Raw genomic sequence first — 144,179 nt, 5'->3', positions numbered from 1 at the left:
GAAGAATAGGGATTGCAAAAGACACCTTTACGAGAATGTAGAGTATACTGACCAATACTAAACTAGGCATGACAACCCGCCTCAGAGTACTGAAATGTTACGTTTATCCAGTTACGTTATATGGCTCAGAATATTGGACAATATCTAGTAACATGAGGAAACAAATTGAAGCAGCAGGGATGTGGTTTTTGAGGAGGATGCAAAGAATATCATGGATGAAACGAATATCTAATGAGGATGTCATGAACAGAGCAAACACAAAAAAGAGAAATAATGTATGAGATCATGAAAGGGCAATGTAACTTCATTGGACATGTGATTAGGAAAGAGTAGTTAGAATGCACGGTAATTATGGGAAAGATGGAAGGGAAGAAAGCAAGAGGAAGACAAAGACAAATGATGATGGAGACAGCAGCCAGAGAACTGGAAATGAATACCAATGAACTGATCCACTTGACCCGAAACAGGAGTGTGTGGGCCATGGCAGTCAAAGCTCAGACTGGGCACGGCACCTGATCATGATGATGATGATGATGTTTTCTTTGCAATTATCTGCGAGGGCTGACTGATAAGTTCATGGCCTAAGGTAGAAGGGGTCAATTTTAGAAAACCTAGCACATTTATTTTTCAACGTAGTCCCCTCCTACATGTACACACTTAGTCCAGCGGTCGTGGAGCATACAGATCCCTTCTTTGTAGAAGTGGTCCACAGTAGGGATGATTTATAAGTTCGTGGCCTAAGGTAGAAGGAGATGAGTTATTAACTTCAAACTTTCTGCATAATCGCTCAAAGATTTGAACTGCACGTGTATGTAACAAGAGCGTCTTGGACCTCCAGGTGGTCCACAGCAGGGGTGATTGATAAGTTTGTGGCCTTAGGTAGAAGGAGATGATTTATACAGCTCTCGTTACATGCACATGCAGTTCAACTCTTTGAGTGAAAATGCAAAAAGTTTGAAGTTAATAACTCATTTCCTCCTACCTTAGGCCACGAACTTATCAATCACCCCTGCTGTCCACCACTTCTGGAGGTCCAAGACGCCGACTTCTACAAAGAAGGGATCCATATGTTCCACGACTGCTGGACTAAGTGTGTAAATGTAGGAAAAATAAATGTGCTAGGTTTTCTAAAATTGTCTCCTATATTAGGCCACAAACTTATCAATGACCCCTCGTATCTAGTATACTTTTATAAAGTGACCTACATACTTTGAAGAAAGTCTTGTACCAAATTCCATCTTGTGAATCCGGTGCCTCTCATATGACCTCTCACCTGACTACAGTCATTGGCAATAGATGGAAGTTGCTTTCTATACAGTTGCCACACTATGGAAGAGGGAGATAAGTCCAAAAACTAGGAAGCCACAACTTGTTTATAGCCTGTTAACGCAGAGGCCTGCGACATACAGTGTGTAATATTTAACTGCTGTAATATTTAATGGCTGTGTCATTACAGCATGTACCTCACACATCTAATTCCATGCACTGACCTTTCCTATTCTCAGATTTGTAAATGCTAATGTTTAAATTATTCTATTAACTGCATATTTTAACATCTCATTACTCAGTAACCACAACATGATATTTTAGTGTAAATGTCACCCTTATGATCCTTAGTGAAATGGAAATAGCATAATAATTCATTAAAATAGAAAGTATTCCTTTTAAGAAGTTGTTTGTTTATATATTTCCATTAATTTTAATTAACATCAGTCAGGTGTGAGTCAGGGGGAAAATTTGTTTTCAAAGATTTGTTATATCAAACACTTGCCTGGTTACACAGAGTAAACCATCATTTACACTCCTCCAGCTCTCTCCTGGCAAGTACAACATGGCTTAGATTATGGAATAAAGCTCCCTCTGCACTGTGGTGTCTGTCAAACACTTCAACACTGGCAAAGATTGAGTTAGTGTAGTGTCTGTCGGCTCTTGGCAAAGGGAGTAAGTTCTCAGTTGAGGGCGATGTCCAGTGCAACAGTGCATCAAAGTCATACAACCCAATAGACCAGTTTTTTACAACGATTCTGCCCTTAAAAAGAAGAATAAATCATGCAAATTATCAAATATTTATGTATATAAAGTTATACTATTAATTTATTTACATAAATTAAATTATGCGATTAACCTGTTACCTACAGAGATCTATGTGCACAGTTGACCAATTACAGGCTCTCAAGGTAACTTTACCACAAAAATCTCCATTATCAGTTGCACTTAACTTCTCCAAAATATCTGATCTGGGCCCTCCCTGATAATACCGTCAGACCATTTCCCAGGATTGTCTCATGTTTCTTTAATTTTACACTTTGTACTATAATTATTACTCAACATATGTATTTCTCTTCATAACTATGAATATATAAACACCAAACTGCCCACATAAAACTTAGCACAAAACCAACAAATGCTACCAACTACGGTGGCAGTTACAGTTATATATTTTATTTAGTACATTACTAGGTATATAAACTCAGCCACAACAATCTCTCCCTGGCTTGCTCTGTAAGGCTCTGCATTTTGTGTCTCATTCTGCCCTGAAAGTCGACTTTCTACAGATACAATAGATTTCCTTCCCACCAAGTTTTTTGAAGTCACAAAGTCATTGCACTGGCCTTCCCTTTCTAAATCACTCAAGCCTTTCAGCCCTGCGTGTCCACTCTCAGTTGATTTTGCAGCACTCTGGGTATACGGTATTGAGTTGATGTTAATGTGGCCGCATCTGGTCGAAAGCTCTGGGATCCTGGGAGCTTTCAAACTGACTCCATTCAGTAGTTCTGTAAAGAGCCAAAGTCTTGAAGACACTTAGCACTTCCATAATTCCTTATAACGTCGAAGGAAGCCATTCCAACCCAATGAATCCATCTCTGCTCATCGAGAAATCCCATTTTCGACTAATTTTCCTTTCAGCCTGTTCTCCCCACTTTCCCTTCAGTTTGCCCCAAAATCTACCACTCGGTTACATACACGGGCCAACTAGCCTGCCAGCGCACGTGTCTCTGGAATGTACAGAAAACCGGTACACCTGGGGAAAGCCAGCTGATCTACATAGATGTTGCCCGATCTGTTGAGCTCCTCCAGCGGTTTGTGTGTTAATCTGAATCTGAAGTTACCACACCATTGCTCCCTGTGTTGAAACCTTTGCTTGCCACCTTGTCTGTGGCATCTCTTCATGACCCAACTATTGCCATGCAACAAATTTCACAACTTAATTCGGTGAAACTAAACCTGATTCTTCTACTCTTATAATTGCTCAATATTTTGCATATCCTCTAAATAGTAAATAGTCCAGCTTTATTGAGAAAACAAGGTCACTTTCCTAATCATGCCTTTGAATTGGGCTGCATTTAATGCTTGTCTTCCACGGACACAGGACTTAGAACACCTTTCTCAGATCTCTCAACCTAGTCTAATTGTCTGCCCCGATGATTCCCTTGGGAATCATCCCAAGATTCCCTTGCTCTCAGCATCCGGGTGGGTTAAAAGAAGGTGGAACAGAGTGAATAGCAAACTGGCCAAGCAGCAGGAATGGGAGAGCACTGCAAGACTTGGAGGTGTACTGAGCCTTCAGGAGGTTAGTAGCAAACTTCAAGGCAGCAAGCAGGCTCATGGAATGGGCAAAGAGGAGGCAGCCAGTGATGAGGAAGGAGAAGTGGTACATTTGGGTTGGAAGAATTAGAAAGATCAAGATAAACTCTAATCAACAGAGATCTGGCATATTTCAGTCTGCAGCCCTACCCTGGTTATAGCACCAGGCCACCTTGAATATATATTCAGAGGCAGGTGGAAAACTTTACATCACATGGCTTGCAGCTCTCCTGCCTTTTGCACTCACCTGAACTGTGCTTGTAACATCCAAGTGACCTGGCCATAGAGAAGAAGACCATTTCTATTACCATTTCCATGGACTTGCTCATTGTTTGCACTTGGAATTGTGCTTTGTGTGTAAGTATCTCACATTTATAAGCACCACACCATGCTGGCACCCATTCTACATGCTGCTTTGAATGTTAAGTCCAGTTTTGCATGAATTCTCTCTTCTACCATTAACTGATCCCATAACACTGGTTCTGAAGCGGTTTGGTAATAGTCCTTCTTTGGCATAATCGTCAGACTGCTTACGTTTTCACTGGCCATTTCTTCTGATCCTTAGTTGCATACAGTCCTCAACAGTGCCATATTAAAATATCTCTTTGAAATTTTTACTTAGTCCTGTCCCATTTCAATAGTTTTTGATCCCTGCGTTCTCCTAGGAGTTCAGTGATGAGAAACTTTGATTCATTGATCCTTCACGATTGCTTATTTTAAAGTTTAAATAAAGGTATGGCGCATTTGAAACTAAGTGAGTTGCTGAGAAGCAAAGCAGGGATTCAGTAGATCGGTAAAAGATGGCGCCTTTGAAAAATCCATCACCTTTATAATCCAGATAACAGAAATTCCTTAGATAAGAATAAACCAATCAATGGCTGCACAACCATAGTTATATGGTAATGTACTAATACTTAGCCAATGAAGAATGAAAAGGTATATGTTATACTGCCTTTTGCCAGTAAGTGGAGACAAATCACCGCACTGTGAAAAATACATGCGTTCAAATATTATTAGTTGCACATTGATATCATATAAAAGTGTAAAAAATCAATCGATTCCAACAGTCCCCACCTAAGACCTTGCCCTGTTTTGCGTAACATGCATCAAAGTTGCTGGTGAACGCAGCAGGCCAGGCAGCATCTCTGGGAAGAGGTACAGTTGACCTTTCGGGCCGAGACCCTTCGTCAGGACTAACTGAAGGAAGAGTTAGTAAGAGATTTGAAAGTGGGAGAGGGAGGGGGAGATCCAAAATGATAGGAGAAGACAGGAGGGGGAGGGATGGAGCAAGAGCTGGACAGGTGATTGGCAAAGGGGATATGAGAGGATCATGGGACAGGAGGCCCAGGTAGAAAGAAAGGGGGGGGAACCCAGAGGATGGGCAAGGGGTATAGTCAGAGGGACAGAGGGAGAAAAAGGAGAGAAAGAGAAAGAATGTGTGTATATAAATAAATAATGGATGGGGTACAAGGGGGAGGTGGGTCATTAGCGAAAGTTAGAGAAGTCAATGTTCATACCATCAGGTTGGAGGCTACCCAGACGGACTATAAGGTGTTGTTCCTCCAACTTGAGTGTGGCTTCATCTTTACAGTAGAGGAGGCCGTGGATAGACATGTCAGAATGGGAATGGGATGTGGAATTAAAATGTGCGGCCACTGGGAGATCCTGCTTTCTCTGGCAGACAGAGCATAGGAGTTCAGCATAATGATCTCCCAGTCTGCGTCGGGTCTCGCCAATATATAGAAGGCCACATCAGGAGCACCAGACGCAGTATATCACCCCAGCCGACTCATAGGTGAAGTGTCGCCTCACCTGGAAGGACTGTCTGGGGCCCTGAATGGTGGTGAGGGAGGAAGTGTAAGGGCATGTATAGCACTTGTTCCGTTTACAAGGATAAGTGCCAGGAGGGAGATCAGTGGGGAGGGATGGGGGGGGACAAGTGGACAAGGGAGTCGTGTAGGGAGCGATCCCTGTGGAAGGCGGGGGGGAAGGGAAAGATGTGCTTAGTGGTGGGATCCCGTTGGAGGTGGCGGAAGTTACGAAGAATAATATGTTGGACCTGGAGGCTGGTGGGGTGGTAGGTGAGGACCAGGGGAACCCTATTCCTAGTGGGATGGCGGGAGGATGGAGTGACAGCAGATGTGCGTGAAATGGGGGAGATGCGTTTGAGAGCAGAGTTGATGGTGGAGGAAGGGAAGCCCCTTTCTTTAAAAAAGGAGGACATCTCCCTTGTACTGGAATGAAAAGCCTCATCCTGAGAACAGATGCGGCGGAGACGGAGGAATTGCGAGAAGGGGATGGCATTTTTGCAAGAGACAGGGTAAGAAGAGGAATAGTCCAGATAGCTGTGAGAGTCAGTAGGCTTATAATAGACATCAGTAGATAAGCTGATTCCAGAGGTAGAGACAGAAAGATCTAGAAAGGGGAGGGAGGTGTCGGAAATGGATCAGGTAAACTTGAGGGCAGGATGAAAGTTGGAGGCAAAGTTGTTGAAGTCAACGAGCTCAGCATGCGTGCAGGAAGCAGCGCCAATGCAGTCGTCGATGTAGCAAAGGAAAAGTGAGAGACAGATACCAGAATAGATTTGGAACATAGATTGTTCCACAAACCCAACAAAAAGGCAGGCATAGCTAGGACCCATACGGGTGCCCATAGCTACACCATTAGTTTGGAGGAAGTGGGAGGAGCCAAAGGAGAAATTATTAAGAGTAAGGACTAATTCCGCTAGACGGAACAGAGTGGTGGTAGAGGGGAACTGATTAGGTCTGGAATCCAGAAAGAAGCGGAGAGCCTTGAGACCTTCCTGATGGGGAATGGAAGTGTATAGGGACTGGACATCCATGGTGAAAATAAAGCGGTGGGGGGCCAGGGAACTTAAAATCATCAAAAAGTTTAAGAGCGCGAGAGGTGTCACAAACATAGGTAGGAAGGGATTGAACAAAGGGGGATAAAACAGTGTTGAGGTATGCAGAAATGAGTTCAGTGGGGCAGCAGCAAGCTGAGACAATAGGTCTGCCAGGACAGGGTGGTTTATGGATCTTGGGTAGGGGGTAGAAACGGGAAGTGTGAGGTTTGGGAACTATAAGGTTGGTAGCAGTGGATGGGAGATCCCCTGAGCGGATAAAGTCGGTGATGGTGTGGGAGACAATGGCCTGGTGCTCCTTAGTGGGGTCATGATCGAGGGATAAATAAGAGGAGGTTGCTTGAATTTCCAGCATCTGCAGAATTCCTTGTGCTCCTGTTTTGCATGTTAGTTTATGGTGGCGGAGTAGCACAGCTGGTTGAGCTTCTGTGTTGCAGAGTTCAGGTTTGATTTGGGGGTGGTCTGTGTAGATTTGGACCTCGAGGGCTTCCTCCAGGTGCTCCTATTTCCTTCCACATCTGAAAGACCTGCAGGTTGGTAGGTTGGCTGGTCCTCATGTGTAGATGAGGGATAAAATCCAGGGGAGATGATGGGATTCATGCAGGATTAGTGCAGATGGGTGGTTGATGGTCAGTGTGGACTCAGGCTTGTTTCTGTGCTGTGCCAGTCTATGCCGCTAATCTTGCTGGCATCTCATATATCTCCAGCCCTGTTGACTACCCAATTACATCCTTCCTGTTCTCCTCTACTCCATTTGCTCTACTCTGCACACTCCCTCTGTGATATAATTCACACTCAGAAAGATGTCCACAGACAGGAGAAATGTCTGAGTCTGCTTGCAGCCACCATCCACCGCATTCAGGACATACAACGTGCCCTCCTCATTGCTCTCCCTCGGCAACCCTGATCTCTATTATCTCAGCTCTAGATCACTGTGCCACTACCCTCTCAAGCAGCTCCATCCCAGCTCAGCACTATTGTGACATCTTCCCACTCATTGTCCTTGCTTCTTGTATCTTCGGATTCTTGACTTCCTCATTGGGAGACCACGGTCAGTACAGATTGGTGACAACATATCCTTCTCGCTGACGACCAATGCAGGCACACCCAAAGGATGTGTGCTTAGCCCACTGCTTTATTCTCTCTGCGCTCATGGCTGCGTGGCTAGGCACAGCTCAAACACGATCTACAAACTTGCCAATGACATTGCTATTGGAGGCAGAATCTCAGATGGTGATGAGGAGTGAGATAGATTAGCTGGTCGAGTGGGGTCAGAATAATAACCTGGCACACAATGTCAGCAAGACCAAGGTATTGTCTGTACACTTCAGAAAGGGGTAAACGGGAGAACAGGCACCAATCCTCCCTGCATTATTAGCAGTGGAAAGAGTGAGCAGTTTCATGTTCCTGGCAGCAACTTCTCAGTGGATCCACCCTGGGCCCACCATATTGATGCAACAATGAAGAAGGCACGTCACCGGCTATATTTCATTAGGAGCTTGAGGAGTTGTGGTATCTCACTAAAGACTTTAATTTTTATTATTGTTATTTTTTTTTGCTGGCACTGTTTGCCTCCTTTTGCACATTTGTTGTTTGTTAGTCTTTGTTTATGTATAATATTTTGTAAATCCCATTGTGTTTCTTCTTCCCCTTTAAATGAATGTCAGGGTATTATATGGTAACACATATGTACTACGATTTAAAAAACTTACTTTGAACTTTGAACTCTAGCAAGTTTCTGCAGATGGATGGCGGAGAGCATTTTGACTGCTTGCATCACCGGCTGACGTGGAGGCGCCAGTGCACAGGATCACAAGAAGCTTTAGAGCAAGAGTTCCCAATCGTCTTCATGCCATGGACCAATACCATTGAGCAGGGGATCCACGGACCCCAGGTTGGGACCCCTTGCTTTAGAGGGTCATACACTCAGCTGGTTGGGACCCCCTGCTTTAGAGGGTCGTACACTCAGCCGGTTGGGACCCCTTGCTTTAGAGGGTCATACACTCAGCCGGTTGGGAACCAGGTTGGGACCCCTTGCTTTAGAGTGTCATACACTCAGCTGGTTGGGAGCCCTTGCTTTAGAGGGTCGTACACTCAGCCGGTTGGGACCCCCTGCCTTAGAGGGTCGTACACTCAGCTGGTTGGGACCCCTTGCTTTAGAGGGTCGTACACTCAGCCGGTTGGGACCCCTTGCTTTAGGGGGTCGTACACTCAGCCGATTGGGAACCAGATTGGGACCCCCTGCTTTAGAGGGTTGTACACTCAGCCGGTTGGGAGCCCTTGCTTTAGAGGGCCATACACTCAGCTGGTTGGGACCCCCTTGCTTTAGAGGGTCGTGCACTCAGCCAGTTGGGAGCCCTTGCTTTAGAGGGCCATACACTCAGCTGGTTGGGACCCCTGCTTTAGAGGGTCGTACACTCAGCTGGTTGGGACCCCCTGCCTTAGAGGGTTGTACAATCAGCCGGTTGGGAGCCCTTGCTTTAGAGGGCCATACACTCAGCTGGTTGGGACCCCCTGCTTTAGAGGGCCGTACACTCAGCCGGTTGGGACCCCTTGCTTTAGAGGGTCGTACACTCAGCCGGTTGGGACCCCTTGCTTTAGAGGGTCATACACTCAGCCGGTTGGGAACCAGGTTGGGACCCCTTGCTTTAGAGGGTCATACACTCAGCTGGTTGGGAGCCCTTGCTTTAGAGGGTCGTACACTCAGCCAGTTGGGACCCCCTGCTTTAGAGGGTCGTACACTCAGCCGGTTGGGACCCCTTGCTTTAGAGGGTCGTACACTCAGCCGGTTGGGACCCCTTGCTTTAGGGGGTCGTACACTCAGCCGATTGGGAACCAGATTGGGACCCCCTGCTTTAGAGGGTTGTACACTCAGCCGGTTGGGAGCCCTTGCTTTAGAGGGCCATACACTCAGCTGGTTGGGACCCCCTGCTTTAGAGGGCCGTACACTCAGCCGGTTGGGACCCCTTGCTTTTGAGGGTCGTACACTCAGCCGGTTGGGACCCCTTGCTTTAGAGGGTCGTACACTCAGCCGGTTGGGACCCCTTGCTTTAGAGGGTCGTACACTCAGCCGGTTGGGACCCCTTGCTTTAGAGGGTCGTACACTCAGCCGGTTGGGAACCAGGTTGGGACCCCTGCTTTAGAGGGTCGTACACTCAGCCGGTTGGGACCCCTTGCTTTAGAGGGTCGTACACTCAGCCGGTTGGGAACCAGGTTGGGATCCCCTGCTTTAGAGGGTTGTACACTCAGCCGGTTGGGACCCCCTGCTTTAGAGGGTCGTACACCCGGCTCCATCGCGAGTACAAGTCTCTCCTACTGAGGACACCTTCAAAAGGTGCTATCTCAAGAATGGGGCATCCATCCGTAATGACCCTAACTACCTGGGACATGTCCTCTTTTATTATTACCAACAATATTACCAACCTGGAGGCTGAAAACCCAAATTCTACAGTTTAGGAACAACTTCATCCCCCCTGCCATTAGATTTCTGGACAGTCCATGAGTCATGAACACTACCTTGCTATCCTACTTATGCAGTACTTACTTACTTAGGTAACTTACAGTCAGTTGTCATGCCTGCGCTGTATTGCTCCCACAAAGCCATACATTTTATGACAAATATCAGTGACAATAGACCTCATTCTAATTCTGATTTCACTGGTAGCGAGCCAGATACTGGTTAGAACAAATTCATTCAGGAGGGAGATCAAGAGAACCTCCTCACACACAAGTGGCCACGGAAATTTGGAACTTGGGAATTGGAGACTTTGAGGCTCGGTTTATATTATTTTCATAAAAGGGGAGTGAGGGATGTGATGTTGTGTGCTCTGCTGAGAACTGTGAGGGATGTGATGGTCATAAACCTGATACTGTGTGCTCTGCTGAGAACCCAGGCATCAGCCGCTAGACTTTACTAGCTAGGTTAACGTTGTATGACATTTTGTAATGAAAATTATCCTCACTGTGAACATGAAACACGCAATTCTCTTCACTTCCCCCACCTACTGTCTAGACATATGCGGAAGAGTTTGCCAAAGGGACATGCTCACCCAGTGGTGGAGAAAATTACCCTGAAAAACTGAGTAAATTGCCATGGTGTCGCTGAAGTAACCTGAATTATCACAAACAACGAAGGGTTCAAAGTGTCTCACTATTTCAAAATAATTGAATGTCTGAACAAGGATCAACTGTATTCACATTTTGATTCAAATACTGTATCAGTTCAAATAATTGCAGTTTCTCTTATGTCTGCTGTCACTGGCTGAGATAAAAGAGCAGCTTTGCTCTGCGGCAAAATGTCTAAGGGAAATGCAAGATGGGAATTCGCTGTTCACCAGCTCTTGAATTGGCATCAAAGTGTATCTTGGACTCATAAGGGGGTGTTTATTATTAGCTTTTTTTTTGTTTTGAATACTATTTCAAAAGGAAATTTTGAACGAGACCAGGCAATGGTGGCTGATTCACGTTGAATATTTTCAGCGAAAGGAGATCTGACCTGCTCAGTTCCTCCAGCGTTTTGTGTGTGCTCCTGAGCAAAAGCAAGGAGCTGGGGGTTAGGCAAAGGCTTGGTGAGGAACAACCATGGTATCATGTTCTTCTGCTTCTGGGCAGGGAAGGGTTGGCTAGGGTGAGGAAGCCCTACAATTATTACAGTAGTGTACCACCCTAGGGGTCACATGAGTGGCAACAGTCGGCTTGGGTTTAAGAAATGTAATAGAACACTATTTAATACATTGGCTATGAATGTAAAAATGAAAAGGTTTATTCTTGTAAATATTTTTTTATTATGAATAAAGTTTTGTTTTAGAAAGCAAGGAGACAAGAGGTAAAGAAAATAAGTGAGGGATACTTTCAGGTAAAAAGAATCTGGAGTTGGACAGAGCTGCCATCTACCTCCGTTTGTGTGATGCACTGAGCCCATTGTCAAATCCATCAGGAAGAGTGTGTGGACATAAGAAGACTGATGATGCCAGGTTGTGGGGCACTCAGATCAAAGCCTGTCTGTACATGGACAATGTCATCATCTCCCGTCAGTCCACTGGTTGCTCGGCATCAACATCAGCACAAAAGCAGCGTGCATTGTAACGGTGAGTGACTGCTTTAGACATTTCTCCTGCAATCGTAGGACCCTGTTGGACATTGATAATGTAAGATGCCACAGGCTTTTTCCCCCATTTGGTGGTGAGGCAGGCGACAGGCAGCAGTGTAGTCTTGGTTGTAGCAAGGACTAGGCCTTAAACCACGGGCTTGCCTGCTGCTGCAGTCCAGGTGAGACAACGCTGGAGGCGGTGTAGCATGGAGTTGAGAATTGGACTCTCCTGTCAGTGCTGCCCTCTAGTGTTTCATCAGTGGGATGACAGCTTGGATTGCTGGGAGCTGTACCATCAACTTGCATGTCACTTAGAGACTTTGACTGTACATGTGTTTTCTCGTAACGATGTATGTTTTTTTCTCTCTCGCTATTTTGACTGCATTTTATGCACGTTGGCCCCGAGAAGTGCTACCTTGTTTAATTGTATCCATCTGTGGTTTGAATGATTGTTAAACCTGATCTGATTTGATTTCATTTGATCAGTGACCGGTTTAAAATAATCTGTCTCCAGGGGCCAAAAATCATCGCAGCAAGATTAACATCTCTAGGAAGAGGTACAGTAGACGTTTCGGGCCGAGACCCTCTGTCAGGACCCTTCATCAAAGTTGCGTTCACCAGCAACTTTGATGTGTGTTGCTCGAATTTCCAGCATCTGCAGAATTCCTCGTGCTTACACAGCAAGATTAACACCATGTTCCTTGCACAACCAATTCTCTGCCCTCTTTACCACCAAGTCTGGCTACCTAAAGGTATTGCCAACCTGATTTTGAGGAGCTGGGGCAAGAACTGAGATACTCCTTCTTGATGGAGGACAAGAGTCTGGCCATTAGGTGTAAGGAGAGCTTGATGTGACTGTTGTAGAAGCGTGGCCCACAGCCTACTCCTGTGCTGTGCTGTGGTCATCACACAGAGAAACTTGTGCTCCAACTGTAGATCCAGAATGAATCACGCCTATTAGGCTGTGATGCACAATCCCCAGATAAAGGGTGGAGAAATGCACCCAGCACAGCCATAATCTTGATGGTCATTTTTTTGCACGGCTGTATAAAGTGGTGCAGGCTCACAAACATCAGGCGTTATTATGTGTCAATGTTCTACCTGTCCCTGGTGGTTGTGAAAATTGGGCTTGTTGCCGTAAAATATTCCACATAGTTGGTGCTTTCTGCCCTTGCATAAAACTACCTCTGACCACAATTCCATCCACAGGGAATGTCCTGCAGGTCCCGTGAAAGCAGGAACACACACAAAATGCCAGAGGAACTCAGCAGGCCAGGCAGCCTCTGTGGAAAAGAGTACACTCGATGTTTTGGGCCGAGACCTGTCAGCAGGACTGGAGAAAAAACAGATGAGAAGTGGATTCAAAAGGTGGGGGTAGGGGAAAGGGAAACACAAAGTGATAGGTGTAACTGGGAGGGGGCGGATGAATTAAAGAGCTGGGAAGTTGATTGGTGAAAGAGATACGGGGTAGAAGGGGGAATCTGATAGGAACGGACAGAAGGCCATGGAAGAAAGAAAAGGAGAAGGAGCATCAGAGGGAGACAATGGGCAGGCAAGGAGTTGAGGTGAAAGAGGGAAATGGGAATGGGGAATGGTGAAGGGAGGGCATTACCGGAAGTTTGAGAAATCGATGTTTATGCCATCAGGTTGGAGGTTACCCAAACAGAATAAAACGTGTTGTTCCTCCAACCTGAGTGAGGCCTCAAAACGACAGTGAAGGAGGCCATGGATGGACATATCAGAATGGGGATGGGAAGCGGAATTAAAATGTGTGGCCACTGGGATATCCTGCTTCTTCTGGCAGACGGAGTGTAGGTCTCCCAATCTACATCGGGTCTCACCGATATACAGGAGGCCACACTGGGAGCATCGGATACAGTAGATGACCCTAGCAGACTCACAGGTGCATTGTCACTTCACCTGGAAGGACTGTTTGGAGCCCTGAATGGTGATGAGGGGGCAGTTGTAGGGGCGGGTGTAGTACTTGCAAGGGTAAGTGCCAGGAGGGAGATCAGTGGGGAGGGATGAGTGGACAAGGGAGTCTCATGGGGATCGATCCCTGTGGAAAGCAGAAAGTTGGGGGGGGGGGAGGGAAAGATGAGTTTGGTGTTGGGACCCTGTTGGGAAGTTGCGGAGAATTAGGGGCTGGTGGGGTGGTGGGTGAGGACAAGAGGAACCCTATTCCTGGTGGGGTGGCAGGAGGATGGAGTAAGAGCAGACGTAAGTGAAATGGAAGAGATCTGGTTGAGGGTAGCATTGATAGTGGAGGAAGGGAAGCCTCTTTCTTTGAAAAAGGAGGACATCTCCATCGTTCTGGAGTGAAAAGTCTCTTCCTGAGAGCAGATGAGGAGGAAGCGGAGGAATTGAGAGAAGGGGATGGTGTTTTTACAAGTAAAAGAGGTGTGAAAGGACATGGTAGACTCTGTGGGATGTTCCCTGAGCACACTGTCAAAACCAGTACTCGTTGTTGGTGCTCACAAACAAGCACTGACACTTAGTTTGGCTGGCTGTGAAACAGACCCTCTGCTTCAGCTCCTTCCTGTGCTCATGCCCAATGCACACTACCCTTTAGCTGAATGTAGTGCAGAACAGATGATCATTCACCTTCTTCTGGACTGTGCATTTGTCGAGAACTTTTGGAGAAGGATGGAAGGTTCCTTACCGAGATTTGCCCTGAGCAGCCGTGTAATAGAACATGCTCTCCTCTATGGGCTATTTACCCAGGCAAGCATAAGCTTTTGCTGGAAATTCCTCTACTTTGTAGACTGCACAACAACTTATTGGTTTCCCAGTGCAAGGAGTGGTCTGTCAAAGTCAAAGACAAGGTTGAGTCTACTGTCATATGCACAAGTATGTGTAGGCACAGCTGTAATGAAACATTTCCTCGCGGCAGCATCATAGCCACGTATCAACAGCGACACAACATTCGCCAGAAAACATAAACATAAATTATGCCAAATTACACAATTTGAACAAACAAGTCCATTGTAGTATAAAGCGGTCATCGTGTTGCTGTACTGAGATATGGATTAGAGTCGCCGAGTTTGGTTCAAGAACCAAATAGTTGGAATGAACTAGCTGTCCTTGAACTTGGTTTCAAGCTCCTGTATCTCATGCCTGATGGTATCTGTGAGAAGGTGGTATGGACTGATGGTAGAGGACTGTGAGAAGGTGGTATGGACCGATGGTGGAGGACTGTGAGAAGATGATATGGATCGATGGTGGAGAACTGTGAGAAGGTGGTATGGACCGATGGTGGAGGACTGTGAGAAGGTGGTATGGACCGATGGTGGAGGACTGTGAGAAGGTGGTATGGACCGATGGTGGAGGACTGTGAGAAGGTGGTATGGACCGATGGTGGAGGACTGTGAGAAGGTGGTATGGACCGATGGTGGAGGACTGTGAGAAGGTGGTATGGACCGATGGTAGAGGACTGTGAGAAGGTGGTATGTACCGATGGTAGAGGACTGTGAGAAGGTGGTATGGACCGATGGTAGAGGACTGTGAGAAGGTGGTATGGACCGATGGTGGAGGACTGTGAGAAGTTGGTATGGACCGATGGTAGAGGACTGTGAGAAGGTGGTATGGACCGATGGTGGAGGACTGTGAGAAGTTGGTATGGACTGATGGTAGAGGACTGTGAGAAGTTGGTATGGACCGATGGTAGAGGACTCTTTGGTTATAGATGCTGCATTCTTGAGGCAGCCCCTCCTCTAGATACTACAGACAGAGGCGAGGGATGTACTGGGCAGAGTCTGGCTTCTGACCTTCCTGCACGTTGTACCAGACCAGGATGCAGGCAGTCAGGGCACTTTCAACAGTCCATCTGTAGAAGCTTGTTAGACTGTCATATATAACCATATAACAATTACAGCACGGAAACAGGCCATCTCGGCCCTTCTAGTCCATGCCGAACTCTTACTCTCACCTAGTCCCACTGACCTGCACTCAGCCCATAACCCTCCATTCCTTTCCTGTCCATATAGCTGTCCAATTTAACTTTAAACGACAACATCGAACCTGCCTCAACCACTTCTGCTGGAAGGTCGTTCCACACAGCTACCACTCTCTGAGTAAAGAAGTTCCCCCTCATGTTACCCCTAAACTTTTGTCCTTCAACTCTCAACTCATGTCCTCTTGTTTGAATCTTCCCCACTCTCAATGGAAAAAGCCTATCCACGTCAACTCTATCTATCCCCCTCATAATTTTAAATACCTCTATCAATTCCCCCCTCAACCTTCTATGCTCCAAAGAATAAAGACCCAACTTGTTCAACCTTTCTCTGTAATTTAGGTGGTGAAGTGTCCTGTGTCAAATTTCTGTTCAAATGTGCAGAAGCTGTAGAGAGTAGTGGACTCTGCTCAGTACATGACAGGCACATCCCTCCCCACACCAGGAGTATCCGTATGAAGCACTTCCTCAAGAAGACAACAACCATCATCAAAGACCCACCAGCTGGCCATGCTACCTTCCTGCAGTTACCGTCCGGCAGAAAGTACAGAAACTTGGAAGTGCCACACCACCAGGTTCAAGTATAGCAACTTCCTTCCCTGTGCATGTTGGGAAAACCACCTGATACCTATCCCAGCAGAAATTCTGAAGACCAGAGTCAGCCTCCCACTGACAATAATCAGTTGGCCACCAGGAGCAACCTTTAATTGCGTAACGCCGCTAGCAGGAATCTTGTTGACCACAGACTAAAAATGTGAACGTCCAACATTAATTGGTAAATGCGAACTGCAAATCTTAAGAGAAATCTGGGGACAGTTCACCCCTCTAACGTACTTCAAGATTCCTGCACTGTTAAACTCAAGTGTTTTGTTCTCTACAGTTGCACTGCTCAGTGATACTGGAATCTCTGACAATCTCACAGCCTGGAAACTTCAGTGGCTATGTACTACCTTTGGAAGAATGCCACCAAGTTAATATTTCATGCTACTGACTAGGGATAGGACAGTGATGGAAACTGAGTCAGTGCATCTCTCAACCTTTTGAGCCATAATCATTTTCATCACTCCTGTGCTGGTAACCTGCTAAGTTGCTGCTCCAAATGGATGAGGAATGGGGAGAGAGGACTGCCGCTCTTGTCCTCCATGGTACAAGTGCACACAGTCAATCTCCGACGCATTTGTAACATAAACATAGAACAGTACAGTCAGGAACAGGCCATTCGGCCCACAATGTTATGCTGAACCAGCTAAAACGTAAATCAAAACCTCCAAAAAACTACCTACATAATGTCCGTATCCCTCCATCTTCCTCATATTCATGTGCCTATTTAAATATTCCTTAAAAACCTCTAATGTATTTGCCTCTACCACCATACCAGGCAGTGCACTCCAGGAATCCACCACTCTGAGTAAAAAACTTACCCCTCACATCCTCCTTGAACCTACCCCCTCTCACCTTCAATACATGCCTTCTGGTATTAGACATTTCTACCCTGGGAAACAGATACTCCCTGTCTACTCTATCTATGCCTCTCATAATCTTATAAACCTCTATCAGATCTCCCCTCAGCCTCCGGCACTCCAGAGAAAACCCCAAGTTTATCCGGCACCTCATAATGGCATATGCCCTCTAAACCAGGCAGCATCCTGGTAAATCCTCTCCAAAGCCTCTACATCAGCTCATGTTTCTTTTAAGTTTCTTTATACCTTATACTTTATTGTCATCAAACAATTGATACTAGAACGAGCAATCATCACAGTGATATTTGATTCTGCGCTTCGCGCTCCCTGGAGTACAAATCAATAGTAAATATTAAAAATTTAAATTATAAATCATAAATAGAAAATAGAAAAATGGGAAGTAAGGTAGTGCAAAAAAACCGAGAGGCAGGTCTGGATATTTGGAGGGTACGGCCCAGATCCGGGTCAGGATCCGTTCAGCAGTCTTATCACAGTTGGAAAGAAGCTGTTCCCAAATCTGGCCGTATGAGTCTTCAAGCTCCTGAGACTTCTCCCGGAGGGAAGAGGGACAAAAAGTGTGTTGGCTGGGTGGGTCGTGTCCTTGATTATCCTGGCAGCACTGCTCCGACAGCGTGCGGTGTAAAGTGAGTCCAAGGACGGAAGATTGATTTGTGTGATGTGCTGGGCTGTGTTCACAATCTTCTGCAGCTTCTTCCGTTCTTGGACAGGACAACTTCCATACCAGGTTGTGATGCACCCGAGAAGAATGCTTTCTACGGTGCACCTATAAAAATTAGTGAGAGTTTTAGGGGTCAGGCCAAATTTCTTTAGTTTTCTCAGGAAGTAAAGGCACTGGTGGGCCTTCTTTGCTCCTAACCACTCTTCCTTTCCACAACAACAAAATATTTTGTGTTGAATTTGATACCCTTCCAAACTTTATTTCATGTTCCTTCTATAGCTCCTGATGTTTGTTCCCTGAACATTTGCTGTTCATTGTCATTTCCACAGTGGCCTGGATTCTTGTTTCTTTTTCAAAGCCTTTCTGTGTCTTATCTTCATTTGCCCACGGCTATGTTTTCATTGGGTGGGGAGTGAGGGGATGTACTGGACCCTTCTTTTTGTATGAACGGTTTCTGCATCACATAAAATTTCTTCTGAATGTTTTTAACTCATTATTTCAGAATCAGAATCAGACTTAATATCACCGACATATGTTTTGAAATTTGTTGTCTTTGCAGCAGCAGTACAATGCAGTATATAATAATCGAGAAAAAACTTGAATTACAGTAAATATATATAATAGTTAAATTAGTGGTGCAAAAGGAAGAGTAAATGAAAAAGTAGTGAGGTAGTGTTCCTGGGTTCAATGTCCATTCAGAAATTGGATGGCAGAGGGGACGACCCTGTTCATGAATCATTGAGTGCGTACCTTCAGACTTCTGTACCTCCTTCCCGATGGTAGCAATGAGAAGGGGGCATGACCTGGGTGATGGGGTTCCTTAATGATGGATGCCACCTTGTGAGGCACCGTTCCTTGAAGATGTCCTGGATACTACGGAGGCTTGTGGCCATGATGGAGCTGACTAATTTCACAAGTCTCTGCAGCTTACTTTGATCCTGTGCAGTGCCCCCCGCCACCACCACCCCCATACCACACGGTGATGCAGCCAGTTAGAATGCTCTCGACGGTCCATCTGTAGAAATTTGTGAGTCTCTTTGGTGACAAACCAAATCTCCTCAAACTCCCAAGGAAATATAGCTGCTGTCGTGCCTTCTTTATACTGTTATTCATGAGTTGCATTGTTGTGGACAGCCTTCATCTTTTAGTTTCATGCATGTCAGCTTTAGGAAAACTTAGAATCATTTTACTGCTTTATGAATTTCTTCCCTTCAAGCATTATGCTAAACTCGATCACATCATAGTCATGAATACAGAAATGTTCATAGACTATTATGCTGTCAACTAAACCTGGCTTATCACTCATTTCTGAATATAACATGGTCTGCTTCGTTGTCAGTTCTAGGAGGCTGTGTTGTGGAAGATTCCCTTGAACACTAGCCAAAAATTCACAACTTTTTATCCTATTTATATGAAAGTTAAATTTCCCTGTTAATAAAACTTAACATTTGCCACTGGTTTGACTGATTTCTTCATCTGTCACATGATAACTTTAAAAAAGTTTAAAAGAGATTAGTTTTTTTGTCACATTTATATTGAAACATCCAGGTGTACAGTTGAAGTATGCTGTTTGCATCAAATCAAGATAGTGAGGACTGTGCTGGGCAGCCCACAGTGTTGCCATGCTTCCCGTGCCAATAAGGATGCCCACAACACACGAACCCTGACTCGTACACCTTTGAAATGAGCACCCAGAGTAACCCCGCGTGGTCATGGGGAGAGCATAAAAACTCCTTAAAGCCAACGTCAGCAACTGAACGATGATCTTACAGCCGATGGTCTAAAGCAATATGCTAACTGGCAAACCTTCCACCTTCAGAACCGGTCTACTCTCCGTCATTTCCCTGTTTTATATGCTAGTATATTTGGTCCCCAGTGTCAATGTTCTTTCAACCGTATCTTAATAATGGCCACCATACTCTGCAAGCCAAGATGAATTTGTTCCTGCTGTTCATGTAAATGTTTTGTACTCTCTGCATCTGTTTCAAGCACTGATAATATACTTTGAATTATCTTTCTGTACAAATGTTTCACTCATTTTCTTTACTCTACTTGTTTACTTCCTGTCAGATAACCAGCAGGTGGTAAGAGTGGGCTCCCTCACCTCCACCCCTCTGACTCTCAATGCAGGAGCCACTCAGGGCTGTGTACTGGGTCCCCTCTTTTACTCCCTGTATACCCATGACAGTGTCACCACCCACAGCTCTAATCTGCTAATTAAATTTGATTAAATTGGCTTTATCTCAAACAATAACGAGGTGGCCTACAGGGAAGAAGTCATCTCTCTGACACAGTGCTGTCAAGAAAACAACCTCTCCCTCATGCCGCAAAAACAAAGGAGCTGGTTGTGGACTACAGGAGGAATGGAGATGGGCTAACGCCTATTGACATCAATGGATCTGGGGTTGAGAGGGTAAACAGCTTCAAGTTCCTTGGCATCCACATCACCAAGGACCTCATGTGGTCTGTACACACCAGCTGTGTGGCGAAAAAGGCACAACAGCGCCTCTTTCACCTCAGACAGCTAAGGAAGTTTGGTATGGGCCTTCAAATCCTAAGAACTTTCTACAGGGGCACAATTGACAGCATCCTGACTGGCTGCATCATTGCCTGGTATGGGAACCGTACTTCCCTTAATTGCAGGACTCTGCAGAGAGTGGTGCGGACAGCCCAGCACATCTGTAGATGTGAACTCCCCATGATTCAGGATATTTACAAGGACAGGTGTGTAAAAAGGGCCCAAAGGATCATTGGGGACCCGAGTCACCCCAACCCCAATCAACTCCAGCTGCTACCATCCAGGAAATGGTATTGCAGCATAAAAGCCAGGACCAACAGGCTCCGGGACAGCTTCTTCCACCAGGCCATCAGACTGATTAACTCACGTTGTTTTGAGTGTACTCTATATTACATTAACTGTTCTATTTATTATAAATTATTACAAATTACTATGAATTGCACATTGCACATTCAGATGGAGATGTAATGTAAAGATTTTTACTCCTCATGTATGTGAAGGATGTAAGAAATAAAGTCAATTCAATTTAATTATAACTTGCCCCTTGTCTTTCTCTTTGCTTATTAGTCATTTAAATATCTTTTTCAAAAATTAATCAATGACTCTATTCTCTTCCTGTGTTTGCTTACAAACTACTATTTATACTCTCTGTTTCACTGGACTAAACACAACCACTAACCTCAAAACAATGCACCAAATTTTGTAGTTTGCGGTCCTTGTGAACATATAATGGCTGCTATATTCACCTAAACTACAATGCAGATGAAACCCACACATACTTACATAGTCATAGAGTAATATAGCACAGAAACAGGCCATTCTGTTGAATTTGTCCATGCCGATCTGAGCTGGTCCTATTTGCCCGCATTTGGTCCCTATCCCTCTAAACCCCTCCTAGCTACGAACTGATGCAAATGTCCTGTAAATGTTTTCATTGTACCTGCCTCTTCTGCTATCTCTCATTGTTTGTTCCATTTACTCACCACCTTCTGCATTAAGAAGTTTCCCCTCAACCCCCGTTTAAATCTTTTCCCTTTCATATTAAATGATGCCCTCTATTCTTTGATTCTCTTTCCCTGGGAAAAAGACTGTGTGCTTTCGCACTGTCTGCGCCTCTCATGATTTTATATGCCTCTGTAAGGTCACCCCCCCCTCAGCTCCAAGGAAAGCACCCAAGCCTGACAACGTCTCCTTATAACTCACATCCTGCCAACATTCTTGTAAAGCCTCTTTGCTCTCTTTCCAGCTTAATGATGTCTTTCCTATAACAGGGCGACCAAAACAGTATGCAATACGTCAGCAACGTCCTATACCTTTGCAACAAAACACCGCAGCTCCTATACTCAGTGCCCTGACTGATGAAAGCTAGCATGCCGAACGCTGTCTTCACCCCCCCCCCCCATCTAGCAGTGATGCAACTTTCAGCGGATTTCTGGGTGAATTAACGTCAGCCGTTAATAAGGTGTATAAAATTTCCGGTGCGAGAATTCAGTGTTCCTTCATTGTCCAGAACTTGCAAATGATGTCGACGTTTGTGTAGCGCTCAACAGTTGCTTCCGGCGAGGCTTTCGAAGGATGCAGTTCTGGTCTCAGAGCCCTGCGTCCCTCTGCTTGTGATTGGCGTGGAGCACCCCAGGGTCCTGACTTTCCATCCTTGATTGAGATGGTTTGAACCTTACAGGCAGTCAATAGTTGTGGCATTTCCTCCTTTTTCATTCCTCTCAGGCATGCTGTCAGTACCCTGTCAATCATTCGGATCCTCGCAGCCTTTAATGGGATTTGCAGCGAGTTCAGTGTTTAGTGGGTCGAAACGCTTCAGAGCATGCACACTGTAAATGGGACAATTAATGGGTTTTGTATTTTTTCTTCACAAGTGAGTCATGGTTTATGGAAGTGAATAAGCGCCTTTTGATGCTAATTTAATCATATAAAAGTACAATTGAGCAAACCACAGTCCCTTGCCCCGTTCCTTCAATCCTGAGTGCCGAACAGCCGGTTGCCTTGGTAACCAGTGGCTTGTGGACTCACTTGGTGCTGTACTCTGCAGTATTTAGTTCATCTCATTTGCTCAGCGGCTAATTATACCTGGAACAGAGTTTCGCCAGGGGTGCCCAGTGATGCAGTGGTTAGCATTACTGCATTGCAGCTCCAGGGATAGGGGGGTTAATCCTGGCAATGCTTGTCAGGGGTTTACACGCAGCGTGGCTCCGACCCAGATCTCTCACATTCCAAAGAACCGAAGGGTTAAGTGGCCACTGCAAATTTACCTCTTTGGGTAGGTAACTGGTAAAAGAATTGGTGGGCACATGGGACGGAATAATTTGTGAGCCTACAGAGGGATAAAGTTCAAAGTTCATTTATGATCAAAGTAGGTATAAATTACACAACCTTGAGATTTGACTGCTTACAGGCAGCCATGAAACAAGAAACCCGAAAGAACCCAATTTAAAAAAAGACCAACACCCAATGCGCACAGAGAGAGAGAGAAAACACACACAAATCGTGCGAACAATAAAAGCAATCCACAGTACTCAGAACGAAATTGAGTCCAGAGACCCGAAGCGCGGAGAAGCCAGAGCAGGCCCAGAACCTCAGTCTCGGTTCACCACACAGAGGGACAAATCGCCGCTAAGCTCGCAGATACAGAGCCTGGATACGGAGGACAGGACAAATGGCTGTGCTTGGCCAGCTTTGCTTTCAGCGTCAGAGTGAGTAAGTAAAATGACCCAAGGGTTCCTGCAGAAGGAGGGATGTGCTTAAAGAGGTATCTGTCCACTCACAAACATGAGCTTACCTATTTATGCAGGAAATGGGTGGCACCCAACTATCAACAGGATTTCTCCTGTTGTGACTACGACTAAGTCATTGGACATCGCATACTTCAAATCTTTGGGTTGAGAATGCTTCCTTTGAACTGCATATGTACAATGAGCGACACCTCTGAATGTTCAAATACCTTGGCAGGGGTAAACTGCTTGCAAGCGTCCAATGACCTACACAATATTACAGACAGCAAATGGCTTGAACTTTACTTGATGCAGGGCAAATAACTCAACTCATTTGTCGTAACGTTTGTAGAAATGTGTTTTCACTTTGACATGAAAGAGTCTTTTCTGTTGATCAGTGTCAAAAGCCAAATTAAATTCAAGATTCAAGATTCAAAAAACTTTATTGTCATTCTAACCATACATCAGCTCTGCAGGGCAGAATAAGACAGCTGTGATTCACTGATGAATCCACTGTGATTCAATGTTGTAAAACAATAAAATATGAAAACTTCCAAGGGGGTGAATACTTTTTATAGATGGTACGCAAACATCTTATGGTCACCATTTCGTAAACCATATCTCTTAGTCTGTGTTTCACACATGTTGCCATTTAAAACAAAGTTAAAAGCAACTTACTGCTTGTAATTGACAATTTACTTCAAGAAGCATAGACTGATTCTTGCTTGAATTAATATTCACATAACTCCAGAATACTTCCTAACATTTTCAGGGTTTGTGTTGGCAATTCTGGAGCTACCTTCTGGCTTCACTGCCAAACTTTGTCTCCCAATCTGCTGCAATATCAAAACAGTCAGGGATGGTGTGGACCACACTGGGACACTGGGATGCTGATGGAAAATGTTGCAATTCTGTGACATAGGGCTTGTACAAACAATCTATTGACCAGTGCTTGACGAGGAAGGCTTCACAACATCGACCACACTTAAGTGCTGGTGTACTTTAAGCAGCCCCCACAATGTGCAGATAGCTCTAACATTGCCACACCAAGGCAGCCTAATGATTGGTTTTTAATGTCACAAAATCTCCAAAGAAAGCTCTCTTTTCCATTTTATTGAGAACAGCACAAACCGTGTTCCTTTATTCGAGAAGGAAATGAGGGATTATCCTGGAACCTATACACTGGTGAGTTTTACATCAGTTGTAAGGAAGTTGCTGGAGAGGATGTTTAGGGAGAGGATTTGAGTAACTGGAAAACCATGAACTAATTTGTCAGCTCGGCTTTGTGCAGAACAAGTGTGTTTTACTAACTTGACTTGAGTTTTTTGAAGTGGTGACGAAGGTAGAGCTGCGATGTTGTCTACACGGCCAATGCCCCTCATGGAAAGCTCATCCAGAAGATTAAGATGTGTGGAATCCATGGTGAATCGGCCACTTGGATTCAGAATTGGCTTGTCCATAGAGGACAAAGGGTAGCGGTCGATGGGACTTGCTCTAGCTGGGTTCTGTGACTAGTTGTGTTCCACAGGGATCTGTACTGGGACCTCCACTGTTTGCTATATATGCAACTGATCTGGTTGAGAACATTGGCTAGTGAGATACGAAGATGGGTAATGTTGTGAATAATGTAGAAGACTGCCAAAGGATACAGCTGACTATAGGTTGGTTGCAGATATGGGCAGAGAAATGGCAGTTGGAGTTTAACCTGGCCAAGTGTGAAGGATTGCATTTTGGGAGATCAATTGTAGAGAGAAGGTACAGTTAATGGCAGGATTCTTAATAGGGTTGAGGTGCAGAGGGATCTTGGGGTCCAAGTCCATGGTTGCATACCGTAAAAAGTATTCACCCCCTTTGAAGTTTTCATGATTTATTGTTTTACAACATTGAATCACAGTGGATTTAATTTGGCTTTTGACACTGATCAACAGAAAAGACTCTTTCATGTCAAAGTGAAAGTGTCTACACAGGTTGATAGGGTTGGGAAGAAGGCATATGGCATGCTTACTTTCAATAGTTGAGGAATTAAGTTCAAGAGTTGGGCTAGTTATGTTACAGCTTTATTAAGCTCTAGTTGGGCCATGCCTGGAATATTGCCTTCGGCTTTGGTTGCTCCATTATAAGAAGGATGTCGAGGCTTTACAGAGGGTGCAGGTTTACCAGGATGTTGAATGGATTAGAGGGCTGAAGGGGCTGTTTCTGTGCTGTACTGTTCCATGCCCCAGCACGCTGGGGGTGTCGCAGAGATTGGCATACCGGGGTACTGCTCAGAACAAAACAGCAGGGGTCTTACTCTGAGCAGGGGAATGCTGAGGACAGCACGTGACTGAGCAACTTTGTGGGGGCATTACAGGGGGAGTGTTAACGAGAGATTTGTTTTGTGGGTATTACTGAGATCAGCAGACCAGGCATTATTGTTGAGAGCAGAACAGGGGCAATTACTGGGTGTTAGAACAATACTGTAGGTATTGCTACAGGGGTATTTTCTTGACTAGTCAGGGCAGGAGATTGAGGCTGAGAGGGAAAATGGATCAGTCATGATGAAATAGTGGAGTAGACTCAATGGGCCAAATGGCTTAATTTTACTCTTATATCTTATAGTCTTAGCATGAGTAGTACAACAGGAGTATTACTGGGGCAATATAGGATGACTTAACACAGCAGACACTATTACATTGACTAGTACATGGGAATAATGCTGTGAACAGCACACCAGGGGGAGGGGGGGCAGTATTATACGGGTGCATTAATGTATAAGGTACTGAGGTTATTACTGCCTGATGTGTCCAGAGAAACCACATTAAATTGTATACAGAATGCGTGTTTTGTTGAATAAGGGACTGATTTCATTTTTCATTTTAAATTTATTAGTTTAACTTAATTCTTCTAGCCTTGCTGTTTTAAATTAAGGTAGTCAGCTAGAAATGGTTGACTGAAGTCAGCTCTAGCCGTGAATACATATCTGTGGCCTTAAAGAACATTGCATGGAGTATATATTTAGGCGAGGCTATTGTAGTGGCGTCAGAATCAAATAAACTAATAAAACCTGATTAGATAAATATTTTAGCGCAGGCAAAGCAGCTGATATGTGTGGAGACAGAAACCATTAGGATCCATGGTGACCATTTCTGCACTAAGTGGCTGAGGATGAAGGAGTTTTAGCTCAGAAATTGAGCTGCTTTCCAAGGTCTGGTCACCTGCGATGCATCAGGAGGTTACCCAAAACACCTTGTTTCACACCATTAGATTATCTACAGACTGTCAGTCAAGCGCTATCGGAGCTTATGACAAGGTCTGAAGCTGGGGTTTCCGATGGAAAAGTGCAGGACCCTCAGCCTTTGCACTGTTAAACAGGTGATGAAAGCAGAGCCTGTAGAATGGATGAATGTACCGGCCAATGTACTGTTGGTCCGGGAGGGTGGGTGGTGGGTGCGCTAACCTAGGTGGGAGTGATAATGAATAAGTGGTGATAGGGGACAGTATAGTTAGGGAGATATACTGTTCTCTGTAGGCTTTGTTGCCCACTCCATGCCGTTGTTAAGGACATCTCTGCAGTGTTGGAGAGAAACCAAGAGCAGTAGGGAAAAGATTCAAATGTCATGATCAATATCGGAACCAATGGCATAGAAAGGATGAAAAGAGATCCTGTTGAAGGAATATGTACAATTAGGGTCCAAATTAAAATACATAACCAAATTAATAATCACTGGATTACTACCAGGCAGGTGCAAATTAGCTATGATAATAAATGTTTTATAGGTTGGTGTGGGAGGAATCAATCTCAGTTATACTAAAGCAAGTGCACTGAAGAGGGAGATTCTCCATTGGGATTTGACTTGTAATTGGCATCCCACCAAACTGAGTAGACAGGCTTGAAGCCAAGTGAGGTGGAGATGAGAGGTACTTTAAATCTCATTTTTTCTAATGAGAATGGACAGATGGTGAGAGTGGGTAGTGCTGATATTCAAGGAGATCTGGGTATGCTTGTAAAAAAGTTACCAAAGACCAACCAAAGATGGTGACACAGTAAGGTGTTTGTGTTCAAAGGTGGATGGATGCCTTTATACATTGTGAACTGAATGTTAGTTTGCAGTTGGAAAGACAAATGTTGAAGTTGGCCTTTAATGAAAAAAGAGGTTCAGAGAAACCCTTGCTTTAATGTTTCTAGCCCTAGTGAGACCACACCCGGTGTAGAGGTCAGGTCTCCCTATCTGAGGATATGCATACTATACAATGAAGGTTCACCAGGTTGTTTCCTGTGTTGGTGAGTTAGTTGTCCAAAGACAGATGAAGCAATTTGCACCAGTATCCTCTACAGTTTGGAAAATAGCAGCCTGGTAGCGTAGAGGCTAGCGTTACACCTTGCAGCACCAACGATTTGGTTTCAATTCCCACTGCTGCCTGTAAGGAGTTGGTACATTCCCTCCACGACCGCATGGATTTCCTCCCATATTCCAAAGACGTACAGGTTAGCAAGTTACAGCCATGCCATGCTGACATTGGAAGCATGGCGATACTTGCAGGCTGCCTCTAGCACATCCTCACACTGTTGATCATTGGCACAAATGTTTCACTGGACCTTTCAATGTACATGTGACAAATAAAACTCATCTTTTTAAATGAGAGGTGATGTCACTGATCAGACAAATAGAGTTGATGTTACCCTGGTAAGGGTGTCCACAAATTGGGGTTCTAGTCTAAAAATGTAGCCATTCAGTACAGGCAGGGAGAATTTACTTCTGCCTTTGTATTGGACTCAGCTTGCCAGAGCCAAGGCACAGCACTAGTCACCTCATTTCATATATGGGTACCACAACAAGTATTACAGACAGCCCTTCACAAAGTACTTTAGTGGGAGGTGTTTGCATAGAATACACTCAAGGGACAAGGTCCTTGTTTATTTACTGATCTAGGTATCAATGAGGGCAGTCACCTGGGTGGTACTGAAGAACCCAGGCTCTAATTGAGGGAGAAGAGCATGGAATGTTAGAGGGCAGCACAGAGGCATTGCTACTGACGCAGCCAGCTCCAGTCAATCCTTCGTTCTGGTGGTATCCCTGGAGTCTTCATGTTCTTCCTGTGACTGATTTCCTCTGGGTGTCATGGTTTACCCCACTGTGCAGTTGATTAGGAAGGATTTGGGGGCATAAAGACTTTTATGATTAGTAGGTATAAAGAGTTTACTGAAATACATTGGTGTTGGTGGGAATATGGGGAGAATAAAGTAGGTGTTTGATGATTAGTGTGGACTCAGTGGGCCAAGTTGTATTCCTCAATGACACAGGCCTGGGATTCCTGTGGCAAGGCGGAGTAGCACAGAGCTAGGGGCCATCAGCTCAGAATACCAATGACATCCTAAGGACCAAGATAGCATTGAGGATACTAGCCCAAGCATAAAGAGTTTATGATATTACCCCAGTATATTTCAGTAAACATAGGTTGAAAATGCCTGCAGATGTGGAAATACTCAAAAATATTCAGAGTTTGGGATGTGGCAGGTCCTTCGAGGTGGGGCTGTCTGCAAAAAAGAATTAAGAAAGCAAGCAGACAGGGAACATATAAACACTGACATCTTAAGGCTGATGAATGGTATAAATAGACAAGGCTGGCACCTAAAACAGGAGGGCAAGACCAACACCCCAGAGTGCAAAATGAAATGTTACAGAAGCTGGATCAAAAAAATAAAATGCTGGAAATACACAAAATGGTGATACCACAGCTGTGGAAAGAGAAACTGAGTTAATGATTCAGGTCAATGATCTGTGTGCTTTTTTTTTTGACCTGGAGAAGCTATTTAACTACATAATCACCCTCTTATCCAAGAAGTGCTACAGTTGCTAGGATACAGTGCCAACATTTACTTATTTTGTCCAACGTCACTTGATATGAATTTGCCAGTGCACATCAGTCCTTAAAACCAAAGCTACCTTTCAAACCGAACCTTAATGGAGGTTCATTTTCATACAGCTGTGGCAGGAGTCAATCTGACTATCGGCCACAACCCTGTTCCAGCAGTTTATTACTGAATCACTTTACATTGCTCAATTGCAAAAATCGCTAACAATACCATTATCTTACCGTACTAGTCCCAGCTAAGTAGCTTTCAACACCTCCCTCTTCATTAAGGAGGCAATATACTTAATCAGCCTACAAATTTGGTGGAGTAGCCTAGAACTTCAGATTTGGTTTCTGTCACTGACATACTATTATGCTTTTTTTTTAAAAAAAAAAGCAATGTAAAGTTTATTCTGATTTCTTTAGCAGGAGCCATGCAAATCTGGAAAACAAAGGATTCTAATGACCTCTCAGCCACAGTATTGACTGCTCTTCATTTATTTCTTTCAGACATTCTCCAAATACCATACTGTTTATTGAGAAAAAATAAAAAAGCCAGCTTATATATACTGAAGTACCACTATTATTTTCTAAGATATTATCTCTTTTTATCATCTAATCTCTAATCTACTGGAAAGCCACAACTGCCGCCCTCTGGTTAATCAGAACCATCCACTGTTTTGCTCTGTCACAAAGGGACCAAGAATGCTTCTAAGATGTACAGCAGTGTCATGAGGACAGGAGCTGATCTTTCCCACAGCCCTGTGCAATAAACTCCAGAACCTTCCTTCTGCAAAAAGCATTATTTAACAAATCTTTTGAGTAACTTATCAGCTTTTCAGTGTGACTTGTGACATTTTGATTGACCCATCACCAATGGCCATAGACACTAATGTGCCCCTTCACTCTTACTGTCCACTGCAGCATTTAGGGCAGATGTTTTGCATTGTCAAAAGTAGTTGTCAAAATATTTGGTAGCGGAGACATTATTTTAGTTTATTTGAACAACCCCAAAACAACACACAATTAAAGGTATCTTCTACTGGCCCAAACACACTTTCCTTCCATTCATACAAAAGATTTCAGTGAACATTGAAGCAAGGTACCAGTTCAAATGAATGGACATTGTAGTTTTATTTACAATAATTTTGGGACAATATTCTATCACCAGAAACATCAGTTACCATCTGATTTCAGAAATTAACCTACTATTTCCGTATCAGCTGCTGTCAGGTGAAAAGGCATGACACTAAAAAGGTAGGCGATCAAAGCTCTGGCTGGTTGTTAGTTAAAAAAAGTTTTATCCAGAGCTATGAACAGAAGCAGCAAGCACACACACAGCATATTCCCATGTCACAATTTCAGGGAAATCTGCAGATAGTCATCCCCTCTTTGAAAGGAGCTTTGGGATAGGAGCAATTCACTTAAGGAAAGCCGTTTAGTCTAGGAAAGTAACCAGCAGAAACAATAAGAATATTTTTGTACAAATCTTTATTATCATTTAAAGACACATGGGAACAAAAGGCTGTAAACAATGGTAATATTTCACAGCCTATGGAGGAGAGTCCTTCCAGCCCAATTCCTTGTGGAGCAAGTCTCCCAAATAGACTGCCATATTGGCTCCAGAATCATGCACAATATTTTGTTTATATGCAAATAGCCAGTAATGGTATTACCATCCAGACTTGTGCATTTTGGAAATTTAAAAGTTTCAGCATTTGCAGCTCTTGGAAGATTAGCCTACTCCTTATTAAAATAAGTATTTCTTTATAATTGAACCATCAAAAATACAAATTGATGCAGAGACCAAAACTAGTTTGGAGAAAGTAAAGTCAACAAGCACCTGGCTTGAAGCAACCAATATTCATTTTTGCAACAGGTGTCAATGACAAAAGCAAATAAAACACAGATTGCAGGGCAAGGCAGTGGAAAACAAATGGTTCCTGGTGGAAAGAATACATTGGGCTTTATAAAACAAAAGCCCACTTTTAAAATACGGACACTTCCCTAAAGTGATAAAAGGTCTTGCTGTGCCATTCCTTGTCCTCTCCATTGCACAATCAACTCTGACACACCTTTATGTTGGTGCAAACCGCAGGGCCTGTTCTCGAATCCTCTTATCATATTCTGCGTTGTCCTGGCTGTAAAACGAACATACACAATATTACCCATGGGATTTTTTCTTAAAGGAAGTTATGATTTATATAATGCCATCCAATCATCTCAATTGACAAAGGTTCTGGTCAGATTTCACCTGTTTATCCACAAGGGCTGGGTTTTCCTGTGGATAAACAGACAAGAACTCCAGCTTAGCCTGAAGAGTTCACATGCAGTCTAATATCAAACTCTAACACATACATTCACTTCAAATCCAAAATCTACAACACAACAGTGCATTGCAACCCAAATCTAGCTGATGAATCATAGCCAGAACTGCATTTTGATAGAAGCCTTCTAGGTTTATGCCAGAGAGAAAAGGCTAATCAAGCATTCATCGTAACCTGCTTGGAGAAGTGAAGTGATCACCTGCTCTGCGCAATGACTGTGCTGTATGATTATAAATTGAAGAAAGGTCCTGTGTGACAGCACTGAAGATGCAGTCAAGTCAGCAGTACCTTAGGCAACGAAAACCATCCCAGACTTCCAAATCGTGTGGTCCCTAAAGCTTACATGAAGTGCCGCCCAACCAATACCATTCCCAGCCACTAACACCATACCATTTAGAAACAAACATTGGTATATTGATCTGCTCACATCCATAGGAAGCAACCTGATTTCACAGGTTAGATCAGACGTCATCCTAGTCAAATCTCCGCACAACCAAGTTTATAAAATATTAGCGATGTTGGAAATGCAAGAGCTGATGCTTACCAGTAAATCATGTATGCTTCTGCCTGAGCTGGGTCATGAACATTTGGATCATTTAAAAGTTCTTGAATGCCTAATAATATCTGAAGAAATAAAGGAAAATGTGAACACTGTTGTGCAACCTTCATAGCTCAATGGCAGTTCTCCTGGATTGAGCAGGAGAGAAAGTCTAGTCAGATGAGTTAATTTACACCAAGATCACAGGGAGATCTTTAAAGCATTAAACTGACAAACACCTGGCGGACTGGAGAATAATCTCATGGAAAGAAAGACTATGCACTGAGCACCTCAGCATTTCCCTAAACCTTGCGAGTGTAAAGATTGCAGCCACTTCCACCTCACTGCACAATTTGTAATTTGGATGATTAACCAATTTGTATTGAGTTATCTGTCAGAAGATTATCAACCAGGACCTTTCCTTTCTTGATGTCAGCAAAGCCATTTTGACTAAGTTAAACTGGTCAGAAATTTTCCATGAACCACCAGGTAAGGAAAGAACCCCATTAAGATCACTACGCAACAAGTGGTAATGGTCACTTTGTGGTACCCTCCTTGGTGGCCAAATTGAACTTGGATCAGACAAAGAATGAAGCAAATAAATCACTGACGTCACCACCAGAAAACAGTGAGCTCTGCACTTGGAGAAATGACTAAATGCCCTGTTCTACTCCATTTCACGTCAATCTAACCTGTTTGATGGTGATCGCAGGCCTCCAGTCCTTTCCTTCTTCTAGAATTGAAAGACAAACGGTTCCTGATGGATATACATTTGGGTGGAATATTGGTGGTTCAAACTTGCCTTACAATAAAAAGAAAAGGGTTAAAGGTTGCATATGGAAAAGGAGGATGTTAAACAGACCAATCACTCAATACCCACAAATAGTATGGCTCTATTACCATTAATTCTTCTGTCCATACACATGCAACGTATACAATGAATGAACAGATTGTATCACCACAGCAGTGAACTCTCAAAGTTACATATTAATACTCAGTCAATGATCCTGAAATTCATAAGAGGCACAATTTACAAAAGCAAGTAGGTCATGATTATCTGTATAAAATACTGGCTTAACCTTTAAGAATTCTGGGTTCATTGCCTTTGAGATAGTGCAGATAAGATTTGGCAGGGATGGGTGATTTAAGTTCAAAGTTAAGAGTGGAGAGCAAACCCAGTTTCCCCTTGTAAAGGAGGTTGAGAAGAGATTTGACAGATGTACAAGGTTATGACTTGTTTATCTAAGGTAGGTAGAAGCATGCTAATCCCTTTATTGGATGCTCCAAAAGCCCAGACACACATTAAAGCTTTGGGTAGTAAAAGGGGGATGATACAAAAGGAACCTTTTCCAAAAATATAAAAGGAAATTCGACCTTCAATTCATTTTCTGCAAAGTAAATCAATCTAGGCTTTTACAGGGCAATGGAATAAGCAATTAAGCATGTTCTGCACCGAACTTGAAGAGAGTCTAACAAGACTAAGAAAGTGGCATATACATATTGGCCTGCAAGACAATGAATGTAAAATACTCGAAGTATTTGGTACAAAGCAACTGATTAATGGCTTTTCAGTGTTCGTAGAGTCATCGGCCCCAAGCATCAACTTTGTTTCTCCCTCTATAGAAAGTTGCCCGACTTGAGTATTTTGCCTTTATTTCATGATTTCTAGCATCTACAGGTATTTAAAAAAAATTTTTCAATTTAAAGCAACGGACCTGCCAGCTCTTGACAATTAGATAGATAGACAGGCAGACACAAAAAGACTTACATTTCGGCGGTGATGAGGGATAATCATCCTTGAAAAGCAGCCGCAGTTTAAACAGGCCTCCCTCCCAAGTCGTCTGTCGAGGCAAAAAGCAAGGCAATTACACAATTTATTGCACTTAATATGTGAAGCGAGGCCTCGGTCAGTTTACTTACTCCTTTTTTGCCTGGAATCGCACACTCCCAGTTCAGCAGGTTCATTGTGCCATCTGGATTCTTCACAGGCACAGCCACAAAACCCTGCAGAAAAGACGACAGTTGACAAGACTCAGTGGTATCCCAAAAGGAGGCTGCACTGAAAACCGCTTCCAATGTGCAATCTTCAAGTTGGATGCCAACAAATAAACTGCCCCAAAAGACAGCAATACCCAGTCTCAGAGCAAACACAACGTACCACATCTAAATAACAGTCAGCCCAAATAATAACACCTTATATTCTGTCTAGGTAGCCTCCGACCTGATGGCATGAACATTGACTTCTCTAACTTTCGTTAATGTCCCATCTTCCCTTCATACCCCATCCGTTAATTATTCATTATTAATTTTTTTCTCTCTTTTTTTCTCCCTCTGTCCCTCTCACTATACTCCTTGCCCATCCTCTGGGCTTTCCCCCCTCCCCCTTTCTTTCTCCCTAGGCCTCCCGTCCCATGATCCTCTCATATTCCTTTTGCCAATCAACTTTCCAGATCCCTCCCCCTTCTGTCCTCTCCTATCATTTTCGGATTTTGCCCTCCCCCTTTCAAATCTCTTACTATCTCTTCTCTCAGTTAGTCCCGACGAAGGGTCTCGGCCCGAAACGTCGACTGTACCTCTTCCTATAGATGCTGCCTGGCCTGCTGCGTTCACCAGCAATTTTTATGTGTTGCCCAAATAATAATGCAGGTTTCCAATTTCCCCACAAATCCACAGAACATGGAGGCAGAGCCAAAAATACAGGCAATCTTTGATCACCTGGCAACTTGATCTCCATCCCCATCGTGATCACCCAGGCATGAGCCCAGGGTAGTCACTGACTGACCTAATTAAGAGCTCTTAAAAAGCTGTTACAAGCACGACAAACTGCAAGATTCTTTCAATTACTATCCTTACACTTGCTGGGTTTTACCCTTGGTGGACACCATTGACAAATTCCCAGAAAATATAGTGGCTAATACAGGGTGAGCAGGAATTGTGTCTGCATGACTTGGGAGAGTGGGAAATGTTTGTCCCTATACGAATAGTTGGCTTTTTGATGAAAATAAACTTAGATTTTATGTATTTTTCCAGAAAGGACTAGAATCTTGCTCTGAATATTCCATAGAAACCATACCATAGAAACTACAGCACAGAAACAGGCCTTTTGGCCCCTCTTGGCTGTGCCGAACCATTTTCTTCCTAGTCCCATTGAGCTGCACACGGACCATATCCCTCCATACACCTCCCATCCATGTATCTGTCCAATTTATTCTTAAATATTAAAAAAGAACCCGCATTTACCACCTCGTCTGGCAGCTCATTCCATACTCCCACCACTCTGTGTGAAGAAGCCCCCCCTAATGTTCCCTTTAAACTTTTCCCCCTTCACCCTTAACCCATGTTCTCTGGTTTTTTTCTCCCCTTGCCTCAGTGGAAAAAGCCTGCTTGCACTCACTCTATCTATACCCATCATAATTTTATATACCTCTATCAAATCTCCCCTCATTCTTCTACGCTCCAGGGAATGAAGTCCCAACCTATTCAACCTTTCTCTGTAACTGAGTTTATCAAGTCCTGGCAACATCCTTGTAAACCTTCTCCGCACTCTTTCAACCTTATTTATATCCTTCCTGTAATTTGGTGACCAAAACCGAACACAATACTCCAGATTCGGCCTCACCAATGCCTTATACAACCTCATCATAAAATTTCCAGCTCTTATACTCAATACTTTGATTAATAAAGGCCAATGTACCAAAAGCTCTCTTTACGACCCTATCTACCTGTTACGCCACTTTTAGGGAATTTTGTATCTGTATTCCCAGATCCCTCTGCTCTACTGCACTCCTCAGTGCCTTACCATTAACCCTTTATGTTCTACCTTGGTTTGTCCTTCCAACATGCAATACCTCACACCTGTCTGCATTAAACTCCATCTGCCATTTTTCAGCGCATTTTTCCAGTTGGTCCAAGTCCCTCTGCAGGCTCTGAAAATCTTCCTCACTGTCTACTACACTTCCAATCTTTGTATCATCAGCAAATTTGCTGATCCAATTTACCACATTATCATCCAGATCATTGATATAGATGACAAATAACAATAGACCCAGCACTGATCCCTGTGGCACACCACTAGTCACAGGCCTCCACTCAGAGAAGCAATTCTCTACCACCACTCTTTGGCTTCTTCCATTGAGCCAATGTCTGATCCAATTTACCACCTCTCCATGTATACCTAGCGACTGAATTTTCCTAACTAACCTCCCATGCAGGACCTTGTCAAAGGCCTTACTGAAATCCATGTAGACAATATCCACTGCCTTCCCTTCATCCACTTTCCATTTCAATAAAAATTAACTGGAAGATCCTGTAATATTTTCCTTCAGGCTTTCCCTATTTATTAATTCATAAAACATCCACAGTCACAGGAGACAGCCTGGCTTTCGTCCTACATTACTCACAGGATCAAATGCAACAGCAGCCATGAGAACCACCCACACAATTCTTTTAATGACACTATTTATCTCAATTACATGGATCTTTATTTTTACAAACCCCATTTCCAGAAAAGTCCGGATATTTTCCAAAATGCAATAAAAACAAAAATTTGTGATATGTTAATTCATGTGAACCTTTATTTAACTGACAAAAGTACAAAGAAAAGATTTTCAATAGTTTTACTGACCAACTTAATTGTATTTTGTAAATATACACAAATTTAGAATTTGGTGGCTGCAACACACTCAACAAAAGTTGGGACAGAGTTAAAATAAGATTGAAAAGTGCACAGAATATTCAAGTAACACTGGTGTGGAAGACTCCACATTAAGCAGGCTAATTGGTAGCAGGCGAGGTATCATGACTGGGTATAAAAGTAGCGTCCATCAAAGGCTCAGTCTTTGCAAGCAAGGATGGGTCGTGGCTCACCCCTTTGTGCCAAAATTCGTGACAGAGTTGTTAGTCAGTTCAAAAGGAGCATTTCTCAACGCAAGATTGCAGAGAATTTAGGTCTTTCAACATCTACAGTACATAATATTGTGGAAAGATTCAGAGAATTCGGAGACATCTCAGTGCGTAAAGGGCAAGGTCAGAAACCACTGTTGAATGCGCGTGATCTTCGAGCCCTCAGGCGGCACTGCCTAGGAAGCCGTCATGCTACTGTGACAATTATAGCCACCTGGGCTCAGGAGTACTTCCGAAAACCATTGTCACTCAACACAGTCCGTTGCTGCATCCAGAAATGCAACTTGAAACTGTATTACACAAGGAGGAAGCCATACATCAACTCTATGCAGAAATGCCGGCGAGCTCATCTCAGATGGACCGAAAGACTGTGGAACCGTGAGCTGTGGTCAGATGAGTCCACATTTCAGCTAGTTTTCGGAAAAAACAGGCGTCGAGTTCTCCATGCCAAAGATGAAAACGACCATCCAAATTGTTATCAGCGAAAGGTGCAAAAGCCAGCATCTCTGATGGTCTGGGGGTGCATCAGTGCCCACGGCATGGGTGAGTTGCATGTATGTGAAGGTACCATTGACTCTGAGGTGTATATTAGGATTTTAGAGAGACATATGTTGTCATCAAGGCGACGTCTCTTCCCAGGACGTCCATGCTTATTTCAGCAGGACAATGCCAGACCACATTCTGCACGGGCTACAACAGCGTGGCTTTGTAGACACAGAGTGCGTGTGCTTGACTGGCCTGCTGCCAGTCCAGATCTATCTCCTATTGAAAATGTACGGGGCATCATGAAGAGGAGAATCAGACAACGGAGACCATAGACTGTTGAGCAGCTGAAGTCTTATATCAAGCAAGAATGGACAAAATTTCCAATTGCAAATCTAATACAATTAGCATCCTCAGTTCCAAAACGATTAAAAAGTGTTATTAAAAGGAAAGGTGATGTAACACAATGGTAAACATGCCTCTGTCCCAACTTTTGTTGAGGGTGTCGCAGCCATCAAATTCTAAATTTTTGTATGTTTACAAAATACAATTAAGTTGGTCGGTAAAACTATTGAAAATCTTTTCTTTGTACTTTTGTCAGTTAAATAAAGGTTCACTTGAGTTAACATATCACAGAATTTTGTTTTTATTGCATTTTGGAAAATACCCCAACTTTTCTGGAAATGGGGATTGTATTTTGATAAGATATACATACATAATGTGGAACAGGCCCAGCGAGCTGCTTCACCCAGGATCCCACCTATTTAACCCCAGTCTAATCACAGGACAGTTTACAGTTGACCGCCATGTCGTTGGGCTGTGGGAGGTACCTGGAGGAAACCACGCACTCACAGGGAGAATGCACAAGCTGCATTACAGGCAGCACCAGAATTGAACTCTGAACTCCAGAAAGCCCCCAGCTGTAATAGCGTTGTGCCAACTGCTACCCTACCGTGGCACCCGATCTGTTCCAGTTTGAAAAGCAAGGAGTCATCAGCAGTAGTCAGCAAGGCTTTGCGCGTGGAAATACAGTTGATTGTTTCTCTTCCTTCCCCCCGCCCAAAGAAGCAACCCAAGAGTATTGACAAGACATTGATTACATGGATTTTAGTAAGACTCTTGCCAAGGTCCTTCACATGAGACTGTCAAGGCAAGACCACATGGGATCCAGGAGCAGCAAGCCAACTGGAAACTAAATTTGCTCAGTGGAAGGTGTCAGAAGGTCGTTTCTCATTTCAGAGGCCTGTCACCAATGGTATACTACAAGGATTGCTGCTGGGTCCACTATTGCCACTTGGATGAGAATGCAGGAAACAAGCTCGCAAATGACAAGATTGAAGGTTTAGTGGACTGTGAAGGTTGTCTAAAGATACAACAGAATCTAGATACTGGAAAAGTGAATCCAGGAATAGAGGAGGGATGGAATTTAATCAAGACAAGTGTAGGAATGCATTTTGGGAAGTTAAAGCAAGGGCAGGGTATTAACATGAACCGTAGGGTTTGGTGTAGCATTGTAGTACAGAGACACCTAGAGGTACAAGTGTAAAATTCCTTGTAAAAGACACCACTGGTAGCAGATAAGGGTAGTAGATAAGGTTACTCAGTGCAGTAGTGTTTTACACACCTGCACTGAGTAATAGAAGACTTGGGGTAGCAAGTTACAACTATACAAGACATTGTTGAGAGTACACCTAGAATGCAGTGCACAGTTTTGTCACCATACCACAGGATGACTGTGATAAACTAGAGCATGCAGATAAGTTGCACAAGGATTTCACTGTATGGGAGGGCTTGAGTTACAAGAAAATGGATAAAGCGGAGAACATTTTCTCTGGAGTGAAGGAGGGGAAACCTCATAGAATTATGAGGGGCATAACTGAGTCAAAGAACACTACAGAAACAGATCCTTTGGCCCATCCAGTCTCTGCTAAACTATTAATCTGCCTAGTCCATTGACCTGCACCCAGATGTTGAGTCAGCTTCCCTGCCCTGATGACATAGAAAACATAGAAAATAGGTGCAGGAGAAGGCCATTCGGCCCTTCGAGCCTGCACCACCATTTATCATGATCATGGCTGATCATCCAACTCAGAACCCTGCACCAGCCTTCCCTCCATACCCCCTGACCTCCATAGCCACAAGGGCCATATCTAACTCCCTCTTAAATATAGCCAATGAACTGGCCTCAACTGTTTCCTGTGGCAGAGAATTCCACAGACTCACCACGCTCTGTGTGAAGAAGTTTTTCCTAATCTCAGTCCTAAAAGGCTTCGCCTTTATCCTCAAACCATGACCCCTCGTTCTGGACTTCCCCAACATCGGGAACAATCTTCCTGCATCTAGCCTGTCCAATCCCTTTAGGATTTTATACGTTTCAATCAGATCCCCCCTCAATCTTCTAAATTCCAACAAGTACAAGCCTAGTTCATCCAGTCTTTCTTCATATGAAAGTCCTGCCGTCCCAGGAATCAATCTGGTGAACCTTCTCTGTACTCCCTCTATGGCAAGGATGTCTTTCCTCAGATTAGGGGACCAAAACTGCACACAATACTCCAGGTGTGGTCTCACCAAGGCCTTGTACAACTGCAGTAGTACCTCCCCGCTCCTGTACTCGAATCCTCTTGCTATAAATGCCAGCATACCATTCGGCTTTTTCACCACCTGCTGTACCTGCATGCCCACTTTCAATGACTGGTGTATAATGACACCCAGGTCTCGTTGCACCTCCCCTTTTCTTAATCGGCCACCATTCAGATAATAATCTGTTTTCCTATTTTTGCCACCAAAGTGGATAACTTCACATTTATCCACATTAAATTGCATCTGCCATGAATTTGCCCACTCACCCAACCTATCCAAGTCACCCTGCATCCTCTTAGCATCCTCCTCACAGCTAACACTGCCGCCCAGCTTCGTGTCATCCGCAAACTTGGAGATGCTGCATTTAACTCCCTCATCCTAGTCATTAATATATATTGTAAACAACTGGGGTCCCAGCACTGAGCCTTGCGGTACCCCCCTAGTCACTGCCTGCCATTCTGAAAAGGTCCCGTTTATTCCCACTCTTTGCTTCCTGTCTGCTAACCAATTCTCTATCCACATCAATACCTTAGCCCCAATACTGTGTGCTTTAAGTTTGCACACTAATCTCCTGTGTGGGACCTTGTCAAAAGCCTTCTGAAAATCCAAATATATCACATCCACTGGTTCTCCCCTATCCACTCTACTAGTTACATCCTCAAAAAGTTCTATGAGATTCGTCAGACATGATTTTCCTTTCACAAATCCATGCTGACTTTGTCCGATCATTTCACTGCTTTCCAAATGTGCTGTTATCACATCCTTGATAACTGACTCCAGCAGTTTCCCCACCACCGACGTTAGGCTAACCAGTCTATAATTCCCCGGTTTCTTTCTCCCTCCTTTTTTAAAAAGTGGAGTTACATTAGCCACCCTCCAATCCTCAGGAACTAGTCCAGAATCTAAAGAGTTTTGAAAAATTATCACTAATGCATCCACTATTTCTTGGGCTACTACCTTAAGCACTCTGGGATGCAGACCATCTGGCCCTGGGGATTTATCTGCCTTTAATCCCTTCAATCCTAACACCACTTCCCTACTAACATGTATTTCACTCAGTTCCTCCATCTCACTGGACCCTCTGTCCCCTACTATTTCTGGAAGATTATTTATGTCCTCCTTAGTGAAGACAGAACCAAAGTAATTATTCAACTGGTCTGCCATGTCCTTGCTCCCCATAATCAATTCACTTGTTTCTGTCTGTAGGGGACCTACATTTGTCTTTACCAGTCTTTTCCTTTTTACATATCTATAAAAGCTTTCACAGTCAGTTTTTATGTTCCCTGCCAGTTTTCTCTCAATCTTTTTTCCGCTTCCTAATTAAGCCCTTTGTCCTCCTCTGCTGAATGACGTTTAAGAGTGTTGGGGAAGTAAGAAATGATTCTCTGATTCTGGTAAATAGCGCGTTAAAATTAGGTGCCAGCTTGTGTATGCTCTGTTCTGTGAAAGGTTGGAGAGACTGTCCTTGACTAAAAAAAAATTGCTTTTAGTTTTTTTTTAAAAAACAACTCACAGCTGTCCCTATGAGAACAATCTGTGGACTGTATTCACACATGCTGCATACATCATGTCTTAGGAGTTCACATATTGATCTATGTTTCCACCTTTGTCTGTTCAAGTTTTACTGATAAGGCAAGAATTTGTCTGTAATTAAAACCCGTGATTTAGTGTACTCTCTCATCATAGTGATTAAATTTTGCTGTAACTGATTTGGTGGGAATATCCACGAAACTGACTGTTCTTTGCTTCGCCAGTTCTATAAGATGTCATGTTTCTGAGTGTTAGACAGAAAGCTCGTTCCGAGCCGCCAGAGACAGAAATCCTGTCTCTCTGATGTTCAGGCTCCGAGTTTTTTCTCGCCGGCTGAGTTCAAACAAATAAACAGGTGATAAGCTGAAGTACAGACTTGTGCATGGTGTGATTATTTGGTCCAGCAAATTTAAGTTTACAGCCCCCCCTCCCCACACCCCCCCAAACACTCTGCAGGGGTGTTTAACACTAGAGGGCATAGGTTTAAGGTGAGAGAAGGATTTAAAGGGGAAGGTTCACCCCTCCCTCACAGAGAAGCTGCCTGAGGAAGGGGTGGAAGTGGGTATTTCTACCAGCTGTGTCTTCAGGTGTCTCAAGATAAAGGAACATGGACAGGTACATCAATGGGATTAGCGGGGTGTGTGTGAAATATAGGCAACTGGACGAGCTCAGACAAGCACCTCGGATGAGTTGAGCCAAGTTGCTGCAGGCTAGTTTGTCTGAATGTGGTTAAAGCTTGTCAAATTCAAAAACAATGTCCTTACAAACTTCCTACCTCAAGAGCAGTCAGGTATCATTATTTTTATTTACATTCTGAAGCCACACTCCCACATCTAGTAACCTATTTGTTTTACATCAATCTCTGCCACACTCATGCCAAATATCTAGCTGAAAAATATTTCTAGTGAACTCAGTAACAAAACTTTCAATGCTGGTATTAAGATACGTACAAAGGGATGGTCCTTCCGCCATGCTTTCCTTTCCTGGGAAAGACGATTCAGGGCAATTCCAGACATTTTGTCCGAATTCCTGGGAATGGTAAGAAGAGCAGGCAGATTCACCAATGCTTATATCAAGCTATATTAACACAAACTTAATTCCTTCTCCCCCCCCCCCAAAATAAAACACCCAACGACTCCCATTTCAATCCTCCGTCCGTTCTCCAACATGTACGGAAGCTGTGGACAAGGTTATCAGGGAGCTCAGGCAGGTAGTCATAGTGAGTCAGAAGGGGACCATTAAAAAAGGCCATTACTGGGTAGTCGGGAGACAGTTCCAGTGTTTGTGCAGCCACAACTTGGACTGGATCACATTCAACGGGCTGGAAGGGGGAAGGATGTCCTGAAATCCTGGACAACCATTCGCCAGCAGTTTGCCATCAGCGGTGGGAGGGAGCAAGTCGGGTCTATGGTGATGCATCTCATTGTTTAACATCCTACAAACTAGCTGAAGCCTCAGAACTGAGCAGCACGGCCACAATCAATCCGTTCTGCAATGACTGACTCGGGAAAAGCTCGGGGCTGGAGAGAGGCCGCCAACATCCGTTCAACCTCACCCTGGAGATGGAGCAGCCGCTCAACGAGACCGGGCGAGGGACAAGTGCAGACCGGGGGTGGGTGGGGGTCATGCCCAGCACCTCCTGTTAGCCGGACCCCCGCCTCCTCGTTCACTGCACTCAGGCTACAGCCGCCACCGGAGGCCCGGGCTCAATCCGGTAGCTTCACCGCACTCACAGGAGCCTTGTCCCGGCTCGTTACCAAGAGCAACCCCGTCCGCCAATGCTCTGCTTACCTGCTTTTCCCACGCACTGGAATGGGCTAAGCGGAGCCGCCAACCCGCTCGGAGGACCGAACCCAGTTTCCCCGCGGCGCGATAACCACCCAGAACACGGCGGATAACTTCCGCTCCTTGTGACCTTTAAACCAACACGGTGACCTTTGACCCGATCCAGTTTTCCCGCCCCTTTCTGAGCTGAGGCCGGCGGCTGGGATCTGGCTGTGCATGTTGTCCTGATGGAGGTGTCGGCCTGAAACGTAGACATCCCCCTCTGCAGATGCCGCGTTCCGCCAGCACTGTGTGTGTCTGGGAGATTCCCAGCGCCTACAGAGGCTCCTGTCTGTGCAGCTTTTCCACGTAAACCGGACCGGATTGCCCAGTTCGAACCGTCCCGCCGTGAACCCACTCCGTTCCCTCCACTCCCGGTCCCGCCCTCGCAGTGTAGCAGCTCCGCCCCTTCATGCGATTTTACAGTCCTTGAGCAGACACCCTGTCGTTGTAAACTGAGCGGGGATTTTATGAGTTGGTGTCTTGTTGCGGACTCGGTTTTCTGCTATAAATACACAAAATAGATCTCTTCCTAAGAATAAACCTTTATTTTATTTGAAAAGATAAACTTTCCCCCTTAAAATAAGCAAATGTTTGGAAGCGGTAATCTCCAGTTAGTGTTTATTCTGTTACTGGACATGTTCGACTCTAATCCCCGTACAGTATTTACACCCAGGGCAATCAATATTGCCGTGTTCTGTTCCTGCAGTATTATACCCACCACCTCTCCCGCATCCTTGTACTTCGGCGACGGAGCCTCTACTTATATCCTTGCTTGTTGCGGACAGTCACTATAGTGTAATGCAGCACAGAAACAGGCCCTACACCCAACTGGTCCATGGTAATCCTGGCATCCCCCCGCTAGCACCACTAGCCCGTGTTCGCCCCTTAACCGTTCAAACCGCCCTTCCCTTCCATGGACCTATTCAAACGCTTGTTAAATGTTGCAATTATACCTCCTCGGTAGTTTTGGACTTCCCCACCCAGGTGAAAAGTTTGATGGTTTACCTTATCCATAGCCTTCATGATTTTTATAGATTTCTAAGAGGTCACCCCCATTCTGCTGCCCTTCAGGGAATAAACCTTTCCCCATTACTCAAGACCCTCGATCCCAGGCAGCAACCTCATAGATCTTTTCTGCAATCGCTCCAGCTTGATAAAGTCTTTCCTAGAACCGGATGACCAAAAAATGTATATAATACTGCGTAAGGCCTTTACAACTGTTGGTGGGTGTTTAATATTTCAATAATATTTGAGTAATTATAGACATATTCTTGTTTGATGAATTATATGTATAAATACGATTAAAGTCAACAAAAAGTTAGAATCACATTTCCAGTGTCTTCCTAATCCGAGATGGCTACCCACCTGATGAAGCGCAGCACGTGTTCTTCGGAAGGGAAGACACGATCGAGTTTTTTTAAAAGTCAGAATACGTAAGAATTCAATGGTTCCTAAAGAGTGAGTACCGCGAAAGGTCCTCCTCAAAAGCCTGCAGCGATTGATATTGACTACATCAAACACATTGTCTTAATTGACCTTCCTTGTTATCTCAAAAAAGGGTCATTAGGCATGAACTTCACTTATTAAATCCACGCATCTAGCCCCAATTAATTTGACTTCCTAATTGTTTATGTTGTCCTTTAGAAATTATCCCAAATAATCTACTTATAACCAAATTCAGACAAACTAGCCAGCAATTATTTGCCTTGTCTTTTTTTTTAAAAAAATCTCTCAATGCACTCGCTCAATTCCTATAGTGAGAGATGGAAAAACTGTAATAAGTGCCTCCACAAATTCCAACCTTCTTGTTACAACCAGGGTTAAATTTAATTAGGAACTGGTAATATATCCATTTTCAAAGATGCCAAAACATTTAATTTTTTTTAGAATATTTATCCCGCTGTATATTTTATACTTAATCACCTTATTTAAAACAACCATCATCCTTTCTATCTTTAAGGAATTTGCATGTTATTCACCTTACCCCTGTACCCCACCTCTGCATCTTTGACTATTACGCCCCACATTTTCTAATTTTGCTCTCTTTTTGCTCTTTACATACTTAAAATTTCTCTGGATTTTATTTTACTTGCTAATTTTCTTTCAATGCACTCTTTGCTTTCCTTCATTTCATCCCTACATTTTCTACACCATTCAGATGCACTGCTGCATTAAGTTTCTAGTTTCTAACATATGCTTAACTTGGTTGCATTCTCAATATACCATGTCATCTAGATTGCTCATTCAAGCAGCAAAGGTACTGCCCATTTTAGATGTTCCTTTTGTCTCAGTCTTTTGATAGTGTCAGCCTCCGGTCTGTTGGCTTGTGTTTGGAGCTGCAAAGCAGACACCTTTACTTGGCAAAGATGTCATTATACTTTCAGTAACTGTGTGAAGGGCTCTAAGGCAAACTCAGCATTATCAGACAGTGTGAACATACCACATACCATTACACTCAGACCAAGGGATGGGTTTTTATTTTGTTCAGCCAAATCCAGAAATTTACATAAAAACTTTCAGCTTATCCAAATTTATCACAAGAAAATGAAGCAAACTTTGGAAGAATGATCAGTAACAGTTTAGCTTACAACACTCTCCGTTGATTGTATTCTGATCCATGGATCAACATCAGTAATTCTCATTAACAGTTTATTGTATTCAACAAACAACTATACTTTTGCTACTGTAACAAGAAAGAGACCCCCTTTTGACATGCACATAGCCCTTAAAGGATTAATATTACATCATCTACAGCTCTGGACTGTTTCTGGAGAACAGGAACTGAGCTCTGCATTGCACTGCCCTCAAGTGGAATCACAAATAAAGCAAGTTATTAACCAACTTTCTCCTCTTCTCTGCTGGAAACTGATGGGGCACTGTTTGCAAAGACGGTCAATCTCTGATATTCAGTGGTTACTCATCTCTGGTTATTTTAAGGAAAAGACACCCATGAAACAGTGACCAGAATCAGGCTACTCGTCTGGTCACACCCCACCCAATTCAGATTCAAACTGTAGCCTCCTACTGTCCTTGTGAATCCTTACTAATTTATCTTCACTTTCACCAAATTACAATTACTGTAATTTACTTATTAACTATAAGTACCTACATTTGGGCCCACCAGCCTATGTCAGTTTTTACCTTTTGCACATGTTCCTCATATCCCTTCATCCTCTTGAGACACAAGAGACGTGAAGCAGGAGCAGAACTGCTGGAAGAACTCAGTTGGTCAAGCAGTTTTTTTTGCTCCCTTCAACCCCAATTGTTCTATCTACATATCCAATATAATCTGGTTGGCATTTTCTGCTTGAACTACCAACTTTGTCAATAATTCTACAACCTGAACTGTCATTTTCCTTATCTTTTCTAAATTAACTTCCATTTTAATATTTTTGCACTTATACTACAGAATGCCTTTGGCTTGTAATTAAAGTTCTACAATTCAAATTCTGTGACAATTGTTATTCCTCACAACAGAGAGCCAAGTCTCTGCTTTACCTTCTCTGACCCTCATTATCCTTCCTGAAGTGTAGAAATCAGAGCTATGTATAGTACTATATCATGTGGTCTGAAGCAGGTTTTATATAAGATCACTGCCTTTTGGCTTTTAAGTGTTATGTTTCAAAGGAGTATCCATTTGCTGTGTGAAAGCGAACAGATGAAGCACTTTACAGCCTCTGAAATCAGCACTGAGCTCAGTAATTTTAGATAATGAGTATTTACAGCATTTTGTTTCCATTTCTGAAGTATAGAAAATACTTTCTAATAGTAATTAAAAATGACTGCTTCTTCCATCTAAACCATTACTTCTGTACATCTTTTCACCTTGAATACTTAGTCCTTATGTCATTTAATTTCCCCCGCCACATGTCCATCATAGATCTTCCCCCCCTCGCCCCCCCCCCACTGGTCCATATACCTACATCTCCCCACTGCCATTTTCTAAATTTTCCCATTTCTGACACAAAAGTTCATTATCCATTTCTCTCCCCAAAGGTGATGCTTGACCTGCTGATCATTGTTCTTAATTGATTTATGATATCTGCACTATTTTACATTTGAACAGGCGGGACTTGGTTCAGAATGTGAAGAATCTGCTACAGGTAAAGACTGCACAAAGGAATGCAGATTTTGCAATCCCTGTTTAAAGAAGGGAGGCTGGATTCTAACCAGCAATTGCAGTGTATTCAGTGTGCACGGTTTTGATTATGTAATTCAGATTGGGAGCAGGATGTAATTACTGATGCACACCACATCCACATGAATCCCTCCATTTAACAAACATCATAGATATGGAAGGATGGCAGAAGTTGTCTAGAGATAAGATAAACCTAAATGGCAAGATAGATGGCTCTGGAAGCACGTTACTGTGGATTTTCACAATTGAAATGAAGTGAGTAGTGTCTCATTAGCTACTTGAATATTTAATGCTCAGCAAGATTGTAATTTGAGCTGTGCAAGGACCACTTAGATTAGAAATCATGTCAAAATTATAACAACACATAACACGCCAGTTAGCCCATTATCTCCAGGCCAGCTTCCAGGGGAGCAATTTCATTAGTCCCACTCCCCTCTCACCTGTTGTCAATTTATTCTTTCTCATAAATACCTATCAAGTCCACTTTGATTCTTCTTACCATTAACCCTTCCTTAGAGGTAGTTTACATAAGTCAATTAACCTGCCGGCATGACTCTGGAATGCAGGAGGAAACTGCAGCACCTGGAAGAAATCCATGAGTTTGAGTGAGAGGTACGAACACAGACAGTACTGAGGTCTGTTGAACTGTACAGCAGCAGCACAAAAATGCAGTATGAACATAACTGGAAGAGCAAAAAAAAATGTAGATGCTATAATTCTAAACTAAAACTGAATAGCTAGGAATACAGAGGTCAGCCAATGTTTATGGAGAAAGAAATTAATTTTCACGTCAAGGAAAGGTCATCGATCCCAAATGTAAACTTTCCGCATATTCTACCTAACTTGTGAGCATTTCCACCACATTGTTCTTATGAGGGAAAGTGTTGCAGGTCAGCATAAATACCAGAGTAAAGGGTTAAATGTTGTGTAAACAAGGCTTGGAACACCATAAGCAGAGACAATATTTAGTAATTGTTTTTAGAGGGTGTTGGGAACCCTGCTTATCAATTCATTTTCCACCACTTGTCTCTTTGCAGGGTATCATTTTTATTGCCAGCTAGCATTTTTACCCAAATGATTAATTTTCCCGTGGCAAGTTGACCAGGAATGGAAGGAGGCCTGGATAGTAAATGCCCTCACATTCTGTTCCCATGTCTCATGGTTAAAAAAAAATTAAAAAAATAGAATTACATTGAGAGCAAGGGAGAGGGAGGAGGAACACTAAAATTCAGTTATAGACTTAAAACGAGTTCCCTCTAGCACAAACTCAACACAGATAGTAGCTAAATTGTTTCGTTGAGCTTTTTTTTTTGTTCAAACCCTGATTGTGGACAATAGCACTGTAGGTTTTAACAGCAAAAATGTGTGCTTAAACATTACTGAAACTGTGACATTTCAGCAAGTCCAAGGGTTGGATTTGTTTGGACAATTTTTATATAAAGGTTTAAACATATTGAAAAACGTTTAGCAGCTTAACCTGTACGTATTTAATCTTTAATAATACACAAGAACCCTAAAAAAAATATATAAAGGAATTCTAAAGCATACAAACCACTTCAAACAGCAATTAGTGAAATAAAAAGCAGTAAACCAGGCAATCAAATTGAAAATACTCCCATCTAAATTTAACTGTTTAACTCATTTATTTCCCTGAACAATGAGCTTTAATTGAAATTACTTTTTCTCGACAAGAGGTGCTGAATTCTTTAATCAAACTTCTTATGCCCAAATCCCAGTCCCTACCAGAGCACCCAGTCGACATAAACAGCCTATTTACAAGATACAATGAGTGACGATGACCCAGCCACTAAATCTGCTTCTTCTTACCACCTACACAACTATTTATAAAGGAACTAGTAATCAAAGCGGCTCTGAGTGGAAGTGTGTATCTGTTGAACGAGGCACAGCCTTCATTCTGTAATCAGTAAACTGTACCTCAGTTATACACTTGATTCAGGCTCCAGGTTTCATTGTAAAATAACAAGCTAATTCTTTTGTAAACAGGAGTTCATTGGTCTAATCCCAGGAGGGAAAGGAAGCATCAGAGCAGCCTTCTGGCCAGGTGAGTCCCTGATATGGAGGTATCAATGCTGCTCTCAGCTAGCACAGACATTATCCATAATCCATAAACATTTCCAAACCCTTGAAGTGTTCACTGTCAGTTAGAAAACACAATTGTAGTGAGAGTGAGAGAGAGAGAGACAGAGAGAGAGAGAGAGAGAGAGAGAGACAGAGAGAGAGAGAGAGAGAGAGAGAGAGAGAGAGAAACAAACAGACAGAGACACGGACAGAGACAGTGTCAGAGAGAAAGAGACGCGGGGAGGAAGAGGGGGGAGAGGGGGAGGGGAGAGAGAGAGCACGAGAGAGAGAGAGAGAGAGATCAATCCAAATTTAAAGATTTTGCAAGACATTTTCATGTCACAACGTTCTTAGGTTGTTCTGTTTCCATTTGCATTTCTTCTGAGAGTACAATAACTTAAAATTCCTTCCATGGTCAAAGTCAATATTGACTTCACATTCGTGATCCTCGTTCTTGCAGAATCTGTAATAGAAAATGAATCCACTTAAGTAACAACAGCTGCTTAATTTACCTTGGGCACCAGCCCATGATATACCACAGTCTATAGGTAACATTTGGAGCTAGCTTGTTTATCCACTTACAAAGAAACTGAGCTGAAACTACTTTGTACAACTTCCTGTTTTGTGGAGAAGGCACACAGGATGATTTTCAGTCCCTTACTCCTCAAGACCCTTCAGAAGTAAAAATCGCAGCCAAGGTTTCTGCTTCTTAATGGAATCCAGTGACCTCTCTTGACACGAAGACTGGGCTCAATATTTGACGGTTGCCAGTTTCTACTAATGTACTCTCTGGCATTTTAGCACTGCCAAAGAACTGTAATACAACTAGTGCCATGGAAATGTGACCCAAGAATCAGCACTTCACTGGAAGGACTAAAAGCAAAAAATGGAACAGAATGACAGAGCATATTAAAAGATCGAGCCCTCACCCTACATTCCGCCAACATTTTGTGTGTATTCACCTTGTTAACAAGCAATAGGGATCCATATTGATTGTTGTACGAATATGCAGGGAATACGTAGGTGAGGACAGTTCTTGATAAACTGGATTGGATCCCAAAAACTCTGATCTTTTAGGTCGAACATTTACCTGGGATATAGCACCACAGAAATGAAACATTGCAAAGGAGGAGAGGCAATTGCACTTAGACTATTTCTGTTCCTGTATTAATTTCTGACTGACAATAGGCAAACTTGTTTTGATCTTCATCTGAGGAGAACCTCTGGCTAGTTGCAGAGTACATGTCAGCTTGTTTCTGACCTCTATGTATGTAAATGCACTGCAGGTGTTGGGTGCCAGTCCCTCAACTTTATGCCAACCATATCAATGGAGTTGCTGATCTGCACTGAAAAGCTTAGATGCAAGTATTTCCTTTCTTTTGCCTTTACTATTCTAATTAATTTCTAGAACAGAAACGAGTAAAATTAAAAATAAGCATTTTTTTCTCATTTTTAAAAATCCATTTGAACAGATTTTAAATATCTTTGATCAGAGTTACTTAACAATAATTAAAATGTATTTGATTGCAGTGAGCTGTCAGAGGACCATCGAGACATTCCATGAGATTTCAGTATCTGCTACCCGAGGACTCGTTGTTGTCCATGAAATGGCTGTGACAATCAAGCTGACTAGTTATTACTCCATGAGCCTTTGAGCAAGTGCTTGAAGCACAGGACGACAGTACATTCAAACCAGGAAAGATAGGGATTTCATCTGACCTTCTCCAAGAATGTTGACCCTTAACTGGCAAAGCTTTTGACATGCCTTAGTCAAGTGGTCAGTTTCCAAACATGAGATGGAATACTAGCAAGCAATCCAATGGTAAGAGCAAAGCTGTATTATATTTCCAGTGGCCAATCCAGGCAAAGTTATCCTCAGCTCTGCTAACTCAAATCCAAGAACCAAGGGAAAGTCTGGCTTTTGCAATGTAATAGACTCCACCTTCTACATTTGATAACTAAAATACCATACTTCCAATAAAGAACAGACACTAGCAAGCTGACAGCATTGGGAGTAACCACAATAAGCTCATGTCCAATGGACAGATTTGCTTACGTTTTCTCCTGCACTGTTTCTCTTTTCTGTATAGACTAAAGTTGATGTCACAACAGTCAAACTAATGTTTAAAAAATCTGTCTCCCTGGGACCCACAAAGAAAATGAGATATTAAGGAGCAGAGTGTAAAGAATCAATAATGATTATCTAGAATGAAAAAGTATCCTTCTTCGCTCAGTTTGGTTCTATTCCAAGTAAAGTTAGTTCTGTTAGCTTGATATCTGAACATTAAGGGAAGCCTTAGCTGAATAGAAGATGTTGCTAGGTGGGATGTTGAATTCTGTCTTTCTCATGGGAGCCCACCCATCCCTCTCTAACCCAGAATATTCAAAAGTTTAGCATATTTATTCAAGTGATCAAGATGATAGTTGTTTTTTCTCTCCACTATATGGTATAATATAATGTATAACTTATGCATTAATTTATACAGTATTCTTTGAATTTGCAGTATCTCTTGTAGTGAGGTGCATTGTACTGTACTTTGTGCAGCTGATAATAAACTTGACTAAACACATATCCTTATCTTTACAAAAAATTGTCTTCCTATCTCTACCATCACCCTTATTCTTCAATCTCACTCTCATCTCCTCATCGCAATCTTTATTACCTCTAGACTTGGCTATTCCATCACCTCTCCATTCACCTCCCCCTCTCTGTTGCTTACCAACCTGAGATCATCCAAAACATTGCTCCCCGCTTCCTAAATCACATCACGTTCCATGCATAATTATTCCAGGTAAAGCAAAACCTTGATAGTAAAATTCTTATGCTCATCTTGAAATGCTTGACTAAGCTCCCAGCTATGGAATTTCCACCATAAACCTGTCTCTCTTTCCCTGAGGCACTTCTTAAACCAAGCGATGGCCAAGATTTTGTCCTTAGTTCCTCATGTTGAGCAACAACCTCAACATTTGTTTGATAAATTCCTTTGCATGCCTTGTTATTTTTAAATAGATACCCTAATAAAGGGATGGTGTTATGGGCAGACATACAGAGTGAATGCCCTGGGCAGTAGCAAGTGCTGGAGGATTATCATACCTGCACAGAGTACAGGACAGGAATGACAAGTCAGAAGGAAGGACAAGGATGGCAAGGTAAGATAACCTTGGTTGTTGAGAGAGGTGATAAATTTAGTCAAGAAGAAAGAGGAAAAGTTAATCAAACAGGTCCCTTGAGGATTATAAAGAAACCAGAAAAGAACTCAAGAAGGAAATTAGGAAAGCCAGGAGGGGCCATGAAAAGTCCTTTATACATACATCAAGAGCAAGAAGATAACTAGGGAGAGGGTAGGATCACTCAAGAATGAAGGGGCTGTGAAGGATGTGGATGAGGTCATTAATGGTACTTTACATCAGTATTTACCAAGGAGAAGGACATGGAGGATAGGGAGATTAGTGCTAAGCAGATTGATATACTAGAGCATTTCAAAGTAAAGGATAAAGTAGTTTTGGGTCTCTTAAAGAGCACAAAGGTGTACAAGCCCCCAGGTTCGGTTGGGAAATACCCCAGGTTATTGAGAGAGCCAAGATAAGAGATCACTGGGGCCTTGATTTATATCTTCTGTGTCCTCTCAGCCAGAGGCGAGGTCCTGGAGGACTGGTGAGTAGCTAACATTCCATTATCCAAGAAGGGAATCATAGATATTCCTGAAATTATATACTGGTGAGTCTCACATTAGTAGTAGGAAGTTACTGGAGAGAATTCTTAGGGATAAGATTTATGAGCATTTGGAAAACTATGGCATAGTTAGGGAGCCAGCACGGCTTTGTGTGGGACAAGCTATGTCTTACTAACTTAATTTGAGTTTTTGATGAGGTGACAAAGATGATTGATGGAGGTAAACTGTGGGTATTGTTTATGTGAATTTTAGTAAGCGAGGTTTCGGAGGACAAGGTCCCAAAAGATTAAGACAAAGGATGGTGGTTGAAGGGACTTGTTCTGACTGGAGGTCTGCAATTAGTGGTTTTCCACAGGGATCTGAACTGGGGCCTCTGCTGTCTGTGTTGTATTTAAATGACCTGGATGAAAATGTAGATGGGTGAGTAAATTTGTAGATGATACGAAGATTGATGGGGTTGTGGATAGTGTAGAAGATTGACAAAGAATACAACACGATATAGATCAGTCGCAGATATGGGCAGAGAAACAGCAGGTGGGAGTTTAATCTGGCCAAATGTGAAGAGACACCTTGTAAAGCAACAGTACACTGTTAAGGGCAAGATCCTAACAGTATTGAGCAGAGGGATCTTGGGGTCCAAGTTTATAACTCCCTGAAAGTGGCTGCACAGGTCAACAGGGTGGTTAAGAAGGCATATGGCATGTTTGCCTTTATTAGCTAAGGCACTGAGTTCAAAAGTCATGAAGTTATATAGCAGTTTTATAAAATTCTAGTTAGGTTGCATCTGAAGTCAGATTGTCCCTTTACAGGAAGAATGCTGAGGCTTTGGAAAGGGTGCAAAACTTTACCAGGACGCTGCCTGGATCAGAGGACGTGCTATCATGAGAGGCTGGACAAACTTGGGTTGTTTTCTCTGGAGCGGTGGAGGCTGAGGGGAGATCTGATAGAGGTTTATAAGATTATGAGAGGCATAGATAGAGTAGACACAATATCTTTTTCCCAGGGTTGAAATATCTAATACCAGAGAGCATGCATTTAAAGTGAGGGGGTAATTTCAAAGGAGATGTGTGGGGCAAGTTGTTTTTTTTTTTACAAAGAGGGATGCATGCCAGGAATGTGCTGCTGGGGTGGTGGTAGAGTCAGATGCATCAAGGACTTTTAAGAGACATTTAAACAGGCTCATGAATGTGAGGGAAGTGGACATTGTGTAGGCAGAAAAGACTAGTTTAGCTGGCCATTTTATTACTAACTTAATTGGTTCAGCTCAACATTGTGGGCTGAAGGGCCTGTTCCTGGGCTGAGAAGTGAAGAATTCTTGATGATACTGAGCATGTGAACAAATAGGTGGATTGATGTTGGAGTAGATCCATGTTTTCCAGTCTGGGCACATCAGAGAAAAGTCGTATCAGCTCTCCCCTCTCTTTCTGCTTCCAGACTGAAATTTCATACCCCTTCCATTCTGAAACACTGAGCTAAAGGCAGCTACACAAATTAAAGGCCCATAACAGGTTCAGGAGTCGCTGTATGAGGCCGATAGTAACTGGGCAACCCATTGTGCCTATAATCGTAAACATTTCAGCAACATCTGGTACTCAGTCTGATACACATGGCAACAGGACACTTTTGTATTTTACAGGAGCTCTCTAACTTAAAGAAAGCTCTCTTAAAGTTGAATCTCTGCCCGTGCCACAGTAGAGCATGCAACAGCGGGGTAACACACAGCACAGTACTGTACTACCAGGCAGCAAGCATCCAGGCAGGGCAGAACAAGGCAAATGAGAGTTAGGGTCATGGATGGCAACTCTACAGAGGCAAGGATACACTGAGGGGAACTGAGAGGATCTGTGCTTTTTCCAGCAGATCACTCGTGCTCACCGGTACATTTTATTTCAAATTAATCTGAGTCAATCATATCGTAATCCGTCTCTTCATCGTCGCTCTGGATTCAGCATGCAGCATGCAGAAATGTAAACAGGAAGGAAAACATTGTTGTAGACAATTGTTTCCAAACTCAGGTCAAGTATGTCAGCAACAGGAAAAGTAAAAATAAAGATGCTCAAATAAAGTAGTGGAAAAGATTAGCTAAAAGTTACCTACTTTAACAAATTTGAACTCCAATAATTGAAAATCATCTTCCTCCTGGAGTTGTGTGATGGTGAAGAGGTGGATGCATTCATTATTACACCCGAGTGTGCTCAGATGGAGCATTAGCAAGCCCCTCACAACCCATATTTCACCAACACCAAGCTGAATGCTGCCCTCTGTGTTTATAAACTCCACCAGGGACCAAGCAGAAATAAGTACAACATCTGATTTTCTCATTCCTTCTTCGCTGAATACTTCATTGAGCCTGATTCAGTGGAATAGTGTAAGTTTCTATGCACCATCTTATTTAAGCACACAAACCACACTGGAACAGATTGTTTACTCATGCTTGAAACCTGGAGTCATAATCAAAACTGGAACAATGGCTGACACTGTAATTCACTGTTAAGTCTTTGACAACTGGCTAGTAACATCACTAAGGTGGAAAATGAAGTACTAGCTACAGAACTGCCTTGGGTGGATTGAGATGAAAACACCCCCTTCCCTCCTACTCCAAATGAGTGGCACAGCTAGTGGCTAGCCTGTCTCACAGCTCCTGTGTCCCAGACACAACCCTGTTTGCGTGGAGTTTACACGTTTTCTCTGTGACCTTATGGGTTTTCTCTAGATCTTGACTTCTTTGACATAGGCAAATGGGATTAGGTTAGATAAGCATTTTAGTTGTCTTTGTATAACTTCAGGATTCTATGACTCTAAAGGTTACTTTAATTATCCATGTTGAGGATAAAGGATTAAAACTGCTGCAACAAAAAAGACACAATAATCTAATTCTATAAACAAATGAACTAATGCTGAACACTGTTTTATAAAGTTGTGCAGAATTAATTAAAAAATAGGAAGTAGTTAAGCTAGTGAATTAGTCAATGATTAAATGCTTAAATATGTTCATATAATCCCAGCGCAGTGCTCAGAATAACATTTACGATTATTTTACTTAGTCACAGGGATGATTGGAGTTAGGATCACTATCTCTTCTGTCTGTTAGGATTTGATCTGGTTAGAGCTTTTCTATCCTTAACCAACCATTAGAGTCGATGGTGAACAGAATCCACAAACGCTGCTGACGGTCAGCGTGGACTTGGTGGGACAAAGGACCTGTATCCATTCTATCTCTCTCTGACTCTGTGATTGTAAACCAACATTGCTTTAAGATGTTCTGGGGCATAAATTGTTCCCTTATCTCAGTGCTTAGTTTGGCAAAAGAAACAATAGCATGTTTAGAAATCTCTGTAGACAAAATGCCTTCATGTTCATTGCTAAATCCAGCACTGCAATATGCAGAGCTCTGCACTACTACTATATGATAAATACCAGTAGCAAAATCAGCAACAGGGAAAGAATGACCTCTGTTAGAGAGCTCTCATCTGGGTACACCAGGAATAGATCTGGCAAAATAATGTCAAATGATATTTATTTATAAAATAATGAATGTCCATTTTCAATTCATGGTGAAAGTTGGAGCACATCACTCCCTGCATTTAATGTCTCCATAATGTACTCTTTGTTGAAGGGTGAGTTATACTCCCCTATCACATACACTCAGTGGCCACTTTATTGGCTACAGGAGAGGAACCTGGTGTGGTCTTCTGTTGCTGCAGCCCATCCACATGTTGTGCTCAGAGATGCCTTTCTGCACACCACTGCTGTAATGCGTGGTTGATTTACTGTCGCCATCCTGTCAGCTTGAACCAGCCTGGCCATTCTCCTCCCACCTTTGTCATTAGCAAGGCATTTTCGCCCACAGAACTGCCCCCACAAATTTTTTTTTTTGTTGCACCATTTTCTATAAACTCTAGTGACTGTTACGTGTGAAAATCCCAGGAGATAATCAGTTTCTAAGATACTTAAATCCCCCCGCCTGGCACCAACAATCATTCCATGGTCAAAGCCACTTAGATCACATTTCTTCCTCATTCTGATGTTTAATTTGAACCTCTTGACCATGTCTGCATGCTTTTGTGCATTGAGTTGCTGTCACAATTGGCTGATTAGATATTTGCATTAACGAGGTGCACAAGTGTACCTAATAGAGTGGCCATTGAATGTATAACCCAGCTCACAGAAACACTGGGCCCTCTGAGTACCCTGTGTCTGATCAAGAATGAGCTGTACAGTAGTAACCACTCTGTGCAGGTAACTCAGACCATCCGACGTCTTTCCAAACTCATTTCTGTTAAGGTTACAACACGGGCTGAGATGAAAACCTCAGAAATAAGCACGTAGGAAACTATAATTCTGTATAATTTCACTCACCTTGGCTTTTTCACTGGGTTCCGAATTTGTGCCATAAGGAGTATTATGCAATTCTCTGGAGACCACACAAAGAAATTCAGCCTGATCTTCATTTCCATAGTTGTAGGAAGAGCCCATACTGACCAGCTGAGAAGAAACAAGAGTGTGTTTACTACATTAAAATACTGGGATCCAAGCATGTAATCAGGGAAACTGAGTGATGTACTTTGATGAGTGTGACCCAACTTCCCTAAATAATGAATCAACACCTTCATCTTCCACACTTTAAATAAGTTATCTCCAGTAGGCTGTGCATATAAGAGGAAGGCCAAAGGGAGGGACAGATACAATGTTGATGCTCTCACTTTCCAGGGCTATAAGTGGTGGAAGTAGGTATAACTTTGACACTTGTTATACCAGGTAGGCTCAGCCACTTTTGTTTAGAAAACATTTAAGTGCTGGAACAAAAGAATATTTCACCAATTCACTTTCATAGCATGTCCATAGACCACCCTAACAATAAATATATGCATAACACCAGCTGATCCTCAACAAAACGCTGACCCTTACCTAGAGCATTGTCTCTCCAGTTCCTCATTTCCTTTTCCTTCCCTGCTTAGTTTTGCTACCTTTATTAGCTGCTTCTCTTCAATCCCCCATTCAGTGCTATCGCAATGCCTCAGATGGGATAGACATCGTAAGACTTCAGCAGTGCATTTAAATAGCTCTGTCACTGCAGGCCAATGAAGGCAGAAGGACAGGATGAAATAGCTGTGAAACAAGCTCTGACAAATGTACACATTAACTACCTTCTCTTAAAAAATAGCAAGAAATGATCAGTGGAGGCAATGATTTGTGAATTTAGCTACTGTCACACCAAAGTGCTCTAACTGTGAGGGCTGAATGAACCAAGCCAGGCTTAAATGTGACCATCTTTGTGATGAGATCAGAACCACAGCTTCAGTGATTCTGCAAATATCCTCTGCAGCTGTAGAAAGGCAGGGATCCTGCAGCTAAAGGCAGCAGTGACTGACAGTGGTTGATGCGGTTGACTGGAATCAATGAGAAGAGTGATGGCATCACACTGGACAAACATCCTTTTTGTGAAATGCCAAGTTTCAATTGTGGTTTAAAAAACTGCAAAGCCTAAGAAAATGCTTCTGTCTCAGATTGTACCTATAATTAGTGCCTCTGATTCTCTCATTGTTCTATAAATTTCTGCCTCAGATCATTTTTCCTAATTTCATTTGTATGAATAACCATTTTCTGTTCATGAATATTTTAGTGCGAACTTTTCTACAGCTACCCAAAGGCTGAGATAACAGTCAGTTAACAATCCTTTCACCATCCTTTGATGCCAGGTCTAGCCTATGGTTACTTCACTGCAAAGTCCAACAAAGACTGCCCAATGCTGCATTTGTTTGTGCAAACAACAGGAGTTCTGCAGATGCTGGAAATTCAAGCAACACACATCAAAGTTGCTGGTGAACGCAGCAGGCCAGGCAGCATCTCTAGGAATAGGTGCAGTCGACGTTTCAGGCCGAGACCCTTGAGATGCTGCCTGGCCTGCTGCGTTCACCAGCAACTTTGATGTGTGTTGCTGCATTTATTTGACTATTGTCTTGTAATCCTGGGGGGGAGCGGGGGGTGAGGGTATTGATTGAGACCAGCTCAGTTTCCACATCAAGACCTGTCCTATTATGAGTGGATGCCCTGACCCATCTCTCTCCTACGTAACAGTTGTTCTGTGCTGTGACCAATTGCTTTCTTCTCAGGAGCAAGCCGGTGATCAGGAGTAAGAACTCAAGCCCTACAAGGACTACTTTGTGAGTGGCAGTGGGATTCCTGGCCAATCTTCCTCGAGTAGAACTGGCCTATGATCTGGAGTTGGCCCTGAGGTCAAACACTTTCTATGTCCAATGTCTGTGATGAAATATCCTGATTCTTCAGGTTCAGCAGGGGCAGACCTGAGATTGTGAGTGTGATTCCCTGAATTCCTTCCAACAAGATCTGCAATTGTTTTTATATGAGGCAGAGATCATCCTGTACAGGAGGAAAACACTTTTTTTTTCTATTAATCAGGGTTAGAATGATCATCTGAGTAAAAATCAAAAATGCAGGTGGTGGAAATCTGAGGAGGTTATAGAGAAAAATTTTCCAGATTCGAACACTGCTCCCCCCCAAAAATGACTTGAGTTTTTCCATCAGTTTTGTTGCACCTTCCAGGTGAGCCCTGGTCTTATTGGTAATGTGATCTTTAAGGCATCAGCTCCTTATGGGACAAACAAAAGCCACCGGTCTGTTCATATCCAACATTTTAATGCCCTGTACAGAAAACGGAGAAAGCAATGTGGCAACCTCCTGTCTGGGTCACATTCCATCATATTGTCCGTTCCTCACAATAGCCACTACACTTTTTCCTTACACTGCAATCATTCAATGGAGACTTGGACCTTTAAAAGGTCAATGGTTTATTACCTGAAAGATAAATATATATTAAAAAAACATTGTATCTCTTGCAAAACAAAAAGGAGAACGAAGTGCACAGAATGTTTTTGCAACGAAGTCCCAAGAGAAAATACCTCTGGGATCAGGAATGAAGATGATTGTAAACAGGTTTACTCCAAAAATAACAAATAAGCACTACTTGTTTTTATATTCATGACACCAATACTGAGCTTTGGTCCTACCTAGTCAGCTTCAGAACAGGTAATGATTTTTAAGAAAATGGACCATACTTTCAGCATATGCTCAGGGTAACCCTGTGGTCTCCAAAGTGATCACCCAAACAGCAGTTGATTGTTCTAATCTGGATACTATATCATGAATACCAAATGCAATATACTAAATTTGAATAAATGGAAGTGAATTGCTGCTTCACTTGGGAGTGTTGAGTCCAGATGTGGGAAGGTATAGGACATCTCCTTTGGTCGTATGGGACTGTATCAAGAACAGAATGGATGTTGGTGGAGATGGGAGAATGAGTCAGAGTCATAACAGGAACAGCCCTACTAGAATGGTAAAAAGGGAGAAACAGAGCTGTTGATAGAGCTGCCATATTGAGAGAAGGAGAAGTTTATGAAGGATAAGCCATTGAATGTAGAGGCTGGTGTGGTGAGAGTGGCAGTAACAAAGCAGTAAATGCAGTTGAGGGTCCAGTCAGACATGATGGAGGCAAAAAACACAGTAAAGGAGAAAAGATTTCAGTAATATTGGTGCAGAAAATATAATCAAAGGAACAGATATAATTAAACTGAAGTTATAGGAAGCAGGTCAAGAAGAGGTACAGTTGGATTAAGATCTGTTGACTTACATTAAATATTGGTCATTACCCTACTCCCTTGGATGGGTGAAAAGGGTAGAAACAATTAGGGACGGACCACACAAAAAAGACAGAGGATGGTAATCAGCTGCAAAGGTGATGAAAATTGTTTCGTATGTATGGTAGCAGGAAGCTGCATCAATACAGTTGGGAATACAATACTGAATAAAGAAGTGAAAGAAGGGCCCAAGTTGGAGTGAAACAAAAATTGTCCATTCAATATGTCCCACAGAGAAAGGCAAAGCTCAGACCTGTGTAGGTTCTCAGTTACACAGTTCATTTAGAAGAGGTGAGTGTACTTAAAGTTCAAATTCAGACAGCTGAAGATGATGATGATGGTGGAGGGGGCAAATTTAACATGTGTTTAAGGAAGAAGTAATAAGCTTCCTGCTTTAGAGACTGGAGATACAACTGAGCCAGCTGGGATCAGGACAGCGTCGAAGGATATCAGAGATGCAAGTGTAAGACAATGGCTTAATGTTACGGTACGCAGGAAAGTATGAATGAGGTGGTGTGGGAGATCTGATATTGGGAAGTAGGGGCTATTTTGCCAAACAATAGTACTATCCTTGTCAGGCTTGATGCCTGTACTGAGATTGATGCTTACTGAATGGAGTTCCACAGGTTTAGGGAGTACAGTGAATAAAAAAGCTTCACATGAAGCAGCGGCACACAAACCTCCAATTAAGTGCACTACACTTGGTACTTACATCATGGTTTCCACCACAGTGAAGAAAGCAAAAAGAGTGGTTACCCCCATTCAGTCTGCAAAGATCATCTGGAATTTTCAGTTATCTGTCACTTTAATTCTTTTACCCACTGTGACTTCTTGCACTGTTCCAAAACAGCAACACTATAAACTCAGGGAATATCACCTTATCTTCTAACTAGGCACAATACAACATCCTAGACAAAATCTTGAGCTCAACAATTTCAGACACTAATCTTGATACAAGCTGAAAACACTGGTTAAGTTTTCATGAAAATTAATCAGCATGCATCTTTATCTTATCCCCTTCTGTAGACATTGTCTGACCCACTGAGTATTTCAGCAATCTGCTCAGTTTCCACCATTTGAATTCTTTGTATCTTTCAGTTCCAGTAGTGTTTCCTTCTTTACTCTATTCTTGTTCATCTTTATTGACTTTCACTCTGGCCAAATCAGTTGTGATTAACAAGCCCTCATTACCCCCAGTCAATCACCACTGTGTGTGATACTGTCTCTGTGTGTCTCCACCTTATCATCAGCATTCCAGTCCCCTCCTCCTTACACTTTCTAATTTTATCCCTATTCTGCAACCAGTTCTTATGAGAGACCATTGATCTGAAAATTGGACCATTCCTCTGTCTGACCTGCTGAATACTTGCAGAACTTTCCTGAGTTTTTAAAATTGGATATGGATTCAGTGTGTCAAACTAATAAGCACAGTGGTCCTACCCTTTCTCAGAATAGCAACAAATATGACCCAGTGAGGACACTTTAGTGAGTTTTGAATGAGCAAACTCATTCAGATTTATGGCTGCTCCAGTAGCAAATTCAAGTGCCATTACTGCATGTAAACCTCACGCAGTGTTGAACGGCTATTCCTTCATAGAATTCATCCATGAAGTCAAAACAGATTGCATCCATTGTGATGGTTATCAGGTGCAGGATGACTGGCTGATTTTCCCCTCCTGAGTTAGAATGAGTGCAGCATTATCACTAGTGACATTACTTAACAATCAGCTAGGGACTGAACACGTAGCATTGTTCAGTAAAACTCCGCTAATCCACTATCCAGCTTTTCGGAAATCTTGATGGTTCAGCAAATAGTTCAACAAATGATGTTTGCCAAGCTCCCTTTAACTCTTTGGGGTTCGGGTTTCTTCATTCCACCAGAATCACCAGCAGCTTTGCTCCAGAGTTTCTTTTAGACAATGGGAGGCCCTAGTTCCCATGCTTCCTTTATACCTACCTGGATCATATTTGCTGTGCTCCTTTTTAACTCAACTCACCTTGCATGTTAGCAATTAAAAATGTATTCAAATAGTGTCGAGGTGTTAATAGAAATAACATCCAACTATCCCGAAAAATTGGCTAATGCTGCACCAAAGACATGAATGTGCTTTATTCTTGGAGTTCTGCTGTATACTGTGGTCCCCACTACAGTGAGATAACTAGCCTCTATTTTAAAATGCAATGAAATTTTTAAAAAACTCCCATATATCATCATTACACCAGCCTTAAGGTGCATTCTGGCCAGCATGTGAATTCACGTGGTGAGGTGTTCACCCCAACAAAATTCAATAGTCTTTATTTTCCAACCAGTGCATGATTAGACATGCCTGGGGACATACAGCTGTTGCAGCTCTCCACCAAAGTTCACAGCGAGAATGTAAAAAACAAAGCAGGATCCATCTTATTCAAAAAGATGACCTTGCTCTACCAGTAAATCTTTCCATATTTCATATCCATATGTCAAGAAATATTTGAGATAGCCTTGTATTAGATAAGCCACTTGGAATGCCATCATCTTAATCTTCAGTTGCAAGGAATATGAGAAGTGTTAGCTTAGATATTTGGTCACTGGAGAGTGTACAGAAGCAGTATAAAGAACTGTAGGTGGCAATACTGTCTCACCTTACATGACATTTCCTTGCATGACTGGGCTGACATGCATCTCAGTTCTTTCCTACTAATTGAGAACAGCTTTACGAAGAACAGCAAAACAGTAAACAGCCAAGGGCATGCCAGGTGCACAATGACTAAACAGGTTCTGACATAACAGAAAAATGCAAAAATTATTGTCAAGCTATTTTCCCTAAAGAGACAGATCAAGCAGAGTTCACAAACCAACCTTTTTATTGAGAACATTAACCCCACATCAGCCAGGCTTCAGGTTCAAAGAAGTTGGTATTCATTACAGTGGAAAAGGACAGTTTAACTCTAAATAGAATCAGTATTGAAAGAGGGAACTCAGGCACATTACTGAAAGGAGGACGTTTTCATTTGGATGTACAAAGCAATTGTAAATACTTCCAGAGGGAGGAAGCCAAGTGTTTCAAGTAGGATGCTGATCTTATGAGGACTTCCCCCCAGAAATTCTCTTCAGAAGTGGTTAGAATTAGCCGCCCAAAAGACAATGTGTTCTTGTTCCCTAATTTAAGTAAAGGCAGGAAACACTGGAAACACTTAGCATGTTAGGCTGCATTTGTTGAATAGAAACAACAGGATTAATGACCGAAGAACCTTTGTCTGATGACTTGAAATGCTATTTCTGTTTCCTTTCTATTGCCTGCTCAGGTGGATATTTCCAGCATTTTATTTTTATTTTAGATTTTCAGAAGGTCTTTTTTCTTATACTGTACTTATTCACAAATTTCCTCTCTGCTAACATTATCATCTTGTTTGAGGTACAAGAGATTCTGCAGATGCTGAAAATTGTTGAGCAACACACACAAAATGAGCATGGGAGCTGGTTGAGTGGAGTCGCAGCAACAACCTCGCACTCAAAGTCAGTAAGCCCAAAGAATTTATTATGGACTTCAGAAAGGGCAAGACAAGAGAACACACACCAGTCCTCATCGGGGGATCAGAAGTCAAAAGGGTCAAAAGGGTGAGCAGTTTCAAGTTCCTGGTGTCAACATCTCTGAGGATCTTTCCTGGGCTCAACATATTGATGCAGTTACAAAGATGGCATTACAGCAGTTATTAAGAGTTTGAGGAGATTTAGTATGTCACCAAAGATGCTTGTAAATCTCTACAGATGTACTGTGTAGAGAATTCTAACTGGCTGCATCACAGTCTGGTATGGGGGGGGGGGTGCTGGGGGCTACTGCACAGGATTCCAATAAGTTGCAGGAAGTTGTGAACTCAGTCAGCTCCATCATAGGCATTAACTCCCTACCATCCAGGACGTCTTCAAGGAATGATGCCTCAAAAAGGTGGCATCCATAATTAAGGACCCCCATCACCCAGGACATGCCCTCTTCTCATTGCTACCATCAGGGAGGAGGCACATACTCAATGGTACAGGAGCAGCTTCTTCCCCTCTGCCACAAGATTTCTGAATGGGCATTGAACCCATGAACACTACCTCACTACTTTATCTTTTTTCTCTCCCCTTATTGCAATACTTATTTAATTTTTAATATATATATTACTGTGACTTACATTTCACAACATATGCTTGTGATATTAAATCTGATTCTGATTATGCTGGAGGAACTTAGTAAGTCAGGTAGCATCTACGGAGGGAAATAAACAGCTGATGTTTCATCCTGATGAGGGGCCTCAGGCCGAAACGTCAACTGCTTATTCTCTCCATAGATGCTGCTCGACTTCCTGAGTTCCTCCAGCACTTTGTTTACCTAGGCCAGTTGTGGAAGGCAGAAGTTGCTGGCTTTCCTCACCCTCCTTTCAGGCAGAGGGGCTTGGAGTGATTGGGCATCAGTGTAGATAAGTTCTAACAGATTTTAACACAAAGCAAAGCTGTGGGTAGAGCTTCAGCTTCTTTCGAAGCTGACACAGATTTTACACAATTATCAGTATTCTTAGAGATACACCAGAGTAACAGGCCCTTCCAGCTCAACAAGCACCCACCACCCAATTACACCCATGTGAGCAATTACCAATTACACCAACCGTCACACTCCCCGCTTCCCCAATTCTGACACTGAAACATTTTAAATCTCTTCAATTTGAAGTAAATAATTACAAGGAAAAATTATTTTAAAACCCTTTGCCTTCTGTAAGCTATGGATCACCACTGGGATCTCAGACTCTTCAACAGGTCTAACTGCAATGGGGCATGTAGAGGTGACATCCCAGCTAATTACACAGAACCCCAGTGAGATTAGGTCTCCATGTTAAACCCAGTGACATATTTAGACTCACCAATTCCTGCAGTAGTAGTTCCAGTTGGTACTGCCAGTAACATCCAGTCGGTACTGCCAGTAACATCCAGTCCATTCAGGCCAGAGACTAAACAAGGGGTTGGCAGCATTTCCTTTCACTATCTTCCATGAAAGGGATATTAGAAATCACACTCCCTCTCATCTGGAGATGAATATGATGGATTCTGTTTCTCTTTGGTGCTATCAGCTAAGTGATGCTGTGTGTGGCCTCCGTTGGTTGTGGTCGACCATGGGTACTGCGCCTCTGGTAGTCACTGGTTTGTCGAGCAGTGTCGACTGTGGCTTTTGAGGCCGATCCTGTGATGCTCTGACATACTCTGAAATAACTTGTGGACCTATGGTTCTCTAATATTTCAAATTAAAACACAGTACTCTGCATTTATATAGTAGCCTTACCGAAGTAATATATACCAAAATGATTTGGTATTCTCTGGGATGGCAGCATAGTAGTTAGTGCAACATTTTACAGTGCCAGCAATCAGGGTTCATTCAATTCCTGACACGTCTGTAAGGAGTTTGTACACTTTCATGGGACTATGTGTTTTCTTTTCCCGGGTGAGCCAGTTTCCTCCCATATTCCAAAGATGCATGGGTTAGGGCAACTAAGTTATGGGCATGCTATGCTGGCACTGAAAGCACGGTGACTCTTGCAGGCTGCCCTCAGCACATCCTTGGACTGTGTTGGTTGCTGACGCAAACAGCGCATTTCACTGGATGCTTCAATCTTTCCACGTACACGCGACAAATAAAGCTAATCTAATCTACTACCCGAATTCAAAAGCAATTAGGTTTGATACCCTTCAAGTATCTTGGATGAGTCGCTGCAAATCAGTTCATATCTCTAACAGCTTGGAAAAAGACCACAGTCTTATTGAACAAGACCAGAAAATTTATGACAAGAGACCATTCAGCCTATATGTCCACAATGATCAAGGGGATTTTAATCCCACATGCCAGCTCTTAGCCTATACCTTTGCAGATCAATATTCAAGTATACAGTGAAGTACTGTTTAAATGCGCGAGCGTTTCTGCAGTGAGTTCTGGACACCCACCACCCTTTGGGTGGAAAAAATCTTCCTCATCTTCCCTTTCTCTGAGGAGCAGAGGTGTTTTGCTCCATTAATATAGAGCTCTGATTGGTTATGTCGTCTCTCTACCATAAGAAAGGTATCATTGTAGTACAGGAACTGCAGCGAAATTTCAGCAGATTGACTGTTGTCATGCTTATCATGTATGAAGGGATTAAAGAGAGTAGGCTGTGCTTTGAGTTTAGAAAATTGAGAAGTTATTTTGCTGAAATGTACAACAACCTTAAGGGGCTTGACAGTCTAGGTGTGACTTGATGCTTTCCCTGGGTGGGTTGCTTGCTTTTGGGTCTCTCGCCAGTTTCATTCTCATTGGTCTAGACTTTGAGACTGCTAATTTGTAAATTACAACACTGCAAATCACTAATTATAAACTCTCAATATTTCTGCAACTATAATTAAGCCCTATATTTAAACTTAAAGCTTGTATTTCCATTCCCATTAGACTTTGCTGATTAATATACCCTTTGTTGACACTCTCTGTGGTGGCTGCTGGACTTCGAAACATGAAACAAGGTAAAAGCTTGGTTTTAGGTGATGTAGTTCAGAAATATTTAGTGCATTAATGGGATAAAATATGCTTATTAAGTTAATCAAACTGCTCTGGCAACATGCCAGAAATCATAATGCACTTCTGTGCCATTTTGTCTTCACTTCCAACTTTTTGTATAGCTCCTCTTGTTCAACAGATATGAAATGTTAAAGGGCCACTTAAACCACATAAGCAGTCATGTTCTCTCCCAACCGCCCTTTTAATCTCCTGAGCACAAAAATTAGTACAGTAGATCTTTCAAACGGATGTAAAGAGGTGTCAACAGCTGGAAGATGAACGATCCCTTACCCGCGTGTTACCCAAGCCTGTTGCAGCTTTCACCAAAACACAGTGCGAAGTCGGGGTTACCAACGACAACAGACTTTCCACAAGAATTGTGTTTCCAAACCTTATTTCATAACTTGTTATTTTAGGTCTACATATCTTTTGTTTACCATTTAAAAGTATAGAGATCAAAAGTTCAATGCTTTGAACTATTTTTCATGTTTATATGTTTATATATTTACATTTATTATGTTTTTTATTAATGTGTTGTTTAACATATTGTGTTGTTTTTGTACTGCATCAGATCTTGAGTAACAATTATTTTGTTCTCCTTTACATGTGTATATTGGAAATGACATTTAAAAATCTTGAAACTTGAACTTGAAACTTCACTGTAAAAAAAACTGAAAAATAGGCAAAGACTAAAGATACTGATATCAACACCTACACATCAACACACACAATTGATATCAGCACAGCACAGAATTGAAACAGTAATGAAAATTGACCTTTCAAAGAATGGAAGATGTTATGTGAGGCAGGTAATGGTAAGAAGCAGGGAGATAGGCTGTGCATTGTTATAATGAGCGTGGAGGGTATTACTGGGACACACCTCACTGCTGCTGTTGTGGAAACTGGTCTCCTCCCCCTTCACTTGCCGCGACACAATCAGCAGAAATTCTGACTGATGGTCCCGCCCATAGCCATAGGGGAATCCTATATTGACCAGCTGTAACAACCAGAGCAGAGTGTTTGTAACACTGGGTGAATTAAGAGTTCTTTCATTTCAAGTTTTCAAATGGTATAAATTATTAACATTTTAGTTACAGTTTCAGTGATGCAATTGTTCAAGAGCTACAAGAGTGGCAATTACTTAAACTATACACCAGAAATATTGAACTATAAACAAGTCCTCTTTATTTAGGATACAGAACGCTGTGTGCGACAGAACATCCTGGAACCTGTGGTCATTTGCTGAGAATCAAGAACCATCTGGTCCACAGTAACAAAGCACTAATGGGTGTTGATACCCACAGCTATTCAACTAGAGCATGAGAATTCAGGAAAAAGGAGCTAAAGATGAGGTTGTGGTGTTGGAAGAAGTGGGAGCATGTGGGATGAGGAGGAGGAAAGACTGAAGACCCTCCACTCAATGAAAAATGACTCATGTTACAGGATCAATTCCTGGCTTGTACTAAATCATCATATCAGCCAGATCTTTTTGACAATAGGACAGGACGGGGTTTGAGTCATGCCACATGTAGATGACAGATATTGCTCTTTCACAACATGGCCATCAAGGAGAGAGACATTGCGGGATTGTGGAAGGAGTGTCATCCAGCAGCCTTGAACAGAATGAAATGAGGTGGACGGACTAAACATCTGGAAAGGCATGCAGGATGGGGGTCTGTCTGGGAGAGACATCGACAAGCATTTCCTCAGAAAGAGTCCCTGAAGAGCAGAATCAAGTTGGCAGAAAGGAAAATATAGATAAAACATGACTATCTTTGGAGATATACAGTATGATGTGTGTAGCATGAACAACTCCCCAAGATTTAAAATCTTTATTTGAAACAAAAGTCAGAAATTCAACCCAAGAAATTATAGCTTCCCAACTAACCATTAGAGTTTGCTTAGCTGGCTCAGAAATACTGAACTCAATTTTTAATTGAATTTATCTGAAATTATTTTCTCACAAAGCAAATGGAAAATCATCAGACTAAGTTACCTCAGTTGCATTTGCTTATATAAACCCAAACTCAAAGCTTGAATTGTGCAAGGGATTCTGGGGAGCAGGAAACAGCAGCTGCCAGGAAAGAATATTTGGATTTGGAAAATTTAAACAATCTACAGGTAGACTTAGTCAGAGACCAAGAGATATTTATTCAATTCCAAGTCAGAAATGTCAGCTGTTTGCCCAAGTATACAATGAATCAAGAATTAGTTCAAGAAAATGGTATGATTTTAATCCGTGTTTGGTGCAGACAACTACTGCTAAAGACCTAGCTGCCTATTTCTAACAGTGTTGCGTGGAGGACCAAAATGGAATAGATGCTCTTGATTGCTCTCAACTACAGCACCATTTTTGATTGATTTTCAGTTGCAGTGAATATCTTAACATTCCTACCTGTTCAAACTTCCATCCGTCAGACATTGTCGACACCATCTGGGTGAGTTCTTCTTCTTGGCACTGAAGCACTCTGTAGACATGTTTCATTGGGATCTGAGGGTTACAGACAGAGAGAATTGAATTACCCCTTAGATCAAAGACCCATTAAAGAAAATGTTAGGGAATGCAAATTGGAATGGCAAATTCCAATAACAGAAATAAGGTTAATCAAATCTTCAGGAAGGACAAGAATATGAAAAACATAGCTGGATAAAGATGAACACAAGTACAAATTATTTTTGCAATATTTGCTCCTCTTTGTGCCTTGTGGCACAGTGGGCGCCAACCTTGCCATTTCTTCAGACTTTGTTTTTTTTTTTTACAAGGCCGAGTTGCTAGCTCAACACTTAACGCAGCCCAAATGGAAAGTGCAAAGAGCTGGCTGGACTCACACCCGGGGCCACTTGCTTCAAAGTCTGATGTGGTTGCCACTATACCACTGGCCAGCATTGTATCTACAAACTTGTGACTCATTGCATTGTTGACTAGTCTGTAGAGAATTGTAAAAATTTGTCAGCTCCATGATGAGCACTAGCCTCCATAGCGTCCAAGGAGTGTTTCCTCAAAAAGACAGCATCCATCACCCAGGACATACCCGATTCTGATTTTAATACCTATTTAATCGCCTTGAGAACCCCTTCTCACTACCCATTCTCAACCTCTTACTTTAAATTCAAAGTCTCTTTCTTCCCCCGACCAACCCCTAAACACTCAACTCTTAATACCCTGTGCACCAACTCCTAATTTCCCAAATTTCTCCATGTGACTATATACACACACACACACACACACATATATATATATATATATATACATACACACACACACACACACACACCTGCCAACAGGGAGGAAGGTGCGAGCGCATTAGATTCCAGTGAGGTATATATTAGATTTCCCTGATAGTTCAGGTGGACAGTGGAATGGATGGCATTTGATGTTTGGCTTTGCTACACTTGGGTAGAAAGCATATTTTTCATGAAAATAGTCATTCTCAAGTGGCTAATTATTATATGGTGATAATGAATATATTTTCATTGAACAGATACATTTTGCATCATCAAAAATAAGTTCCTTATTTGTTTTGCAATGTAAGGTGACATTGTCAAAGAGGCGCAAGTATATTACCTAACAAACAAGGCAACCGGTAAGATGACAGAAGCAGCAGCTTCTATGGGGCCAACCAAGGTGTTAATGTCTTTTCTAAAAACGTATTTTTTATGATCACAAGACCCTGCTGGACATTAGGAACTTAAAGAACTGCAGGTCTACCCCATCAGCAAGTTGCTCATTGGTGGAGAAACTGTTTAATTGGTGAATGGCAGAGGAGCTGTGTGGCCTCGGTTGTAGTGAGGACTGGGCCTTAAGCTGCAGTGTCACCTGTTTGCAGCCACCCATGAGCGAGGCAGTCTGTGCACTCCACTGGAGTACTGGAGGTGGTGCTGCTTGCAGCGTTCGCTCGGCAGAAGATGATGTATTGTGTTTGATTACAGACCGCTACAACATTCATGGACTCAGGGACTTGGACTGTATATATTTTTTGTGTGACTATATTTCATTGCTGTTTTATATGTGCTTTGTGTGCCTTGTGCTGTGTATGACTGTTGGTAAAGTGTTTTGCAAATTGGTCCCCTGAGTAACGTTATTTAGTTTGGCTGTATTCATGTATGGTTAAATAGCAATTAAACTTGAACTTGGCAGTCCTGAAAGAATATTTTTGATCACAGATGCTCTACCATTTTCTACTGCCCTGCAATATGGTCATTATAACATACGACTAAAAAAAATGACCTTTTATGTTATTCTAATTTTGGTCAGACTCTGTCTCAAAGGGACACGGATTTTCACTGTCTAAAGCAAGAACTGAAGACTATTTAGTTATATTTCCGTATCTGCAAGAGAGGCCTGCTGAGAAACTTTGACATAAGCTGAATTCAGGACTTAGTCTGACCAAATAAGCAGCACAATACCTTTATTAAAGTATGGAGTTTAGCTGCCTCTGCAGAAGGCAAGCTTCAGCTTTTCTTGTGCTCTCAGCTGACTTGGCAGTTCCTGATCAGCCACTTCTCCTTTTGCACTGTAATCAGCACTTATATCGACTGCATTAGTCTCTTTCAGAATTCTGACAGTAAAATCTATTTTGAACAGTCACTGTGGTATTCTCAAAATGAATTTAAAATGCTGTTGTGGCCTTTGTACTTAAATGGTCACACTTCTCTTAAATGCTAAAAACATTCAACACATCCTTGCACACTAATTTACAAAACAAAAGCTCCTATATCCAAGCTTATAATCCTGAATATACATATACAAAGTGGTATTCAATATCTACACAACTTGTTGCGAATTTGCTTTCCGCTCCTTACCATTCTATCTCTCTGGGTTTCAAATTCAATCTATTGACTCTGATCAGCTTCTGATATTACTGTCAATTCTTCACATAAAAGGCCCCGAAAAATGGACTAGATATTTAGAAACGAAAGAAATTTGGAGTATATGGTGGAAATATGCTTTTTAAATCTTTAAATTCTCTAAGCCTGACATCTTTCCTGGGGAAATTGCTGGTATTTATACCTTATAGTCACCAAACAACTGATACTAGAACGTATAATCATCACAGTGATATTCGATTCTGCGCTTCCCGCTCCCTGGAGTACAAATCGATAGTAAGCAATAGAAATTTAAATTATAAGTCATAAATAGAAAATAGAAACAGCACAGATCAGAGTTAGGATCCGTTCAGCAGACTTATCACAGTTGGAAAGAAGCTGTTCCCAAATCTGGCCGTACGAGTCTTCAAGCTCCTGAGTCTTCTCCTGGAGGCAAGAGGGACGAAAAGTGTGTTGGCTGGGTGGGTCGTGTCCTTGATTATCCTGGCAGCACTGCTCCGACAGCGTGCGGTGTAAAGTGAGTCCAAGGACGGAAGATTGGTTTGTGTGATGTGCTGCGCCGTGTTCACGATCTTCTGTAGCTTCTTCCGGTCTTGGACAGGACAACTTCCATACCAGGTTGTGATGCACCCTAGAAGAATGCTTTCTACGGTGCATCTATAAAAATTAGCGAGTGTTTTAGGGGACAGGTCAAATTTCTTTAGTTTTCTCAGGAAGTAAAGGCGCTGGTGGGCCTTCTTGGTAGTGGACTCTGCTTGGTTGGACCAAGTCAGGTCATTTGTGATATTGACCCTGAGGAATTTAAAGCTTTTGACCTGTACCACTTGCGCACCACCGATGTAAATTGGATCCGCTACTCCTTTTGAAGTCAACAACCAATTCCTTCATCTTGCTGACGTTGAGGGATAGGTTATTGTCTTCGCACCATGCCACCAGGTTCTTAATTTCCTCTCTGTACTCAAACTCATCATTACCCGAGATACGGCCTACAATTGTTGTGTCATCAGCAAACTTATATATTGAGTTTGATGGAAACTTGGCTACACAATCATGGGTGTACAGTGAGTACAGCAGGGGGCTGAGTACACAGCCTTGAGGGGCACTAGTGCTCAGAGTGATTGTAGAGGACAGCTTGTCCCCTAATTTAATAATTAATATTAAATTTTGCACTATACCATTTAGATTCAGATCCATTTATTTATCACATGTATATCAACACATGCACTGAAATGCATCATTTGCATTAACAATCAACACAAGGTAATGATGTGCTGGGTGCAGCCCGCAAGTGTTGCCAAACATTTCACCGCTCTTTACCATCAACACCATCTGAAAACGATGGAAATACTCAGCCATCAGGTAGCATCTCCGGATACAGAAATTTGATTAGTGATTCAGATTGAAGGTGTAGAAGTTGCAGAGAAAGAGAGACAAAGAAAGGAGACAACAAAGGGAATCCTGCAATAGGGTGGAGATCAAGAGAGGGGTGACTGAGGGAGAACAGTGAGTGTCTGTTAATTGTAGCTGATCGGTCTGGAGGAGGTATTACAAGGTAGTGAGTGAAAATAGAGAACACAGGAGAAAGAAAAGCAACACATCAAATTGAGAAATATTCACTGGCAATGGTGAAAATCTGGAATAAAACAAAGTTGGAAATACGGCAATTGTGAGAAAAATAAAGTTAACGTTACAGATTTACATCCTTTCCATGTTTATTTTAGGACTTTTATGCCTGAAGAATCCTTCATTATGTGAAAACTTCTTCAGGGTCTGGTCGCTTTTCCATTATTTTGTTACTAAGGCTAAGTGAGAAGTGGACAAGTGGCAGACATGTAGCTTATTGACCCATGCTTTCAGGTTAGAATCACAGCAGATCTGGTTTATTTGACTCGTGATTGTTGGTCAGTACTACTCTGCTGGTTTGTCAGTGGGAACCTGCTGTGTTCCCCATGCAGTAATGTCATTGCACAAACACCCATTCCGAAGTACATAGTTTACAACCTGATGCCACCATACTTATGCACATTGCTCTCAAAATGGTGGTCTGCTGCTGGGCAGGGGTGTACAGCATGTTTTTTTTCCAGGTCCAGTTGTTCCAAGTTAATTACTGAAACTAGTGAAGATATCTTAATGGGATTAATCATCAGAGCTTTCTTTCTATTACTTCAGATCGTACAGCAAGAAGTGAAATGTGCAACCCACCCTTCATGAAGTGAGGAACCATATTAAATAAAATCTATTGTTATACTGAATGTTAATCAGGGGACAACTGGATATGATGTGCTCAAATATGCCAAGTCCAAAGTCGATATTCTACTCCTCTAGCATACACTGGACTTCACTAGAACTAGAAGATTGATGTTCTGCAGTCTTTGGATTCTCCAGTGTAGAAGAGACACTAAAGAGCACCCAATGCAGTATAGCAGACTGCATGTGGTACAACTGAATTAATATTTCACTTGAAGCTAAGATTTCGTGGATGATTCGCAGACAAGGCCAGTTGCCGAAGCCCAGAGACTGTGAATCTCTGAGAGTCCTCTGGGGAAGTCCAAGACCCAGTGTCTGCTAGTCCAAGTCTGCTGGAGGCCGGAGGCTGAAGATAGCCTGTCTTGGATTTTAGAGGACTGTGTATATGCATGCGGGGATGGGAGGGATCAATGGGGACGAGTGTGCCCTTGTTGATTTGTGTCACGTTGTATTCTGTGTTGTTCTACCAAGCATGGTGGGCATACTATGTTGGTGCTGGAATGTGTGGTGATCCTCGTGTGCCGCCCCCAGCGTGTTGCTTGTTAACTCAAATGACACATTTCACTGCATGTTTCGCTGTACATTTGATAAATAAGTATGAATCTGAACTTGAAATAGGAAGGGAGGGTATAAAAAAAAGAAATGTTGTGTCCCTTCCCTCACAGCTTACTCGGAGTCCACTCATCTCCGGAACAATAATTTGGCCTCAGAGAATACATTGATCAGACTCAAGGGTTAAAAAGATTAACCCTCTAGGCTAGGTTGCATTAACTTGACTCGCAGATTCATATTTATTTATCACCTGCACATCAAAACATACAGTGAAATGCATCGTCTGCATTAACCACCGGCACACCCAAAGATGTGCTGGGGGCAGCCAGCAAGTGTCACCATACATTTCAGCGCCAACAGAACATGCTCACAATGCTTGGCAGAACAACACAGGATACAAGAAGCAACAAAACATGAACAATCCAGACCTCTGTTTGGCCTGCAGGCTTTGATCCAGACCTCCAATCAGCCTTCAGGAGACCACCCGTCTCCGGCCCGTCTCTGGCCCGTCCTCTAATTCCCCCACATCACTGTCCCTAAACTCTAACTCCCCTGTCCCAAAACCCATTCCTACAAATCTAAAAAATACTAAGCCTGAGATACCACCTTATGGAGACCACAGCTTGCCACCATCTTGCTTTCACTCAAGTTTAAAAGGTGAAAATCATTCTCAACTTTTGAATCAGTTCTGCAGAAATGATTCATGAATTCTACAGCACTGATATGAATAAGCTATTTCATTAGTAGAAAATATAGATCCACGGCATAATCATAAAAGCAATAATAGGCCATTTGTGAGCAAAATCTAAAAGCACTTTTCCACACAAATAGTAGAGACATTCAGGAATCTCTTCCCCCAACAGCCTGTAATATGGAGGTGCTTACAATTCTTTTCGGCAAATTTACGTTTGTTTGTTTGACATGGGTGATCATGGTCTTAACTTGACCATGACTGTTCTTGGCAAATTTTTCTACGTAAGTAGTTTCCATTACCTTCTTCTGGGCAGTGTCTTTACAATACCGGTGACCCCAGCCATAATCAATTTTCTTCAGAGATTGTCTGCCTGGCGTCAGTGGTTGCATAACAAACCAGGAATTGTGATCTGCTCATCAATGTAGAAATACAAAATCAAGGTTCGGGGTGGGGGGTGGGGGGGTGGGGCGGGGGAAGTGAGGGGTGTGCTGGTCTATAGGGCCATAAGAAGGCAAGATGTAGATTAAATATAAAAACCTAAACTGGGACAGGGAATGGTAGTTTCTGTTCCAATGTTCCTAATGAAAATGTAACTTTAGAAGGGGAGGGGAGGGAATGTCGACTCAGACCACGAGAGGCCTGCGGCGGCCATTTTCATGCCTTACAAGGTGCAGATTGGAAATCTGTGTGGGGCGCCACTCCTCGCACAGACACTAGAGCAATGTGTGGTTAAGTGCCTTGCTCAAGGGCACAAACACGCTTCCACAGATGAGGTTCGAACTAGCGACCTTGAGATAACGAGACAAACGCCTTAACCACTTGGCCACATGCCCAATTCAAGTTGCCAAGAACTTTAGAAGACCAATAACAAAAGGCTAAATTTGACCATTCTTAAGAAGTAGTGCCGCTAGACAATATATTTAACATTACTGGGAATACAGTGGACATTTATTCAATTTTAGAATCTGCCTTACCAGTAAATCAGAAGGCTGAAAATCTAATCAGTTGTAATAATGAAGCTACAGTAGCTATTTTGCACATGGCAAGTATAATGGCAGGATTTTTATTTTCAGATATGTGGCTTTTAAACACTCAGTTGGACAGAATGCCTGCATTATATTCATGTGTCAAATGTGAGACTTGATTCCCCAAAATAGCAACCATAGAATATCTCGGGATGCCCTAAGATGGGCATGGAGATTACTATAAAAATGCAAGTCTTTCTTCAACCATGTTGTGTTCCCAAACTCTCCCCACTAGTCCTCAAGAATAATTTCACATTTTTGGATGAGGTTTCTTTTCACTCACCGGTGATGTTTTGGTGTCTCTTTCTCTTATCCTGTCTTTCACTAACTTTATCAGTGATGTGATGTTGTAAAACTCTGCTTCCTCTAGTACACCTGAAAGGAACAAAACAATAATGATGATTCTAAATTATAAACCCTTGGAGAAATTGAAAAGTTCCTTGTAATCATAACTTAATTCTCAACTCTTGGGGTGAAGACAGTTTTAAAATACTGCTTTTTACACTGACGCACAAATGATGACGCATCTAAAGCCTGCCTTAGGAATAACATCCCAGGCAGAACAAGAAAGGATTTAGTCAAACTCAAGGCTGAGTCTGGTCAGTCAAAAATCTGCTCCTGCTGCATTTTTAATAAAGGTGCATAATACAGTTAAACAAAAGCTGGAGTTGTACCAACAGGATTTAGGGGAAACAGGTAGCGCCACCACCCGGGTTTAATTCCACCGTTACCTGTATGAAGTCTGTACGTTCTCCCCGTGACTGTGTAGGTTCCCTCCCACATTCCAAGACGTATGGGTTAGTTGGTCACATGGTGTAACTGGGCAGTGCGGGTTCACTGGGCCAGAGAGACCTGGTACAGTACTTTATCTCTAAGCAAAACAAAATGAAAAGGACTTGCCTTCCTCTGCTAAATCTTTATTAATAACCAGCTTCCCATGCCGCAGGTAGTTCAGGATTGGGCCAAAATAGGTGGGATCTCGGTCTATTAGATAGGCACCAGTATCATCCTGAAATTCAAACACAGTCACCTGGTTACAAAAATACTATACTCTGCAGGTACACTCACACACGTTTTTTAGTATACCAATTCATTTAAACTACAGGTCCTCCTCAGGTTATAAGTACCCATTGTAGGCATAGCTCGTACAGAGTTTGGGAGACTGGTAGGATTGATTTTGCCAGCTATCGCAGGTATCCTTTGCCAAATGGAAATTTGGTTTCTGTCTGCATATCTGATTTGTGGACTATGTGGTTTGCAAACAGTTCACAGGAGCAGAACCCTGTCATAAATAGGGGAGGACTTGAATTTAACTTTCTTCCCATCTATCTTCCAGCATACATTGAAATCGAAACGTTCATTAATGTAGACTCTATTGTCCACACCACAACTTGATTAATCCATGAACTTGGTCATGTTCCAATTTATAGTCTGCACAATATTGTGTTATCAGATACAGGTGGACCCCGTTTTCTGAACATTCGTTTTACGACACCTCGTTGTTACGAAAGACCTACATTAGTTACCTATTTTCGCTAACAGAAACACGAGGAAATCTGCAGATGCTGGAATTTCAAGCAACACACATAGAAGTTGCTGATGAATGCAGCAGGCCAGGCAGCATCTCTAGGAAGAAGTACAGTTGACCTTTCGGGCCGAGACCCTTCGTCAGGACTAACTGAAAGAAGAGCTAGTAGGAGATTTGAAAGTGGGGGGGGGGAGGGAGGGGGAGATCCAAAATGATAGAAGACAGGACGGGGAGGGATGGAGCCAAGAGCTGGACAGTTGATTGGCAAAAGGGATATGAGAGGATCATGGGACAGGAGGCCTAGGGAGAAAGAAAGGGGGAGGGGGGAAGCCCAGAGGATGGGCAAGGGGTATAGTGAGAGGGACAGAGGGAGAAAAAGGAGAGAGAGAAAAAGAATGTGTGTATATAAATAAATAACGGATGGGGTACAAGGGGGAGGTGGGGCATTAGCGGAAGTTAAAGAAGTCAATGTTCATGCCATCAGGTTGGAGGCTACCCAGACGGAATATAAGGTGTTGTTCCTCCAACCTGAGTGTGGCTTCATCTTTACAGTAGAGGAGACCGGGGATAGACATATCAGAATGGGAATGGGACGTGGAATTAAAATGTGTGGCCACTGGGAGATCCTGCTTTCTCTGGCGGACAGAGCGTAGGTATTCAGTGAAACGATCTCCCAGTCTGCGCTGGATCTCCCCCTCCCCCTCTCAAATCTCTTACTAGCTTTTCTTTCAGTTAGTCCTGACGAAGGATCTCCGCCCGAAACTTCGACTGTACCTCTTCCTAGAGATGCTGCCTGGCCTGCTGTGTTCACCAGCAACCTTTATGTGTGTTCGCTAACAGAAGGTGTTTTCACTGTTACGAGAAAAGGCAGTGCACGCCTGAGCAGCCAAGCTCCTCCCCTGGAACTGCATTCTAGCCGGCATTGCTTAAACAGGTGCTTTATCTCGATTTATTTTGTGCATCTGTTAGCAAGACGAGTTCTAAGGTATCGGAAAAGCCTAAAAGAGCTCATAAGGGTGTTACACTTAGCGTAAAACTAGAAATAATTAAGCGTTTCGACCGTGGTGAATGAAGTACGGACATTATCCGTGCGTTGAACTTGCCTGCGTCCACCATTTGCACTATTGTTACGTAGAGAGAAAGAATTTTGAAAGCTGCCGATGTTACTGTTGGTTCTGCTTGTAGCAAAGTGGTCTCTCTTAATCTGCATCCAATAATGGATAAAAAGGAAAGTCTATTGCTTGAGTAGATTGATGGGTGTACAAAGCATGGTGTTCCGTTAAATTTTCTTATACTTAAGGAGAAATCAGTCAGTCTTTTTAATAAGCTGAAACAGAAAACACTGGATGATGGTGATGAAAGTGGAATTTAAAGGTAGTCATGGGTGGTTTGATCGGTTTCTGAGGCGAGGGCAGCTTCATAGTTTAAGCAGTGGTCCCCAACCTCCGGGCTGTGGACCCATACATTGCCGTGAAGAATGCAGCGGTACAGCGGTAGTCGGAACGCACCCAGCACATCTTTAAGGAAAAAGCCGAAATAAACAAGCTAATTAATTAGGTGCCACCCAGCACGTAAATGTCGGCCCAGATCAGAGGCGATTGCTGATTGCCTCAGGTGGTTATTTGTATAAGCAAGTGTTTAACTGTGACAAAACTGCAATTTATTGGAGTCTTCCCAATTCCGGTAAGTGAAACTACACTGTACATACATTATTTCTACTTCATATAGACTGTGTATTTTTATGTGTTATTTGGTATGATTTGGCAGCTTCATAGCTTACTGGAGAGAGTGTTCCTGCTGAGAGCACTTCCGTGAGATTTTCGCTGCACTAGACAGTGCTGCAGAAAAGTATTTCTACTTTATATAGGCTGTGTATTTATCATATCATTCCTGCTTTTACTATATGTTACTGTTATTTTAGGTTTTATGTGTTATTTGGCATGATTTTGTAGGTTATTTTTTGGGTCTGGGAACGCTCAAAAGTTTTTCCCTTATTAATAAATGGTAATTGCTTATTCGCTTTATGACATTCCGGCTTACGAACCGTTTCATAGGAATGCTGTACCTTCGGATAGCGGGGGAAACCTGTAATTTGTTTATTGCAATTAAATCTTTACTACAATAGTTTTTTTATCCAAAGATCTACTCAGCAAATAGTGGAATCTATGCCTTTGAACCCTACACAAGCAAGATTCCATACATTCAGAGTATATTTCAGCATAGTATCGTGGTTGCACGCAATCAGTGATGAGATGTTAAATAGCATAGTATCTTGATGAAGGGTCTCAGCCCAAAATGTCAACTGTTTATTCCTCTTCATAGATGCTGCCTGGCCTGGTAAGTTCCAGCATCTTGTACATGTGTCTCTGGATTTCCAGCATCTGAAAGACCTCTTGTGTTTATGAACAGCAGCCTAGTTTACTCTTGGGTGCTAACAAGAAATTCCACTACCTGAAAAATTGCAAGAGTTTCCTTCGATCCCCTGATCAATACAGGACATTAATTATCCTTTCTTTAACCTCAGTAGTTTTGCAAGACTTTACTCATGGAAATTGACAGATACAACAATTTTTACACTTGAAAACTAATTGAAGGTACTTCCGGGAAACCCAAAAGATGCTACAGATATATTAAAGTTGACAGGGATTGAAAACATTTGGCTGACTGCAATGCAGGTAGTGAGAGCAAAATCTGTATGCAGTAGAATTAAAAGAAAAATAAAGAACAGATTTATTTGTCACATGTACATACAGTCAACGACCAAGACTGCAAGTGTTGCCATGCTTCTGCTGCCAACAAAGCATGCCCACAACTTATTAATACTAACCCACTTCTTTGGAATGTGGGAGGAAATCGGAGCACCCGGAGGAAACCCATGTGGAAAATGTACAAATTCCTTAGATAGTGTCGGGAATTGAATCTGAATTGGTGGCATTGTAAAGCATTATGCTAACTGCTATGCTACCATATTGACATACTGTAGCAGTAAATTGCATTAATGCTCAATGGCTCGTTATACCAGCTGTTGAATCATTTACATTATTAGGATCCCTCTGACCAAAAAAAATCATACATCTCAAAGGAAGAAGCTAAAATGTGCATTTTTGTTTTGTCTCAATGGATAACTGCAGGGTTTTAAATTAAATATTCAGATTATGAATAAAGAAGGAAGCACACAAGTATTCTGTAATTACAGAAAACAGCTGCTAAGAAATAGTTTATACAGGGAAAAAAAACAAGCGCAGTACACAAGGCATTGTGCTGATATTGCGTGTATCAGTACTTGAATGGATGGCAACATGCCACTGGGAACAATCTGCAGGTCAACTACACCACATAAAGTGAATCTGTTCACTGTGCCACAATATTACCCCAGCCTGCCAGTTGTTAACAAGAAAAAATGGGCAAGAACATGAAACGTAGAACTGAAAGAGGACAATATGATCTAGTCTAATCCAAAATCACAGAATTTCGATAACACCTTCGAGAGCATTGACTCAGCGGTCCCTCCAAGGGCAGGGGCTTCGAATCCAGTGGCCCCTCCGATGATCACTCGCTCTCTTCCCCATTTGACTTGATGTTTCAATTGTCCTCGATGCTTTAATAGATGAGAAACGTAGTCAATTGTGGCTCCTTGTCTTATCTCTGAGTTTTTCTGCGTGGTAGCTCGTGCTCACATTTCTCTCCTGGAGTTTTCTCGGGGACAATAGACCTCACTCAATTGAACTAGAGGCTGTAAGTCACGGCCTCCAACAGTTTCAAAGACAAAGTTAAGATAAAAAGAATAAGTAGAAGACATAGAAAAACTGATATGACTGACTATCTGGAAGACGTCACCCGAGGAATCAATGTTTGCTGGCGCTATCTTGACCGGAATGAGTTATCTCAAGGTCTTAACTCCAATAAAGTGCATGTAATGAAATCACTGAATGCAAATGGAACATGAAGATAGGAGATCTGAAAATATAATCTTTCCAACTCTGAAGCATCTGCTGAATGTTAAAATTTTAAAAAAAATGAAATATGAATGAGGGAATTATTGCTATGAGGGGCAACATGGTAATAGAGTGCTAGCTGTAAGATCAGGGTTCAATTCCTGCCACTGTCAGCAAGGAGTGTGTATGTTCTCCCTGTGACCTTGTGGGTTACCTCCGAGTGCTTCGGTTTCCTCCCACAGTCCAAACATATACAAGTTAGTAAGTCGTGGCACGCTATACTGAAATGCAAGTACAACTCCTATTATCCACTATCCAATTGTTTTGAAACTGCAATGGTTCAGCATCTGACTCACTGGATGTTGATTCTATGTTCTCCCTAAAACAGTGGACCCTAGTTACCACGTTCCTTGTAAAGCCACTGAGGACCTGGTTCCCACCTTCCCTTTAAACCCACAGGGGCCGTAGTCCTTCGATCCTTTAAATTTAAAAAATTAAAAAGGTGTCCTAATGCTTGCACACTGTTGAAACTCAATCAGTTCAGTGGAAAGTTGATACTGCTGTACTATGTAACTTGTAAACAAACTGAATTAAGAACATGTTAGGGTAATATACAATAGTCCAGGAAATCTGCCACTCTGGTACCAAGGTCCCTGGTCTGCCAGATTAAACGAGTTTTACTAAACTTTCCTGGAAGATGTGAAATTTTGATTGGGACATAAAACCCAAGGTGGATTTCTACTTCTTAACTTTTGCATTCTAACTTGCTTCCATGGCCTTTGTTCTTCATCAATTACTTTTTAAGCGGGTAATCTGAGTGCTACCAAACAATGAGATTTGAGCAAATTTTAGCTGAGTTCTATCATCCAAATTAGGGTGCACATTTTTCTCATGACAGCGTGAGCTTCTTCCTACTGCTCTGGTCTCCTCCCATAATCCAAGGATGTACCATTTGGTTGGTGAATTGGGCATTGTAAATTGTCCTGTGATTAGGCTAAAGTTAAATAGGTGGGTTGCTGGGTGGTGCGGCTAGTTGGGCTGGAGGGACCTGTTTCAAGCTGCAACTCTAAATAAACAAACTCCGAACTTCCCAGTAGATCACTGGCTAGCTCCAGCAAAGAAAATGTTGTGTTGATTGAAGAATTAAGATGGGGGGAATGAGCTAAAAGTGGCAAATGAAATTCAGTACTAGTATAGCATAGCAGAGGAATTAAGGGTTAGGCACATACATGGAGCTGAGTCCAAGGCCAGATCATCCATGATTTCACTGAACGATGCAGCAGGCTTGACAGGCCAGATGGCTGATCCTTGCTCCTAATTCTTAAGTTCTTATTAACAAGGAACAGCATTTTGTTTAAAATGCAGCAGAAAATTTATTGTGAATGGAACTATATACAGTGCTGTGAAATCCTGAGGGTAAAAAAAGAAAATTATTGAAATTCTAAGCTTTACATGAGGTATGGGAGGTAAAAGCCAGAACAAAATAATGAACAAAATAATAAAGCTTTAAGAGCTGGGATACTTTAAGCAGCATTGGGACCCATACCATACAACTACTTCTCTCCTTGTAGACATTGCTTTGTCTGCTGAGTATTGTTTTTGGATTCAACTTAATGAGCTTTGATTTGGAAAGTCGATGCTCTGATGAATTAAATTCTGCTCTGAAGTTTGCCAAGTCAGCATTACACATGCTTCACTAAGCAAACTAAAAACTCAAAGTAGGAGGTAAAAGAGGCAGGTGCATAATGCTTGTGAAATTGATTGTATCAATGAAATTATCATGAAATGACCAACCTACTTACCAAGAGAGTTCTCCTCCCATGATCCTAACCGCAGTTTATAAGCTGCCAAAGGCTGACATTAAGCAGGTACAAGAGATACTGAGTGCCACCGTCAGCAAACAAGAAAAAGCCTACCCCGACGCCTTTCAAATCATTGTCGGAGACTTAAATCAGGCTTGTTTGAAGGAACCTCTGCCCAATTATCATCAAAATAAAACCTGCAGCACTAAGGGTCCCAACACACTCAAACACTGCTACACTACCATTAGGGATGCTTACCACTCCATGCCTAGACCGCATTTCAGGTAACCTGATCACTTGGCTACCCTCCTCCTACCTGCATACAGGCAGAGGCTAAAGAGCAAAGCTCCAGAGATTAGGACAACAAAGAGGTGGTCGAGGAAGGCAAAGGAGTGGCTATGGGAATGCTTCCAGTTGATGGACCGGGCCATGTTCAAGGACTCAGAGGATCTGAACGAATACACCACAGCTGTCACAGACTTTATAAAAATAATTGTCAACAAGTGTGTCCCCACAATACCATTCAGAATCTTGCCCGATTTAGAAACTCTGGATGAACCGTGAAATCTACAATCTGCTGAGGGTCAGATCAGTGACATTCAGATACAAAAGGTCTAGGTGATCCCCAGAAAACAATCTCATGTGCAATGTGCCAATTCTGGACTAAACTTGAATCACTGAAGGATATTCGACAGCTGTGGCAGGGCTTTAACGCCATCACCTCTTACAATGTGAAACCATACAACACAGGTAACATTAAGGCTTTGCTTCCAGATGATCTCAATGCCTTTTATGCTCACTTTGACTGGCATAACATGGAGGCACCTTCATGAATTCCCATCGCCTCTGACGACCCTGTGATTTCAGCTTCCGAGGCCAACGTAACAGCATCCTTTAGGAAGGTGAACCCACCGAAAGCATCTAGGCCAAATGGGTACCTAGTCAAGGACTGAAGACCTGTGCTGATTGACTGGCTGGAGTGTTCACTGATATCTTTAACCCTTCGCTTTGGCAGTCTGATGTATCCATCTGCTTCAAGAAGGCTTCAGTTATATCCATGCTTAGGAAGAATGTGGTAACCTGTCTCAATGACTAACATTCACAGTGATGAAGTGCTCTGAAGGTTGGTGATTGTAATACATCTACTTCTGCCTGAGAAGCAACTTCTACTCCAGTGTGCTATCACAACAGGTCAACAGCAGATGTCATTTCATTGACTCTTCACTCAACTCTACAACATCCGGACAGCAAAGATACATGCATCAGCATGCTCTTCACCTCGGTTTTCAATGCTATAATATAAGCATCAAGACATTTGCCTCAATACCTCCTTGTGCAATTGGATCCTTGATTTCCTCATTTGCAAACCAGTCAGTTTGGACTAGCAAGAACACCTCCTCCACAATCTCCATCTCAAGTCTGTGGCACAGGCCCCTGCTCAACTTGCTTTATACTTATGACTGTGTGGCTAAGCACAACTCCAATGCCATATTTACGTTCACTGGTGACATCACTGTTGTGGTGAAGGATCAGTGTATAGGAGGGAGATTGAAAGTCTGGCCGAGCGATGTCACCACAACCACAATGTCAGCAAAACCAAGGAGATGATTAGTAACTTGAGGAAGAAACTGGAATCCATGAACCAGTCCTCACTGGGGGATTAGAGATAGAGAGGTTCAGTAACTTTAAATTCCTCAGTGTTATCATCTCAGGTTTTGCCCTGGATCCAGCACATACGTGCCATCATGAAGAAAGCACAGCAGTACTTCTATTTTCTTAGAAGTTTGTTTAGATTAGACATGTCATCTAAAATTTTGACAAAATTCTATAGATGTGTGGTGGAGGATATATTGAATGGTGGTATCATGGACTGGTCTGGAAACACCAAAGTCCTTTAATGGAAAAGCCGACAAAATGTAGTGGACATGGCCCAGTTCATCATGGGCAAAGCCCTCCCCAACACCTAGCACATCTATACGCGGCACTGTCACAGGAAAGCAGCATCCATCATCAAAGATGCTCACCATCCAGACCATTCTCTCTTCTCACTGCTGCCATTAGGAAGAGGGTACAGGAGCCTCGGGACTCACACCATCAGGTTCAGGAACAGTTATTCCCCCTCAACCATCAGGCTCTTGAACCACAGGGGATAACTTCACTCGCCCCACCACTGAACTGTTCCCACAACCTATGGACTCACTTTCAAGTTTCATCTCATGTTCTTGATATTTATTGCTTAATTATTACTATTTACTTGATTTTTCTTTTTGTACTTGCAGTTTATCGCCTTTTGTACAATGGTTGCTTGTCCATCCTTCTGGGTTCAGTCTTTCATTGATTCTATTGTGTTTCTTGTATTTACTGTGAATGCCTATAAGAAAATGAATCTCAGGATTGTATAAGGTGACATATGCCCTTTGATAATAAACTTTGAACTTTGATGCTTTCCAACGTTTTCCATTTTACCAGTCACAATCTAGTCACAAAATGAAAATTCTCATACTTTCAGCATGATTTGCTCCTCTCTCATTATTGATCACATTCTAATATCCTTTTAGCATTGATTTCCTCTGGGTTGTTGCAATATTAATCCAAAATACAGTAGGAAAAATAGCAGGAAAGCCATGGGTGGAACAAAACTGTGCTATTAGTGCTGAGTACGACTATACATAAAGCAGACAAGAATGGAAATCGCAAGCTTGCATTAGCCTTATCTGCCCATTCCAAAAATGCATTACACCGTCAAATAAAATACAGCCACTCGTAGAAATATGCTTCAGGAGATTCCTTAATGACACATTTTACAGAGAATTAATATATTGCTGCAACGCTAACAAGATGGCTGCATATAAGCAGATGGTTCTCAGGTAGGTTTTACTATAAGATAAGCTAGAAGGTGCTTTTGAAGACTTCATGGATTTTCATCACACCAAGAAATAACACCCCCCTACTCTAGCTGATTTTTGTAAATGCCAGCTTTGTTCGTTCTATTTGAATAATTCATTTCTCTCTCACACACACACGTAATGCACACTGAGTTTATCCAATAAACTCAGCTACAACAGCACTTGGTCCTTGGTGTTTCAAGACCATGGATTTTTACAGATCGAGAGAAAAACAGAACAAGTACACGGGCAAAAGTGCTCCCTGTCGATGACCTAGTCCCTCGTGATGAGAAGCTCTCAGCATTGTAGTAGCTGGTATAGGTTTGGCCATATTCCATAACTGTGAAGAGCAATGACAAAAAATACCCATGGTGGTATTTGCCTCATTGCTACAATGCATGTGGCTGTGTCATTGCATGGGCCTTGGATACCTATGTGTTGAGATTCCATTTATTCTCAGCACTGCACAGGATGTCTCTGTCCGTTTTGTCTCAAAATTTTCAATTTAATTGTTCTACACTACCTATCCCTAGTAGGATACTTTATCCAGAAGAACCTTTGCTTATAAATGAATTACTCAGGGACCTGAACATAATGCTATCTGATTTCTACAGGAAAAAGAGACAGTACACCCAACAGGGTGGCTCCCAAGTTTTTCTTACAGTATGTCTCTTAGGTATAGTTTTCAAACAAGCACCAAGATGTTGCTTGGTATAGTGGCTTATATGGAATATTGGCACAGCACACTGCCGGACTGGAAATGAGACCATTGCCCATCTCCTTGAAGAATACATCTCTGCCAGGAATACCCAAGAAGAGATGTAAGGGTGTTTGTTGAGATCCACCGTGAGCAGCTGCACCCTGTGTTATCCAGACTGTTCCCAGAGACAAACTGGGACAAACATCAACTGTACTGGGAAGCCATCAACATAGTAAAGAAAATCCTTTAGGATGTCCAAAATTCCCAAACCAGTGTGTTCTCCATGACTAAGTGCCTCAAACTGGCACATTTAAAGGCCCAGGAACATGCTAAAGTTGGATACCAACTATAGAGGATGTATGGGCAAGGGCTGGTTTAAAATTCATTGAAATCTGTATTAAAGCCCCAAGACCTATTTGATTTGTTGTAAGTGAACAATAACTGATGATGCATTATTGTTAAAAGAGGAAAATAGCACATCGTGAAAATGTTAAACATTCAGCATTAAATACTTCTAAATTTTCAACAGAATATATTCTGAAGTTTTTTAAAAAAGAGCAGGAAGTGGTCAGGCTGCTTTCTACACCAGCACCAGCTTTCTGAAAATTGCTCATTCAGTCTGTGCTTTTTCCACCACATACATTAAGTTTTCTTAATTACTAATTGCTTCTAGATTCTTTTTAAGTCCAATTATGAAATTTGCTTTATCCCCACTTGTGAAAAGGTAATCTGCATTGTAAGATTCTCCACATACTATAAACCTAGCTTTGATACTGAGTTTACAAGTGAGATATCAGCACACCTGGAATCAACTCCCAAATTGAGAATCAATGTCTTTAGAAGTCAAAAAAATTGGTCACAGGCACAGGGTGAAGTCATATTTCAGCAACCCTTTCCTCCTGGAAACAGTATTAAAGGGCAGGAAACTAAAATCCAAGTGTTACAGCCACAGAAGGAATTACTTAACATAACACCATTTGTTCTTTCATACCAAGGTACAATTGTTTTTAAAAAAAACACATTTCTTTCCATTGCAAATCCACAAATCATTTGCTGGACCAACAGTGGAAAAAGGATGCAATAAATAACCTGTAAATTCCCTACTGTATGAAAATGGCTACAACACTTAGACACACATTTCATCATTCATTATCAAACAAATTCTTCCATTAGCAAGGATGTCTGCCTTAGGAGATGTCCAGGAATTTGTAAAGCAAAAGGCTAGCTAAGCAAACTGGCATCACAGCCATCAATGACAATTAGGAGACTGCGGATGTGAATCAAAACAGAAAATATCGCAGACATGCTGGTCAGGCAGCATCAGTAGAGGAATACAAGGTCAATGTATCAGGCTTAAAAACAGAACAAAAAACGCCTGTGTTGTTCAGTTCACTATCAGAATAGGAGCAGAGGGAAGGAAAAACAAAAATAATTTAAGCCACTGACCAAAGACATAATAGAATTAATACAAATCCTCCAAAAGCAGGTCTCATAAACATCTGACAGAAGTTCCCAGCTGAGGCGAGGCAGTGGAATGACGTTTTAAGGAAGAGCAAAACAAGTGATGGAATGGAAGTTTGAATAAAATAACTGAAAGGGTATCAGTGCAAGGGAAGAGGAGGAGGGGACAGGGTGAAGAATCAATCTGTAAATGCAGAACAATGATCTAAAATGACCAAGGGTGGAATGCTGTTGAAATTGTGAAATAAAAATGTTAAGGCAAAGTGGTGATAACTTTCCCAAGACTTTCTCTACTTGCAAACCTACCATAAATTACAATAAACATTAAAGATAAATTGTTACAGAAATCTAAAACCAATTCTCGGGCGTGCCACCGCTTTCAGAGAACACAACTCAGTTAAAATTTCAGATGTATATTCTTCTGAACTTGACCCCTCTGGAATGAGTCAATACCATTCAGGTTTGTTGCAGCGGGTTACTGCCTAGCTTTGTTACATTATCAGTCCCATGCAAACAGTGAGGTTTTTAGTCTTGTACATTTCAGGTGAATTGGGATCAAACTGAATCTAGCCGAATGATAGTTAGTTTCCTCAAGGGTCTGAATCATTGCAAATTATTTTTGTCCCCTGGGCTTTTTTTCCCGCAAAGCAGCAATGCTCTGTTGGCTCTAATCCAGAATTTATAATGGGTTATCATATCAGGATGGACGGAAAGGCACCTGCAAGACAACTGAACAAAGACAAAGTTAGCTTTCCTACCATTCAAACAAATTTGAAAAAAAAAACAGAATTAGCAGCATTATCCGCAACTGAAAGGAGTGAATCAAGTTAAAGATTTTTATTTTTCCCTTACCTATGGTGAATCAAATTGCAAAATTACATTGATCCTCTCATAGCAGAGATTTGTAGAAATTAAATTGTCTTGTCAGACTTGTTTCTTCAGATCAAATACCTTGTTTACTTTTAAGTAAGATACTAAATATAAAGGGTTAGATCACAAATTTATGTGAGTTTAGATGTACAAAATCTTTGCAAACACAGCTGGAACTTTGAAAAGTGAATACACTCAGTGGCCACTTTATTAGGTATATCTGATCATTAAAGCTACTATCTAATCAACCAATCACGTGGCAGCAACCCAAAGCATAAAAGCATGTAGACATGGTCAAGGGCTGTTGTTCCAACCAAACATCAGAATGGGGATGATTGTTGGTGCCAGACGAAGTGGTCCGAGTACTGCAGAAACTGCTGATTTCCTGGGATTTTCAAGCACAACAGTGTGACACTCTGATGGACTTTTGCATGGGCCTCTGATGACAGTCCCTAGAGTTTACAGAGAACGGTGTGAAAAACAAAACAAAAAACATCCAGTGAGCGGCAGTTCTGTGGGCAAAAATGCTTTGTTAATGAGAGAGGTCAGAAGAGAATGGCCAGACTGGCTCAAGCTGACAGGAAGGCGACAGTAATTCAAATAACCACATGTTACAACAGTGGTGGGCAGAAGAGCATCTCTGAACACACAAAATGTCGAACCTTGAATTGAATGGGCTACAGCAACAGAAGACCACAAACATACATAAATGCACTCTGTGTCCACTTTATTAGGTACCTCCCGTACCTAATAGTGGCCAGAGTGTACTTAATAGCTGTAAATATAAAAATATCACAAATCCCACACTTGTAGATGTGAGCAGACACAACTTTGCCAAGTTCATTGCATTCACATCAGGCTTATGTTTCATACCCTGATACCGGGTTTTCACCAGAAATGTTGATAATTCCCTTCCCCTCCTACAGATACTGCTTGACACACCGAGTTCCTCCAGCTGATGGTTTGTTGTTTCAGATTCCAGCATCTGCAGTCTCTTGTATCTCTTTATTTTACATTCAGCTGAATTTGGCCACATTATCTGCAGAAGTTTTTGCAGAAACACATCGTTGACCACAAGTCCATCAAGGCAGTAATCAACATGGAACATGCTACAGGGTCTGCAGGAGAAGGACACGATTGATCTTGTGGAATTGTCTCCAGTTCACACCACTTGGCAGAGTACCTCATGCTCAGAACTCATAAACTAGCACCGAAACCTCACTTGGCTGGCAGTGATAGGTCCTCCCAGTTAGATCCTTTCCTCATGTTGAAGTCCCTTTATACCAGGCCCACAGAATGGCTGCAATGATAATAAAACAACTGTTCACTCTTTTGCAAACCAAATGTCTTTGCAAAGGTGGTCCAGGAAACAATGCAATGGTCCTTTCAGCTGCACAACAGATCACTCTGATCTATGAGTTGTTCCCAGGGTTGCATGCTAAGACAAACATTGAGCGCTGCTGGAAGATCATCATCTCAGTGCTAGAGTCATTTTGATCTGCCTGAAACTTGATGGTCTTCCACTATAGGTTGTTCTCAAATGAATATTGCTACAAAGCACATTCCAGGGTGCAGTATCTGCTCAGGTATGTACCGAAGCTTTGTGCAGCCAACACAAAGTCTTGTTTGGAAGGGAAAACTTATGAAATATTTTGTGATTTATTTAACCTTCTGAAACCAAGTCAAAACTGAATTGACAAGAAGAAAAATGAGCCAACAACTGGGTCAGCTTGAGAAGTATTTTTTTGCTAATTGTCTTTTAATAGCCACTGTCAGTTCCATCTGAGACTGCAAAATAAAATGTGGCTTTTATGGTAAGTGCACTGTATGTCAATGAAAGGAATATAACCTTTTAAAGGATGCTTCAAGGATACAGACCTTTCTGTATTAACTATATTGCAAGGCTTGCAGCTGATGCACTAGAACAGGACAACTAATGGCCTCACTGGGAAAGCAAATTTGAAGGAAAAGAAAGTGTAGCAGCTTTTTGGTATTCCCATGTAAATACTGTAACATGGGAGGAAAAATGGGACCTGGCCTCTGTTAGGAAGATTACTTCTGCAAGAAGAGAATTGCTTAATACAACATCAATTATTAAGAACCTGCCTTGGCTGCTCTGGTTAACAGACAGCCAGATAGCCACTTTTCCTAAAAGAAATTCTGGAGCAATTGTAATGAAAAGCTCACTTTCAAAGATGTTTGCATTCTTACAGTGCCAAGTAATATGCTTTGTGTGATAAGAACTCTGGTCAGTGAGGTGGGGCTGTATGACAAGTATCAAAATGTTGTTGTTTATGCTGTCAGATAATTTAACATAACTCACGTCCACCAGTTACACAAGAACATTAATAAGAATACAAGTAATAGGAGCAACAGAGCAAATTGCAAGAAACCTCAAACTGCAGCTGTAGTGGAACCAACATAAATAATGAAAAATAACATTAAAATACTTGCTGATGGAATTATTGAGTCTACAAAATAAAATGTGGCTTTTATGGCAAGTGCACTGTGTGTCAAAAAGTGGAAAAGTGGGAAACAGTAGAAAGCATTTTTACTGATTCTTCACTCGACACTAAAAATCTCTAAATGCCACATCAATATACTTCTGACTCAACCAAATGGGCTTTTGACTATTTTTTTGCTGAAATGTTGGATCATATCTTTATTTTTGCTTGAAGTGATGTTGCCTCTTATAAACCCATGACCACAAAGAATATAAGCTGCTTGTTTTTGGAACAAATTTCATTTAGTGATGTAGCACAGAGTAGGCCCATCGGATTCTTTAGGCCATGCCACCCCAGCAGCCCCAACAAACCCAATTAACTCTAAGCTATTCACAGGACAATTGACTATTCTACCTGGTATGTCTTTGGACTGTGGGAGGAAATGGGAAGACCCAGAGAAAACCAGTGTATTCCACAGGGAAGGTGTACAGAGACTCCATACAGAATGGCACGAGAATTGAACTCCAAACTGCAGAATGCCCCAAGCTGTAACACGTCGTACTAACTACTCTGCTACCGTGGCAACCTCGCTAAATATTTCTTTTGAAGTGTGAACTACTGGCATGGAAGCTGACATTCTACAGACAGTTCTGTGCAAAAGTCTTAAGCACCCTAGATTTCTTACTTAAATTTGTTTTAGATGTTTATTTTTCTGTCTTCTGTATTAGTGTGTCAGTAGAAAAAAGCAAATTTAGATTTCCAAACATAATTTTACAAAAAATTGTTAGAGAATTTCTTGTATTTCTTTACAGAAAGGAACATATTCAGTAATAGACAACTTGTCAAATAGAAAAAACTCAACTTTGTAGGTATATAGCCTGGTGTATGACTGAACAAAGATAACAAACAGGCGCTAATGATAATGACATAACTGATTAACTGAAACAGAAATTGTATTGAAGGAACACACATCAAAGTTGCTGGTGAACGCAGCAGGCCAGGAAGAGGTACAGTCAACGTTTCAGGCCGAGACCATTCATAACTGATGGAAGAGTGAGTAAGGGATTTGAAAGTTGGAGGGGGAGGGGGAGATCCAAAATGCTAGGATGGTATAGAAGGATTCGGTCTGGGTGAAGGACAACCAAACTAAAAGGTGATGGTGTGGCAGATGATTTGAAGGTACAACTCTCACATCATCAATTCTTACACTATGGCAAGAGTGAGCATAGCAACAATACACAAGATGGTCATCCTGGATCAGTAAAGTCTCTCCGAAGCAGAAATTTTGTGGTAGACACAAGTTTCAATGTGTTACACAAGCTCTTCTGAAGAAGCACAAAAAAAAAATGAGCAAAGTTGAGGATCAGAAATACCACAGAAACTGATTGCAGTAGATAAGAGATATATCAAACTGACGTCCCTTCTAAACCGGAAGAAATTCAGCACTGTTATCAGCTCTGAACTCACATAAACCACAATCTTTCCAAAACTCCATTCCTCCAAAGCGGAAACAAAGCCGAGTGACTCACCTATGCACAAAAACACAAGACTGGGGTTTGAAGCAATTGCAGCAAGTGCTCTGGACTGACAAGTCAAAACTTGACATTTTTTGCTCAAACAGGAGGCAGTTTGTCCATAGAAGAGATGATGAGTGTCTGCAGCCAACAGTGAAGTACAGCGGAGGTTCCTTGCAGGATTGGGGCTGCATGTCTGCAAATGGAATTGGTGATCTGGTCAGAATCAATGGAATCTTCAATGCGGAGAAGTACAAGCAGATTCTCATCCATCACACAATACCATCAGGGAGGCGTCTGATCTGTCCCAACTTTATTCTGCAGCAGCAGCACGAGCCCAAACACACAGCCAAGGTCATAAAGAACTACCTTCACTGAAAAGAACTAGGAGTTCTGCAGCAGATGGTATGGCCTTGACAAAGCCCTGATCTCAACATCATCGTGGCTGTCTGGGATTACCTGGAGAGAGAGAAGCAAGTGAGACTACCAAAGTCTGCAGATGAACTGTGGCAAGTTCTCCAAGATGCTTGGAACAACCTAATAGCTGGTTTTCTTATAAAACTGCACAACAGTATACCAAGAGAATTGATGCAGCTTTAAAGGTTACACCAAATATTGATTCAATTTAGTTTTTCTTTACTGTTTACTGCCTTTAATAGTTTTTTTTGATGTTTAAGAAACTTTTCATTTCATTGCTCTTGAAAGCATTTCACTTCATAGATCTTTTTTTACATGTGCCTAAGACTTTTGCACAGTACCATAAGTACAGTTGAAGTGGAGAATAGCACATTTTGGCCTTTCTCCCTTTAAAATAGCTACCAGCATGCCAGTCTTCAAATTATCCTTTTTCCTTTGTGGCAGACATAATTACAATTTCCATTCATAAATTCGAGATGATCTGTTATTGGGCAACTGGAAATGTCCAAGTCAGAATTTTACTTAACTTTTTCCTGGGACATTCAGTAAAGCATTTTTGACACTGATAACTAGTCTCAATCAACACTAAAATACATTGATATCCAAAAGACATCACTCACCAAAAGCTTCTCAACCTTTTCGGCAGAGCGTACATCCCAACACTTAACTAACAAGTCAAAGTCCCTCTTAAATGCTACACAAGAAGGTTCAAACACAGAAGCATTTGGAACTGATAAAGCCCAGTTAGAATAAATAATGAGGAATACATCTGAACACCTGAATTTAGATGAATCCAGTTATGAATTACAGTACGTTACAGCAGAACAGAAGGCAGAGGCAGACTCTGGGAGGAAAAATTCAATGAAATTGCAGAGCTATGACAGAAACTATTGTCAGAATTAGCTGAGGAGATGGAGAATTTCAAAGACATCGGACACAAGGAATTAGAACAAGGGTAATATTTGAATGGGAAGTGGATTTATGGATGTTGATTGAAATCCATTGAGGAACCAATGAAATCAACACAAGTATTGATTAGTCAAGAGTGAGGATGCTGGTTCTGAGCTCAAGTTTTGGGAAAGGGGAACCTGTACACACAGTGGACTGACTATGGGGGACATCATTCTGTGAATGATGACCTGCTTTTAGATAGGATGAAGGTTGTTGATCGGGCAAGATATTAAACCCAGTTTTCATCTTGCCCTCGAATGGACTATGAAAGATCTCAGAGCATGGTTCATAGGACCTGCAAGTTCTTTACTTTAGAAAACGTGTTTTACAAGGAGCCCACAAAATTCCAAGAAAGAACCCACACTAATGTTGACATTCTAGTAAAGGAACAAAGCAACAGGATGGACCAAGGCTTTGAAAAGCTCACTGCATTAATTACATCCATTGCACTTCTGGTTTAAGATGGCACTGTTGGAGCACAGTGGCGACTTGCTGGTAGCAGAGAAAACTACTAACTACTCTATTAATCACACTTTTTCTGGTAAGCAATCACAGCAATCAAAAGCGTGTAGCTTCCCTTTTGGAGTTAAGCTTTTGAACGGTCTGTACAACCTTCCATCTTTGTGAACTGAAGTCTCGAAGATGCAGGATAGTTGTGATGTGGCATGTACGGACCAAATCGAGGTGGCGGGACCCAGGTCCAAAGCGGGGAATGTATGGCCATTGCTGGGACGGACTTGAAGCCGATTCAAAGCTGCGGATCTGAGGTGAGGCGGCGGGGCCTGGGCCTGGGCCTGGGCCCAAGAGCGAGGGACAAGCCATTGTATGACCAAGTTAAGCACTAGGCCATATTGGAAAAATTGGGTACGGGCCGAATCGAGGCTGTGGGACTCACGCCCAAGAAATACTGAAGCAGCAGGGCCTGGTTCCAAGAGCAAAGAACATTCTTTGCCATATTTGGCCAATTTATGTACTAAGCCAGATCAAAAAAGTCAGGGTGTCGGGGCCGGAGGAGGATGGGCATGTGTTCAGCTCACTGTTTGCAAGGTTTAGTCGTCTCTGCACTATGGCCTGCAACCAACAAGCTCCCGGATTGGCTGTGCCTGACTTTGTGACTGTGGCCTCACTTTTGTGAACTTTAGTTCTGAATGTTGTTTGTGTTATTTGCTTATTTTATTGTTTGCACAATTTGTTTATTTTCCTGCACACGGGATGTCTGATGGTCTTTTTTAATGGTTCTACTGGGCTTCTTTGTTTTGTGGCTGCCTGTAAGGAGACGAACCTCAAGGTTGTATGTAGTATAAATACTTTGATAATAAATGTACTTTGAACTTTGCATAAATTTGGCAGTAAATGAAACCTTGACGGATGTTACACGTATAAATAGGAAAATGTTTAACAGGTGCAGTAATGATATGCTCATGATTGGTGAAAGTCAAAGACTGACCCTGATTCTAATCTGAAAATGCTTAATGTCCATAAAATGATGTGGCCTATACCCACACTATGAAGATGACAATGATACAAATGGCATGCAAATAAAGATACATTAGTAAAAGGTGAGTATTTTCTGAAATTTTCTACTTTGATTGGGCATGAATACTAGATCACTAGTGACAGTTAAATAAGAAATAGATAAGTTTATGAAAGATTAGGAAGTTGAGGGTTATGGGGAACTAGCACGAGAGAGGAGATGAGGCACTGAGGAACATCAATCATGATCGTACTGAATGGTAGAAGCAGGCTTGAGGGAGGGGCTGAGTGGCTTACACGCTCCTATCCTTACATGTTCTCAGATCATACCCTGGTGAATTCTCCCCAGAGTGAAGCTGTATGGAACACTATTCTTCACATTAAATACTATTTTTAAACAAGACCAAGCTATTTATTGAATCTCAGCATTACGCACTTCCAATGTACCCATCACGCATTCAGCTCCTTCCTCAACAGTTCAGATGAAGTGAAGGCAAGTTCAGAACAGCTTTCAGAATGATCAGATCCCGATCCAGCAGCTGAACTGCTCCATCAATGGATAAATCACTCAATGAACAAACGTCAGCCTACATTTATTCCCTTGGACAATGTCATTATCTTTGTGAAAAATCATACCATCAGCAAGTAAAACTCTTTATAATTTAGAGGATTATACCTAGGCCAGTTACATTTTTAAAGATCAAACCAAATGCAGTTTTAATTACAATGTTAAACAACAATAGGCTACCCAAAGCTATGAATAGTCCAATGAAGCACTTCTAACGATGGAATTCAAAATTCACATTCTTATGTTCAGACACCTGTTTTGTCTTACTTCAGCTTTCTTAATCTCATATCCACCCATTGCAATTAAGTTCACAATGTAAAATGGCTTGTTTACAGCTAAGAGCAAATTAAGATTATTTTTCCTTGGATGAGATAGTGCAAGGTGACCAATAAGTGGGTTGTGTGTCAGAAGGGTGAGTGACGGGAAACATGAAAGATCATAATGAGGCAAGCAAATCATACAAATCAACACTGTCAGCTGATTTGTTGTAATTATGTGTTTGACTTTAAATCAGTGGTGCCAGGGAGATTTGATATGGAAAAACCCAGACCAAATAACACAGCTTTAAAATTCAACGTCACGGAGAAGATGACTACCACAAGAGGAAGGTCTATGAAAGGAGCTAGTGAACAAGCCGTACACTACTGCCATTGGCATTATTAATATTGCTGTTACTTTTGCCTAAATTAATAAGAAGGTTCCCACATTACTTCTCTCATAACAGAAGCACATAGATTTTCCACTTAACTGCTGGTATTGAAATAGGACTGGACCAAAAAGATTTTGCTTCCTATCACCAGCTGACCACATTCTGCAAATTTGTCATTTAGAATTGCAGTAAAGTTTCTTCCAAGAATCTTTATATATTTCTAATTGGGGTGACAAGGTGGCTATTTTTTTTCCTTTTCTTGAAGGGATGCCACCTTCTCTTCTGATCCTGATTAAGGGCATTGGCCTCAAATGTCGACTGTTTATTCCTCTCCATAGATGCTGCCCAACTTGCTGAGTTCCTTCAGCACTTTATGTGTATTGCTCAAGATCTGCAGCATCTGCAGAATCTCGTGTCTATTTTTAAAAATGTATTTAGATACACAGTATAGAGCAGGCTATTCTGGCCCACTGAGCCACACTGCCCAGCAACTCACCCATTTAACCCTTGCCTAATCACAGGACAGTTTACAATGATCAAATAACCTACTAACCAGTATGTCTTTGGACTGTGGGAGGAAACTAGAGCATACAAACTTGCTCAGAGAGGGATCAGAATTGAACTCTGAATTCTGATGCCCCGAGCTGTAATAGCGTTGTGCTAACCGCTTCACCACCCTTCTAACTGGAGAATTTTGGTGATGCAAGTGGAATGTCATTTCTTAATGCAAACAGGACTACTCATTTGATAAATCACATGCAGATAAATAACTATGTTTGCACTGAAAATGATAACGAAGTTATTAGTTTCTGATAACAACAGATGTAAAAAAAAGACTAAAGGGAAGTAAAATGGAAGATTTTTGTGATTAAGAAACCAACAGGTATTTATACAGTACCTTTTATGTGCAACATTTCCAAAGATGCCATGTGAGAATATTATCAAAGATCAAATGTTGGGTTTCCCACTTTGCAGCAGTGTCTACACCTCGATAGTTCTTTGTTGACTTTAAATCATTTTTCAATTGTCATTAAAAGTCTTCAGAGAGGCAAAACTCTTTCAGACTGGGAGTAATTAAACTTGATCAGACAGAGGAAACCTAAATAACAAACTAGAAAGGAATGTCAACTGAGAGAACTACAACAGAATTGCCAAAAATGATAAGACAGGAAGCTTTCATCCAGTGAAGTCATCAACGATTTCAGGACTAGACTGACACAAGAAATTGATTTGGAACATAATAAAAAATTCTAAAATGGGTGAAGAAGGTAGGCTGCAATTGTGAAGAGAACGGGAAAGGGGATGCAGTGGGGGAGTGGGAAAGAGTCAGATTTGCACCACACAATTGTAAGGATAATTTGTATGAAAACTTTAGTTGTAAATGGTTTACAAAATGTTTATTATGTACATGCTGAATAAGCAACACTGCAGAGAAACCATATGTGGCATATTATGGAGAAAGGATGAAGTTTCTGATGGAAAATGCTCGCGTAGTTTTGTTCTTGCAGACTTTGAAATATCATCAAATTCCAGTACCTCGAGAAGCAAAGCACCTGTGCCAAAAACAACATTTTAATTAACCCTGTATTGGAATATCATGCAGGGCTATCTTCTGAAAGCAATGAAATATGCTCATGATTTGCCATCTTAATTTAATTTTAATCTCAGTGGAAGTCATGGACTGAAAGTCTGAAGGCACTTCTTAGAATAAGGGGACGGAGTACCTTGCACAAACTAGAACTATGTAGCAATTGGCAGATTATCACAAACCATGCAAGACATTATCTGGCCAAGATATAGGATACATATCAGGTATGGGAATAAGCAGGTCATTTTCATTGTGACAGTTTGTAAATAGCAGGGTGCCAACAGGATTTGTGCTGAAGCCCCAGCCATTTACAATCTCTTTAAATTAGAGGAACAAATGGATAATATCCAAATTTACTTGCTGGCACAAAGCCAGCTTGCTCAAGCAAGCTGTCAGCAATAGGGATGAAAATTCAGTTCTCAGCCCAAAAGTGCTACTCACTGGTATCACAACTAACTACCTACGTCCATGCATCTTCTTTTCCCGGTAGCCCTTGAGGTCTCACTAACTCATAAATATATAACCTAAATTTAAGAATATCAATTTCCCAAATATAAATTGACTTATGTTGTGGAGAACTTCAATTTTTTTTGGAAGGTATGGCCACCAAGGTTAAGTCAAGGAATAGAGATTTTACCATCAGAAGCTCTCTGAAAAGTTCTGAGCAACTGAGATTTTAAGAGGAATAAGCAGATATCTATTATAAAAGATTTGATAAAGCTGAAGTTGCTATTTTTCTAAAAGAGGTCTGATGAAATAGAGGGGTAACTGCTAGGCACCAGATCTTCACAGAGTCCCATGGGACCTTTCACATCTATTTGAGAAGACAGATATGGCTTTAGTTTAACACATCTGGACAATGAGACACACTCTTTAGGACAAATAGAATGATGCAATTAAGTACAGGCAATGCCAAGTTCCTGCGAACTGCAAATTGGAAATGATTAAAAGCAGTGTATGGCAGAGGGTCACAGATACAGCTGCAACAGGAGAATGGGTAAACAGGAAAGGGTAGAGCGGCCTGCAACCGGTCTTACCAACCCAGTGAATGCACAGCACTTCAGACTTGGCTTGGCCTAGAACACTTTGTTGCAGATCAGAGTGGGAAATGTTGCCTTCCCACCCAGAACATGCCTGCAGCCCAGCGGCAGGCAACAAGTCCATCCACATCTATCTCATTGGTCTCCCAAATGCTCATTTGTATGTACGGGATGCCCGGGAGTCAGGGGTTTGTAACCGGGGGAGAACCTACATCTCAGTAACTACCACATAATTTAAGAACATCTGTTTTCTCATAAGATACTTTTCACTCAACTCTCCCAGCACATTGTATTCTTAGTCTTTGCCCAATCACTTGTCTCAACTGTGATCACTAAAGCAAGAATTACACTTCAGTTACTTATATAGGACGTTACAGTAAAAGTGCCTTTGAAAGGATTTAGTTGTTAAATAATTAATAATTTTGCAGTTTACCTCTTCCAGTCTAAATATAGAAAAAAATTACTAGATTTCAGATTTCCTCTGCACCTCAACCTTGAATTCTCTTCCCGCTCAGGAAACCTGGTGGCTCAGATAACCCAAAGGCACCACGGAAATCAGATTAATCCATCATTAAGGAAAAAAACAACTATGTCACTGTTCATAGCAACAGTCAAATCCCAAAGCCAAACAACTTTTGTGATTTGTACAATACCTTCAGGCAAACAAAGAAAAGCTCATTACAACTGTTCTCTCCAAATACTAGCTTGCCTTTTTTTCCTGGGATCTCAGAAATACCAAGTCGCGTCTGCAGCACTTGGTCCTATTGTACACCGGGTGAAACCTTTTAACGGCATAACATTAATGATCAATGTTTAATCTGAGCCACAAAATCAATGTTGAAATAATGAAGGACTGGGCAAACAAATGTAAGTGTTAAAACCTTTGGCTGGTTAAAAAGATAGATGCTGCATGGTATACAGCCAGCAATACAAAACATTTAACGAGGAGGATGTGCAAACCTTACAGCCCATTAAGATTGTTCCATCAGCCAAAGGTATCTTGATGGATTTACCAGATCAACATTTTCCCACTTATTCCACACGTTCCTTGATTTCCTTTGTACCCAATACGTCTTTCAAACTTACAGAACTACACAACAACCTTTACTGGTGAGAAGGACATGAAGCAAATGCAGTAAATGCATGAGTACATAGAAACGAGTGCATGAAACAATGCAGAGAAATAGGTAGATTAAGTAGAATAAGGATTTAATACTTACTTGGATGGTAAACTATAAGAACAATTGAGCACCACACCATGGGTGGCATGGTAGAATAGTGGCTAGCACAACGCTTTACAGTACAGGCGACCTGGGTTCAATTCCTACCGCTGCCTGTAAGTTTGTATGTTCTCCCCGTGACTGTATTCCTCCCTCAGTCCAAAGACATACCAGTTAGTAAGTTAACTGGTCATTGTGAATTGACCTGTGATTAGGCTAGGTTTAAATTGGGGGATCGCTGGGCAGCTCAGCTCAAAGGGCCAGAAGGGTCTGTTCTGCACTGTATCTGAATAAATAAATAAATTCGTGAAGTAGTTAAGTACTGTGCAATACATAACCAGCTCCACCACAGAAAGCCAAGAGATTACACGAAGCATCTTTTACTTTAGAAAGATTGTTTAAATGAATATCTGAGTTCAAGACAAATCTTGATTTTTAAATTTCTATTTCTGTCCTTTTGTAAGTAACTTAAAGGATTCATTAAGAAATAACATTGACCAAGAACTTTCTTCATTGGATGAAAACAGTCCTCCTGAACAGATGCTTCAATCAGCCAGTAAAATAACATGAGAAAAATAAACAGCAAATGCTAGAAATGTGAAATAACAACAGAAAGTGCTGATAATACGCAGCAGGTCAAGCTACACCAGTGAGTAGACAGACAATCAGAGCTAATGTTTCAGAGAGGTGACCCTTTTTCATAACACGGTAGAAAACAACAGCTGAAGTTGCTTAATGAGTGAACGGCAGTAGTTAGAAAATGAGAACATAGACAAATGTGTTGTGAAATGAAGAGCAGGAAGACAAGCCCAGCAGGGCAGGACATCAAGAAAACAGTTGACATTTACTTAAAAAAATCAGCAAGCTTGAATTCAACCACAAGCTTCCTGCAAGCTTTTCTGTTCCAAACGAGAGCAATCCCAGCTTTTCTAGAGTATCCAGGTTACTGAGCTTTCTCTTCCTAGGACCACTTCAGTAAATCTCGTCGGCACGTTTCTGTCAGTGTCAATAACGCAGACAGATCATTCCTCCGATGCTTCTGGTAAGGAGATCTGAAAGGTGTGGACAATGAATTAGATGGGAAGTGCGCTCAGCTGCAAGGTATATCCCTAAACCAAAAAAGCAACATGCTCAAACAGAAAGTTTTACAGAACAAAAAGTGAGAGTGCTATAGGAAAAATTCAAAACCAAAAGCAAAGGACAAGAGCAGGAACTAAAGTGTGAATACCAAATGTTTAAAATGTCATGAGAAACACGAACTACGTTGATCGTGCTTCATTCATCCACTTTAACATTTGCCAAATATCTGCCGATAAAATTCCAACACCTATAACATCAATTTGTATCTTGCAAGTACAGTTATCTGCTCACCCCCTCATTACCTGCTGCCAACAACATTGCTTAGATTTGAGGTTAGAAATACTTTCTCCAGACTGGCAATGTTCTGTCCTCTGATGAAAGTATGATCTGATCTGATTCCCTCTACTCTATCCATGTAGCCCCAAGTTTTCCTCACACCACTTTCATATAGTATTCAGCACAAGCTCAAGCACAAAAACAAACATCTTTCTTCCCGGAGACTTCACAGCTGAACGAACTTCTGCAACTTAGCATTTTAAATAGAGACACTACCTTTATTGCATTGCACAGCGCGCACGCGCACACACACACACACACACACGCACACACAATGCTGGAGGAACTCAGCAAATCAGGCAGTATCTAAGCCGAGGAATAAAGAGTTCATATTTCAAGTCAAGATATTCACCAGGACTGGAAAGGAAGGGGGTACAGAAGCCCGAATAAGTAGGGAGACGGTGAGGTACACAAGCTGGCAGATGATAAGTGATAACAGGTGAGGGGGAATTGGGTGGGTGGGGAGAGGTGAGGAAGTAAGAAATAGTGAGTGAATAGAGGATAAGTGGAAGAGGCAAAGGGCTGAAGAAGGAATTTAGTCAGACACGACAGTGGATAAATTTTCAGCATGTGCAGAATCTTGTGTTCTTTTTACCGGGGAGAGATCTGTTGGTGTCTGGCCCTAGGTAAGACAAAGTAAATATCCAGATGAAAATCTGAGCGCATTCCTTTCCATTTCCACACTAAGACCACAGGGCTACATGAAGCTACTCTGCCATTCAATATCATAAATAATCTTGACTCAGTTCCGCTTTTCCATCCCATCGCTAGGTTATTCAACTTTCAAAAATCAATTGATCTTAGTTCCAAATATATCTTATGATTAAGCAGTTACAGGCTTTGAGCAGAAAATTCCAATGATTCACATGGATTTTGCCTTGTTCAAAAATAAAAAGGCAATTACTAATTTTGATGCTGGTTTGCATGACTTCCTAATAAACTCTCAGGAATCACTCTGCTAATCCCTCTCAAGATCCTCTGGGTTTCAATGAGAATACCTCTAATACTGCTAAACTCCAGGGATTAGAGCCTTTCACTCATTTTCCTCTCCTGGGGACACTCTAATCCAGGAATCAATTTGTCAACGTGCACCATGCTCCTCCAAGGCACACATATCCTTTGTAGACCGCACTCAAGGTGTGCAAGACCTCCTTTTTGTTACGTTCCCAGACCCCGTGTATATAATTTGCTTGCTTCATCTGCATATTCAATCCCTGTAGTTTGGATGGATGAAGAGATGAAAATTCCTAAACAGCAACACTGAAAAACGCTGATTTCTGGAGCAATGGCTGATATGCTATGTATTGCATTTATGCAGACTTCACGAGAATACAATACATTTTTAAACTGCTGAAGACAAGTGGCTATTACAGTTTTACCATTTCCTCTACAGGGCAGCTTACAATTTTACTGTTCAACCAGAGACATTCTTGTTTCCTGACAATGGAAACCATAAAGATCTGCGCAGTAGGCTGCTAGCTGCACAAACAAGCTCACCTACCGTTGATACAAAATATTCCTGTTCATAGCCCAGCCGTGGTTCTCATTTCCTACCAGCATCACCCTCCATCCTCTCTTCCCATGCGATTATTGCCAACTGACGGCAGAAGCACAGTCATGCGGTCTGTATCTGCAGTCTGGTTCACTTGGAGGATCATGCCTTAATACATCTATCTGCCTGAACTAAAGCCATGTGCTACAATGATTCAAGTAAGCCACAAAATTAGAACACACCTCTGCAGGCCTGCAAAAAGACTACTTTGTTCTGGTAATGAATTATGGCTGCCGGTAACTCAGCCTTTCAGTGACCACAGTGTTCCATTCTTTACATTTTCACATGATAAAACACTTTGACACACTCCTCTTTGCAAACCAGAAAACCAGTGATTTGGATGAGAGGTTAAGCAAAATGCATTTTGAAGGATTCACCCATCCAAAAATAAAACACCAACCCTCATGTAAAATCTTAACATATGAGAGGGAAAACTGGTTCAAATTATCTTGGGACTCAGATGCCAAAATCGGGCCGTCTACATTCGCCTGGTTACGATGCTCTCCATCTGTCACAGTCCTTCTAGCTCCCATCTGTTTTTCCTGATTAGTCACATCCTATAGTTAATACCACTGTAGTTTTTTTATTTTGATCGTTAAAGTATAACAATATTTTGATACAAGACCTCATATAAATTGTGATAAAGGAATAGAATCTTAGTTTTCCTTTCAGCACCGCCGTAGTCTCTCAAATACATCGTGAGCAAAGTTTCATATCCTGTTTGATTTCCACAAATGCTGGCAGTAATTAATTTATTCAATAGGCACCCTACTTGAGAGACAGAACAAGCCCACTGAAGAAAATGCCTGAACTAGGTAACAGCTGGGTGCAGCTCAATACAAATTCTCCAGTGTGCAAAGCAGATTAACCAACACCTGGAGAGCTGATATTTTCCATGAACAGATGGAGGCTGCATACATGTCTTCTGTTCATACCTAAACAAAGATTATAACTGCATAACAATTGAAAGTCGATAATTGTAGTTCTGTTTATATGGACATCCAACGGTGTTTCACTGAGATTTAATAGAGTAATGGGCAGTCAAGGTGGTACACTACCAAGCTAGTTTCAGATCAACATGATGCATTGATGGTTTACTTCCTGCACACATAGGGGGCTCATTTCTGGATGACTGAGTTTATCTTTAAGCTGAAACTCTACCGCCTTGGGACAAATGCAGCAAACACACTGGTATGCCCCTCCAATGCAAACTTCCCTCTGAGCCATGCAAATCCTACCATGGTTCCCTCAATATTCCCGGCTGTACCTGTGAAATGCCCAACTGACCAGCATCTGATGCACCTTCAATACATGGTTTAGGATGATCATTTACCAATGCCATTATGGCTGGACCCTCAGTGGTAGCCTTACTGCTAATACCAACACACTGCACACTCTACATTCCTGACTGAGTGGCTAAGCACAGCTCCAATGCCATATTCTAGTTCGCTGATGACACTGCTGTCGTAGGCAGAATCAAAGGTGAAGAATCAGCACACAGGAGGGAGACTGGAGATCTGACTGAGTGATGCCACAACAACAACCTCCTACTCAATGTCAGCAAGACCAAGGAGTACATTATTGACTTCAGGAGGAGGAAACCAGAGATCCATGAGCTAGTCTTCATCGGGGGTTCAGAGGTGGATAATATCAGCAACTTTAAATTCCTTGACATTAGCCCAACACGCAAATACAATTAGGAAGAAAGCATAGCAGTGCCTCTATTTCCTTAGGAGTTTGCGAAGAATCACATCTAAAACTTTAACAAACTTCTAAACATATATGGTGGACAGTATACTGACTGACCACAGCACAGCTCGGTATGGAAACACCAATGCCCTTGGACGGAAAATCCTACAACTAGTGGCTATGGCCCAGTCTATCACAGGTAAAGTCCTCCCCAGCATTTAGTGCATCTACACGGAGGGTTGTTGAAGGAAAGCAGGGACCTCAACCACCCAGGTCATGCTCTCTTTTCACTGTTGCCATCAGGGAGAAGGTACAGGAGCCTTAGGACTCACACCACCAGGTTCAGGAACAGTTATTACCCCTCTACCATCAGGGTCCTGAACCAGAGGAAATAACTTTACTCAATTCCACTTGCCTCATCACTGAACTGTTCCCACAACCTATGGACTCACTTTCAAGGATTCATCTCATGTTCTTTATTGCTTTGTTATTTATTATTTGGATGGTGGAGTGGAGCTACGCCTCTACCAAAGGAGGTGCAAGGATCTCCTTCCTTCCGCTAGCCTGCGGGTCATCTTTGGGCAAGGTGTAGTCCTTGCCTAGCCCACCCAATCAGGATTACATGAAGCCATGGGAGCTGGTGGTAGATGGTCGTATGAGCAGCAGATGTACGTCACAAATCCTGGTTATGCAAACACTGATGTCAGGCAGACAATCTCGAAAGAGTATTTATAATGGTTGGGGGTCAACAACCCAGAAGGCAATGGGAAACCACATCTATATAAAAGTGTGTCAAAAACCATCATTGTCATGAAACCATTATTGTCTACATAATGACGATAATGATTTATTATTATCTCTCACTTTCTTTTTGAAACTGTACAGTTTGTTGTTCAATGCAGATTGACTGTCCACCCAGTCGGTGTGGTCTTTCATTGAATCTATTATGTTATTGTATTTATTGAGTATGCCCACGAGAAAATTAATCTCTGGGTTGCATATAGTGACATGAGTACACCTTGATAATAAATTTACTTTAAACTTTCATGAAAGAAGGGAAAATATGGTGAAAATATTCAACAACTGTGAATAAGGAACCAGATTAATTGAGACTGATGACCTTCCATCCTAATTGGAGAAAGTGAAAGAAACTACAGGCTTAAAGTTGTGGGAAAATGGAAGGAATTAATAATAATAAAGGATCATAGTTAGAGTGGAAGGAAGGAGAGATTTTGTTTTTGCATTATTCATTTTCCTGGCATGGCCATCAATGACAAGGTCCAATTTCAGCCTTTACTAGATGAAAAGGTGGCAATCACCTTCTTTATAAGACTGCAGTCTTTCAGGTGAACATACCTCCACGTGCAGATGGCTTCATTTGTTGAGGATTTGCAAAAGGAATTGTTCAATCGTGAGTGAATACTCCGACACCAGAAACAAATTCATTGATAATATGGATGAAGAAAGCCGAAGCTAGGACACTACCTTGAGGAATTCTTGTAGCGTTAGCCTGGTACTGGCAGGAAGACAGAAATGATGATCTAAAGTATGACTGAAACCATCGTTTGCGAAGTCATTTTGCTCTAACTATATATGCTGTTTGTAGCCTTGTGTTCTAGCTTCAATAGATCGGTACCTCACTTTCGCACACAGCTGCTCTCCTAATATGTTCATGTCCACTCCTCATTGAACCATTGACTGCAATAAAGTAAGGGATCTGCTGGACTTTAGATTACTGCAGTAAACATTTCCGCTGCTGATGATGATTCTTAGCAACTCATCGATGCCCAGCTTTCAATCGTCAAATCCATTATCTCATTTATTTTGACAGTAACCAACCACAATGGCGAACATTCTGAGCCTGAAACTAGGAACTTGCCTCCACAAAGACAGAGTGGTAGTCACTTCTGCCAATGCATCCGCCGCAGTTAGATGTGTGACGATGATGTCAAATTAGTTAGCTTACTGCCCGTGCAGACCTTGTGTGCCCTTCAGAGCTCGACCAGCTCACTCAGTGATTACGTAACCACGACCATTTGCTCACAGACATTACACTCCTCCACCCACAACATACACTGTACACTTGCAACTTGCAGTGCTCCTTCCAAGTGCTGTTCAACATTCAGTAGCTGAGGGAAGATAGCTGATGGTAACAAGGAAATGTCCTTACTTGCATTTGACCAGGTACCGAAAGATTTCATGAGATTCGGTATCAACGCTGAGGGGTGCCAGGGTAACTCCCTCCTGACTGCATAGCATCAGGTGATCTCTCCTGCTTATGTGACAGGAGTACCATCCAAGGTCAGGTTTGAATCCAGCTCTCTGCTGCTGAGGCAACAGCAAAAATTATGAGTCACTTGCCAATTGTGGGTCTGCTCTCGGAAGTTAGACAGCAGCCATCGGATATTTGTGAGGAGGTACTGGAGAGACTGACTGGGCTGGGAGAGATGCCGCGGTACCCCAGTTTCCTGTCTAGGATCATGCCAGTTTCCTTCCAATAGTATCCATTTTCTGGATAGAAACTTTACCAAAACAACTACCACCCAAGTAGATCTGCGGCTATGGTGAAGTGCCTGAACTTAACAACGAGCAGGGTGCCAACTGACATACCAAACCTCTTTTCTTCACAGGGTGTTGCCTGACCCAAGTAAATATAGCAGCCAATGCTCTCCACATTACCTTGTTTTAATTGAGTTTACTTAGTCTATTACTAATCAAATTCCACCTACTGTGAAAAGCAGCGGAAGTTCAAACCAAATTCACTGTGGAGAGAGGCAAGTGTTAGATACCACCGCTCACATAATTGATGCTGCCCAATACAGAATTTAAAATTATTTGACACCCACCCTTAATCTGGCACACACATTAGAGGCTTCTTTCCTGTAGTCTTGCTTATCAACTGCTTGGACTTGGAAGGAAAGTACTACAAGATGTGTAAAACTCTTCCACTAACCAGCAATTCAATAAGCAGCCAGATAATCTTTTTAAATAATGAGCTTTTAAGAGCACACAACAACTTAAACCGATACTTCTGAGCGTTTTCTCCACTGCATGTCATTGCTAGAACCTACTCCAAAACTATGCCAATTCTTTCTTTGGAATATTTTTCAGTCCAAATACTCATTAACATTCCCCCCTTGACACCAACGAAGCCATTCATTGGCACGGTATTTCCAGCTGAAGTATTAGAACATCAGTCAGTGGATGTGTTACATCCTTAGCCAGATTTCTCTTCCTTTATTTTAGGCTGTTCCCGAGGTGGGTGCCAGGGAAGAGTTCCCATGCTGTGTAATGACAGCCTAGAAAGCTCACTATTCAGAAAGCTGGAGAGCTGCACCAGTACACCACTGGAGTTCAAAGACTTGGAAATCGCGAATTTTAGGACACCACATAATCTTTACTCACGCAGCAGCTCTTTACAAGTTACCGTCCGCAATTTGTTGGAGAGAAAAACAGAAAGAATCTGAGAAGGAAAATTCAAACCAAAGAAAAACACAAGCTGGTGGTTAAACTGGTTGAGATATGAACATTTTCCGTTTCAAGGCACTTAATATTTTCCAAACACATCTAATAGCCCTGATAACTAAATACGGTGTTACTGCATTGCTATGTGTTTCAGTACTGAGCTTAGGGTGTCTATACTGCAACAAGATTGCCTGTATTCATTAAACTCAAGGATATTTCTACTGATCTCTGCTCAGCTCTGTGAAAACTGATTCAGTTAGCTGAGGTTTCCCTTCTGGCTCCTGAGAGCAGCAGCTGTTAATGGGAAGCAAAGCAAAGTAGCTGAACCAGAATTAGCAATTACTGGGAAGATTCGCCTAGCACCAGAACCACCTTTCATCTCAGCTACTGAAAGCCCAACTCATCTGTGCCCTTTCCCAGTTAAAATATTCTGCTTCACACAGTCCTACCTTTCACTTGCCAGTATAAATGTTTCTTTCTGTTTCACATTACAGCACTTCTGCAGCTAATGGCTGACAGACAACATTCAGCCTCCTCAGCTAACTCACTGCCCTTTAATACAGTGTTCACCAGTGCTCAATGTTGTCAGCAGAGATACCACCAATAAAAGGGGAATTGTGCTAAAATTAATGGCTACGTTACTTTTGTGCAACAAATGTAGTGAAATATCAGGTTTCTACTTGCCAAGTAAAAAACTCAAGCTTGTAGCTTTTGCAAAACTATCGAACAGATAAATGGAAGGGAATACTCCACCTTATCCAAGCTCAATTCATTAGCGAGGCTGATACTGACATTTTTTGTGTGGTTAAGCAATGGTCAAGGGCTGAGAGAGATGGCTGTCTAAACCTTTTTATGCCATGGACCCCCATTATAAAGCCTGGATCCCAGGCTGAGAACTATTGGTCTAAACCTACCGATTCAAACATACTCTTATCATCAAGGTAGTTACTTGGTTCTGCTGTACAAAAACATACTCAGAAAACCAGTTCCCTTCCTGTTCATCTCAAAATAAATTGCCTTAAGCGATACTGTATGCATCCTACAGTTGCAGACAACTTACCACATTCATCTAAAACAGTGCCAACTCACAATGGTACTTTACGACAAGCTTTAGACACACTAGGTAAAGCATACCTTCTGTATCCAACTTAAAAAAAAGGTCATATTAGGATAGAAACTTTGGGAATATTAAGAACCAGCTTCCACATTTTCGACACAGTTGTCCCTTTCAGCCTCCCTGTGGCTCATATTCTCTTCTCACTTTCCCTGAAAGGCATTGTCCTAAAATTCTCATCTTCTACCACTCCCCAACAGAAGCTTGAAGGCGCCAGTGAGTACTCTATTCACCAATTCAACTAGTCTTCTTGGGTGGAAAGTTGTTCATTCTTAAGACCACAGCTTGGCACTCCGTTAAGTTATACTGTAATATAATTTGACAAAATTCAGATTTACTACATTGTCTGGAAATAAAGCTGTCAACGAGAGATTAAAGGACTACGTGTGCCACACTAAAGTAATACATTAGATGTGCAATGTAAATATTTATACTAAAGACAAAAGGTGCTTCAATAAGCAATTTAGATTTCGCATTCAGCCCAGTATTGATTAAGCAAGCTTTCGATCAGAATGCTCAGCAACCAGACCATTCCTTCTTCATTACTGTCTGACAGCTTTATCTCATTAATCACCCCCTCGCCCCAGTGTCCAGTACCTTCACCACCTTATCATACTTCATACCCCGACTGTAAAATAAACAGGCAACTACATTTCCACACTACAACAGTTTGCAACCCCGCTTTTAGCGCTCACATTAATAGGCGAACTCCTCTCCACAACACACCTCGTCACCACTCTGCGAGCACACCCATGGGCTCCCACAGCCTACTACCTCCCTTCCGCAGTCCCGGTGCCCCCTACCACCGGTACGCTCCATCCTTGCCCCGATCAGCCCCGCTTTCTCCGCACCTTGTCCGAGTCCAGGTCCGGGTCGGCTTGACACAGTCGGTACAGGAATGATTTGGGATCGCGGCACAGGGTTTGCCGGGTGCTCAGGAATCGAGTGCCGCCTACATTCAGCCGGACCCACTTAGCAGCGGCCGCGTACTCCATGCCGGAGCATTTCGGACAAAAGGAGTTACTGAAGCTCTCGGGGAAATCCGAGAGCGACCCATTCCCCGTCGCCATTCTGGCGACCGATCACCAACCAACCGCTCGCCCGCCACCACAGCCAAACCTCCCGGCACACAGCGCGCCTCTCGCCCCACCACCCAGCAAGCTCCGCGCCACACGCCCCACCTCCCAGCACGCAGCGCGCCACTCGCCACACCTCCCAGCACGCAGCGCGCCACTCGCCACACCTCCCAGCACGCAGCGTGCCACTCGCCACACCTCCCAGCACGCAGCGCGCCACTCGCCACACCTCCCAGCACGCAGAGCGCCACTCGCCACACCTCCCAGCACGCAGAGCGCCACTCGCCACACCTCCCAGCACGCAGAGCGCCACTCGCCACACCTCCCAGCACGCAGAGCGCCACTCGCCACACCTCCCAGTACGCAGAGCGCCACTCGCCCCACTTCCCAACACCCATGACGTGTAAACTCTTAATCGGGTCCAAGTAGTTTGGAGTTGGAAGTTTATTGTCCAGCTTTCGGAACAAACATAACTAAAGTCGTGTAAGAGGCTTAAGAGAAACTGAAAGTACTGGTGATCTGAATAAAAAAGAAGTACATGTTGATATCATTCAGCAGGTTGACAAACTGAACACAGTAGACATGACACATCCAGACAAGGACATTTTGGCGCAATTAGGCGGCTGCCCCAATTAGCCGAAGTTTCATAGAAATAGTTAAAATGATATAAGAAAGTCAAACTGAGTAACAAATTACGTATTTAAATGAAATACACAGTAAATTAGAACACTAGTTATAGTACTACAGTTCCTGTTATAGAGTTAGACAGAGGAATATGAACAATATGAACAAAATCAGTGCAGACACCGAGTGGAGATGATGGACAGCCTTTGTACAATGCTACAACGACTGCATCCTTCAAATCTTTTTCATTGTAACGTTGGAGAAGATTGTCGATACCTTCAAATTCTTTGTAGTTCCCAACTTGTTGAAGCAGTGAAATTGTTTCATTTACTCTCCCGCCCGTTTCTGGTATCTCCAAGCCCGAATGCTTGAAACTGCAGTGAGCCAACTATTTCCGAATTTGCTTACTGCTTATTTCTCACCAACTATCAGTGACAAAAATCACTGCTTTTTGAACACAAACACACACAATTGATGCTATTTAAAAACCGATCACCCTAAACACAGTGTAGCATCTTGGAACGGCCACACAAATGTGCACGACAGATGCTAGCTGGAATCTATTCGACAACAGTCTCCTGTCCCAATTAAGCAGCATATTGTCCCAAATAAATGAAGGGAATCCCACCAATTTTCTTGAGTAGTTTTTGTTCTTTAAGACTTGTTCCAAATGAGTGGCTGCCTGGCCCCGATCTTCTTATTTTCACTATGGATGTTCAATCTTCATACACCTCCATCCCTCATCAGGAAAGTCTCAAAGCTCTCCGTTCCTTTCTGGACCCCGGACCTAACCAGTTCCCCTCCACCACCACTCTCCTCCATCTGGACGAACTCTGCCATTCTAAATAATTTCTCCTTCGGCTCTTCACACTTCCTTCAAACAAAAGAGGTAGCCACGGGCACTCGCGTGGGTCCCAACTATGCCTGCCTTTTTGTCAGCTACGTGGAACAGTCTACATTCCAAGCCGACATCAGTATCACTCCCCAACTCTTCCTACACGACATCAATGACTGCATTAGTGCTGCTTCCTGCACCAACGGTGAGCTTGTTGACTTCATCAACTTTGCCTCCAACTTCCACCCTGCCCTCAAATTTACCTGGTCCATTTCTGACATCTCCTCTCTCCCCTTTCTCAATCTCTCTCTCTCTCTGGAGGCAGCTTGTCCATTGATGTGTGTACAAACCCACAGATGCTTATAGCTACCTGGATTATACCTCCTCCCACCCTGTTACTTGTAAAAACACCATCCCCTTCTCTCAATTCCTCCATCTCCACTGCATCTGCTCTCAGAATGAGGCTTTTCAATCCAAAATGACGAAGCTGTCCTACATCAAAGAAAGGGGCATCCCTTCCTCCACCATCAATGCTGCCCTCAACTGCATCTCTTCCATTTCACGTACGTCTGTTCTCACCCCCTCCTCCCACCATCCTACCAGGAATAGGGTTCCTCTTGTTGTCCCTTACCACCCCACCAGCCTCCATGTCCAGCACACACAATTCTCCGCAACCTCTGCCATCTCCAACAGGATCCCACCTCCAAGCACATCTTTCCCTTTCTCTCTCCCCCCTCCCCCACTTTCTGCTTTTTGCAGGGACCTATCCCTCCGATCCTCCCTTGTCCATTTGTTCCTCCCTACTGATCTCCCTCCTGTCACTTATCCTTGCAAGCAGCACAAGTGCTACACCTGCCCCTATACCTGCTCCCTTACTACCATTCAGGGTCCTGAACAGTCCTTTCAGGTGAGGCGACTCTTCACTTGTGAGTCTGTTGGGGTCACCTACTGTGTCCAGTGCTCCCGGTGTGGCCTCCTGTATATCGGTGAGACCCGACGTAGGTTGGGAGACTGCTTCACCAAGCACCTACACTCCATCCGCCAGGACAAGCAAGAGCTCCCAGTGGCCACCCATTTTAATTCCACTTCCCATTCCCATTCCAACATTCCCATTCCACAGATTCCTCTACTGCTGAAATGAGGCAGGAGGAGGAGCAACACCTTATATTCCATCTGAAGAGTCATTGAAAGTGAGTCATAGGTATTGGGGACAGTTCAGTGATGGGGTAAGTGAAATTAAGTGAAGTTATGCTCACTGGTTCAAGAACCTGATGGTTGAGGGGTAATAACTGTTCCAGAACCTGGTGTTGTGGGTCCTGAGGCTCCTGTACTTTCTTCCTGATGGCAGCAGTGAGAAGAGAGGATGGCCTGGGTGGTTGGATGGTGGGAATCCCTGATGATGGATGTTGCTTTGCTGTGACAGCACTGCATGTAGATATTCTTAATGGTGGGGAGAGCTTTACCTGTGATGGATTGGCTGGTATCCATTGCTTCTGTAAGCTTTTCCGTTCAAAGGTGTAGTTGATTCCATCCCAGGACATGATGCAACCTGCCAATATACTCACCGCCACACAGCTATAGAAGTTTGTCAAAGTTTTAGATAGCACGGCAAATCTTCACTCACAACACGCTGGAGGAACTCAGTAGGTCAGGCAGCATCTGTGGAAACGATCAGTCAACGTTTCAGGCAGGAACCCTTTGTCAAGACTGAGTCTGACGAAGGGTTCCGGCCCGAAACGTTGACTGATCGTTTCCACGGACACTGCCCGACCTGCTGAGTTCCTCTAGCGTGTTGTGTGTGTTGCTTTGACACCAGCTTCTGCAAAGTATTTTGTGTTTACTCCAAATCTTCACAAACTTCTAAGAAAGTAGGGGTGATGCCGCGCTCTCTTTGTAATGACACTTGCGTGTTGGACCCAGGACAAGTCCTCTGGAATGATAACACTGAGGAATTTAAAGTTGCTGACCCTCTCTACCTCTGATCCCCTGATGACGACTGGCTCGTGGACCTCCGATTTCCTCCTCCTGAAGGCAATAACCATCTCCTTGGTCTTGGTAACTCCGAGTGAGAGGTTGTTGTTGTGGCACCACTCGGCCATGTTGCCAATCTCACTGCGATATACTGCTCATCACCACCTTTGGTTCGGCCGGTGACAGCGGCGTCATCAGTAAATTTAAATCTGGCATTGGAGAAGTGCTTAGTTTCACAGTGACAGGTGTAAAGCGAGGAGAGCCAGGGCCGAGCACAGCCCTGTGGTGCACCTGTGCTGGTGGAGCAGATGGTTTTGCCAGCCAGCTGACTTCAAAGGTTCATTTTATTACCAGAATATACAACTCTGAAATTCTTCAGTTCTCCGAGTAGTCATGAAAAAAAAGAAAGGAAGCACGAGAGTCAACCCCCACGTCCCACCTCCCCGCAAAAAAAAAAGCAAATCCCCCCCCCGCACAAAAACCAGAGCAAAACGGATCAGTGACAGCGACCCCCAAATCCCCCTCCCACACATTAGATACTTGTGGAGGAGATGTTGCTGCCAATCTGAACTGACTAGGGTTTCCAAGCGAGGAAATGAAGGACACGGTTGCACAAGGGGTGCTGAAGCCTGGGTCTTGAAGCTTGCTGATTAGTTTTGAGGGGGAGACGGTACTGAACGCTGAGGTGTGGCCAATGAAGAGCATCCTGATATCCAGATATTCCAGGGTTGAGTGAAGAGCCAATGGAGTGGCTTTTGCTGTTGATTTTTGTGATGCTGGGCAAATCCAGATCACTGCTCAGGTTTCACGACTGACATCTCTAAGCACTTCAGCACAGTGGATGTAAGTCCCAGTGCACGCTGTCCATGCTGGCCTTTGCTGTAGGATGTGAACAGGTCTCACAGTTGGATCGTATGTGTCTAGGGCTTTGCTGGCTTTTCAATCTCAGACAGATAGAGTTACACGGTTATACAGCATGGCACCAAATCTTTCATCCACGCCGACCAAGATGTATATCTAAACCAGTATGCCAGCTGGTGTTCCTTCCCCTCCTCCCACCTTATTCAGGGTTCTGCCCCCCTCCCGATGAAGTGTCTCGGCCTGAAACACTGATTATCTATTCCCCTCCATGGATGCTGCCTTTCTGGCTGAATTTCTCCAGCATCTTGCATGTGTTTCTCAAGATTCCCATCATCTGCAGAATCTCCTGTGCCCTATATAAACTAGTCCTATTTGCCTGTATCCCTCTAAACCTTTCCTGTCCCTATATGTATCCAAATGTCTTTGAAATGCTGTCATTGTACCTGGTTCTACCCCTTCCTCTGGCAGCTCCTTCCATTGAGGTTCCCTCCCAGGTCCCCCTTAAATCTTTCCGCACTCTCCTCAAGTCCAAGTCCTCTACCAGTGGTGTAATGGCTGACATGGTGGTGTACTGGTTAGCATTTACGCTTTACAGTGCTATCTGCAAGGTGGCAGTTGAACTCCCTCCACTGTCTGTCGGGAGTGTATACGTTCTCCCTGTGACTGCGTGGGTTTCCTCTGAGTGCTCCCATTCCAAAGACGTGTGAGTCAGGGTTAGTAAGTTGTGGGTGTGCTGTGTTGATACCTGGTTCGTGGCAACACTGGCCAGCTGTCCCAGCACTTATTTGGACTGTGTTGGTCATTGATCTAAACCACACGCTTCATTCACTGTGTGTTTTGATATTTTGATGTACATGTAACAAATACAGTTACTTTATTATTTGACTCACACTCCCTGGGGGGAAAACCCATAAACCCATAAGAATTAGGCCAATTGGCCCATCGAGTCTGCTCTGCCATTTCATCATGGCTGATCCAATTTTCCTCTTGGCCCCAATCTCCTGCCATCTCTCCGTATCCCTTCATGCCCTGGTCAATCGAGAATATATCAAACTCTACCTTAAATATACCAAATGACTTGGCCTCCACAGCCACCTGTGGCAATGATTTCCACAGATTCACCGCTCGCTGGCTAAAGAAATTCCTCCTCATCTCTGTTCTAAAAGGACGCCCCTTTATTCTGAGGCTGCGTCCTCTGGTCCTAGGCTCCCCCACCATAGGAAGCTACCTCTCCACATCCACTCTATCAAGGCCTTTCACCATTCCATAGGTTTCAACGAGATCCCCCCTCATTCTTCTGAATTCCAGCAAGTACAAGCCCTGAGCCATCAAACGCTCCTCATTGACAAGCCCTTCAATCCCAGAATCATTCTCATTACCCTCCTTTGACCCCTCTCCGACGGCTGTACATCATTTCATAGATAAGGGTCCCAAAACTGCTCACAGTACTCCAAATGAGGCCTCACCAGTGTTTTATGAAGCCTCAACATTATATCCTTGCTTTTATATTCTGGTCCTCTTGAAATGATGCTAACGTTGCCTTCATCTCCATTTAGGAAATAATCAATGCTTTTATTTCTTCTACCGAACTGCATGACCATACACTTACTGACACTGTGCTCCATCTGCCACTTCTTTGCCCATTCTCCTAATCTGTCCAAGCCTCTCTGCTTCCTCAGAGCTACCTGTCCCTCCAGTGTGTGTTCACCGTGTGCTTTCACAGTCGTAACTGTGAAATGATTACAGGAAGAACCACCTGCATGATATTCGACAGTTTTATCATTGAATAGGCCCAGAGCCCTATGATCGGTTGGACTAATCACATTAATACTGGGGCTAGAAGGACCGGTCTGAGTCTGGGTGTCCACACCTCGTGACACCCAAGCCTGTTACACCAGCTACAAGGCACAAGTCGGGGGTGTGATGGAATATTCCAGACAGGGGGTGGGACGAAGCTACACTGGCGCGTAACAGCAACTCTTTCGAGCTCATCCGCGGAAACAGCTTAATTTCTACCTTTGAAGTCTCTCTTTTTCCTTTTCAAGGTGGATGGGGTTTGGTTGGAGACCCTGACCTGGAGTTCTACTTGGACTTCGGTTCTTTGCGGTGGTGGGACCCGCGTCCTGGAAGGCGAGCGCGTTCGGGCTTGCGAGGCTCCATGGCCCCGTGGACGGGCTGGGTCTGAGCCGGTGCCACCGAATGAGGCATCGTGGGAGAAACTGGAACATCAGGAGGGCGGATCAGCTGTCGGAGGCTCCCTCTCACTCGTTGGGGATGGGGGGAGAGTTTGTCGGCTTACCTTGAGTCGGAGAACTCAGTAAAATACAACGTGTCAGACTTTATCTTTGGAAATCAGCGAGTTGTTTGTCTTTGTTGATCTCCCCTCTCGCTGTGAAAGGGGAGGCCTCTCTGCCCCTTGGTCAGGGAGAGAGAGAGAGAGAGAGAGCCTGTGGTGTGTCGAATTGTCGGGTGCACGATTAGTTCTCGCCGTGCTGCAAATCGTGGTCCTTGTTTGGGGCTTTGCCATTGCTGGACTGGCGAGTGGAGAGTGCTGATGCTTTCTTTGCGGAAGTGGGCAGGGTGATGGAGGGCCGTTGCCTTGCTGCTGATTGTGTGTGGACGGGAGTGGGGGCCTTTGGGATTCTGATGTTTCTACTGTCACTGGTTCTTTGGGGCCCTTCTGCTTTCATGGATGTCAGGAAACAAGAATTATTTTGCATACATTTCTCTGATATTAAATGGAGCTATTAAACTTGAACAAAACCATCCACGATAAAGGACCCTGTTAACCTCCGTTCACCACCAGAGTATACAACCCACGGCGTTTACTTCAGCTACACACACAAAATGCTGGAGGAACTCAGCAGCCCAGGCACACCCACAAAAAGGAGTGAGCAGTTGACGGTTCGGCCCAAGACCCTTCTTCAGGAAGCTTCTGCAGATTTCCCTTCGTCTGTTTTTCACTGTGGTTCCTCGCCCAGTTCGTGTGCTCTTTGTTCCCTTTCTCGGTGGTGCGGGGGATATGGATGTAGATGTTACCAAGATGGGATCGATTTCAGAGACCTCCATGTGTGAGAGAATCTGCTGCTGCAACTGTCTATCAGCCACTCATTATTCTATTTAACATGCTCACCAACTATACCCTAGCCCACACAAACTTGTGAATAATGCCCTCTTTATGTTTCAGTTACTAATTCTGAACAGCTTCAAAAGCTGAGGGTGGAGTTTTTAATGCTGCAATGCACTGCGTAGGTGGTCTAAAACACAATAGGTGATTTTTTCCATGTAAGCTGCTGAGTTTGTTAAATTTGATAAAAAGAAATGACTAAACAGAGTGAGCCTCTTTAGACAGAGGATTGTATGCCTCTTGTGTTTTACCTGAGCTAACTGCCTGAGTGTAGAGATACACTGTCTCCTTCTTCTTCTTTCCCTTGGGCCCCTAGCTCCCCGTGGAGCACAGGCCATTGATGACCTCCTGTCTCCATCGTCCAAAGTCGATGGTATGGCTGGAGTTCGTCAATGTTTCGGTATCCACTCTACAGAGGATTGTCCGATACAGCTTTGCCAGGGCCCGTTGGGCGGCCTTACCTGTTTCCACCTCTCACGAAGGGGACGTAGGGTTGGACTTCGAGAGGCAGAGATACACTGCAACACACACAAAACACCAACGGGACTCAGCAAGTCAGGAGGCATCGATGGAAAAGAGTAGACAGGCCGAGGCCCTCTTCAGGACTGAGAAGATGCTGGAATAAAAAGGTGGAAGGAGGGGAAAGGGCAAGCTAAAAGGTGATAGGGGAAGCCATAGGCTGGAGAATAAAGAACCTGATAGGAGAGGAGAGTGGACAATAGCAGAAAAGAAAAGAGGGGAGGACCTGGGGGAAGTAATAGACAGGTGAGAAAATTAAAGGGTCAGAGTGGGGAATAGAGGAAGAGGAAGGGGAATTTTTTTTACTGGAAGGAGAAATCAATATTCATGCCATCAGGTTGGAGGCTACCCAGACGGAATATAAGGTGCTGCTCCTCCACCCTGAGGGTGGCCTTAGATTGGCAAAAGAGGAGTCCATGGATCGACACGTTGGAATGGAATGGGGATGGGGATCAGAATTAAAACGTTTGGCCACTGGGAGGTCCCGCTTATGGCAGATGGAGCGGAGGTGCTCGATGAAGCGGTCCCCCAATTTACGACGGGTCTCACCAACGTAGAGGAGGCTGCTTCGGGAGCTCTGGCTACAACAGGTGACCCCGGCAGATTCTTATGAGAAATGCTGCATCATCTGAAAGCTCCTTCTGGGGCCCTGAACAGAGGTGAGGAGGAGGTGTAGCACTTTGGCTGCCTGCAGGGTTAAGTGCCTGGAAGGAGATTAGTGGGGAGGGAATAATGGACAAGGAAATCACGGAGGGACATTGTATCTGTCTAATATGATTCTTGACATAGGCAGACCAATTCTTCATCCTACCCATGTTGTACCTATCCCTAGGAATAGTTACCATAGTGTGTGTGAGTGTGTGTGTGTGTGTGTGTGTGTGTGTGTGTGTGTGTGCGTGTGTTTTCTGTATATATGTAGTGCACATGTCAGTAAACTCAACAATGTGACACTATTCAGTTCTCTTTCTCTCAGCTTTGAAGATTAGTTCTGCCCTTTGGATGTCACTCATTTCTTGAAATCATAATTTCTACTCTGCACAGAAGACATGAGAATGTGGATGTTGAGGTGAGAAACACTGTTCCTAGTGTGAACTCCTGGAAGCTCTCAACACTATCCCTCTAAGCAACTTGCTTGTGCTGGCCGCTCAGCTGTGGCTGCATGGGAATCACAGGCGGTGATAATGAGAATCCAGCGGCGAGCACTGGGGAAGTACCAGGGGTGATTGATACGTTCGTGGCCTAACTCATCTCCTTCTACCTTAGGCCACAAACTTACCAATCACCCCTGATAAGTTATTAACTTCAAACTTTCTGCATAATCACTCAAAGAGTTGAACTGCATGTGCATGTGATGAGAGCTGTATAACTCATCTCCATCTACCTTAGGCTACGAACTGATCAACCACCCCTGCTGTGGACACTTTCTGGAGGTCCAAGATCCATATGCTCCACGACCGCTGGACTAAGAGTGTAAATGTCACAAAACAATGCATTTGAGTCTATCACAAAGCTACAGGAAAGGATAAATAATGTTGAATAGTTCATGAATAGATCATCTCAATAATTAAACTTTTTCTATTTAGAAAGTACACTCAATGGCCACTTTTGAGGAACCTCTTTGTCGTGGTCTTCTGCTGCCTGTAGCCCACCCACTTCAAGGTTTGACATATTTATTGTGTGTTTTTTCCTGCACAACACCTTTGTACCATGTACAGTTCCTGTCAGCTTGAACCAGTCTGGCCATTCTCCTCTGACCTCTCTCATTAACAAAGTGTTTTTGTTCGCAGAACTGCCACTCCCTAGATGATTTTTGCTACTTGTACCATTCTCTGTAAACTCTAAAGACTGTTGTGTGTGAAAATCCCAGGAGATCAGCAGTTTTTGAGATACTCAAACCTTTCCCATTTGGCTCCAACAAAAATTCCATAGTCACACTTACTTAGATCACATTTCTTCCCCATTCTGATGTTCGATCTGAATAACAATTGAACTTCTTGACCATGTCTGCGTGCTTTTACACTTTGAGTTGCTGCTACATGGTTGGCTGATATTTGCAATATTGAGCAGGTGTACAGGCGTACCTAATAAAATGGCTACTGAGTATGTGGGCTAATCTGTAATAAAATTGACATTCAAACATGGAAGTACACTCCCCTGGACTAACATAAGATGGAGAATGTTTTTCTTTTATGCTGCTGCTAATCAAGTAGGTTGGCTCATTAGATGAGATTTTATTGTAGAGCTGCCAAAAGGTCTCGTACTCAAACAGGGGACTGGCTGCTCCTTATGTTATCAATACAGAAGCCTCTATATCACACATTATTTTCTTCAGCCACATACCTAAGCTGAAGTTCATGTCCTAGGAGATCCAGAATTGAAAACCTCAAGGATAATGCTCTTTCCAGGGTCACGCAACAAGCACAGTCACCTGATGTGTCAGCTAGCGTTAAGTACTGGTGACCTCTGAAATAAATTGAAACCTGCATCAGAGAATCCTTCCAGAGATCTTCAGGAGCCACTGGAATCTTTCCAACCTCACTCGCAATAAGCCTTGCTCACAGCTCCAGAAACCCATCTCTCATTGCTGACTGACTTCAAGCGCTTCTGTGACCAAGTGGAGTTTGTACTTTCTCCCTCTGACCAAGTGGGTTTCTTGGTTTTTTTTCTTTTCCTACCTCCCAAAGATCTGCTGTTGAGAGATGACTTACCTACTGTAAATTGTCTTATATTATAAATGGCGACAGGAGAATTGGGGGTGGAGGAAGTTGTTGGGGATGCAGGAAGAAAAACAGATTTAGTGTAGGCACGGTACAGGTTGGTGTCTGCTGGTCATCATATATGCAGTCTGCCAATGGGTCTATTTTCATGATGTCTATGACTCTGACACAGTAGACTTTGGCAACTCTGCAATAAAATCTCATCTGATGGGCCAGTCTACTTGATTTCTGAATCACAATTACGACATCCCTAAATGAAATACGCACGTTCTCTGCAAGCACTGACTGCCTGTTTGAACAAATCACTAGGGCCAGAATAGACTGATTGTGGGTAACTTTGGGAAATTAGTTCATGGAGAAATGTATAAGAGTATCTATAGGTTCTGGAGGTAACAGCCACCGAAGCAGTATGGTCCCACTGCAAGAAGGGGGATTTGTTGTTAAGCTACTGATCAGGTAGTTCCTAGTCTATCAAGTGAATAATTTGATAGTGTCCTCATTCTAGCAAACTTTCCAATTCCATCAGGTTAAAGATTATGAAGCATCCAATAATTCAAGCTGGATGAAGTAAATGTAGGAAGTGGAAAAATGATACAAGCCTGCTAACATTGTTTAATAAGTTATGTATCGTTGAGCTCAAGAATTACAAGACAGAAAACTGAGGAAATACTCAGCAGATGAATTAGCATTTGTGGGAAGAAGAACAGGGTAAATATTTCAGGTCTGAGATTCTTTGTCAGAGCTCCTCTGCATTTCCAGCATCTTCTGTTTTCCCATATTTCAGATTTTCAGCATCTGTAGGTAATTTGAGTTCAGTTCAAGCCAGTTTCATTTCAGTGGTAGGAAAGTATCCATCCTAAAGAACAGCATCAATCTTCATTTAAGAGGCACAGATTTATCAGGAACAGTCAGCATGGATTGATTGTGAGAACATTGTGTAATTTGATTCAACTCTTTGAGGAGGTGTGACAAGCAGTGTGCTTGGATTTCAGCAAAACTTTTGACAAGGGAAAATGGTGAATTGGATCCTAAACTGGCTCCTCGTTGTGAATAAAAAGGTGATGGTTGATTTTTTTTGTGTGATTGGGAAGCTGTTACCAATGGAGTTCCATATGGCCGGATACTCAGTCCTTGCTGTTATTTTTTCATAGAACGCAGAGCACAGTACAGATCCTCTGTCCCACAGTGTTGCCCAATCTTTTAACCTCCTCTTAGAGGAATCTAACCATTCCCTCCTGTATAGCTCTCCATTTTTCTATCACCCATGTCTCTATCTAAGAATTTCTTATATGCCCCTAATGTATCTGCCTCTCCCACCACCCCTGGAAGGGTGTACCATGCACTCACTACTCTCTGTGTAAAAACTTACCCCTGACACCCCCCTCAAACTTTTCTCCAATCATGTTATAACTATACCCCCCCCCCCCCCCCCCCCGCCGGGACTAGCCATTTCTGCCCTGGGAGAAAGTCTCTGGCTATCCACGCGATCTATATCTCTTATCATCTTGCACACTGTCACGTCACCTCTCATTCTCCTTTGCTCCAAAGGGAAAAGCCCTTACTTGCTAAAGTTATCCTCATTAGACATGCCCTCTAATCCAGGTGGTATCCGGGTGGAGGGGAGGAGATGATGGCGGCACGACGCAGCTCGCAGCGGCCACTCCGGTGGTGATGTCTGTTATTTGTCAAGCAGGGTGCCGTGCACAATCCTGATTTGATGGAGGCAGACGTGAGGGCAAGGAGAAACATCTGGTGAAACTTCTGAAATGCCTGCTTCGCTGCTGCTGCTACTGTGTGGTCCAGAATCTCCGGAGGAGAAGGCCCCGAGTCCTCGGCTTTGCTTGTTGCTCGGTGGCTGAGGCAAAGTCGAAGCGCTCGGCAGAGGATGGTGCTTGGTGCTTGGTGTCGGAGGCTTGAAGTTTTCGGACGGACTCAGAGTCCGCTGCGGTCGGGTGCTTCCAATGGTGCTGCATTGGCAAGTTTGCGGCGTTTGGAGGTTCATGGCAGGGAGAGTTTCTCCCTTCTGCTGCCTACATGAGATGATGAGGCTATTGGGACTTTGAGACTTTTTCTTACCGTGCCCATGGACTGCTCTTTATCAAATCATGGTATTGCTTTGCACTGTTGTAACTATATGTTATAATTACGTGGTTTTGCCAGTTTTAGTCTTGGTTTTTGTGATATCATTCTGGAGGAACATTGTATCATTTTTTAATGTATGCATTTTTAAATGACAATAAATGAGGACTGAGTGTCCTCATAATCTAATTTAATTTAATCCTAGTAAATCTTCTCTGTCCTCTCTCTAAAGCTTCTACATCCTTCCTATAATAAAGCAACCAGAAATAAGTACAAATATTCCATGTGTGGTCTAACCAGAGTTTTATAGAGCTGCAACATTACCTCGTGGTTCTTGAACTCAATGCCCTGGCTAATGGAGACCAACACAGCAAACACCTGCTTAATCACCTTGTCAACTTGCATGGCAACTTTGACGGATTTATGGATGTAGATCCTCCAGGCTGCCAAGAATCTGGCCATTAACCCTGTATTCTGCTTCAAATCCGACCTTCCAAGTTGAATCACTTCACACGTCTGTGGGTTGAACCCCATCTTCCCCTTCTCCACCCAGTTCTGCATCCTGTCAACATCCCATTGTATCTTAGCAACCTTTCACCACCACCAACTTCTGTGTTGCCTGGAAACTTACTCATCCACCCTTCCAGTTCTCCCTCCAAGTCATTTATAAAAATCACAAAGAACAGATCCCTGCAGATCACTGACCTCCAGGCAGAATATGCTCCATAGACAGCTATCCTTTGCCATCCACGGGCAAGCCACTTTTGAATCCACACAGCCAAGTCCCCCTGGATCCCATGTACCCTGAAGACAGTTGGCTGCTTCTGGTAGGCACAGTCAGTCTGGTTGTCCACCATCTCAAGCACCAGACGCTTTCCTTCCATATTATTGATTTCAACCGAAACGCAAGAGGCATGATAAAGGATTGTGCACAAGCCGATCATAACCGCTGAGGAGGGAAGCTTCAAACTGTGGAAAGACAAAGGCAACTTTGTAAATTGGGTTGCAAAGTGGGAAATGCAATTGAAGAACACTGAGGTCATGCACAGGGTGAAAGTGGTGCAGGTCTTGAGCTCATTACCCGAATGGGTGACAAAAATCTTCATCATATTCAAAGTGTACTTCGAGAAACCTTGTCAGCTACAGCATTGTTGTCCTTAGGCTGGAAGGGGCAATGAATCTGAAGTGTTCTTTCTCTTGCCCTCACAGGAACATCAGCCCCTTTTCTGTGTTACCACGGAGCAGTACAGCACAAGAACAGCCCCTGTGGCCCATGAAGGCAAACTAAATCAAACCTCCACCTCTACATACCTTTCCATCCCAACCGTATTCATGTGTTAATCTAAATGCCACAGTTGGATCTGCTTCCACCCTTACCCCCGCCAGCCTATTCTAAACACATTTCACTCTTTGTTTAAAAACTTGGCTTGCACATCTTCCTGATACTTCCCACTCTCACATTAAATGTACGTCCTCCGGTATTGGACATTTCTGCCCTGAGAAATGATTCTGACGACCCGCACTATCTATGCTTCTCATAATCTTATAAACTTCTATCAGGTCACCCCTCAGTGTTAGACACTCCAGAGAGAGCAGCCCAAATGTATCCAACCTCTGCTGGAATCACATAGCCACTAATCCAGGTAAACCTTCTTTGCTTCTAAAGTCTCCAAATCATTCCTGTAATGGGGCAACACAATTGCACACAACACTCCAAGATGCTCCAGAGGTTGTGTTCTGTAAATTTTCTATGATTTTAATGAAGCATGTTCACTGTAGCAGTCCTCTGTTGACTCTCTTTTGTGACTCATTATGGAGCTGAAACAATGACAATTAAACAAAGTTCAAAGCCGAGGTGGAGGTGCTTGTCAAAATGGTAGGGCCCAGGTCTGAGAGTGAGCAACGAGCTGAGTCTGGATGATTTAAATGCCGGGACAGATTAAAAAGATCAACATGTCGGGGTCAGAGGCAGGGGACAGCCGGTTCAGCTCGCTGCCCCGCGAGGTTTACTCGACTCTGCGCTGAGCTGAGGCCGTGGCCTGCAACGAACAGGCTCCTGAATCGGCTGCAGTGATGACTGACTTCGAGCCTGTGCACTCATTTCGCGAACTTCAGTTCTGAATGCTATTTGCTTACTTTCATTGTTTACACACTTTGTTTTTTTCTCTCTCTGCACATTGGGTGTTTGATGGATTTTTTCTTTAATGGGTTCTATTGGGTTTCTTTGTTTAATGACTGCCTGTAAGGAGGCGAATCTCAAGGCTGTAAAGCAGACATATTTTGAGAATAAATGAACTTTGAATTAAACAACTAATTAATATTACTGCCTTAATCTGCCTGCTATGGGAAATGTTTGTGATAATCATACTCAGTATTAACCTGAACTTGTTCTCTCACTGTGACCTGAATGACATGTAGTTCGTTCACTGTTATAGGTGGAGGTGTACTTACCTTTTCCACCCTGAACTGAAGACACATCGATGAACTCAGACTATTAACAGCAGAAATATTTTTGCATCATCTACGAAGGCGAGGTGAAAATGGCATTTATCAATGTCTATCAATTTAAAAAACCTAAATATGAGGATCAACTAGAATGAATAGCCAGGCACAAATTCCACTAGGATGGTATGGTCTGGTACCCATTACTGAGACAGACTGTAAAACGTTCAGGATTGGGAACTAAATATGTCAAATTATAAATTCTATGGGAAATGAAACCAAACCAGTAGTGGGGAATTTAATAAGATTCTGGCAGATCCTCAGTTTTTCTTTCTCACTTACCAGTAGTAAACTTTCATCCCTTGCTTGTTATGTAACTGGTGAACAGGAAATAGTGGAAAAGAGTTCTGATCAGAGGGTCTCAGACCTGAAAACTTAACCATGTTTCTCTTTCTAACGATGCTGCCTGATTTGCTAAGTATTGCCAGCATCTTTTGGTACAAAGGTACAGAATGTATGGCCGATTGACACCATGCCTTCTCCTTGTGGCCTTGCAAATTAGTTGACCAGGTGGTTCTATCCAATTCTCTTCAATAAACTCAGGCTATGTCCATACGAGACTGGATAAATCCGTAACTGAAGCTTTTTCTGTTTGTTTTGACCCTCCACCCACACTGAAATGGCGTTTTCCTCCCCTGAAAACAGAGCTTTTCTAAAACACTCTCTAGGTGTTTAAATCTGAAAACGCCGGTTGGGTGTTGCAGTGTGTATGGGGTAAGCAGAGGTTTTAAAAAACCTGTCGTCCCATTCATCAGTGAAGGGACTATAGCTGTAGGAAATGCTTCCAGGGTGACCCCTCTGTGGGAGAGGGGAAGATGTTGGTGGGGCCGCCCGGGGGTCCGTATGTCCGTATGTGTAGCCATTGTAGTGGCTGTGAGGCTGGTATTGTGGCAGTGAAAAGTACTGGGGGGTGGGGAGCCATCACATTCATCATGATTGCAAATCCCTCTGCAAAAGAGTTAGTCAGTTTTTCAATATTCATCGTCAGCTGGGTCATACTGTCTGTGAACTCCCTGTCGGTTGCCTCCATGTGTTCCAGTATTTGTTTTTTTAGTTTTAAGTCCTCCTGCATGAGAGCCAACAGCTGTCCGTTGTTTGGCAATTTCCTTTTAAGTTTTCTAGTCTGTAACTGGACAAACAGGCACCAAGTATACCGTTTCATCTTCGCTCGTTTTCTGTAGATGTGTCCTGCGCATGCCCAGTAGGAGAAGATTCGCCCAAATACCCGTGTTAATGTGGACGGAGGTACTTTCAAAAACGCCTGGTGTGGACGCCTGTCATTTTTACGCGAAACCGGCGTTTTCAAAATTATCCGGTCTAGTGTGGACGTAGCCTCAGATTCACTCTGCTCTCAGCTCATTAACAGATTGTGAGTTTCAGATCACACCCTATAGAAGAAATTTTCTTCATTCCCCCAATATGCCTTTTCCTATCACTTTAATTCTGCCTTAAAACACTGGCAGATAAAAACATTTTTTTCTCTTTGCTATGTGTCCAATCAATCTCAACTCAACCTATCACTTCAGGGAAGGATAGCCTCAACTTCCCTGAAGCAGGAATCCCTCACTTCTGAAAGAACTATGGTAAATTTTTTCTGCACACTTTTCAAAACAGTCACATGATTGCCCGTGTGATGGCCAGAACTGGACACAAAACTCTATTTGTGGCTTATCGACTGTATTTTATATCGGATCAACGTAACTCCTATGCCTATACTTGTGAGTATTGGGTTTGCATTTATGTAAAATAATCTCTTCAATGTTGTGTCACCTACCATGATTTATGCAAATATGTACCTGGGCCTACAGATGTAAGGCAATGCGGCAGTGAGGTCATGGACCCGATATAGATTACAGAGAGAAGGTGTTTGCTGTCTTCATGCAAATCAGGATGGATTAATCCCCAGGGCCTTGGACCCTGCAGGAGGCAAGTGCAAAAACTGCAGGTGCCCTAGCAGAGATATTTAAATAATCCTTAGTGACAGGTGAGGTACCGGAGGACAGGAGGATGGATAATGTTGTTCTGTTGTTTAAGAAAAGCGCTAAAAAAAAATCAGGAAATCAAAGGCTGATAAGGCTGTTATCGGTAGTGGGAAGTTATTGGAAGGTATTCTAAGGGACTGGATATATGAGTATTTGGATAGACATAGACTGATTAAGGATAGTCAGCATGGCTTTGTGTGTGGTTGGTTGCTTCTAACCAATCTTATAGAGTTTTTCGAGGGATTTCCCAGAAAAGTTGATGAAGGCAAGGCAGTGGATGCTGTCTACATGGGCTTTAGCAAGGCATTTGACAACATTTCACATGGAGGTTGGTCAAGAAGGTTCAGTTGCTTGGCATTCAAGATGAGGTAGTAGATTGGCTTTGTGGGAGAAGTCAGAGAGTGATAGTTGATGGTTGCCTCTCTGACTGGAGGCCTGTGACTAGTGGAGTGCCACAGGGATCAGTGCTGGGTCCGTTGTTGTTTGTCATCTAATGATCTGGATGATAATGTGGTTAACTGGATCAACAAATTTGTGGATGACACCAAGATTGGGGGTGCAGTGGACAGTGAGGAAGACTATTGGAGCTTGCAATGGGATCTGGACCAGCTGGAAAAATGGGCTGTAAAATGGCAGATGGAATTTAATACGGACAATTGCGAGATGTTGCACTTCAGTAAGACCAACCAGGGCAGGTTTTACATAGTGGATGGTAGGGAACTGAGGAGTGTGATAGAACAAAGGTATCTGGGAATACAAGTCCATCATTCATTGAAAGTGGTGTCACGGGTAGATAGGGTTGTAAAGAAAGCTCTTGGCACATTGGTCTTCTTAAATCAAAGTATTGAGTACAGGAGGTAGGATGTTATGTTGAATTTGTATAAGACGTTGATGAGACCTAATTTGGAGTATTGTGTGCAGTTTTGGTCACCTACCTACAGGAAAGATGTCAATAAGGTTGAAAGAGTATGGAGAAAATTTACAAGGATGTTGCTGGGACTAGAGGACCTGAGCTCTATGGAAAGATTGAATAATTTAAGACTGTATTCCTTGGAACATAAAAGATGATAGGAGATTTGATAGAGTTATACAAAATTATGAGGGATATAGATAGGGTAAATGCAAGCAATCTTTTCCCACTGAGGTTGTTAGGGACTACAACTAAAGGTCATGGGTTAAGGGTGAAAGGTGAAATGTTTAGGGAAACATGAGGGGAAACTTCTTCACTCAGAGGGTGGTAAGTGTGTGGAACGAGCAAGTGGTGCATGCGAGCTCGATTTTGACATTTAAGAGAAGTTTGAAAAGGTACATGGATGGCAGGGATGTAGTGGGTTGTGGTCCAGGTGCAGGTCGATGGGACCAGGCAGTTTAAACGTTTTAGCATGGACTAGATGCTAGATGGGCTGAATGGCCAGTTTCTGAGCTGTACTTTTGTATGACTCTAATAAAATAGATTTCGTGTATATACTGGTATGTGATGGTGAACAGTGGGTAAAAGGGCCTGTATCACTGATAAGGCTGGTGGAACCCTCTGGATACCACTGAGTGGAGATTTATACAGTACTGTGCAAAAGTCTTAGACCCATGTTAAAAAATTTTGTAAAGTGAAGATGCTTTCAAAAACAATGAAATTAATTATTTCTAGATATCAAAAAGAAGTAAGTACAAAAAATAAATCAAATCAATATTTGGTGTGACCACCATTAACGCTGCATCAATTCTCTTAGGTACACTGTTGTGCAGCTCTGGAAGAAAATCGGCTGGCAGGTTGTTCCAAGCATCTTGGAGAACTTTCCACAGTTTGTCTGCAGACTTTGGCTGTCTCGCTTGCTTCTGTCTGTCCAGGGAATCCCAGACAGCCTTGATGATGTTGAGATCACATCATCTGAAACCATATAAGAAATCTGGGGTGCCCAAGTATTTTGCACAGTACTGTACATCTAAATCAGACAACTGCTTTCAAAGGCAATGACCAAATGCTGAACTACAGTTGCCTACCCCCCTCAAGAAAGACGTACTCTCAGTTATCAGTTCTTTGTTTACACAGAACAAACACCTGCTCCCATAGAGACCAGCTTGTTCCTGGATGACATCCTTCTGCCCCTGAAGAAGTGCGGCGTGCCGCTAGCTTACTTTAGGACGGAAGCTGTCTGGATTTTCACGGCAGTGATTCACTCTCAGTAAAGCTCAAATGAAGTGCCCTTGGATTTCACGGCAGCATCAGTACGGGCAATGTCCTTTGTCTTTGCCAGAAATTGCCCCTTCAGCCAGAGTAAGTGTGAAGCTGAAGTGGTCACGTCACTTTCAGACTGGAAAGGACAGGCTCCTGCCTTTGTGCGACCTGCAGAAGTGGGGGGAGAACACGAACCCCTCCATGCTGGATGTCATCTCTTACCATTCTGCCAGATGAGCCTGCACACTGCGATTTGTTTACAAATCCCCATCAGTCTGTCATCTATGCCGCCCCAGAATAATCTTCATCTCGAGCAGCGCTCCCGTCAGGAGCCAGCACACATGCTCTCCTCCTCTAGGCCTGGTAGCTGCTGGTGTTTCTTCCAAGAAACCTCGAGTCAGAGAGCAATCTGCCAACCTTAGACTATCCATTTGGACTTATCCTAAATTAATCTCCTTTCTTCAACTCTAGACCCGGGCATACCAGCTATGATCATATCGAAAATGGGACAGGCCTGAGTCTTGTTGGCAAGCACCATCCAGGTTGCTGTGAAATCTACCAAAGATGTACTTCATCACTAAAGTTTCATTTCTGCTAGTGCAGTTAAACCAGGCTGGTTACCAACAGCTTAGTCTTCCAAAAACATCAAAAAGATGTTGGAAGTTATGTTCTTCTGAAAAGGGTTGCACTCTCCTGACATCTCAGTGGTTGCAAGTGTTAACATGCGTCTCATTCCAGGAACTCTGAATTTCGTTTCGTTTCATTGTTTCTTCTCCTTTTGGTAAATTAGTCGTTTTCATTATTTCAGAATGAGAATCTGAATCAGGTTTACCATCACCGGCATATGTCATTAAATTTGTTTAATTGCAATACATGATAGTAAATATTGTGAATTACAGTAAGTATATATATACACTTCTTACTATATATACATTAAGAAGTTAAATTAAATTAGTAGTGCAAAAGTAAAAGTTTAAAAATGTAGTGAGAGTTCAATGGGTTCAATGTCGAATCAGAAATCGTATGGCAGAGGGGAAGAAGTCGTTCCTGAATCGTTGAGTGTGTGCCTTCAGGCTCCTATAACTCCTACCTGATGGTAACAGTGAGAAGAGGGCACATCCAGGGTATGGGGGTGCCACCTTTTTGAGGCATTGCTCCTTGAAGATGTCCTGGTCGCTGGGGAGGATAGTGCCCGTGATGGAGCTGACTGAGTTTACAACTCTCTGCAGCTTATCTCAATCCTGTGCAGTGCCCTTCTCCACCATACCAGACAGCGACACAGCCCGTTAGAAAGTTCTCCGTGGTACATCTGTAGAAACCTGCGAGTGCCTTTGACGACTTACCAAACCTCTTCAAACTCCTAATGAAATATAGCCACTGTCTTGCCTTCTTTGTAACTGCATTGGTATGTTGGGCCCAGAATGGCTACTTTCAGAGTGATGTGGGAGGCAGCTTTGCGTACCTTACTGTTATTGCAGTATCAAGTGCGGCTCTACTAGCTACAGCACTGTATCCTTTGCCCATTTTCCTCTTCTAAATCTATCAATGTAGAGTAGTTGTTGACTTCCTCTTTACCTTTATGCTCATCCAACCATCCCTGAATTGCATCCATGGCATTTGACTCATCTACTCTCTGTGGTTGCAAGTTCCACATTCTCAGCATGTTTGAGTGAAGGGTTTCTTTGAAGTTCCCCATTGAACTTCTTGGTGGCTAAATACCAATATAGTAGTAGATGTGTGCTGAATTATATAGAATTTGTATCTGTATCATTGTATACAGGTCTGGCCTTCTTACCAAAGGAAAGATCTACTTGCAATAGGGGGAGTTCATCGGATTGATTACTTGGTTGACAGCTTTATTATACAAGGAGAGTTGACGAGAATTAACGTACATTTATTCTCTATAGTTCAGAAGAGTGAGAGATGTTATCACTGAAACATACAGGGATTAGCAGAACAGATGGAAAGTTCCCTTCCTGCCCTCATGGTTAGCGTACCTAGAACCCGAGGACGATGAGAAGAAAGTTCTTCATCCAGGCTGTCGTGTATATTCGAATTTTTTATCTGCGAGGGTTGTGGAGACTCGGTAGCTCAGACGCTGCAGGAAGATGGCACCATGGTAAAACGATCAGGTCAAGATGTATTCAATGGTGGAGGAGGCCTGACCTACTCCTACTTCCCTTCCCCGCATTCTTATGTTCTCATAGTTGCACCCTTCCTTGCAAGAGGAAACTTTTCTCTACACGCTCCCCTGCATCTCTGCAATCTTTCTATAGTAGGCGTGTGAGGAGTACTCTGAGTGTAATCCAACCAAGTTTCAATATAGGGTTCGCCTGACTTCCCCAGTGTTAGTTACTAGCTCGGTTTTTTTTTGCTGTCTGAGAGAATAGACTACTTTGTAATCCAAGAACTTAGGTACTGAACGGAACTGTTTGACCTTCTGATGGAGCACAAGCATGCCATTTTTCCTGCAGGAACTCAGCAGGCCAGGCTGCATCTATGGGAAAAAGTACAGTTGATGTTTTGGGCCGAAACTCATTGGCCACATGCTTACCATCGACTGTACTCTTTTCCATAGATGCTGCCTGGTATGCTGGGTTCCTCCAGCATTGTGTGTCTGTTTCTCGGATTTCCAGCATCTGCAGATTTTTCTCTTGTATGCCATTTTCCCTTCTCACCACCTTATCTACACGTGTTGGCACTTGTATTCTCCCAAATCTTATCTCACTATTTAATACATCCGAACCCTCAATTCCCTCTGTTCATCAATATTTCTTAGTGCACCACTAATACCTTACCATTACCACCTTCTCTAACATTCTGAGGTAGATCTCATCTATCCCCGGGGATCTGCCCTCCCTTATACACTCCAACACATCTTACACCTTCACCCATCACGGGGCTCTCATTGAAACCTACCGAATGTTGAAAGGACTAGATAGGGTGGATGTGGAGAGGATGTTTCCTATGGTGGGGGTATCCAGAACTAGAGGGCACAGCCTCAAAATTGGGGGGGGGGGTGACCTTTTAGAACAGAGGTAAGGAGGAATTTTTTTAGCCAGAGAGTGAGTAGTGAATCTGTGGAATGCTCTGCCACAGACTGCGGTGGAGGCCAAGTCTGTGGGTATATTTAAGGCAGAAGTTGATAGTTTCCTGATCAGTCAGGGCATCAAAGGATACGCTGAGAAGGCAGGTGTATGGGGTTGGGTGGGATCTGGGATCAGCTTTGTTGGAATGACAGTGCAGACTCAATGGGCTGAATGGTCTAATTCCGCTCCTATGTCTTCTGATCTTAATACTGACACACTCCGGGTTATTAATGTGCCCTTCCCTGAACTCACTGTTATTAGTGTCCTCCTCGGTGAGTGCAGTGCATGGGTTTCCTCCGGCTGTTCTGCTGTCCTCTCACCATCCAAAGACGTACCAGTTAGTAGGCTAATTGGTCATTGTAACTTGCCCTATGATTGGGCTAGGGTTACACTGGGGGATCGCTGGGCAGCACGGCTCGAAGGGCCAGAGGGGCCTCTTCTGCACTGCATCTCAATAACTAAATAAATAAAAGTAGTAATTTCGGACCTTGCCCACTTCCTTGGCTCCTAAGGGGTCTTCATCCTACCCCCGTTTATCCTCTTACTCTTATAGAATGACTTGGTATCCTCCCGAATCTTAATTGGTACATCTGCATCTTCAACACAAACTTCCATCTTATTTGCTTTGAATAACATTTCAAACCTCTCTCTACATGATACTGAAACCCTGTTAAAGTCCTACTCGTTACCCTCATATGCTGGCATCTTCTGTTTATTCCTGCTGCATGATTTGCCAGGAGTACTTTGTGTCAAACCAGCTTGTCAGCCAATCCCTCACTGCTCTTCCCGAATCTACCTGTTGCTGCAATCATGAAGAAGGCACTCTAGCATGCTACTTCATTAGCAGTCTGAGCGTGTCACCAAAGGCAAATTTCAGTAGGCATTCTGACTGCTGACGTCACACCCTGGTACAGAGTCTGTGAGGCATAGAATCACAAGAGGCCACAGCCGGTTCTCGATTCGGCCAGCTCCGTCGTGGGAAGAACCATCCTCGCCGTCGAGGAATCTTCAAGAGGTGGTGTCTCATGAAGGGGGTATCCACCACTGTGGACCTCCACCATCCCAGGCACATGCTCATCCCATTGGGGAGGAGGTCCAGAAGCCGAAAGGCCCATGTTCAATGATCCACGAACTGCTTCTTCCCCTCGGTCATCAGATTTCTGAATGGTCCCTGAGCACCCATTCTTCATTCTTCTTTTCCACTAATTATTTAATTTCATAATTGATAGCTTTGCCCTGTAAGGCTCCAAAACAACAAATTTCATGTCATATTACTAACCTGAGACTGGCACTGTGTTCTTGTTCTGCAACTACCTTACCGAATATCTAGCCTATGTCTTCTCACCTGCTCTTTTTAAAATTAATTAATTCAGCAAAACAGCGCAGGGAAGGCCTTTCTGCTCTGCGAGCTATGCTGTCCCTAATCACGAGTCAATTTACAATGACCAATTGACTTACTCGGTACATCTTTGGACTGTGGTATGGAACCAGAACACTTGGGGTGGGGTGGGGGCAGGAACCTATGCAGTCCCCGGGGAGGACATGCAGAGACTCCTTACAGAACAGTGCTGGAATTGAACTCTGAACTCCGGAACGCGCAGAGCCGTAATAATGTCATGATAGCCACTACACCACCATGGCAAAACCATACCAAAACAAGCAAAAAAAAACCCTCAAAATGGGGGCTTTCGGATGAAGGCCAAGGAAAAAAGCTTAGTAGATAGCGAGATGGATACAGAGTAATTCTCCATATGTTGTCCTATCAAACTTTTGCAATTTTAAGAAGAAGATTGAAGTTTTCTCCAAACTCCCATGCATTCTCATGGCAGGCAGGTGGACTTTAATTCTACCACAAGGGGGAGTCGATCCCCTATTTGTTATTCATTGCGTGATCATTACCCTTCCTACGAAAAGAATACAGATCCCCTGCTGCCAGGAAGGTTAGCAAGACTGAGTTCTCAGTTGTCTTTCCTCGACATTAATCTGAAATCCCTGAAATTATTGCAGGAGGTGATAGCAGAACCTCCCCCAGAATTATTGATGGTGCAGGTTAGTGGCAGAATGAGCCATATCCTGGTATTATACAGTGACAGACCCAGACCCCCCCCCCCCCGGTACTGACCCTTGGTATTATAAAGTGTCAGACCCATCCCCACTGGTATTGAACCCCGGTATTTTACGGTGACAGACCCATCCTCACCAGTAATGTACCCCAGTGTTATACAGTGACAGACCCATCCCTACTGTTATTGTACCCTGTATTTCACAGTGACAATCCCATTACCCTGCAACATGTCCCAGTATTTTACAGTGACAGACCCACCCCCTGTTATGTACTCCAGTAATTTACAGTGATAAACTTATCCCCACTAGTAACATGCCCCAGTGTTATACATTGACAGACCTAACCCCACTGGTGTTGTACCCTGGTATTTCACAGTGACAGACCCATCCCCACTGGTATTTTACAGTGACAGACCCATCCTCACTGGTATTCTACAGTGACAGACCCAACCCCATTGGTATTTTTCAGAGACAGACCCATCCCTGCTGGTATTTTACAGAGACAGACCCATTCCCACTGGTATCCTACAGTGACAGAACCATCCCCACTGGTATTTTACAGAGGCAGACCCATCCCTGTTGGTATTTTACAGAGACAGACCCATCCCCACTGGTATTCTACAGTGACAGAACCATCCCCACTGGTATTTTACAGAGACAGACACAACCCCATTGGTATTTTTCAGAGACAGACCCATCCCTGCTGGTATTTACAGAGACAGACCCATCCCCACTGGTATTTCACAGAGACAGACCCGTCCCCAATGGTATTCTACCGTGACAGACCCACCCCCACTAGTATTTTGCAGTGACAGACCCATCCCCCCTGGTATTTTATATAGACAGACCCATTCCCACTGGTATTCTACAGTGACAGACCCATCCCCACTGCTATTTTACAGAGACAGACCCATCCCCATTGGTATTTTACAGAGACAGACCCATCCCTGCTGGTATTTTACAGAGACAGACCCATTCCCACTGGTATTCTACAGTGACAGAACCATCCCCACTGGTATTTTACAGAGGCAGACCCATCCCTGTTGGTATTTTACAGAGACAGACCCATCCCCACTGGTATTCTACAGTGACAGAACCATCCCCACTGGTATTTTACAGAGACAGACCCAACCCCATTGGTATTTTTCAGAGACAGACCCATCCCTGCTGGTATTTACAGAGACAGACACATCCCCACTGGTATTTTACAGAGACAGACCCGTCCCCAATGGTATTCTACCGTGACAGACCCACCCCCACTAGTATTTTGCAGTGACAGACCCATCCCCACTGGTATTTTACAGAGACAGACCCATCCCCCCTGGTATTTTATATAGACAGACCCATTCCCACTGGTATTCTACAGTGACAGACCCATCCCCACTGGTATTTTACAGAGACAGACCCATCCCCACTGGTATTTTACAGAGGCAGACCCATCCCTGCTGGTATTTTACAGAGACAGACCCATCCCCACTGGTATTCTACAGTGACAGAACAATGCCCACTGGTATTTTACAGAGACAGACCCAACCCCATTGGTATTTTTCAGAGACAGACCCATCCCCACTGGTATCTTACAGAGACAGACCCATCCCCACTGGTATTTTACAGTGACAGACCCATCCCCACTAGTATTTTGCAGTGACAGACCCATCCCCACTGGTATTCTACAGTGACAGACACATCCCCACTGGTATTTTACAGAGACAGACCCATCCCTGCTGGTATTTTACAGAGACAGACCCATCCCCACTAGTATTCTACAGAGACAAACCCATCCCTGGTTGGTATTCTACAGAGACAGACCCATCGCTGCTGGTATTTTACAGAGACAGACCCATCCCCACTGGTATTTTACAGAGACAGACCCATCCCTTCTGGTATTTTACAGAGACAGACCCATCTCCACTGGTATTTTACAGAGACAGACCCATCCCCGCTGGTATTTTGCAGTGACAGACCCATCCCCACTGGTATTTTATAGAGACAGACCCATTCCCACTGGTATTCTACGTTGACAGACCCATCCCCACTGGTATTTTGCAGAGACAGACCCATCCCCACAGGAAACAGTTGAGGCCAGTTCCTTGGCTATATTTAAGAGGGAGTTAAATATGGCCCTTGTGGCTAAAGGGATCGGGGGTATGGAGAGAAGGCAGGTACAGGGTTCTGAGTTGGATGATCAGCCATGATCATAATAAATGGCGGTGCAGGCTCGAAGGGCCGAATGGCCTACTCCTGCACCTATTTTCTATGTTTATATCCCCACTGGTATTTTACAGAGACAGACCCATCTCCACTGGTATTTTACAGAGACAGATCCATCCCTACTGGTATTTTACAGAGACAGACCCATCCCCACTGGTATTTTATAGAGACAGACCCATTCCCACTGGTATTCTACGGTGACAGACCCATCCCCACTGGTATTTTACAGAGACAGACCCATCCCCGCTGGTGTTTTACAGTGACAGACCCATCCCCACTAATATTTTGCAGTGACAGACCCATCCCCACCGGTATTTTACAGAGACAGAGCTATCCCCACTGGTATTTTATAGAGACAGACCCATTCCCACTGGTATTCTATGGTGACAGACCCATTCCCACTGGTATTTTACAGAGAGAGACCCATCCCCACAGGAAACAGTTGAGGCCAGTTCATTGGCTATATTTAAGAGAGAGTTAGATATGGCTCTTGTGGCTAAAGGGATCAGGGGGTATGGAGAGAAGGCAGGTACAGGGTTCTGAGTTGGATGATCAGCCATGATCATAATAAATGGCGGTGCAGGCTCGAAGGGCCGAATGGCCTACTCCTGCACCTATTTTCTATGTTTCTATGTTTCTATCCCCACTGGTATTTTACAGAGACAGACCCATTCCCACTGGTATTTTACAGTGACAGATCCATCCCCACTAGTATTCGACAGTGACAGACCCATCCCTGCTGGTATTCTACAGAGACAGACCCATTCCCACTGGTATTTTACAGTGACAGATCCATCCCCACTGGCATTCGACAGTGACAGACCCATCCCTGCTGGTATTCTACAGAGACAGACCCATTCCCACTGGTATTTTACAGTGACAGACCCATCCCCACTGGTATTTTACAGAGACAGACCCATCCCTGCTGGTATTCTACAGAGACAGACCCATCCCCGCTGGTATTCTACAGAGACAGACCCATCCCTGCTGGTTTTCTACAGTGACAGACCCATCCCCGCTGGTATTCTACAGTGACAGACCCATTCCCACTGGTATTCTACAGTGACAGACCTATCCCCACTGGTATTCTACAGAGACAGACCCATCCCTGCTGGTATTTTACAGAGACAGACCTATCCCTGCTGGTATCTCACAGAGACAGACCCATCCCCACTGGTATTTTACAGAGACAGACCCATCCCTGCTGGTATTCTACAGAGACAGACCCATCTCCGCTGGTATTTTACAGTGACAGACCCATCCCTACTGGTATTTTACAGAGACAGACCCATTCCCACTGGTATTTTATAGAGACAGACCCATCCCCGCTGGTATTCTACAGTGACAGACCCATCCCCACTAATATTTTGCAGTGACAGACCCATCCCCACTGGTATTTTACAGAGACAGACCCATCCCCACTGGTATTTTATAGAGACAGACCCATTCCCACTGGTATTCTACGGTGACAGACCCATCCCCACTGGTATTTTATAGAGACAGACCCATCCCCACAGGAAACAGTTGAGGCCAGTTCATTGGCTATATGTAAGAGGGAGTTAAATATGGCCCTTGTGGCTAAAGGGATCAGGGGGTATGGAGAGAAGGCAGGTACAGGGTTCTGAGTTGTATGATCAGCCATGATCATAATAAATGGCGGTGCAGGCTCGAAGGGCCGAATGGCCTACTCCTGCACCTATTTTCTATGTTTCTATCCCCACTGGTATTTTACAGAGACAGACCCATCCCTGCTGGTATTCTACAGTGACAGACCCATCCCTGCTGGTATTCTACAGAGACAGACCCATCCCTGCTGGTATTTTACAGAGACAGACCCATCCCCACTGGTATTTTACAGAGACAGGCCCATCCCTGCTGGTATTCTACAGAGACAGACCCCCCCCCCCCTGTTATTTTGCAGTGACAGACTCATCCCCACTGGTGTTCTACAGAGACAGACCCAACCCCACTGGTATTTTACAGAGACAGAACCATCTCCACTGGTATTTTACAGAGACAGACCCATCCCTTCTGGTATTTTACAGAGACAGACCCATCCCTGCTGGTATTCTACAGAGACAGACCCAACCCCACTGGTATTTTACAGAGACAGACCCATCACAACTGGTATTTTACAGAGACAGACCCATCCCCGCTGGTATTTTACAGTGACAGACCCATCCCCATTAATATTTTGCAGTGACAGACCCATCCCCACTGGTATTTTATAGAGACAGACCCATTCCCACTGGTATTCTACGTTGACAGACCCATCCCCACTGGTATTTTGCAGAGACAGACCCATCCCCACTGGAAACAGTTGAGGCCAGTTCCTTGGCTATATTTAAGAGGGAGTTAAATATGGCCCTTGTGGCTGAAGGGATCGGGGGTATGGAGAGAAGGCAGGTACAGGGATCTGAGTTGGATGATCAGCCATGATCATAATAAATGGCGGTGCAGGCTCGAAGGGCCGAATGGCCTACTCCTGCACCTATTTTCTATGTTTATATCCCCACTGGTATTTTACAGAGACAGACCCATCTCCACTGGTATTTTACAGAGACAGACCCATCCCCGCTGGTATTTTACAGTGACAGACCAATCCCCACTAGTATTTTGCAGTGACAGACCCATCCCTACTGGTATTTTACAGAGACAGACCCATCCCCACTGGTATTTTATAGAGACAGACCCATTCCCACTGGTATTCTACGGTGACAGACCCATCCCCACTGGTATTTTACAGAGACAGACCCATCCCCGCTGGTGTTTTACAGTGACAGACCCATCCCCACTAATATTTTGCAGTGACAGACCCATCCCCACTGGTATTTTACAGAGACAGACCTATCCCCACTGGTATTTTATAGAGACAGACCCATTCCCACTGGTATTCTACGGTGACAGACCCATCCCCACTGGTATTTTACAGTGACAGACCCATCCCCACAGGAAACAGTTGAGGCCAGTTCATTGGCTATATTTAAGAGAGAGTTAAATATGGCCCTTGTGGCTAAAGCGATCAGGGGGTATGGAGAGAAGGCAGGTACAGGGTTCTGAGTTGGATGATATGCCATGATCATAATAAATGGCGGTGCAGGCTCGAAGGGCCGAATGGCCTACTCCTGCACCTATTTTCTATGTTTCTATGTTTCTATCCCCACTGGTATTCTACAGAGACAGACCCATCCCCACTGGTATTCTACAGAGACAGACCCATCCCTGCTGGTATTCTACACTGACAGACCCATCCCTGCTGGTATTTTACAGAGACAGACCCATCCCCACTTGTATTCTACAGTGACAGACACATCCCCACTGGTATTTTACAGAGACAGATCCATTCCCACTGGTATTCTACAGAGACAGACCCATCCCCACTGGTATTTTACAGAGACAGACCCATCCCTGCTGGTATTCTACAGAGACAAACCCATCTCCGGTTGGTATTCTACAGAGACAGACCCATCCCTGCTGGTATTTTACAGAGACAGACCCATCCCCACTGGTATTTTGCAGTGACAGACTCATCCCCACTGGTGTTCTACAGGGACAGACCCAACCCCACTAGTATTTTGCAGTGACAGACCCATCTCCACTGGTATTTTACAGAGACAGACCCATCCCCACTGGTATTTTATAGAGACAGACCCATTCCCACTGGTATTCTATGGTGACAGACCCATTCCCACTGGTATTTTACAGAGAGAGACCCATCCCCACAGGAAACAGTTGAGGCCAGTTCATTGGCTATATTTAAGAGAGAGTTAGTTATGGCTCTTGTGGCTAAAGGGATCAGGGGGTATGGAGAGAAGGCAGGTACAGGGTTCTGAGTTGGATGATCAGCCATGATCATAATAAATGGCGGTGCAGGCTCGAAGGGCCGAATGGCCTACTCCTGCACCTATTTTCTATGTTTCTATGTTTCTATCCCCACTGGTATTTTACAGAGACAGACCCATTCCCACTGGTATTTTACAGTGACAGATCCATCCCCACTGGTATTCGACAGTGACAGACCCATCCCTGCTGGTATTCTACAGAGACAGACCCATTCCCACTGGTATTTTACAGTGACAGATCCATCCCCACTGGTATTCGACAGTGACAGACCCATCCCTGCTGGTATTCTACAGAGACAGACCCATTCCCACTGGTATTTTACAGTGACAGACCCATCCCCACTGGTATCTTACAGAGACAGACCCATCCCTGCTGGTATTCTACAGAGACAGATCCATCCCCGCTGGTATTCTACAGAGACAGACCCATCCCTGCTGGTTTTCTACAGTGACAGACCCATCCCCGCTGGTATTCTACAGTGACAGACCCATTCCCACTGGTATTCTACAGTGACAGACCTATCCCCACTGGTATTCTACAGAGACAGACCCATCCCTGCTGGTATTTTACAGAGACAGACCTATCGCTGCTGGTATCTTACAGAGACAGACCCATCCCCACTGGTATTTTACAGAGACAGACCCATCCCTGCTGGTATTCTACAGAGACAGACCCATCTCCGCTGGTATTTTACAGTGACAGACCCATCCCTACTGGTATTTTACAGAGACAGACCCATCTCCACTGGTATTTTATAGAGACAGACCCATTCCCACTGGTATTTTACAGAGACAGACCCATCCCCGCTGGTATTCTACAGTGACAGACCCATCCCCACTAATATTTTGCAGTGACAGACCCATCCCCACTGGTATTTTATAGAGACAGACCCATTCCCACTGGTATTCTACGGTGACAGACCCATCCCCACTGGTATTTTACAGTGACAGACCCATCCCCACAGGAAACAGTTGAGGCCAGTTCATTGGCTATATTTAAGAGAGAGTTAAATATGGCCCTTGTGGCTAAAGCGATCAGGGGGTATGGAGAGAAGGCAGGTACAGGGTTCTGAGTTGGATGATATGCCATGATCATAATAAATGGCGGTGCAGGCTCAAAGGGCTGAATGGCCTACTCCTGCACCTATTTTCTATGTTTCTATGTTTCTATCCCCACTAGTATTCTACAGAGACAGACCCATCCCCACTGGTATTCTACAGAGACAGACCCATCCCTGCTGGTATTCTACACTGACAGACCCATCCCTGCTGGTATTTTACAGAAACAGACCCATCCCTGCTGGTATTTTACAGTGACAGACCCAGCCCCACTAATATTTTGCAGTGACAGACCCATCCCCACTGGTATTTTATAGAGACAGACCCATTCCCACTGGTATTCTACGGTGACAGACCCATCCCCACTGGTATTTTACAGAGACAGACCCATCCCCACAGGAAACAGTTGAGGCCAGTTCATTGGCTATATTTAAGAGAGAGTTAGATATGGCCCTTGTGGCTAAAGGGATCAGGGGTTATGGAGAGAAGGCAGGTACAGGGTTCTGAGTTCGATGATCAGCCATGATCATAATAAATGGCGGTGCAGGCTCGAAGGGCCGAATGGCCTACTCCTGCACCTATTTTCTATGTTTCTATGTTTCTATCCCAACTGGTATTTTACAGAGACAGACTCATCACCACTGGTGTTCTACAGAGACAGACCCAACCCCACTGGTATTTTACAGAGACAGACCCATTCCCACTGGTATTTTACAGAGACAGACCCATCCCCGCTGGTATTTTACAGTGACAGACCCATCCCCACTAGTATTTTGCAGTGACAGACCCATCCCTACTGGTATTTTACAGAGACAGACCCATCCCCACTGGTATTTTACAGAGACAGAC

At 43.0% G+C, this 144,179-nt stretch overlaps 2 protein-coding genes across 2 annotated transcripts; both read right to left on the bottom strand.

Moving 5' to 3' along the window:
- Window positions 1-30,178: 30,178 nt before the first annotated feature.
- LOC140202921 (SUMO-conjugating enzyme UBC9-like) lies at window positions 30,179-43,192 on the bottom strand. Its single transcript, XM_072268514.1, has 7 exons — window positions 42,856-43,192; window positions 42,015-42,093; window positions 33,490-33,573; window positions 33,338-33,410; window positions 32,262-32,371; window positions 31,576-31,655; window positions 30,179-30,845 (listed from the first exon to the last, which is right to left on the bottom strand). Exons 2-7 carry the CDS (start codon window positions 42,078-42,080, stop codon window positions 30,782-30,784), a joined length of 477 nt encoding a protein of 158 aa, XP_072124615.1. The 5' UTR covers window positions 42,081-42,093; window positions 42,856-43,192; the 3' UTR covers window positions 30,179-30,781.
- Window positions 43,193-48,501: 5,309 nt separating this feature from the next.
- On the bottom strand, window positions 48,502-111,752 carry LOC140202920 (BTB/POZ domain-containing protein KCTD5-like). Its single transcript, XM_072268513.1, has 6 exons — window positions 111,451-111,752; window positions 77,219-77,327; window positions 76,602-76,693; window positions 69,369-69,464; window positions 57,142-57,267; window positions 48,502-49,571 (listed from the first exon to the last, which is right to left on the bottom strand). Exons 1-6 carry the CDS (start codon window positions 111,667-111,669, stop codon window positions 49,542-49,544), a joined length of 672 nt encoding a protein of 223 aa, XP_072124614.1. The 5' UTR covers window positions 111,670-111,752; the 3' UTR covers window positions 48,502-49,541.
- Between the last annotated feature and the right edge of the window lie 32,427 nt (window positions 111,753-144,179).

The sequence above is a fragment of the Mobula birostris genome, chromosome 9 (genome assembly GCF_030028105.1).
Source record: "Mobula birostris isolate sMobBir1 chromosome 9, sMobBir1.hap1, whole genome shotgun sequence".
Taxonomy (NCBI): Eukaryota; Metazoa; Chordata; class Chondrichthyes; order Myliobatiformes; family Myliobatidae; genus Mobula; species Mobula birostris.
Note: the sequence above shows the minus strand (reverse complement) of the source record. Positions and strands in the feature narration are given on the sequence as shown.

What these genes read in the sequence shown, in the direction of transcription:
- LOC140202921 (XM_072268514.1), bottom strand. Translation starts at nt 42,080, where the DNA reads ATGTCTGGAATTGCCCTGAATCGTCTTTCCCAGGAAAGGAAAGCATGG. An exon ending in CGATTCCAGGCAAAAAAGGA is followed by an intron (nt 33,411 to 33,489) that starts GTAAGTAAACTG and finishes TTGCCTCGACAG; the next exon opens with ACGACTTGGGAGGGAGGCCT. An exon ending in GAAGCATACATGATTTACTG is followed by an intron (nt 30,846 to 31,575) that starts GTAAGCATCAGC and finishes TTCGTTTTACAG; the next exon opens with CCAGGACAACGCAGAATATG.
- LOC140202920 (XM_072268513.1), bottom strand. Translation starts at nt 111,669, where the DNA reads ATGGCGACGGGGAATGGGTCGCTCTCGGATTTCCCCGAGAGCTTCAGT. An exon ending in GAGACACCAAAACATCACCG is followed by an intron (nt 69,465 to 76,601) that starts GTGAGTGAAAAG and finishes TGTAACCCTCAG; the next exon opens with ATCCCAATGAAACATGTCTA. An exon ending in ACGGATGGAAGTTTGAACAG is followed by an intron (nt 57,268 to 69,368) that starts GTAGGAATGTTA and finishes GTTTCTTCTCAG; the next exon opens with CTGGTCAGTATGGGCTCTTC.